Raw genomic sequence first — 144,179 nt, 5'->3', positions numbered from 1 at the left:
ACTAGGTGTGCAGTGGGCGTGGGAGTAGAATGTCCTCATGGATCAGCTGGTACTAAGGCATAGACGGTGGACCTTACATAAAGGTGCATGTTGAGAAAGACAGATAAAACAGATCAAGTCTTGTTAGTCTTAACTACCTTCTTGGTTATAGTAACAGTTGTTAACATAGAAGTTGTTTTCTTATCCAGGAGGCTTTAGCAGGAGTAGCATACAAGAGCTGACTTTGTCTTATTGGTTTGAAGTATGACTGAAACGAAATTTTTAGGACTCGGATTCTGTAATTAACATTCATAAGTAATTACATATAAATAATTAAAATGATCATTAAATATCTACTAAATTGCAGATAAAATTACATATCATTTTGAAGAAGATGAAGGTTAAATCCTTCATCCTGATGGATAAGAAGCAAGTATTTTGTAAAACCTTGGGCCTAGCACTTTGACTGACATATGATAGGTACTAAAAATTAGGTCTTGGTTGAGCATGAACTACTTCTGATTTGTTGCAAGTCAGGGTGACCAACCCCTTTAATAGTCTTATCGGGGCACTATTAGGAAGTGAAAAACAATTACTGCAATTCACTACAATAGTTTGTTCTCCTCTTTCTCTATATGTGATTATATAATTCTAGCAATGCCATTTACATTATTTTGAATTTTGATTTTAATTACACATGTAGGGTCTTTTTGACTAAGAACTGCACTTAATTGTCCCTCCTTTTGGTTTTCATAAAGGATTTTTTCTGCCTCATGGCAGTTTTGATTTGTAATAATATGTATTTTTCTGAAAAACGTTCTGAGACATTTTTGTGTCTTGTGAGGTTAAGGGAAATAAGTCTTTATTAGAAGTTGTTGGTGGATGCAGGAAAAATAACATAGTAAAATAGCAGCTCCAAGGTAGGTTTTCAAAAGGCATATGTCTAGTGACTCCATGTGAATTGGTTTGATCCACAAAATCAAACTCTGCAACTAGTGGTAAGTAAAGAAACTACATACATGCAAAAAAGAATGGAAGGTGCTAAAACGTCTTTCAAAGGAAATTTCAGGAATACAGGATAACAATCTCCAAGGGCCTGAAAAATCAGAAGTTGTATTCTATTTCAGATTGTCACCAATGTGTGCCTTGAATTAAGTATTTGAAATAGCATTTTATTAAGAAACAAGCACATATATTAAAGAGTAAAGTCAAATTTCCCACAACTAATACCAACATAAAAAGTCCATTTTTTTCTCTTCACCTGACCCCTACCCCACAGTAGAAGGTTGATATACACTATTTATTGGCACAGAAAGAGAAATCAGACATCACTCCAAAGGTTGACCTGACCAGGGCAGGAAGCAGCTCTTCTAGGAAACACACAGCATTTTTAAGTCTCTTGATCACTGCTCCTACAGTGTCTTGGTTTGCTTCTTTCAGCTCCTGTTTTTCTATGCACTTCCAACCAGTGCAAACAGAGGGGCTTTCTCCCTCGTCCCAGGACAGCCTACAGTGTGGCTGCTAAGACAGGACATTAGGGGACAAGACAGTGTGGACCCAATTGTAGTCTGATCATCAAGGCTGGGCGTGAGAGGGCTTGGGGAGCTAGATTTCTCTTCTGTGCCCAGGACAGTATGTTTTTGCACTTTGAGATACTACATGTTCAGTTTGATGGAAACTTAATGTTAACTGTGTGTTTATGTGTATGTGGCTGGATGTTTTCCAATATCCTGAGAGATTGCTGAAAAATACACATACGTATAGTCTCACACACATAGCAGAGGGGCAGAAAGACCAATTCAGTTGCAGGAAAGCTTAGTTTACTCTTCAAACTAGACAGAAGGCATCACCACCAATAATTAACATGTATGTATAATCTTTAGAGTGAAACTGCCTGAAACCTCATTCAGAGTTAAGGCTGTCACCCATGACGGCCTTGGAGATAATCAGGAAAAGTCTCTCAGGCTTTGGCTGCATAGCTCTAAGTTTCAACAGGCACAGTGATGGTAACAGTTAGCCATCCTCCTCTTCACGTCACCCTCACCTGCCTCCACACACACATGTACCCACACGTATACTCGTGAATAGGACTATTTCTCTATAGTCTTTAACACCCTCTATATTGAGGTCAGTGGCCCTACATTTGCCTTCCCGTTGCTCTTTCCTCAGACCCGAGTGTCAAGAGTTGAGCATACGTACACAGAAACACATAGGCAATCTCCTAAATATTCGTTTGGCTAACAGTCCAGCAAATTCCAGTACTCTAAGGATTAACTAGTCACTTTATTTCTTTTGGAAGGCTCTGCTATAACTGAAGCCCAACATTTTGTTTATTTTCCACTGTTTATCTTCCAAGGAACATGCTGAAATGTACTCATCATGACAAAGTACCTGCTGTGGAAATACACTTTAAAATTGTGAGACAAGAAGGCTCTCTTGGAGGGAAAGGGATATTTTTTTCAATCCAGTTTTAAAAATGTTTTGATCCTTTGTAGTTGTGGACAAAATATAAGATTTTTAGAGATTTTTAAACAACTTTAAGTAATGTTTCTAGTCTCACTTTGGTATATGAAGTTAAGCAAATCCACCTTTATTAAATGGATATTTAAGACCTACAAATATAAACCAATTACATTTAAGTTAATTATTTTGACCTCCTCCTCCTGCAACAACAGTTTTTGGAGAACTGCTAACAAACAGTAAAAGAAAGACGTGCATTTCAGAGCCCTTTATTTCCCAATCATGCACGAGCAATTGGGTTCTAATGAATGAGGCAAAGATTCCCTGGCGGGAAGCCAAAAAGAGAATAAAGAAAAGCAAAGATGTAGATTACAAACAACTCCACAAAATAGCCCAAAAATTCCTGAATGACTGTGGACTGATTGTTAGTGAGCTCATTTTTGGTTTGCTTGTTTCAATTATTGACTAGAGAGGGTAGCTTTACAGAAAATCATAAAGCATGATTGAACAGAGGCTCTGTCAAAAATGCCCAAGTCCCTATTTTTTTACTAAATGGATGTCAACACGAGAACTATTTAAAGTTAGTTCTAAATCCATCATTTAGAAAAAATACTAAGATTTTTAGTTTCTATTCTAAATATATTTTCATGAAAGTGGATTGGAAATAAGGGAACTCAGGGACCTTATTGCTTGTCTCAATGATTAGATTTTTGGCATTTGTATGTAAAAAAATAACTCTAATATAATGTGAATGCTATATTAAAAATACGTGCTAGGGGAAGACACAATAAATTATATTGATAGCAGTGAAGATGTATATTCTTAGCCTTTTTCTGACCCATCTTTTATGAAACTAACATTCAACAATTATTTATTGGGCACATACATGTCAGCTATTACGTTTTAACAATGCCAAACATTATTTCAAATTCTCTTTTAAAACACAGATTATTAAATGGGGATTAAAGGAGAAAGTTAATGATTTCCGTTGGGAACATGAGAGGGAAGCAGAATTCAGAGACCTGGCCAGGACCAGAGGTGTGCTGGTAAGTGTTTAATAGCTGGCTCTCCAGTATTAAAAAAGGAGGCCTGATTTGCAGTGTATGCTAATTAATATGGTATAAATATGGCCACCATGCTTGATTTCAAGCTACCAACCTGACATCACTGCACATGAAGTTGGTAAGAGGTACACACAACCCATCATGAGCCCACTCTAGCACGTCGTCGTTGGCACCCACCAGCGTTACCCTGAGAGCCTGTTTTTGGCTACATAACAGGCAGAACTGGGAGCCTAGATAGAGTCACTTTAGAGTGACTCATAAATGCCCATAGATGTATTGATACGTGCCCCCATTGTCTTTCTTTTCTTCTCTTAATTTTAGACCATCTACTCTCCTATGCTCTTTCTCTTTAGCCCTCTATTACATTAAGCACGTGACCTCTGCTACCATAAAGAGAAAAGGAGCTTCTGCTATGAGAAACTGAAGTAACTTTGAGCTACTTCAGCAATACATGTATCAGCATTTTGTCACACAGCCTTAAAAATACGTGTACGCAGGAATGAAACTTAATAAAATTAGTAAATGTTTCTGCTTCATCAAGGAAATTTGTAAATGGAACTTGTAGTTATTCACAGAGAATACGTTGAGATGAAGAACTGAATGACTATAAGCCTTCATTAGAGCTGAATTTCCAGAAGTTTGGCCACTGCTGGTTTTGCACCTCTAGTGCAAGTGTCAAAACTATTTACAGGGCAAATAATATTTTAGTGTCACTGTAAAAATGATTTTTACCTTGCAGGCCTTATGAAAGGATCTCTGGGCCCTTTGGGGTCCGTGAAAAACACTTGGAGAACAACCACCCTAGTTTAAAATCACAAATGCCTCGAGGTTTGACTATTGAAATAGGCTCCCCACATCCGTTCTGGCCACCTTGTAATCCGTTTATCAACAAACAGCCGAACTAGACTTGTAATAAGGTAATTCTAACCATGTTATTCCCCACTCAAAACGCTTTATGACTTCCCATCACTCCTAAGATACAATTCAAACCCTTATCATGGCTGACAGAGCCCCCTATGATCTGGGCCCTGCCTCCCTCTGCAGCCTACTCTCCCTCTGTTCTCATCAGTCGATTGGCGGCAGCCACACTACCTTCCTTCTGTGCTTCAAACACAGTGGGTTCATTGTCGCCCCCAGGGTCTTGACTCCTGTCTTCTTTGTACTTGTAATGCATTCTCCATATCCCATTTACCTACTTAACTTACCCATCATGCAGCAGTCTACTTAAATCTCACTCTAACAGACTTTCCTTACCTGTCTCCCGGTAGATTAGATCCCCCATGATAGGTTCACGCACTTTAAATTAGACAGTTAGTGTTGTCACTGTTCTCAAGGGAGAGGCTGTGTCTGTTGTGCTGTCCACTGTATCCCTAATGCACAGATTAAGGGTTTGAAGGTTGTCTGATTTTATTGATGGGTGTCCCCTAGCATGAAAGAGAAGGAATTTGAAAGTTAGCTTCGTGGAAATGTCAGTCTGTCTGCTCCTCTGTCCATGTACAACACTAGCCCTGCAGGCCCAATTGAAGGAGCAGCAAAGCACCTTAATCCACCAAAGCACTGCACAGAGACTTTTATCATTTCTTTTTTATTGAAGTCCAAACTAGAGGTGCACAGATCACATCTCTCATTCCCACAGAAATCAAATTGGAGCCAGACCAGGATGGCTGCACACAAAATTAAAAGTCAACTCCAATAACAAAGGTTTTGTTACAGGGATATACTTGTCATACTTAAGTTCCTCTTTCCTTTAAGATGATGTCTTTCAAGGAAATTCTTAACTCAGCCCCAAATGGGGACTTCCACTATACTTTATCCAATCTTTTTATTATGTCATCTATCCCTCCATTTCAGTAAAAATATTGAAGTATATACTAGCTCTGAGTCCTGTCTATAATCTTTTGACCTTCTGGAGCAATTATCATACTCCCAAGCTTAACATCACAATAAGTCTTACCTCTAGAAAACATTGTGGCTCTTCTTCTATGAAAGAAAAATGTGCCAGAAATTAAGTAACTCTGGAAGGCTGAAAGTTCTTCTTTGGAAATGCCCAATATGGCTTACCCAGGCCGTATGCCAGCAGGCAACGGGGCACAGTAGCCTAAGAAGGTACCACTAGAAATTATAATTTTTAATATTTATTTTTTGCTCAGGTCAAAATAAGTCACCAAAACAATTTAAGATTTCCTGAAATACTCCTATAAATATTCTTCATTAATTCTACTCAAGATGAAATTTATGCATCTTACATAATGCAATGTATGAACAATTCATAGTAAGTCATAACACTCAGGATTGCTTGGTGACAAAAAGTAAAAGTTGTGGTTAAATGGGTAAATATTTGATTTAAAATGTCTCAACTACATTTAAAAGTATGTGAGGGATTGCTTCCTTTTTCTATTTCCTGCAGTATTCCTCTGAAAGCTAGAGTTTGTTTTAAAAAGACAAAGATTAAACACTGCAGTGAATTATGTCTGCATTCATGTGAAAACACCTTTTTATTTTTGCTTTGTGAAGTTTTGAAATCTAATATTTATTTCATTGTATTTGAAAAAAAGACAGGTTACAATGCAGCTTGGGGAAAAAAAATGGTACCGTAAGAGATCTAATTACAGTGACCTACAGTAAGTGGGTCAGCAAGAAGCTAGGAATCAATGTATTTGTAATGGAAATAGGACCTTTTCTGGAACATTTAAATAGTCCACGCTAAGCCATTGCCTTGGATGTCATCAGTCATTTTGTTTTTAGACTATATTTGAGAAGGGAATCCCAGATGGCAAAGTTGAAAGGAGGCAGCTGGGATCTGGAGAAGAGCTAGTGGTTGTGCTTGAATACCTAGACATAAGGAGCCCCTGGAAGGGCTGATCGCTGAAAGGACCAAGGCGCCCGGAGTCCTGATGCTGTAAGTGTGGGCTCATCAAGGAAAACTTCCAGCCTTTAGCAACAGTTGGGTGCCATTGTTTTTAAAGAGTTTGGGATTTACCTATATCCTTTTAGATTTGCTGTTTCTAATTTCTATTTCTATTTGTACTATTTGATTTTAGGCTAATGACCCAACTGATGAGCCACATAGTACTCCACAGTTCTGTTATGGCTCCTTTAAGGACATTTTTACTCACCAAAAGCTGTAAGACTAAGTGACTCATCTATGGTGCCTTATAGACAAGATTCTTGATCTCATAAAGGCTGATTGTACAATTTGTGCATTCTACTGCTTTTTGCTTTTGCTTTCCTTCTTGCTTCCTTTGGGCAAGTTTTTCCCATGCCTAGAGGAAGGGGAGCTAGAATAAGGGGAAAATAATACTTTAAACTCAAGCCATCCATGTTATTAGGGGAACTTTAATTTTTTAAAGTTTGAGAACTTTGAGAAGGTTATGGAAAATAAGAAATCACCAGCAAAAGTATAATAATATAATCGATCCTTATTATAAATGCTCTTTTTCTTTATAGCCGCATTCTCTGGTAGAGCTTTCTGTGATGATGCAAATGTTCTGTATCTTTTCTGCTTAATGCAATTGCCACTAATGTGACTGAGCAACTGAATTTGTAATTGTATTTCATTTTAGTCATTTTAAATTTCAATAATCACACATAGCTTATGACGACTGTACTGGTCAGTGAACTTTTTTGACTATGCCTCTCTGGTTATCATATGCAATTGTACAATGTCATTTCACTAACTACATAACTGCTAATTTAGAAACCATGATTATTTGATTTGTATTGAATTAGTCCATCATTGACTTTTTGACTTTGGAGAAAATGGCCTGCCTGCTATAACAATAAACTTATGAATTTAAGATAGCTCAAATACAGTAGACTTTTATTTCCCACTCATGTTAAGTCCAAAGTGGGAATTCTTGGTTGACAGATGGTCTCCTTTGAGCAGAAATTCAGAGACCCAGGCTTCTTCCAATTTGGCCCCAATATTTTCAACATGTCTTTTTCAGTTTGGCCATGCTAGTTGAAGACTAGCTAGTTGAATCAAGAAGAGAAGGAATAAATAGCGTTAAGTGGAAAGGCTTCCTGGACCAGGTCTGGGAAGGAGTCACACACCAATTCCATTCATATTCCACTGGCTGGAACTCAGTCACATGGACACATCTCACTGCAGCGTTAACCTGGAGCTACTAGCCAGGGCAGTTAGACAAGAAAAGAAATAGAAACTTCCAGATTGGAAAAGAAGTGTAAAACCATCTCTGTTTGCAGGTTACATGGTTTTTCTGTCAAACAAATACACATACACACGTGCACGCATATACACACATACATACACACTCATACACACACACTTTTAGAGCTAAAAAATGGGTGCAGCATGGTTGTTGAAACCACTACACAAAACCAATATGCAAAAATCACTTGTATACACTAGCATTAAAAAAAAAACTGGAAATCAACTTAAGGAAGCAATTCCATTAATAATAATATCAAAAAAAATACTTAGAAATAAATCTAACAAAAGAAGTGCAACATGAATACACTGATAATGACAAAACATCATTAAAAGAGATCAGTGAAGACCTAAAAACATGTTCATGGATTAAAAGACCCAATGTTATTAACACTGCTCTACTCCTCAAGTTGATCTACAGATTCAATACAATCTTTATCGAAGGTACAGTGGACGTCTTTTTCAGAAACTGACAAGCTGGTCCTAAAATTTATATGGAGAGTCAAGGGACCCCCAAACAGAAAAAACAATCTTGAAAAGGAACAATAGTAGAAAACTCATACTTCCTGATTTCAATATTTCAAAGCTACAGAAATCAAGACAGTATGGCAGAAGGGTAGACATACAGATCAAAGGAAAAGAATTGAGAATTTTCACTGCAAATTAATGGAGCAAAGACTCCCATCTAGATCAGACATGAAAATCCATGTTTTTTTCACTACCACCTAAGTTTTTTTGTTTGTTCTCTGTATTCTTCACAATATGTACCTGGGACCACATACTTAATAAACACTGAATAAGTAATCAATGAATAAATAAACAATGCTTCTGGTGATACCAGCTGTACTATCAGGCAGTCAGTGGTGTATAAAGAAGGAATCATATTGTTGGGGACAACACACCCTTAAGCCAAAGAAAGAAATTAAAACCTACAATTATTTATGTGCTGAATAAAACATACATGGAGTTTCTACACTCTAACTGACCTTTCTCAAGGAATCTACAGGCCAAAGATGTGACTGCTGGCCACGACCCACTTTCAGTTTGGAATTTTTATGTTCAGACCATCTTATGTGGTTATTTTCAGTCTCCTGAGCTTGTCAGGTTTAACTAGTAGCCCCTTTTCCGTCCTCATCCTTCCTAATAAATTGGTAAAACTACGAGCATTAAAAACTATCAGTCTGAAATATAAGACACTACCAAACTTAAGACCAAAACTAAGATTAGAATAACCAGGCGGCATTCGCCTCATTCTCTCATTTTTCCTGCCAACCTATCATTTTCAGTAAGGTTAAGACTAATGTTAGCTATGTGAAAGGGGAATTTTCCATATGCACTGATACACATGAATTCGCTCAGGAAGTCCTGGGAAGCATTGTAACTTTTAAGATCATTGGAAATTTTTAGTCTAGGAATAGATTCACCAAACAAAGCAACCCGAAAGAGTTCAGCATCATCAGTGATTAATGTGTACTATCTCCAATCACCTCATTTGGCACAGAGAATGAAATGCTGCCAAAACCAGGCCTAAAGGTAACAGTGTTGGAGCTCTAAGTGACTTTCTAACACATTTGCACATGACAGTTATTTTGTCTTTTTCCTGTGTTGTGTATTAGTCCACAAGAACACTGCACATTCTCTGGCTGCTGAGGGAACGCACGCCAACTGATCTGCCCGCAGGCGGCCGACAGGGAGGATTCCCACAGATCGGCTGGGGGCGTGCGTGTGGCAGTTGTTTGACAGCCAGGGAAGGATGTCCAGAGGAGATTGTGGGTGAATGCTAGGCCAGCCTTTGCAACTGCTCCGTAGTCTCCTTTTATAGGCTTGAGAGCTAACCACGGGCAGTTGCATGCTTTGATAAAAGTGGATCATAGAAAAGGAAATAAATGCCATATCTGGCCCACATTTTAGGTTCATTTTTTCGAACAATTGAATGTAAACAGTTATTTTTTTATGTCTAGCAGGTTTTTAAAAAGGATTTTTCATCTAATAATATTTAAATTAAGCCATGTTTAGGTAAATATATACATACATATATATATGTATATATATATATCTGAATAGAATATATATATAAAAGAATATATATATAAATATATATATATTCATATATATATAAATATATATATATATATATATATGAATATCGGTATTTCATTGTGTCTGACCTGTAAAATCATCTAGACTCATTTGCTTCAATTTTAGAGCCTAAATTCTCCTGCTTATGAAAATAGCAGTAATAAAAGTCATCTTTCTATTTTTTGTGTCACCAGGAAAGCTATTGCACTGATACTGTAAAATATCACTTTGGTATGAATTTAGCCTGGAATGAGTGGTGTGGGCCTGAGCTGAAAGAATACAAGGCTTTATAGGGTGTCTTCTCGGGAGCCAGACTTAAAAGTCTTGTTTATCTTCCTACCCTTGTTTATTCTTTCCTATGATTTTATTATTTAGGTCTTTTAAGTTGTTATATATAACATGTGTGTATATATATATATATATATATATGTATATATATATATATATACATATATATATATATAAATAAATAAATATGTGTGTGTGTGTTTTGTAAGATACTGCCCTTTTGGAACAAAGTAAGGGTATAAATAATCAAATTTGAATGAAATAGTATGCTCATTAGTTGGATTTTTTTGAGAACACACTGGTTGATTATGGAGAACAGTAGAAAATGCTAGTGCATTACTTAGGAACACCAAATCGTTAAGCATTTAAAATGCATAAATCACATACAGATAGGTGAGGCTCTCCTTAACATTTGGGAGAGATTTCATAATGAAAAAATGCTGGAAGTGAAAATTAAATATTTATTAATACACTTTTATGCTATATACTATGTTCCAGACACTGTTCTGGCTGTTTTACATGTGTGAGGTATATTCTAGTATTACCACCATCCCCATTTCTCAGATGAAGAGACTGAGGATCAGGCGACTAAGTACCGTGCCTAAAGTCACACTGGTGAAAAGTGGCTCTTTAGGATGTGAAGGCAGGAAGGCTGGCGTTGGGGCCTGTTGTACCAAGAGCAGCATCACGTCTCCAGACAGCACAGGCAGTTGTGTAAATAGCTCTGTGATTCTCAACCCCGAAGGCTCAGGAGCATCCTCTTGAGGAAGGGGGGAAGGTTAAAAAACACATGCTGGTCTGGGTCCCACAGGCCAGTGTATATTCATGGCGTGTGTGTGGGTGTGAGCGTGTGTGTATATGTATATATGTATATATATATACACTCATGGCATATATTTCCTAAAAACCCTACAGGTGATTCTGTTCTTGTACCTGGGGTAAGAGCCCTAGAAATTGATGAACCATCTATTTCAGTTCATATGCTAAAAAGCAGCAAAGACTTTGAAGGGATATCCTGTATTCTAAGTGGGCTCTTCAAAATCGTTGGAATGGAGGGATGATTAAAATGAGTATAGTGGCATAGTAATAGAACAATAATGAGAAGGCTTATGATTCAAAGAAACCAGCCGTATACAGTTCTCAAGTTGTCACTCTCCTGCCAACAAAAGACACTACAGTGGCAGCAGTAGGGAGCAATAGTCAGAAATTTAAGTCCAGAGGTGACAGCAGACAGACAGAGCAATCCCTCTTTAATAGCATGTGTAGGTCACACTCTCCAACAACAGAAATGGAAAGAAGTTCCACTGTAAAACAGCCACCAGCTCAGCTAGGAGTACAGCTGCAGACTCCGTCTTTACTGCAGGAAATAGAATGGCCTTTGGAACTTATGCTTTATAGTCAAAACTATGCAAAATATCTTTACCCACTTTAATTTGTGATAGATCACAGAAATCAAATGTTAATTTACTGAGTTAACTTACTCTGTACTCAAAAACAAGACTATTTGGAGGAGAGAGAGCAAGAGTAAAGAAACAAGGAAGAGAATAAGTGAAAGAGGCTGAGTCAAGTATTACCAAGTAATAAATTAAAACTAACGTGTGTATGTCCCCTGAGAGTTATTGATTCCGCATGCAGACATAGAATGCAGAGCGTTTTAATGTTAAACGCCCCAACCTTTTCAATCATTTTAGCTCCTGGAGTTTTCCAGATGCACAGAGGATTTAACAAATTACAGAGACCACATATGTGAATTATTCACTGGGCCCATTTTGTGTATTTCATTCAGACCTACACCGCTAGACGCAATTGTGTTAGATGCCAGATTCCTGAAAAACAGGTTATTTGCTCAATAATGGCTTCAAATCCTTTAGGGCATGATGAGGGTATAAAGAAATAAATTAATGTTACACGTGCTCAAAGGCTGCCCCTGTTTATTCCTGCACTGCTAGCAAACTGATTGCTCACGAGGTGACTTCCCAAAGTGGCAGTGATAGTTCTGTATGTACTTACATTTCACTATGACGTTCCTAACGTTAGGGAATAAACTGCTGTTGGTGCCCAGAAACTCAGGCTTTCACCTAATTTTATGTTGACTGCCATGTGGCAAATAGTGCTTAGTCTATATGTGCCTTGTGTTTTTCTTTCTTTCTCTTCGGGCTTTGCAGTTTTATGGAGTAGTTCTACAATTTGAAACTACTCTAAAATAGTGCCTGGAGCATTTGGAGAACTAGACTCATATACATTTGAATAAACAAAACGGGCAACATTCTGTTTAATCCTCCAAGGACTTTTTCATTTGTGAGGTATTATATCAAGTTGTTTGATGCTAAGGAGGAAATCTACCAAACAATGCGAAAAGTCATAAAATAATAATCTGGAATTATGACCATTTGTGCAGGTTCTAGGTTTTTCCTGACAGAACATAAGTAGTCCAAAGAGGCAGGCTAAACAAATCAATACTCTAGGCAAGATTACAGAGTGAATAGTATTAGAAATAAATATTTTCTGGAACGTTGAAAGCATGTGCTGATCTGCAGGGCATTCTTTGATGGCTGAGGGCGATCTGAGGAAGGTCATTGCCAGAAGTCAGGAGGGCTCCTTGGACTCTCCTGAGGTGCACGCACAGGGTCTGAGTTGGGGGGGTGTAGAGGGGAGGGAAGGCAGGCAGGACCAGCGCAGACAGGGGAGTCAGCTCTGTGGAGCAGCTCCATCTGCCCAGGAGCTCCGAGGGCTGGGCTTGCGGCACAGCTGCAGGACACCCATTTCACCTCCATCCTGGCAGCTTCGCCAGCCGTTCATTCACCAGACCAGCTTGTGGCCCTTTGCTCTTTTGCGTCTACTTTCTACCACTTAGAACTCAGAGAAGAGAAGGGGTGATTCTTTGACTCCAAACTTTCTTCTTTTTTTTTATTAAAGTTTATTGGAGTGACAATAATTAATAAAATTACATAGGTTTCAAGTGTACAATTCTGTAGTCTATCATCTACATATCACATTGTGTGTTCACCATCCAGTGACTCTGAACTTTCAATGGCCACCTTAAGTAAGTTGCTTCACTTCCCCAAATATTTCAGATATAAAATGAGGAGATTGCTCAATACCAAAGTCCCCTCTAGCTATTTCTTTATAACTTTCCTAGGTGATATTTTTTGAAAAATCAGATTCAACTGTTTATAATCAAAAGTAGCCAAATGCACATTTCTTTAAAAACACTGCAGTTATGTCCAGGTCTCAACAAAAGTTTGTCCGAATCTGTGAGACTTTAAAATAGGAATTAAAAAATAGAAGATAACTCTCATCTACACTATTTCTCTCTATTCCTTTAAGACAATAGATCAAATATTCAAATACCTTCTTCCTCATTAAAGCAATTTTACAAACATCATTATTGTCTTATACCATTCAGGATACAGATTTTATCTGAAAAATTCAAAAGGCAAAAAAAGAAAGAAAAAGAGTAGGAAAAGATATACATGGATCTCACATGTATTCATGAAATAAATATCCCAGAGCCTAATACCTCCAAAGCCAGATCGCTGTGATCAGAAACTTAAATATGATTGCAAACTATTGCAAAGACACATTTCCCCTAAAAAGGAAAAGAATAGAAAAGAGTTTTCATCTTAAACATTATGGTAAAGACATTTATCTCTCTATGTGATTGAAATCCTTGCAAGTTTTACGATGTAGATATTCATATTCCCAATTGTGCAGAGAAGTCATTTGAAGTTCAGAGAGATGGAACACGTGCTCAATAACACATCGTTAGTAAGATCTGACGACCCCAGAACACAAGTCTTTCCCAAACCATTCCCACCATGGTTGCTATGGGCTACACTGGGTGGTCGCAATGGACTGTGGGAGGCTAGGCTGATAGGTAACTTGTCACTTCTGACAGAATAAACCCCCTTCATACTCTAATCATTTGCCTCTTTTTCCATCATTGGCCTCACATCCTCAGGAAGTAAATTTCCCATGAATCCTAGAGGACTTTTGTTTCCTTAACTATTTGATGGAAAAGGTCACACATCAGGCCCATAGAGACTGGTTTGTGCTTAATGTTTGATAATGCATTTGTCTTAAAGTCAAATTGGATTATTACCAGAGACATAAAAGGCAGACAGAAAAGTGTCCTAATGCAGGGTTGGGTCAGAATTCTCCCTCCAACCCCCCAAAAAAATACAGAATGGATTTGATGTAGAAACTTCAAAACCTAGAGACAAAATAGCGGTAATAGAAATGTGTTTTACAAGTGTCATAAAAATGTGTTTAAAAAAAAATTTCAAAAAAGTTATTTCTTCTTTGCTAGAGAGAAAAACTAGTAACAAATGATATTAAAAACACAGTGACTTTAAATAATTTTACTCCTTCATGTATTTTATTTTTTATTGAAAGCATAACATACATATAGGAAAGTATATATATTCACCAACATATACGTAAGTATACAGCTCAGTGAATTTTCGTAAAATGACATACCTAGATAACTTCCCCAGTTCCCCTTTCTCACCAGTAAAAATTTCTTATTTTTGTTGTTTATATCTCTAACAAAATTACATTTAATTTTTGCCAGTGGGAGCTCTGATTATGGGCCATAAAAAATTGATGTCTCTCCCTGCTCCCCAAGGTATTCTGATTATCTAACTAAAACTTTGAGGCAGATTATCTTCCCACAAGTATATGAAGAGGAAGAGTGAACAAAGCTGTGTGTTTCCCAATTGCAATGAAGAGGTTATGCACAGTCCGTATCCTGTCTAACATGCACTTTATAACCTGAGGGAATTGGTCACGGCTGTAATTAGCATTTACACCTGTAATGTCTGGGGCTCACAGGTATGTCTGTACGTGGAAGGACATATCCTGAGTCCCCACAGAGACTGTCATTCACCTCTGTTTGGATGTGTCGTCAGTCTCATACGTACAACCCATAGACTAGAGCAGAGTGTAGCACCGGGCTTGGAGGGCATGGTTCTGCTTCCAGATGTTCTCTCATCTTTCAGGTTTGCTTTGTAATAAGTGGTCCACTGAATATGCACTATTAGAAAACTCTTTCTTTCAGTGCCAGTTACATTCACTTTATCTCAGGAAGAGGAAGCATCTTGACCCCCAAATAATAAATTCAGTTAGTTCCACAGGTCCTGTTCTGTATCTTATGTCATCATATACCCTTCAACAGCTTTAGGAGTCAAAGATTTAAAGTTCCTTTCCCCATACTGTTGGTTTCATTGATCAAATTTTTACTATTCTCATGATTTTAGGATCCTAATTTTAGTAGCACTTCTCTGTAGGACCAAGACTGGATCTTGCAGGTTGGATGCCTGGCTGTGACCTTGGTCAAGTTCCAGAGCCGTGCAAAGCCTTGTTTTCCTATAGTATATAAAATGGATAATAATAAAATACGAGAGCCTCCTCTGCTGAGCAGGATCGATACTGGAAGAAAAACCCACCTAAAAGAAGTTCTCTTCAAATATCATAAATTTTGTATTAAATTGTAAGAAGTTTGAAAATTCATCTTTGAAAATTCAATCTAAACTATAAGAAAACGAATTCATTTTAATCCATAGTTAACGTTGCAAAGATATGCTATTTCTTAGCATAAATAAAAACTGAATCAGGTATTAAGTTTGGGCTACTATTTGGGGTATAAAATTATAAGATAGCATTATAGGCAATCATCACTTCAGATTGGGCCGTTAGAGAAGCATCATAATATTTTGATATTCAAATCATTCTTTTTTGAAGAACATAAACTTCAACAGTTTGCTGATTTTCTTAGTTAACTGGTGTAAATTCTGTAGGTCCTCATTTGTTACTGTCTTTGCCTGGGATCTGAACAGTGGTCCAACATTTTTTATCAACTTCATAAAATCTGCATCTTTTTCAAAATCTATAATTACGCTTTGCTGTTGGTTTCCACCGTGTTGCTGGATGTTTGATTTAATTAACAGGAAAGTGAAGGACAAAACCTTTGGCTTTCGTACTGGGGTACTGGCATTTAAACGGAAGTGATGTTTGTTTGAGTGGGAATTCATTCTATAAGTGGTGGGTGGATCAAAGCATATTTTGTGTTACTGTGACTTTTACTTTTCTCTTAGCCACTAGGACTCAGTAAACGAATACTGCTATAAGGTCTCCCTAACTCATCAAAGTATATTGTTGAGAAGACTAAATGTAAGAGTGTATCTAAGATACTTAGCACAATGCCTGGAATGTATTAATCAAGCACATATTAGTGATTGCTACTGTTATTATTTTACACACATTCTCTGACAATGTTAGGGGGAAGTGACACTATTTAAGCTGAATGTTCAGCTATGCACTCACACGAGGATAAAAGTTATCATATTTAAGCTAGGATAGCGAAGGTAAGATTGTAGAAAATGGGTGACTTAGGTTGTACGCAATTATATAAACGTATGATTGTTTGAAGGAAAGGTCAGAGAGGACTTGGAGAAGATAATGTTTTAATAATAGCAAATAATGAAAATTGCAGGCACACACCACTGTGGATCCCAGGTGAATAAACTGTGAATGAATGAAGCATTTAGTCACTGACTAAGCTAAGAACCTCAAAAAAAAAAAAAAGACTGAAAAATGCTTAAAGTGTATGAACACAAGACCATTGGTATTTATATAAGCATGGAAAAAGCAGAGCAACCACTCTACCAGAATACATCTGGAAACATCAACAGAAGTCTCTCAAAAGCCCTACCACGGCAGAAAATGGCCTGCAGCATCTCATCAGCTTTGGGAATCCACTGGGCATGTCATTGTCTCAATTTTTTGTGTAAACTAGAATAGATCTCTCCTTAATAGACACTGGAGTTCTGGCCGCAATCACAGGCAGCTCATGTGAAAGTCTCATCCCAGGAAATGTGTGTGTGCAGGTGCGAACACTCACTCAACACTCCCCGTCCACATGTTCAAATGCAGCATTCACTTCCCAAAACCCACTATCTATGCTGAGGAGCATGTTGGGCAGCAGAAAGGAGTTTAATGTCTGTTTATTAAAGTTTTCAAGTAATGCTAGGTTGGCTGGGCTACGTGCAGAAAAGACAAGGTAATAACTAGTTACAAGGAAAGACTGGTTAAGGACAAATAAGAGAAAGGTCTAAAGAGTCACAAAGGGTGGTAAATTAAATGCACTATCCCTATCCTTAGCCCTGTGCTGTCATATGATGGTTACACGAAGGATAAATAGGAAGATGGAGCTAGAAAATGTTTTTCCCTCAAAATTAACATGTATCAAATCTTAATTAAGAGCTTTGCATTTGGGGGCTGTTGCCCAAAAGATTGGAAACAGGAGCGAATCTTGGAAGAATCTTAGAAATAATAAATAATTGAAAGTATGCTAAGTGCTATGAAACTTTAAAGACGTTCAGAAGAGAAAAAAACAGTTCTGTCCTCTGAGAGGCTTGCCTCCCATTTACTTGCGAATAATTGGAAACAAAACGTGTGTTTACTGATTTCGGATGGAATGGAACTGTTTCTAACCCTTTTATGAGCGGATTATATGAAACCCTGCATAACCACGATGAGGTACCACTTGATACCCAAGAAGAAGGTCATGATCAAAACGATGGACAATAACCAGTGTTGAGGATGTACAGAGATTGGAAAGTCCCAACAGAATTATCATGTGACCCAATAATTTCACCTCGTAGATATACTTAAGAGAATTGAAAACATATATCCACACAAAAATTTGTACATGAATGTTCATAGAAGCATTTTTCATAATAGCCAAAAAGTGGAAGGCTCAAAGGTCTATTGATTGAAGAATGGATAACCAAATATGGTGAATCCATACAATGGAATGTTATTGACTCATAAAAAATGATACCTGCTACAACATGGATGAACCTTGAAAACATTATGCTAAGAGAAAGAACCCAGACATAACGGTCCCATATTATATAATTCCATTTATATTAAATGGCCAGAATAGGCAAAATCATGGAGGCAGAAAGTAGATCAGTGAGCCTAGAGACGGCTGGGGATGAGGAGTGACAGCTAATAGGCCACAGTTTCTTTGGGGGTAATGAAAATATTCTAGAATTATCTGTAAAATGATATAGTGATGATGATTAAACCACTTTGTGAATATATTAAAAACCACTAAACTGTACACTATACAAGGATGAGTTCTATGGTATGTGAACTATATTTCATTTTTTTATAAACCTGTATATATGAGTAACTAATATTAGGAAAATAGCTATCATATTTTGTTAAAAAAACATTTTTGTCTTATAATCTAAACTTCTGCAGTTTAAAATTATGCATTAAAAGGATAGTGCATATCACCTTCCTTCTTCCCACCGTATCACTTTCCTTCTTCTTTGGAAAAGATGAAATAAAAACAAAAAGGCTGCAATGAGTTGATTAATAATGCAGGGTGTCTGCTTGCATGGGTTCCCTGTATGGTGGAGTAGACAGAGAGAAAATTATTACCCCACTGAATACATGGGAAAAAATAAAAAGATCTATGAAGGTATTATAACCCAGAGGAGAGAAGGTCTAATTCTGGGTGGCATCAGGGCTTAAACTATTACTATTGAAGCAGTAACTATACTATTCTAAGATAGTGTAAATTGACCTGAGTCTTGGTGGAAGAGTGCCTAAATACACAGGGTATGAAAACACATGCAGAGACAAAGAAGCCTCAAAGAAAGAGCCTGCCACCGTCATAGATCTGCAAGTCATTCTGTTGGGCCAGATCTTTAGAGTTTTGCACACGAAGAGCTAATGAGGTTTAAAAGGTTTTGTTCTTAAAAGGAATGAAACTAAGCTTTCTCCCATAGGCGATGGGGAGCCATTAAAGATACTGTTCAAGGAAGTGAAATTGCTCAGATTTCAACTCAAGTAGATCATGCTGGCAACAATGTGGGGCAGGGATTGGAGGAAGACAAAAGCAGAGGCTGAGAAATCCGTAGAGAATAAATGGTTAAGGCAGGTAAAGGGTGATGCACTGTTAGGAGGAATAGAAAGAAGGTGACCAGTCACAGAGATCCTTCGAAGGGCACTGAGTGAGGGAGAGGAGGAATTGAGAATGACTCATCTTGGACGTACGCAAGAAGAGCCTCAGGTTTGGTTGTGCTGTGTCCCACAAAATTGTGTTTACATTGTAGTGTTGCATTTGAAGTGTTTGTTCCAGGTATAGAAATCTAGTTGGTAGAATTTTGAGTTTGCAGCTTGGAAGAGAAAGTCTGGGCTAGAGATATACATTTGAGGGGTCATTAGAATTTGCCTGAAGTAATGGGAATGGCTCCTATTGAATGAGAAAACCTGATAGGAGAAAGAAAAGAGGGCAAAGACCAGAAACCATTAGAAACCTAGATTATAGGTAAGAGAGCACAGAGCCTGGCACCTGTTGCTCAGTAAGTATTCGTCAAACAAGTTCACAAGTGAACGTCACATTTGGTCCCAAGGATAGCAGGTAGTAAGAGGGATGGATATGGACTCAAGGAAGAGGGATGGCACAGACTCTTCTTTCCTAGTTATCTGTATATCACAGTGAGAAATAAAAGACTGCTTGATCTACATTGGCTGGGCAGAGAGCTCTGGAAGTCACTCAGAGATGAGCTTGCTGAGGAAATGAGCATGACTAGAAAAGGGGGCTGAAGACTGAGGCCTTGTCAAGAAGAGGAGGCAGGTCCAGCAAAGACAGACCAAGTAGCCACGAGATGGGAGTGAAGGGAGACCAGAGTGGTGTCTTGGAAACCAAGTGAAGAAAATGGAGAAGGGGCGCGGTCCCCTGTACCAAATGCTGCTGAGAAGTCAAGTTAGCTGAGGACTGAGGATTTTATACTGGAAATGGCCATGTAGAGGTCAGTTGTGACCTTAACAAGTGTCCTTCTATGGAGTGGAAATGGGAGAAAGCCTAAATGTAATGGGTTCTAGAGAGTGGACTGTGGAGGGAAAAAAGAAGTGGGTTCAAGTGAAAGGTCCAGGCCGAGAATGAGAACGTGAAGAAAACAGAAGTGTATGTGGAGTCCTAGCATACAAGGGAGCAGAGAAATGGGCAAGCTAGAGTGGGCTGTGAAGTCACGGGAGGGGCTCTCCTTAATATGATGGAAGATATTCAACATGCTTATATGCGGATGGAAATCACTTAGTGCAGGGAAAAAGAACAGTGCAGAAGAGGGAAGTGAGAAGCAGAGACCGTAGAAGTTAGGGAGCAATGGGATCTGGTACACGAGAGGAGGTGTAGGAGCCATGCTCCTGCAGGAAGAGCAGAGGATGTGGGTACAGACGAAGAAACACTGATAGATTTGGTGGAATTTAATTTTGCAGATAAGAAAAAAAAGTAATAAATAACTTCCCCAGAACCAGGAAGCCAGGATAGCTAATTTAATTTCTGTCTAAAAATTAATGGGGCACATGCTAAATGTTGGCCTAAATGGGACATAGTATCATTACTTAAAAATAATGCTATTATTTTTATAAAGTGATTTGTCTCTTAGTAAGTAAGAATAAAATGCTATAAAAGTTTACATATAGGAGGTAGTTGGTTTTTACATACCAAATAGTATGAAAGTAATTACATTGGAATCCACGCTAAGCAACATTTAACACAACGGGAAGATTTCTAGGGTCACTTGACTAGCTTGACATTAAACAGGAAGCCATCAATAGTAATATTTACTTTAGGAATACATATCCAAATCAAACAAGCTCAGAGGGGTACATTTTCTTGCAAAACAAACAGAAAATAAATGGCCTAATAGCTTTCTTCCCAGTAATAGTATATTTTCACAAAACACTTTTAAATAACTACAATCTATTTTACATAGGGGGCATTCAAAAACTGAATAAACATTGATAAAACGTTGAGGAACTTTCTGGATCCTATGAATAGTTGAATTATTCTTCCATACATGAGTTGCCTCTCCTTCTAGAATATCGCCTGTTTGGGTTCTAAAGAAAAAAATATATATATATAAGCTCTACATTAATTAGCTAGTGTAGAAAAAAATAACACAAGGGATAAATTTATTGGAATAGAGTCATATTTTTATTAGATAGTAGAAAAAGCGTTGAACAGGCAAACTGACAGCTTTCAAATGTCGTTAGGAACTATTATTGCGTTTTCTAAATTCAACCCTCAGTGAAGGTTGCATATGAGTATCATTAACGATTCACGTTTTTACTAACTTGTTTTGTACCTCGAGTTTCTTTATAGTTAGTGATTAGGTTTTCTCTGCTGCAAATAGGGCAGTTGGGATACTGTCTCCACTTTATGAGGTGACGAGGTGACTTAACCTGCGTTTTTATGTCCAACAGAGAAAATGATAATATTTAAATGCAACATTTTGCAAGTAGTGATATTCAATAAATATTTATTAATTCAGTTTAAAGATTATAGCTATTTCACATGAAGTAATCAATGTTTAACATAATAAACTATCAGTCCAATAATGAGTTAGAAAAGTTACTATAAGGTCAACTGGGGACAATATTGTGATTATATATGAACACATTCAGACCAGCAGAACAGAAGACCTGCTACTTATGCCATTTTTAAAAGACAATTGAATTACTGTTTTCTGCAAAATGCAAACAAGAAATCTCTCTGGGACTCCCAGAGTCAGTCATCTAGGTTACATAAGAGTAGGATTGCTATTTACTCCTTCATTCCAGATAAACGTGCCGTAAATGCTCTTTGGGAAGGAAAAGAAGCAACTTAAAGAAATAATCTGTCTTTACATAAAAAAGTAAATACTTTTTTGTTAAAAATCAGTTAATAATTTGATTATAGACCACTAACATTCATTTAACAAATAAAATCATTTAAATTTTTAAAGTAAATCTGGGTCCTATTTTATATTCGAGAGCATATTTAAGTCATGAACATACTTTTGGAATTTGAGTGTAAGTAAGATGGTAATTCATAAGTTGCTAATTATTCTTCCCTGCTAAGTCTTTAAAGAAAATAAGCACATTCTTTTACATTAATTGCTTGAGATAGTCTCAATTTGAAACCCCGTGTTGATAGTTCTGTATCATTTAAATTCAGAATGCTTTCTAAAAAGTATGTATATTGCTATCATCTACTCAGTGGTCAAATAAATGTTCTTTTTAAGGTTAAAAGTACTATTACAGCTTGAAACAAATTTTAATGGATCTGATTCTAGTGATTTTCTTTAAATGTGCCTTAAAAAGTAATTAATGGCCTTTTCTTAATGTGTTGGGTTTTTAAAATCTGCTATTTCTTTTTGAATTCTAATAATTCCATATGGTGTTAAAAATATGCGAAGTTTCTGTAGCAATTCATACACAAATTATATACCCATGTTCACTCTTTAGTTTCTTTGCCTGATAAATTATTACTTGTTATCACAGAAAACATGTAATTTCACAAAATACACAGTGTACAATGTTAGGGAAATGACACTTGATGACTTCAGATAAATGGGCATATTTGAACTGGCAAGGTTTTTAACTAATGTAGTCTTTAGGGGGTGTTTATTTCGCTTGGCCGGCCCCTAAGTGTGCATTTCTGGGTTTGCATGAAGTCTTACCATTTTGATACCATGAGCAAGGACTGACTTATTTATTTGTTTTATTTACTTATTTACTTTGTTTATTCAACAGCAGAATTATATTTATGGAATAAAAGGTTGATGATGAATACATTAGGATACTTTCAGCTGCAAATGGCGGAAAACCCAACTCAAACTAGCTTAACTACTTATCTGTTGGTAAATTAACCAGAAGAAAAGACAGAGGAGAAGTCTTAGAGGTGATAATCCTGTCATCTGCTAGAGTTCTTTTTCTTGCTCTAAACAGAAGCTTCACCTTGGAGCAGAATACTTGCAGAAAAGTCACGACAGCGTCTAGAGAGAATCTCTCATGGGGATGATGAGTTTTCCTCAGATGCCCCTAAAAACCCTGTCTTCACATTAGTAGGGCCGCATAGTGTCCCCTGCACCCATCACTTGTCCTAAGGGTGGTGTTAGCCTTAGATGCCCCAGAGCCACCCCTGAGGTGGTTTGTGAGGTCAGGTCCCCCAGAGGCCTATTCAAGGTATGAGGAGCCAGAGGGTACCTGAGTATGTCTGGGTATTACTGGAAGGAAGGAAGGGACAAATGAATGCTTGCAGGCCCCAGAAAGGTCTATTTCATATGGTGATTGGTGATCAGATAGAAAGTGTGGCCTGCCAAAAAATCAAAAGCATAAAATTGAGAAAGAAATACTCTTTCACATGATATATTAGCTTTAGAATTATTCCGAGACTTTGCAATCCTGTCTTCCAAATTCATGGAGTGTTTTCAATCTTTTCGCAAAAAGATCTTGCATACCAGTTGGTCATTCTGTAGCTGCTGTTTTTAAATGCAGGCTGCAACTTTGGAAATGGCATTAACCATTTCTTTTTGCCTCCCCTATTTGTTATTGTGCATTTCCGATTATGCTTTTGCTAACTTTTTATTCAACCATCCTTGAACAAGTACTTCCCACTGCCAAGGTGTGGTGCTCGTAGGTGCTGTCACGCAGCCATCGTACATTGTGGACATGACACAGCTCAAGTTGTTGGTGAAGGAGATGGAGTGTAAGAAGCACGTGCTGGGCTGTGATGCTAGGACTTGACTGGAGTGAGTGGTTAATTGGGACAAAATAAGAGATACGCAAACTGTCGTTATATTACATCTTACATGTATTTTATATCTCAATTCGGTGGCTGGACTAGCTGCATTCAAGCATCCTACTAAATTAATGCTTCACTTGCCACCTAAGTGTGATCTTAATGGATGCTTATAAAACTAATAATGTGGTTAGAGATCCGTCTCTTATAATCACCTAGAAGAAATGCCCCAGCCCCATGAATCCATTTCCTCGTTTATAGAATAGAACGAAATCCTACCTCACAGAGTTATGAGATGAGCTGTGTAAAATCGCAGTGCAATGTCTGACATACTGTGTTTCCCCAAAAATAAGACCAGGTCTTATAGTAGTAGGCCCTCCATAAAGGTTCGGCAACTTCTGGAAAGTGCCTGCAGACAGAAGCTAACGTTCAAAGTTGATGAGGCATATATGTGCAAATCTTTTAATGTTATAGTATCACAAGATGGTTTGTTTTAATGAATGGCAAAGAATAAAGAATATAGCAAATGGTATAGTTTAGTCTCAGATTCCCAAAAACACATAAAGAGGAAGATAGAAATCTTTTTTAATATTTTCTAACAGAACACAGACGTGTGTATCTAGTATGACCTGCTCTACCAACACAGAGGGGGGAAAAAGTTATGCATATCTCTTAGTTTGGTTCAACTAATCCAGTCCATCAAAACAAAAACTGTTAGCAGGTATCCTAGTAACCCTTACATTTCACCCCTATCCTCTCCTCCCCCCAGCTTGATGGGTTCATATCCGGCATCTCAGTTCTGCTGTTGGCTGGTTTCCTCACTTTTTCTCCACAATATATGCTTTTAAAAGATGGAAATTATTTCCAAACATGAGGGTTTTTCTTTTTCTCTGGCATGATCATTAAATTACCCTTTTCCTTACACATTGGGAGGAGGCAGGCTTCACACGGTGTCTGTGTGGTTTCTGAGATTTTAAAAATGAGACTCTGAGCATCAACAAAAAACGTTTTATCCATAACTTATAAAGGAAAGACAAGTGACTCTCTAGATTAGAAATCAAGATCAATGAGCCTCTGTTTCTCTCCAATTTTCTTTTAAAAATATACATTTTTGTCCCTTCAACTTTTAAAGAGTCTATTTTAAATGACCTACTTTTCAACTGGGTTTTAGTTAAATGTGTCACACCTGCATGCAGTTGACTTAAAAGTGTTTCTCTCCTTGCAGTTTCTTTCTAAACTAGTTTTTGTCATTCTGACTAGTGTGGGCTATTTTCTCTAGAGAATGGAATCTTTTCTTTCCTAGGAAAGTGGCTGTGTGTTTTATGTTATTTTATGTTTCTGTGAGTGGGTAATGTTGCAAACAATGTAATCCCCCTGTTTAGCATACTCCCCATGTGCAGGTGAAAGGGCAGTGAGGAACGCCAGGAGCTCCTGAGGTCATCTGCTTCTGAGACAGGGCTTCAAAGCATTATCAGCAGATGGTTGTCCACCCATTTGTGAAAGTCTCCAGGGAAAAATTCCACTGTTGTTTGTCATCACGAATCCATCTGCATTGCATCCCTCTGTCGTGAAAGTGTGTTTAGTATCTGTCCAAACTCCCTTCTGTTTTCGTGTAAGTCCATTTCCTCAGTGTGTGACCTTGGTTGATGTGAAGGACAGCGGCTCACCATCCTCTGTGTGACGTCTTGTCACATGGACCAGCCTTTGTTCATCGGACTGCATTTTGGGGTATAAAACCCCATGTTTGATTTGAGAAAGAAAAGGCTATGTACTGATTGGATTCATTACACGGTAACAGTTTTATTATCCGTACGTTGGCTCTGTCTTTGAAATTGAGACTTACGATCTGATTTAAATTCATGCATCTAACATGTTGGGCAGATCCCCACGGTGCAACAACCTGAAACATGTACTCAAAGACTGTCCTCAGAAAACTGCTGTTTCCCACGAGCCTGGTGCTGCTGAGGGTCAGAGGTCACCTTATTAGGGGTGAGAAGACTTCAAAAGACCACGAAAACCAATAGCCCTTCCTCAGAGATCAATGGCTGACGTGGTCACATCCAATACACGACAGCACTGCCAAAATGCGCTAAGAAAATGGTTACAGTTCTTTTAAAATTGTCCTAAGAAATAGCTACTGAACACATGCTATGACCCAGTCACTGTGCCTCATCGCAGTGTCACTTCTGAGGGGCCTCCACGGCCCCCGGCTCATGCTGTGAGCCCCTCCCCACGTGTGAGGACCTTGACTTGCTTCCAACAAACAGAATATGGCAGAGGTGATGGGATGTATGTGATTATTATCTGTATGCGATTGTAGGGTTACGGTACCTAAAATCAGAGTCCCCATCTGGCTGGAGTCCCTTTCCGGTGCTGGCTGTGAGGAAGCAGGCGGCCATGGTGGGCAACTCCATGTGACCAGGAACTGAAGGTGGTTCTAGAAGCAGAGAGGGGCTTCCGGACGACAGCCTGTAAGGCTCTCCAGTGAGCACCCAGCCAGAAAAAGAATCCACAGTTCTCCAGTAGTGAGGAACCGAATGCTGCCCCCAGCCCGAGTGAGTGTGGAAGGGGCCCTTGTCCAGCCCGCCTCAGACGAGCCTGCAGCTCTGGCTGACAGGCTGGTGACCTTGTGAGATGCCCCCAGTAGAGAACCCAGCTCAGCCAAGCCTGGGCTCCCGATTCGCAGAACCGGGGACATAGTGACTCTGCATGGTTTTAAGTCACTAAGACTGGGCTGATATTGCTGCACAACAATAAATAACTAATACACAGCTCCTCAGTCTCTGTCTTTCCTACCCTTGAAATGTTGGTAGAAAGTCCCTCGGTCTGGGGATGTTTGTGTGAAAACTGCTCAATCCAATCATCACGACTCGACTCAGATGTGTGCTGTATTCTTCTCAGTGTATCCTATTTAAAGGTATATACTGTGGGTTTGCCCAAATACAAGTGATTTTAAATTGATCACTTGGTTATAGAGTTACTGTCGGGCGGGGGACCCTGCTCGCTGCGCCATTTGTCGTGCAGCGTCTCAGCTCCCACTCCCCGCCCAAGAACGCAGGGCACGGTAAGGCCAAAAAGGAACACCCACGGAGCCATAGATAGGGGAGTCAAACCAATATATTCTCGCTGGCGGCTGGGCTGGAGACACAGGAAGCAGGATCTACATAATCTGCCTAACAGCAGTCCACGCTTGCCAGCCATCATCTTCTTGCTAGCCCCCATTCTTTTTTCTGCTAGCGTAGCCACAGCCGTTATATTAGTGGCCAATGGCCTACGGGTTACAGCTGACGGCCAACTAGCCACAGCTGCTGGCATCTGATCACAGTTGATGGCCATTTACTACCCGAGCCAGCACCTTTCTATGTGAGGCCGAGAGCCTGGAAACTGTTTTTTTGGGGTTCTGTCCCCACAGTTACCCATAGATCTTGTTTAGTAAAGATACTATTTTCCCATAGTAATTAATAAATAACTTGTGAGAAGATACTTTACGTAAATACTCATCATCAAATGCTCACCCATTAGTTTTAGCAACTGTTAATGATTTTCTAACTACATGATTCCATTTATATTCATTAGTTGGTATTTTACTGTAAGGAACATTCCCTTCTCTGCCTTTTATATCAGTATGGAATCAATTTCTTATTTTAATCAATGTTTTATAATTTGTTACTGTCACTATGTATTTTGATATTCAAATTACTCCAGATTTGTCCGCTGGAAGTCCCCTTCAGATATATCCCCTGTCCTGACATATTGGCATCATTTTTAAGCCTTTCTTATTTTCTGGCAAAACAAGATTTTCCAGGTACGTTTTGTACTTTCCCTGTCACAGACCCGGAATCTTTTCTCCTAGTTCCTTTTAAAGTGAAGAATGTTATTTAGAAGCCAAAATCTGGGTACTAAGTGTACTCATTGCCCCTGGAATGTCACTGCTTCTAGCATCTCAGTGACAGAGCTGGAAAATTTTATATTGAGATAAATTTAACAAAATACGTGCAAGACTTGGGCCCTAGAAACTATAAGCCATTGCTGGGAGAAATTTTAAAAGACCAGAAATACATGGATAAATATACCATGTTCATGGATTGTAGGCCTAAAAGTTGTCAGTTATGAAGATGTCTTCTGCTCAGCATCTCACAGACTGCAATCAGCTTATTGTCTGGCATTGTGGTCTTACCGGAGGCTTGACTGGGAAAATACCTACTTTTGAGCTCACGTGGGTTGTTTGCGGCATTCAGTTACTTGCAGTTATAAAACTGAGTGATTCATTTTCTTGCTGGCTCAGGCTCTTTGTAGGCTGTCCACTGGCAGCTGCCCACAGCTCTTAGGAACTGCCTGCATTTCCTTGTAATGTGGGATTTCCCCACAGGACACACACACACACACACACACACACACTTTTAATTTTTAACCTCCAATTCCGTTTCAATACCACAATGTACCTTCTAGTGTTTCCCCTTCAACAGTGAAAAACCTGGATCCCATTTTAAGTGCAAATATATTTACTTAATTTTCTCAATCCTAGGATACGTAAAATTGCTTCAAGAGAACAGGAAATACTGTGTGGTATTTGAAAAAACAAGTCAAGGCAGGAAAGATGTCATGACTCTTACAGTTCGTGTTATTCTTTTTGGGAAAGGATTTTGATCATCCATGGTTTTGATTGTTTTTTTTCTAGTTGTATGACCAAAATCTTTAACACATAAAAACCAAATCATGCAGAACCTTGAAAGTCATGTTAGAGTTTGGGTTTTATTTTCATACAATGGGAATACATTGGGGGGCTTTCTGTTAAGTCGTTTCACAATTGTTTGTTGTGAACAGCATTAACAGAATTTTTTCATTTTATTTCCTGGCAGTGTTTATTATTTACTCATTCTTCAACTCACTCTAAAACAAGATTTGAGATCCTTAGAGCGATCCATACCAATAAGTTAAAACATAAAATAACTGAACAAAGTAGAATAAAGACAAAAACGGAGCTGGGAATGAGAAGCCAGTTCAAAATATGCTTCCCTTTGAGTACTTTAACGTTACAAGAGGTACTGTTACAAATGTTATCTGAGTTTCCTAGAGACTAGAACACTTTGAAACAACTCATCCCAGAGTCCTTTATGATATGCTCTCCTCAGGAACCAGGCCCTCCCGACTGACCTCCAAGCCACCATCTACACTGCACAGAATTGAGACTCCTTCATGGGAGAATCCATGAACTTTTTGTTGCAGTGCTTTTTCAGAAACCTTCCTGTTTTTTTTGTATTTTAAAATCTGATACAATTTATCATACATTATTTCGCAGTCTCCTCCTTTGCTTGTTGTGTATTGGTTGTGGTTACTTGCATATAATGGAAAGTTTCAGAGAAACAGAGGTTACAAAATGACAGTTAGTTAATGCAGGAAGGCCAAACCATTGCATTGGGGAATAGATTGGAAGACGCTTTAAAAGTTGTTATGTTATCAATTTAATTATGTTTCTATGTTGTAGTGAGTAATGTTTTACATTGTTGCCAAAAATATTTTGAAAGGAGTTTGTTAAAAGTATGTAGCAACTCACTTTTGATATATTACTAATAGTGTTAACAAGTTGTGAAGCATACCAGGCCAGATTTAATTCTGCCCCCCAAAATCAGTTCATTGCAAAAATCAGATTAAAACTGTAGGTATGGGACAGGGATACAGAGATGAGGACCAAGCAAAGGAAAACACAAATGCCTTTTTGTAAAGCATGATGGGGATAGGACAAAACAGGGTAGGAAGTGAGAGCCCTTTCAAATGGATACTTTTGGGGGTGGGTGTGAGTTAATTCCAGTTAAATATAAATGACGAATTAATGCAAAATCGGGCTTCCTGCTGCTCTGCACTGTAGCAGCAGTGCCCATGGTCTCCAGCTGATTGTACAGAGGTGTCCTTGTTTGCTGGCTTCATACACAAACCACCCTTGATTATTCCAGGGTAGGCTTTTCTTTTCCAGCAAATCTTTTTCCAAGTCGTGAAAAGGTAGTGTTTGATGCAAAGGCACTTAATCATTGCTGTTGTTAACTTTACCATCAAGCACGGAGAAGGCTGTGTTGGAAGTCACCCACCAGGACCCACAGACCTGCCCTGGTCGCCCACGCCCCCATTCTCCTGCCCGGAGCGGGCTCGGTAGCTGGGGCGCCGTGAAGCACCGGGCGGGCTGGGCTCCCAGACCCCAGCGCTGGATGGAGCGAAGCACGGAGGACGGACGGTCATTGTTCTCCCAGGCCCAAGGGAAAGCGCACCTCTCACTCTAGGGGAAACTTCCCTTCGCTACGTCTGTCTGGGCTGGAGATGGGTCTTCCATTCCGCTGCCTTCCTTTTCCTAGAATGGGACACTCCGCGAACACTCGGGTCACCTCCGCGCGCCCCGGGAGCCCGCTCGGCGCGCAGCGCACCCCAGCGGCCGCGTGGCCGCCTTCAGGCTGTGGCCACCGAGCTTCCGGAGAGCTCGCCAGTCACCGCCGCGGTCGCCTCGGGATCGGGGACTAGAGAGGCTGCAGGGGCCGAGCTGGGCGGGACCCCAGGGAGGCGCGGGCGGCGGCACCCGCCCCGCCCGCCACACCTGGAGCGGGGGGTCGGGAGAGGCGGGCGGGGCTGCAGGCTGGCCCAGCGCCGAGCAGCTCGCCGAAGCCGTCCCGACGCGAGCGAGGCGAGGGGGAGGGTCTGGAGGCCGAGTCCGCCGCTCTCGGCAGGGACCCCAACTGGGGTGGAACCCGGCACCCGCGAGGCGCACAGGCGCGCGGCGCGGTCATGGAGCGGGCGGGCCCCGGCTCCGCGCGGCCACGGGACCAGGACTCGGTGGAAGCATGGCTGGACGATCACTGGGACTTTACCTTCTCTTACTTTGTTAGGAAAGCCACCAGGTAAGCACAGGACCCGCGCAGACCCAGCCGGGGAGTGGAGCGTGCTCTGGGGCTGCTCTCTGTCCGCTGTGGCATTGTCCCCTTCCCTCACCATTAAACCGCCTCGGCTCCTGGGCCTTGGCGTTTAAGTAGGTCCCTGGACCTGTGACGGTGCAGAGACCTCGACTTTAAGGCGAGTACAGTCGAAAAACCGGGGTTCGATCCAATTTGCCAAGTTCCAATACAACAATGTCGTGGCACCGCGGACCCCGGCCGCCCTGGCATTCCCTGGTGGCATGCTCCCACGCACCCGCGCTCGTGGGCCTCCTCCTGTCCTCTCCGCCTCCTGGTGCCCCTAAACCTGAACGAAACCAAAACAGTGTTGAGCCCCTTCCCTGCAGCTCCGGAAGCGCGGTTTCCAGCCCGGTCCCGGCGGCTGCGCTCCTCCCCCGTCCCCCTGGCCCGGGCCTGCCAGGGCGGGGAGCCGGGGCGGCGGCGAGACCACGGGGGAGCCCAGGGCAGCACCGCGCGGAGCCTTTCCGGAGTGAGTGCTGGCGCCGCGTGCCCCCGCAGCCCCACGGTCCCGCGCGCGCACCCCATGTCGCGCTCTCGGGGCCCGAGGCGGCGCCGCGGAGAGGCTCCGGGAGGGGTCGCGCGGTACGGCCGGGAGCGGACCCGGGCGCGGGCGGTCCAGTGCGGCCCGGGCGACCCCAGGGCAGCTCTGTCTGGTCCAGAGCCAAGGCCGGCGGCCGCGGCGGAGGGCGGGGACGGTGCCTGTCCTCTGGGAGGTGGCCGCGCCCCAGCAGTGGGGCGCGCGTGGGACACGATCGCGGAGAGTTGGGAGGAAGCGAGGCTGAGCCGAGGGACGCAGAGGGGCCGCCGAGAGTGCTTGGCGGGCGGCTCCCCGAAGCCTGTGGGTTTGGCGCGGAGCCGCAGGGCCCACCCGGCTCCTGCGCGCGCTCAGGCCGACCCCCGCACCACCCTTTGGGGAAGGGCCGAGCCTGCTGCTCGGAGGGCCGGGGTCGGGAGCCGGCGGTCGGCGCCGGGCCGGAGGGACACGCGCGGAGTGATGCTGGGGGCGCCGGCCGGGGCTCCGAGCCCGGCTCCCACGCGCGGGCGCGCGGGCGCCGCTGTGCCGGGCGCTCCCCGCCAGGGGGCGGCGCGGCGCGGGGCGGGCGGGAGCCGGGGGCGCTAAGGGAGCGGGCTGCGGGCGCCCTGCTCACCTGGGCGCGGCGTGGCCCCCGCGCTGCTGGAGTGCGGGCAGGGCCCCGCGCCTCGGACCCCGCGTCTGCGATGCTGCCCTTTGGAGACAGAACGAGGTACTGCCCCAGCACCCCCTTCCCCGCGCGGTGGGGCCGGGCCGGGTGGAGGCGCGGGTCGCCGGCGGGACCGTGTGACTTGTCCGTCCTCCGTGACCCTGCGGGTGTGTTACTTTGCAGTCTTAGAGGGGGCACTTTTTAACCCTGTTTCTCCGAAAGAACGTCCAGAGAGAGAGTTAGGGTCAACTTGACCACTTTCGGGGGTCCTGACAGGCGACGGCTCCGGACAAGTCCTACCTTCCTGTTCAATGACTCTGCCTTCCTTTACAAGTTCTCCTCCCGGCTTTCGCCTCCTCCCGTCAAAACCCCGCTTCTGCAGGGACCAAGCGTAAACCCTGAACGGACAGCGGTTTCTTTTCAAAGGGCTCCGTCTGCAAGTTTGGGGTGAGGCACGAAGGCCACCGGGGTCTGGGATTGTCGGTTTCCGTGGGCAAAAGTTTTCAGAGGTCCTGTGCTCCTCCGAAGCCATCTTTCCTGTTTCCTGTCCCCCTGTCACACTTGGCCCTTCTGCCTGCACTGCACGGGGCGCAGAGGCTGAGGAGCGGGCGGGCAGAACGGGCCGATTGTTGAAGTGGGGGTGGGGGTGGGGGGAGAGGAAGGGTGGTCTTTAGGCAGATTATCAACAGTCGAAAGAAAAAAGTTATTGGTCTTACAAATCAGCATAAATGCCCTTTTCCTCCCTTTCTCTCCTTTTAAAGACATAAACTCGGCATTGTTGGGTGGTGGTTTTTAACTAGTCACACAGAAAAACACTTGACTTTCAGAGCCTGCCAGACTTTGAAAGTAATAGTTTATTGAAAAATAAATTGGAAGAGTTGTTACATTTCTTTTCATATTACATTTTCTTCCAAGGAGCGTAGGATTAAAATCCTAATCCTCAAAATTACTCCCTCAGTGTAAAATTTAGAACATCTGAAACTATATCCTTTTTTTCAGTTAGGTTTTTATATTATAGTTGGTATTGACAGTTGGCTGCACACTTTCTGTGGTGTGTGTGTGTGTGTGTGTGAGTGTTTGTGTTCTTAAGGGAAGAGTTTATGTTGAGTTTATCTTGGAAAACGAAAGTGTAAAACATTTAGGGGTAGTACAGGCCCTCAAGTTTAGGAGTTACAGAGTGCTGAAAGTTTCTGTGTAAAGAATATCATCTAAGAACATGTGTGTAACCAGAGGTTCTTCACAAAACAATATTCCGGTTTGTTTTTCTATTTAGTGACATTAACTTAAAATAGGAGACAATAAGAGTGAAAGGTTGGACATTAGTTCCTTATAAAGTTGCCAAACTGCTAAACCCAGAGTGATTCACTTGGTTGTGGTAAAAACTTACTGCAGACATTTTCACTTTACAGCTAAGTTTTTTTTTATTGTTGTTTTTTTTTTTGTAACCGAAAGCTCACATTACTTTGCTTTTTCCCCTTAAGTTACACTTTCTAAGTGTAAAATGAATACTGTAGGTGACTCAGGAAACCCATGAAACAATAGTTTTGTAGCGGCATTTGGCATGTTTTAAGATTTAAAATGCATTTGGATTCCCTTAGATCAGCCATCTATGCCTGTAAACAGGCATGGTGATGGAACTATTTCTACATTCTTTGATTTAATTGTTGTCTTTTGACATTCCTGCAAACGTCTCTATCCTTGCCATGAGTACTGAACAGAGTGAAGATGCTGGCCCTCCTAAATTCTCCTTTGAACACCTGTGAATTTTGCTTGCCCTTTAAAGCCCTGATGCTGCTATATTATTACAGTTTGCTGTAACTATCTTCAAATACAGAGCTGCGCACCTCGTTAAAAGCCAGAACTTGGAGCATAGAAGTAGATGCTATTTAGAGTGATCACAACCTGTGGACACGATCTTGAGCATCAGCCGAATAATTCATAACATATCTATTCGCATAAAAATTAATTTGAGACTCGCCATATGCACCACCCCCCGCCCCTCAATATTGGAGCCGACTTTGCAGCCCTAGGGACCCCAGAGACTGTTAATTAAAGGCGCTAATGCTTTGCCTTCTTCCATGGGCCTTCCTGGTGCTAATGCCACTTGCACAGCTGTTGTTGCTCTTGACAGCTTATTCGAATAACGTTCCCTTTATTAGCAGCTAATCAGCTCTGTGCTGGGGGGTGATGTTTTGAGTCGGCTAGTATTGTAGGAGTAGCACAATTGACTTTTTATTGCTTTGTTTTGTACTGAGCAAAAGCTTGAGAATATTTGGCATATACTGGAAAGAGGAGATATTAAATGAGGACAAGTTTTTATGACCGCTTGGATCAAAGTCCAGAAACAGAAGTTTTACACTCCCATGGAGTTTTCTGTGATGGACTTTCTCTTTGATACAGCAAAGATGTGCTGAATTGTTGACGTTCCAGGTCCTGTGTCGGGGATTCTTTCTTTTTATTTTATTTCCTTTCTTCCTCAAATTTTTTTCTCACCTCTAAAAGCTGTGACATTTTTATTTGCAAGATGTTTATATTAAAACAGATGATGGATACAAAAATCAATACTGCTATCCACTCTTAAAAATTATGGTTTGTGTAATTATATGGGAATATAAGCTTTTCACAATTTTCAGACAAATGATTTTGTTAAGTATATTTTGTTAAGGAGTCACTAGCCTTGAACATAAAACTGTGGAAATTGACTCAGTCTGACTTTGGTATCATTTATAATATTTTATGATGGTAATTCTGGTGCAATAATCGCTTTTTGTGCTTTATTGTGTATAAGCAAGGTACATATAGCCAGGTCTAAGCTGCCTTTTACTGCCCTAAAAGTACTCACGTGGGTTGAATTCTTCCCTTCTGGAAGAATCCGTGGGCGCCCCTGAAATGATGGTTCTCATTGCCTTTCTATCTCGAGGTTTCAACTTCAGATCCAGTTAGATGCTGCATTGCAAGATCGTGCTCCTAAAAATGTGGCAGAATGAATGCAGTGACAATTAGTCTTGGATGGATGTCTGCTTAGAATAATGCAAACTTAAATAGGCTTTTAGTACAATTCAGTAACTTTTTTAAAGTTTGTGATATGAAGATCTGTAGAAATCGTCAATATTTTCACCATATCATGTCTTCAGCACCTCAAGATGAGCAATTTTTAGCGTTTTGAGTATGTTGTGTAACACAATTTCCTTTTTAAATAATTCCACCTAAATAGATGACTTGACTCTGGTCTCTGATATCATTTCTTTTAAAATATTTGAAATTCCTTTCAAGTTGTGTAGGTAAAGTTTGTACCTTCACTCTTATCTGATGATAGAGAATGTCTCACTCTGATGCTCCCTTCCTCTAGATTTGAAAACACAGATTAATTTAGCACTTTGGTTGTACTTCTTAGTGCATTTTGATAACACTCGTAATTGAAAAGGCTAAACAGAGCTCTTTGGTATTTATTAGTTTATCCCCAAAATAATTTTTCAACTTGAGCTTGACCGAACCTCTAACTGTTGTGTTGAGTTAGATTTGGCCTTTGTTCTCAGAGCTGATGCAGGATTAAACCTCTTCCTAGGATAGAAGCCTTTAGTAAGGACTGTGGGACAATTGAATACATCACTGAGTTGATTGATAGTGGAGGGTGGAAAAAAGACTAATTTCTGAATTTAGGATGCAGAGTCTCTACTGACTTTGCAAGACTTCCTCTGAAATTAGCTTAGCAGGACAGATGTAGCGTCAGTTGACCCATGTTATAGCTGATTGACGTGGCCTTGAAATATCTGTCAGCGTATCAGATTCTCAGAAAGTGCCTGTGAGCTAGCTGCACACCTAGGAATACAAATTGGAGAAAGTCTTTCCACATGAGTCATCCATTTGATATTTAGCTCTGCAGTCTTATTAACTGACTTGGTATTCTCATTTTATTTTGAAATAAATATTCATTTTCTCTAAATGGTAGGCATTTATACTTACTGCCAAACAAATGTTTAAAGCAGGTAAAGCAAACCGAGTCTTAGGTTCATAACAGTTATTTTGATAAGCACTCGAAAAAGCTTTGAAAGATGTCTATTTCTCTGGTTTTTAGTTTGTAGTGAACATGCTTTTTAAAGTCTTATGTGTCGTTGTTGGCCTCTGTGTTTTTTGAGACCTTCCCCTTGAATCTGAATTGTAAAGTAAGATTTGCTTTTTGCAAATTATTTTCTCTAAATAATGTTATTACACCTAAACTTGGGAGAGCAAAAAGCCTCATTTGATATCACATTCTTAATTACAATTGTAAAAAAAATAAGAATGATCATTTCTACTCTCTGTTGAATACCTATGCTGAGGTTATAAGAAGAAAAACAGACCCCGACTTTCGAGCTGATGAAATAGTTGAAACACACACGCACACAGATAGGATCGTTGACTTTTCGCGGTAGAGGGGATCGCGTGACCCAGTGTTTCTCAAACTTAAGAAGTGTACCTCTGTCAAAGAAAGACATTCTTACTGGTCTCCAGAATATTGGAAAGCTTTTGGTCACAAGCGACAGAAATGCAACTTAAACTCATACAGACTTCCATGATTGAAGTGCCTGGGGATTGGTTTGGCTGTGAAATCAGCTGATCAAATAATTTCATCAAGAATCTGTCTGTTTCTCTGTGTGTCTATTTCATCCGTCTATCCTTCCTTCAGTCCTTTTATCCATAAATCCATCCATCTATCCATCTTTGGGCCCTAGGCTATGTTGGCTTGATTCTCCTGCATGTTTTCTTCATGGAAAAGTTTCTTCTTGGCAAGTTTCTGTGGTTCTTCACCGTCCGGTGTTAGAGAAGGCCCATCACATCTCTGTTGAGGCCGGTACTCCAGAGTGTGATATGTCCTTGGGGCAGCGGGGAATTCCCAAAAGAAAATGATGAGGGCACAACAGAAATTCTAGATATCTACCGTACCTGGTGTTGACTTCCTTTTATATTAACGTTTTTTAAACATGCAATTCTTAAGAGTAGGTATAACTGCATCAAAGTTATGCAACCAGAGAGCAAGGGTTCTTGTATCATCACAGGAAGGTATTCCAGGACATACAGAATTAAGCCATACGAACAAAGCCAAGAAAGTGGTGGATTTATTAAAGTAAAGAAAAAGGACACTCCCAAAATAATAGATGTGGACAGGCCAGGAAAAGGGCAACTGCCCCAGAAGAACTAAGAGGCTTAGGGTTTTATTCGAATAAAGGCACAAACTATTCTAGTTTTGTGGTGGCATCACAGGCTTTCTTTGGATGGGTCCTTGCTGTCCTAGCTGACCACTGGTTCTCCTCAGGGGTGGAATTCCCTTGTTCTTATTTGGCCTTTGTCGGCACTGTCCTGGTGACACAGCGGATGGAGGTGTTTCCCTGCCCACAATGCTGACAGTATTATAATCTGTTACAATTAGCTGTCACTGCTCCTTTTCTTAAGAATGATGTCATCTCCTCTTTCCTTTGTTTCCCGCACTTCTTTCTTCCCTTCCTCCCTGCGGCCCTGTTCTTTCTGCCCTCAGTAACAGTTACAGCATGTGTGCCACTGGAATACCAACATAAATGTATAAGTTAATTATAATAAAATGAAAAAACTCCAGCCAAATGCGAATGGACAGCATTCATTCTATCACCCTGCATGCAAAGTGAGCATGGCCGTGCTGCCCAGGGAGGGTCTGGCTGGCAGCTGCAGTCACCCTACGATGATTCACTTCTCCTACTGGGTCTCTCTGTTTAAGCAATCATGGAACTTTTATTCCTAGAGCACAGCATGCCAGCTTCTGGGTTTTACTTGGTTTGAAAGCGTATTTGTATATTACATCTACTGCTTTTATGTTCTCTTTCCCCCAGAACCATTGGGCTGCAGTGTGGCTGGAACATGAATAGAAACCTAAACACTAAAATTACAGGACCGGACTTGGTTACAAGGTGGTCATCCCAGTGATGTAAAGTGTACTTCTTTGACCTGTTTTTGGTTTTACTTGTCATTAGTGTGAAAGCACAAAAGTAAAAAAAAAGTACAGCTCTTCATCACATACTTGATTTGGACTCTCAGGGCTTCTCATGCCCCGAACCGAGGAGCCCATGGAGTGAGTCTCTCCCACATCTAAGCTGCAAAGCAAATCAGTTGACATATTTACAGCCTAGATTTCAGTGATTATGTTTTCTTTCGGATGTAAGTAGGTTTTCTTTGAAGGGACAGTTTTCATGCATGTGACTGTGAATGCATGGAAAATTACAAAGCATGTCTTCCAGCTCTCGGTCAAATCTGAATGTGAAACCATATGAAGCAATTTCTGCATTTTATTTATATTTGGTCCCAGTTAGCCTCTCAGATGTTTTCATAGCTGGAGAAAACTTGGAAATACTAAATAACTTTAGACGGAGCCTTCGTTTTCTTCCCATGCCAGACCCAAGTGAACTCCACTGTCACACCAGAGTGGAGATTTTGGAGGATGTCATGTGGAGGTGTCCCAGCCGGCCCGGGATTGTTTAACACCCTGTCATGTGTGTTCATATTTTAGTCTAAGCCGATGCTTCTCAAAAGCAGATGCCCTTGGCATTCGGTGCTGATGCTGCTTTGTTGTGGGAGATGGTGAGCGCATTGTGGGGTGTTTAACATCCCTGGGCCCAGACCCTGAATCCCGGGAGCACCCCATCTTTGTGACCTCCCGTTTCCAAATGCCCCCAAGGGCTGGCACCACCACTTAGTTGGGAGACCCTGTTCTGCACCCTTTAACATTTATTTATATTTATGGTGTTAAAGGCCCTCGGTAGGATAGATTTCAGCAGCAATCCCTGGCCCCCTCTTTGTAAGAGTATGACCTTGGGGACTTTATTTGCTCTCTGTGCAAAACAGAAACAATAGCATTTACTTCATGGGGTTCTTAAGATATCTAAAGAAAGTAATGCAGACTTCCTTATCTTTTTTAGTGGTGATTTTCAGTAGTTTACTATTTTACCTTGAGACTCATTGGTGCCTTAAATAGAATCACAGACCCAGAATAAGTCATTCCCTTACTCTGATAAATGGGAATTAGAACAACAGAACAGTGATTGTATAGACTTTGTCTTTCTCACTTTTTAGTTGGATTTTTATTAAGAGTTGAACAGAACCTTTGTGGATTGTGGAAGGTGTAGAAAGGCAATCAGAATGGGAGGCCAGGCCCCTGATACTGTTCCCAACTGCAGTTAACTTGTGACTGGCCCAAGTAAGTAAACTTCATCTTTAAACTGGGATGTGGGAAGAAGTGAGGAATGGGGGCAGAGAGATTCATAAATGAGCTTAAAATTCTCTTTCAGTTCCAAGTGTTCTCAATCCTCACCAGGAGAGCAGAGTATCAACTTCTCAGATTGAATACTTTCCTTCTTTAAGTATTTTCCAAACAGCAGTAGTGGACCCAATTGTGCAAATAATGTAGCTAAAACTGTATAAAATTAGGATCCAAGAGCAGGAAAAAATATCTAGCATTATATTTTATTGCAAGTTATGTGTGTTTTTCCTACAGATAATTGTAGCAGGTTTCCATGTAAGTTGTCAAGCATCCCTTTCCAGACAGGAAATCGGTACACTCTGTAATTCTGGTTTTTGGTGATTAATTCACATGACTGATGAAAAAAACCACTGGCGAGAAACAAAGCGGGGGTGAGGTTTTAACAGGAGACTTGAGAAGAGAATGAGCTGAGTGTTGTGACCGTTCAGAGTCTGCATCTTTTTCCTCTGTTCTGAGGCATCCTGCAAACTCCCCAAATGCTGCTGCTCCAGGGACTTGCTGTAGGGCGAGGCACAGGAGACCACCGACTTGTACATTTCCCCAAGTGAACCCCCTTAGGGAGGAGCTAAGCTGACTAACTTGAACCCCCAGGTCTCCTGTAGCTGAGTGTTGTTAAAGCATGGTTTCATCCAGCAGTATAATCATCTTCCACTTGAAAATACGGTTATTATGAAATATTGCTATAGCTTTCATCACAGGTAATTAGTTGTATATTTTCTCATATTTGTTGTCAGTATCTTTGATATTTTGGGGGGGAAATGTCCTGCAAATCTGTAACTTATTTTTGAAAAAACAAAATTTCTAAATAGTAATGGAAAAACAAGTTATGTTCTTATATTTATTTTTCTCAACTAAATGTTAGGCTCTTAAACTCTGTGTATTATATGGGAAATTATAGTATACGTACATGTAGTTATTAGTCTAGGGAATCTGTGTATTTCAGTTCTATTTTGAGAAAGTACTAACGTTAAAACAGTTTTTTAAAAAATGAGTGTTTCTGTAGAGAAATTAGTGTATGTAAACTAGGAGTTTAAGAAGAAGCAATGGCTAACATCTAGTTTTTCTGTAGAAGCCTGTTGAATAAATTCTTTTTATCTTTACAAAAAAGTTGCCTTTGAACATATACTCCATTTAATGTTCAATTAACTTAAAAACAGTAGGTATCATATTAAATACTGAGTACCAGACTCTATGCCATCACTTTATGGGCATCATTCATTTAAGTTCTGAGGAAACCTACGAGGGTTAGTGTCATTGTCACTATTTTACAGAGAGAATAAATAACGTGTGTAGGGTCTTACCCTTCAGAAGAAGGAGCTGTTGGGTTAAAGCCCAGGTCTTTCCCACCTTGGGCCTTCACCACAAGCTGCACTGAAGTCCGGCCTCCTTGTTCATGGAAGCAAAGCAGAGGCTCAGATTTCACGCTGCGCAGAATCTAACTCAGGAAGACGGTGCAGTGTCTCTGAAGACCTCCCAATGTGCAAGCACATCACTGAATGAGGTGCCTGGAGACTTTGCCCAGTGGGTTTAGTTTCCATATATAATTTTAGAGTTTAAAAAAGTGGGAACTCTCAAATGACATTTTAAAATAGAGTGGCTGAAAATTTAAGTACTAGGCCATTACAATTATAGTATTTTTAGTATTAGAACACAGAAACCCTAAGTACAGTATATTTTCAAAGAACTTTTATCCTTTGATGCATTATTTTAGGCAAGAGTACAAAACACATTAAATTAGCTGCTTTATAAGTAAGTTTCATCCAATATTTTTAACTCATGAGAGTTGTTATGTTTATATCACAATTTTACTTAGCCTTGTTTTTCTTTTTTTCCCTTACTCTTCCAGATGCCAAGAAATATTCTATAAAACCTAGGCAAAGTATTTCAATTATTTTTCCTTTTTAAGACATCTGGGATATTGAAAATGTGTTTTAAGGCATTTCTGTCTTTTTCAGGATTCATTTTGTGAGATAAGTAAGCAGTTCAACTTCGGTAGCAAGAAAAGGTACTGCTGCGTGGAGCCCTGTGGACACAGGTGTGTGAGTGTGTGTGTGAGTGTGTGTGTGCGTGTGTGTCCCTTTGGCTCATCCTATTTGGAGGCTGTGCCAGAGCTTGCATAACCTGTCCTGTCAGTAAGTTTTGCGTATACTATTTAGTGCTTCTAGATAGTAGGCGTTTGGAGGAAGCTGTAACTTGTCTAGATTAGTGGAAAATTTTTAGAACACAAACTACGTGTTGTTGTTTTCTTTCCTGTGATAAGTTTATCATAATACTCAAAATGAGAAATTGGAAAGGGGGGAAAGGTTTGATTCTTAACAGACTATGTAACATAAAATGACCTTTCATTTTTTTCAATGCATATTACTAATCAATTTATAAAATTTCTAGAAAGTAGGAGAGGAAGGATACGCAATACACAAAATTAAACCCATTGAAATATTCATAAAAAAGGTATTACTAGCTTGGCACCATTCTATTTAATCATTAACTAAGTGAGCCTATCATTTTAAAAATAATACACTTTTCACTATTTAAAAAAATATGAGCACACAGGATGCGGAGAATGAAATATATAGCACTTTGTTTCTGCCATGGGTATAATTTTATAAAATCAACTCTTTGTTACAACTATTATAAAAAAATGTCAATTCACCTTCTAAGCTCCCTACCCCCCAGAATTCCTTTGCTATTTTTTATCTCTCACGAATGCATTTATTCATCCTTCTGTGCATTATGGAAACCACTGAATGTCGGACACCGGAAATATCAAGTTCAGCCTTTTCCCACAGCAGCTGCTACAAAAGGCTTCCTGGCCTTTTGAGTCCGTGAACTCATTTAGTTTTGTAGGGCGCTCCACCCACGTGGTCACGGCATCTTGAAGGGTGCAGTTCTGTCAGTGCTATAAAGAAGCCTCGTGCAATTAAAATGTGTTAAACATTGCTCTTTATGACACTGATTTTCATGTCAACTTGTCATTTGCAGGAGTGGTTTGAGCTGCAAGAGTCTTCCCCAAAGTATGCCTAGTATTCCTAAATATTCCTACATTCCCGGAAGTAGAACATTAAGACAATACACTTCTGATTGGATTCATCGTTGAAACAGATTTGAGATTTAAAATTCAAGTCCCATTTATGACAACTCATGGCAAGGTTTTTGCAACCTCCATTGTCCTTATTACCTGCTGTGTAATTATATCTATCTTTGGGTTCTTTTCTTCTTCAGTGTGGGGAAGGGCCCCTTGTGAGCCCTGAGCAGCGTCTGTGGTGGGTACAAGTTTGAAACCACGATGGCACCTACCTGAGAGGAATAACTCCCGGCATTGACTATGGTAGCCTCTGGAGAGTCTCTGGTTATTTTAAGACGTACTGTAACAGTTTAAGAACAAAACTAAGTCTAATTTACCCATTTATAAAAGATGTATAATACAACTCATTTATGAGGTAAGACATTTTTTGTGTAATAAAATAAGGACGGAAATAAGTGCCTGGAGGATAATAAAACCGATTTTGGTGAGGAGAGAGGGAATGACTTGGGTGGGATGTTAAACGTCAGGATCTTGTCATGGATAATAAATCCTTGGCACTGGGTTTCATTGCGTCTCTCTTAACCATGGCTTTATTTCAAGCATCTGTTGTCTTTCTTTGACGGCCTTGTAAACGTCAAATCAACTCAAAGACTTGAAGAGGGCTGCCTGCCCCGACTGCTCCAGGTTTGGGGGAGGTTAGCAAGAATCCACTTCTACATGGAAAGAGAGCCCTAAGTCATTAGTGCTTGTGGCCACAGGTGAAATACCTCATAGAACTTTCTTTCCTTCCTTCCTTCTTTCCTTCCGTCCTTCCTATCGTCCCTCCTTCGTTCCAGATGCTATTCTGTAACTTATGTAGAGTTATGATGCACCTCTTCCCTGTTGGGGGAAACTTAGTGCAAGTCTATAAGAACAGCCTTCTGAAGTATCTGCTTTGGCTCAGGGTGGGGGTGTGTGTAACCAGCGTGTCTCCAGACCCCATTAGGCTCGCACAGCCTGTGGGCCGTACCTCCAGGAACACAGCCTTTCCACATTATCCTTTCCCTGGTTGTCTTGGCAAAACTGAATGAGCAGCCATGCTTACTGCAGCCCTGCGTCTCCACTGGGAAGAGCACTGAGCGTGTAGGAGACAACAGTGCCCTGAGTATATGGACGAGGTTTGGAAATGCCTCCAGGGGCATTTTCTAGTGTGACTTGTACATCACCCCTTTGTGGTGACAGAAAGAAGAAGGAGGTCTTTCTCCTATTTAAAAGTGAGGACGCTGAAAGGCAAAAGGATCGTAAGTGGATAAACCTACTGGACCCCTCCCGGCCCTTGGGAACGTGCACTGTGGTGGGAGCTGCATGGTCTTCATACCCTCATTCCAGCCGCCCATTTTCACAACCGAAGCACTTGAATTCCAGAGAAGTTGTAATTGGTTCAACTTCCCACCTGTGTAGACTTGTAGCTGGAATATAGAAACACGAAAGTGGCCAGCTAAAGTACAGGACACCCAGTTAAATTTGACCTTCAGATACAAGTTACTCTGAAAAATTAGTCATTGTTTATCTGAAACTCAGTTTAAACGGGGTGTCCTGTATTTTTATTTGCTAAATCCAGCAACTCTAAGAATGACTCTTTTCTGGAACACACTTCTTATGTGTGAAATATATAGCACTTTGTTTCTGCCATGTGTATAAGCTCTTATCGTTCAGTGCATTGTTTTAAATTTACAAAACGTGACTTGTTTTCAGAGAAACATAGATGTGGGATTCAGTCAGATTTTTTTAAGGACACTGTCCTTAAGAATCTTTGTTCTTTGAGTCCTTTGAGACAGTGCTTTTATCTCAGTGGTTTTAGTGTGCCATCCTTTTATGACCTGGCAGGAAAGAATTACGTTAGAGAATGTGTTATTGTAAGTGATCTTCTCTGTGCCTGGTGTGCTTGAGTCTGACTCTTTCAGAGGCAGCTGGGACTTCTGGGGTGCCTTCTTCATGACAAGCATCGAGGTGCTGGGACCCTCTATGTCCTCGAGGTCATAACACTCAGAATATGAGACCTGGATTTGATTCCTGGTTCTGAATGCAGGATGTGTTGGGTTCAGCTGTTTACTTTAGCTTACTGGTTTAGAAAATAGGATCATTAATGCCTGCCTCACCAGGTTTAAATACAATGGTGCTTCTCCCACCCCCAGCATCACTAATGTAAATGCTTTTCAAAATCCCATAGACTCCCAGAAGAGAAATAAAGGAGAGCAGAGATATATCCGAGGCCACAGAAGTAATGCACCCCCATCAGAACTACCATCCAGGCTTCCTGAATCTCACCGCCTCAATCCTGCCTTATGTTTGACATGTTCACAGTCATCTTTTCCATTTTTATTCATTTATATGCATTTTCATTTAACTTCATATGACAACAAAATCCAATATGCATGTAAATTCAGAATAATATAAACTTTGATTTGGGGAGAAGAGGTCACTTAATGGTTGGTCCAGGATGGTACCTGATGTGCTCAAGGATCGTTACCTCCTAGAAGAACCCATTCTAGAAAAACAGGACCCGTAAAAGTGAATCCAGTTAAAACAGAACAATCTTAGTGGAAAGGCTTTGATTGGAACTTTATCATGAAAAATAGAATCACAGATTATGAAAGTAAATTTGTTTTAAATTTAATAATATTTAGATTCTAATGAAAACTCCATGCTAATTTTTAGAATAAATAGTTCATTTTCTGACAAAACTATACCATGAATAATAACTTTACTTCATGTTTGACTTTTGCAGCAAGATCAAAAAGAGGTTTTTTTCCCCCAAATTGTGTTTTTTAATTAATATTTGAAGACCTCAGTTGTTTGAAGGACATTTCTTAATCTAGAATATAATTTTGTGAATAGAATTTTCTTTTCAAGTATCTGTTATGTCATTATCCTTGTCGATTCTTCACTTGTTAGCTGGTCTTCAGTTGGGCATAACCCTTAATTGTCAGGGGCTTTGTGTGATATTAGAACCACTCTCCAACACCACTTGTGTCTACTTACAGAAATTCTGAATCTTATATGAGAATTTTAATTTCAGCTTGCAAGTGATTTGTATTGTATACAGACTGAAGTATTAAAGCATGATTGTGAGAGATCGACGTTAGACTTCAGAGGAAGGGCCCACTTCACAAGGCCATGTAGGTCATGCCCTGTAGGAATGCCTGAGGGAGAGGTGTGCGAGGTGATTCCCTCTTACTTGTGGTTGCTTCTAAGTGATTGCTTTGATGTTATGAGAACATATGCCTTCCTATGCACGTGTGTAACTACAGGGACTTATAATCAATAAAGTGGTCATGAGAAACCTTTTGTCTCCATGACTGGCGATTGATGAAAATGGTTGATTGAATGACTGGGTATATTCAATCTGCTTTTCCTGTGTCATGTTGAGTTCATCTCTCCAAGAACATAACTAGAGATTAAAAAAAAAACAACACTTATGAAACAATTAAATACAGTAGGAACACATAACAAAGGACCTTTGAGCACTGGCTCAGTTGACACATACGAGGCACTGCAGGAATCTGAGGACAAATCAGCCATGATGTTATGAGGCTCACATCACAGGAACAATGAGCATTGATCGCTAAGACAATGTTGATTTTCTGTAACAGATATACCAGCATTCAGATACTCCAAAGACTGTTGTCCCTTTTGATGCAGTTAAGTTAGGAGCCTTCGTTTATGCACGCTTGTTGAGGACGTACTATGTGACAGGCATTTTCCAAGTACGGGAGATGCAGAGGTGACAAGACAGACAAGCAGTTCTGATGGAACTAACAACATCTTGTTGGAGACAATAAACAGACAATAAACCAGCAGATTGATAAACAAGAAAATATCCGATAGAGAGAATTCAGGTAATGTGGGGTAGAACGTGAGGTGTTGAAGCCAGCTTAGGTGGGAGATCAGGGAAGACCTGTCACAGCAGGGGGTGTGCATGCTGTGAGGAGTTAGAGCTTGGTGTGCTGGAGTGCCCAGGAGGCCAATATGGGCGAGAGGAGCGAGGGTAGGGGTTTAAAAGAGTGTGGGTTTAATCTCTGTTCAGTGAGAAGCCAAGTAGGTAGTTAAGATGTTAAGATCTGTGTTGTTAAAAGATTACTCTGACTGCTGTGTGGGCAATGGATCGAAAGGGCAAGTATAACATCAGAGAGACCCTGGGAGCTATGGCCATAGTCCAGGTGAGACATGAGGGGATGGGGACTGGGGTGGTCGCACAGGAGACAGACATGAACAGATTGGGATAGAAAGTTTGGGGAGTCAAGTTGGCAGGACTGGGACTGGACGTGAGAATTGAAGGGAACACACGTGGAGTAATTGCTCGATGTTTCGTTTGAGCAACTAGGGTGTGTAGTGATGCTGTTTATTATATGAGAAAACTGGCAGGGGGAGGGGAATTGGAGCAAGGTGACATTAGGAATTCTGTTTCTACCATTTTAAGTTGTCTGTTTAGACATCCACGTGGAGTTGTCACGTAAGTGGTTTGATTTAAAAAAAAAATTTTAATTGATCACTTTCAAACGAGAAGATAAGAAGTAAGTTGTGCCTAAGCTTTAGGTTTGCTACTGAAATAGTTAAAAATGCTTATTTTTATATTGACTTAGCAATTTAAGTTATATGTACATATTTGAAAATCACATAAGTTATGTTAATATAGACATATTGTTTATCTCCTAGCTCATGTTCTACAAGACAATTTTGTTCAAAATCTTCCTGTATTTGACAGCTTCGCATGCATTTTTGACATCAATGTCTTTGGCCCTAATACTGAAATTTCGGGGGCTTATATATATATAAGCATTTTCCAGAGCATGGCACCCTCGTTTATAAGTTTTTAAGATACAACACTATTTTATCAGTGTGTTGTTGTCACTGGAAGATTTCTCCCAAGCCACAGCATGAATTTATAAAACACTAGGACAGTTATGTTTTTAAAAACAACTCTATGCTGTAGGCATATACAGGTAACCCCATATAACATGGCATTTTAAGGACCCTCACAACTGTGTCATATGGGGGTTGCTTGTACTTGTGATCTGTACAATATCCTTACCTACTATGTCGTTTTTAAAAGAGATCTTTAAAAGGTTTTGATACTGTATCCAACACCTGAAATTATGAGTATTCTTATATGTGTTACCTTTTTTAACCCTTTCCACTCTAGACTGGTAACATTATAGAATAATACATATTTACCAAGCAATACATTGTTGTTCAAAATAAAATAATTAAGGAAACATCCTATAAATGAAAGGATTAGTAGAGACTCAGGAATAAGGCAGCCTCTTCTTTCCCCTTCTGCATTCTTCTCTTTTCACTTAATAAATTGTGGAGATTATTCATGTCAGTACATACGACCATCTTCCAAAGTCTGCCTCATGTTCCACTGTGAAAACATGCCATGGTGAATCTACCCAGCCTTCCATGGGTCGGGTTAGGCTGCTGCTTATCTCTGCTGTAACAAATCGTACAACGGTAAATACCCTGGTCCTTCTTTTTCCACATGTGTGAAATCTTTGGAACAAAGGATAAATGCATTTGAAAATTTGTTACATGTTGCCTATTTGCCTTCCAAAGAGGTAAGAACAATTTTTACCACAACCAAAAAGACTGTAGGATGTCTGTAACCCAACACTCTCCAAAACAGACTTCTTTATCCTGGCCGTTTATTAAAGCAAATCAGTGTGTTATTGTAGAGTGGGGATTGTATTGCTCTTATTATAGGCAGATTCTTTTAACTGTCCTCAGTGATAGCACATTTTTTAATTTATTTTAAGAAATTTTAGTTAAAATTAAAAACAAATAATTTGAATTTTCTTGGATTGAATTTTTAAGATGAACAATTGTCTATTTTTACATTTTCTTCCTTTATACCAGGAGCAGATAATCTAGAAGAGATCATTTTTGCCATTATTGAACGAGCTTTATTAGGAAATATTTACAGAAGTTTAAATCATTCTACATACTAGATCAAATTGTTTATATTTTCCATGTCTTCTTCTCAATCTAATCTGTATATAGTGATATAGATAAAGCTAACATTAAGCATATTGGCTAGCCCAATTTAGATAAATATTTATTTTTAACTTTTAAATATTTAACTTTACAACAAGTTGTGTCTCTTAAACAATAAATTAATTTTCACATTTATGTTTTCCTAAAACTATTGTCAAATTTAGTGTCTTTAATACAACCTGATTTTGAGAGACATAGACTTTGATGCATGACGCATTGTAAACCAGATATCTGAAAATAGACACATCTAGGCATCATACTTTATTAAAATGTTCATCGAAGCGATTATCCTTTATAGTTTTCAAACTAGAACTGTCTTAAATGAACCACCTTGTTTACATTTTCGATGCAAATTAGATTGTTATCTGACCAGCTTACTGTGAAAGAGTTGGTAGCAGCTTTCAGGGGCAGCACCTTTCTTTCTCCCATACGTGACGCGTGTGCTGCTCTGTTCTGCAGAGACATGGTTAATGCATGGTTTGCTGAGAGAGTTCACACCATCCCTGTCTGCAAGGAAGGCTTCAGAGGCCACGCGGAACCCTGCTCCTGCCCCTCGTCGCAGAGTCCCCGCACAGATAGCAGTGCCCCGGGAACACCAACCAGGAAAATCTCTGCTTCCGAATTTGACCGGCCTCTTAGACCCATTATTATCAAGGATTCTGAGGGAACTGTGAGCTTCGTCTCTGACTCAGAAAAGAAGGAACAGATGCCTCTGACCCACCCAAGGTTTGATCATGACGAAGGGGACCAGTGCTCAAGACTCTTGGAATTAGTGAAAGATATTTCTAGTCATTTGGATGTCACAGCATTATGTCACAAAATCTTCTTGCATATCCATGGACTCATCTCCGCCGACCGCTATTCCCTCTTCCTGGTCTGTGAGGACAGCTCCAATGACAAGTTCCTTGTCAGCCGCCTCTTTGATGTGGCAGAAGGTTCAACACTGGAAGAAGCTTCCAACAACTGTATCCGCTTGGAATGGAACAAAGGCATCGTGGGGCACGTGGCGGCGCTGGGGGAGCCCTTGAACATCAAAGATGCGTATGAGGTAAGAAGGAACCACTGGACAGTGGGGGTGGCTTGGGGGGGACACGAATGGTGGGGCGCTGGACAGTTCTGTGAATGGAGGGGGTGTTTGAAACGCAGATGTGATCGTTTGCATATTTATGTAAAGTTGGAATGTAGGATAGGAACTTTTGTATCTTTTAAATGCCAGAGTTTCTTCATTGGTGCTTGAGTCAAACAGATGGGCCTGGGTGGAATCTTGTCTTGTTTTCCTCCCTTATGATACCGTGACGTAGCTCATCTCATGGCTATATTCTCTTGTCTTTTTACCCAGCACTGTACACATCCCTATCCATGTTCTCTCCACATGCACTTGGGAGGATTTCACTGAGAATCTGAAGTGATGGGTGCAAACACTGTTAAAAAAAGCAAACCTGTACTCACTCATTCATGCATTCATTCATTCAATCAAAATCATACTCATTCATTCAAAGTCATACTGACACCAAAGTCTGATTTTCTTTCTCTCTATCCATTTCTTTAAGCAAGTAAATGTATGAATGACTTTAAAATATGGAAATTTTTGCTCTAAATTGTTTCAGTGGAAAGATCTGATATTCCACTTCTGTTACAATACAGGTCTTTAATTATGAACTTAAAGATTATACAATATAATTCTTCAAATTTCCTACTTAAGATGATCCTTTTATTAATAGAAATAAGGTTTTAAACAGAGTATCTTAATGGAATGACACGCTGTGTGTTTAGAAATATTTTCTGGCACATTGAGAGAATAGTTGTTGTAGGTACTTGCCATGTAGTGTACTAAACTTTAAAGGTCCGTGGTCATCCCAACTCACAGCTCCTCTGTGTAATTCGAGGTTCGTAGCTTTTTTATTCACCCCTGCATCTCTGGTGCCTAATACAGTGCCTGGCGCATAGTCAAGTCTGAACAAATATGGAATCAGCAAAAATTGTAGTAGATTAAGATAGAGAAGAAGCAGAGAAAGCAGATCATGAAAGGTGCTGAGGACAGTGTGGTGGGTTCAGGGGAGCAGGAGATGATAGCTGGTTGGCCAGAGGGAGAGAGAACAAGTCTTGATAATGGACCCTGGACAATGGATAAGATTGGAATACATTGAGTTGGGCATATGGTGAGATGGAGATGTAAAGAAAAGTTTAAAGAAGGGACAGGGGCATTGGACCATGGGACGCATGTGTGGAAGCATGTGGGTCCTAGTCGCGCAGACATTGGGGGCCTGTGGGAGCAGGGCCTGCAGAGGACTGGGGTCTTGAGTGCCAGGCTGAGGCGTGTGAATGTGGTCCAGAGCCCAGAGGAGGAACTGAAGATGGTTTCAAAGGGGGACCAGTGGGATTCAGACTGTGCTTTCGAAAGATGAATTTCATGGTGGTCATCAAACGAATTAGAGGGGAAAAGACTAGAAGCTGGGAGGATAGATGATTTTAATAGCATGAGGAAGTGAAGATCTGACTGGCCTTACAGATGAAAAGGAGGGGGTGGATTTCAGATGAAGAAATAAAATGCGCTGGACTTGGGAGCTAAGAGGAGAGAGAAGTGAGGGTAAAGGGGGTTGAAGGTGACTCGGGTTTTGAAGATGGGTGAATAAATAAATAAATGACAGTCACTGGTGAGGTATACTGGTGAGGTCACTGGTAAGGGGGGGATGGGATAGTTCGAGTCCATTAAATCCTGAGGTAGTTTTCAGAATCCATTCTGTACAAGCGATCTAGTCAATGTTGACTCTTCGCAGAGCTGTCTCCATGACCTCTTTGAGCTCTGTAGTAACGTCACACCATTGCTGACCCCACAGGGTGTTAAGCAGTTAAGGACACTGCTGAAGGATCGCTGCCAAATTTGCCGAATTCCCTTCCTGTCTTAGGTGACGGCTGGGTTTCCGCTTGTCAGCAGCCCTGTCATCCCGAGTACAGTGGGACCGTAAATATGCTTCAGCTAAGAATGCCTTCCTTTGTCCGCATGGCCCAAGTTCCTCCAGCCCTAAGGAGTCCTTCCCTCAGATGCATTGTGTTTAATCTGCTTACCATCTTCAAGGGCGTGACAATGCAGTTTTTGTTTTGCACTTGGTAATGGTTTAAGTCTTGCCCTGCTGTCTACCAGAGGCCCATGTCCTTGATGTTGGATGCTCCCAGCTGAAGTATCTGAGCCCACGACCCTGTCACCCTTGGTGCCCCTCACCTGTGTGCGTAGTGGCCTTGCAGAAGTTACTCGTGTCCCGGGAATCTAGTAGGAATTGTGGGATTGGTCTGTGACGTATAATCTACATTGGCATTAGCAGTGGAAGTCAGCCCCACCAATAATTTGACTAAACTAATTACCACCTCATAGCCTTTTGTGAAAGTAGTCATAATATGAAAACACATCCTCATGTTTTCTGAGTCCTATCTCCTCAAATATGCATCTGTAAAAATGACACATCTTAAGCTTATTTGCCCACAGAACACTTTCTAGGTGTATAATGTAGCATTGGAAAACCAAAGTGGCCATGGAATATAATGGTGCTCAGATTGAAGCTAGAGTAAAAAAATAGTCTCACAGATAAATTAATTGTAAGAAATTGTCACCATTTGATTTGCTATTTAAAACTCTGTAACAGAATGATATAAATTGGAAAAGTCAACTATTGTAACAAGATAACACATTCATATATTTGAAAGACAAGGCCTACAACGTAGACCAGTCTTGCTCAGTGAGATCACAGACCCCATGAAGGGGTTACTTGGTAAGTGCTGCCCATGCACTGACATTCGGTCACACATCATCTCCTGAGTCAGCAGCTTTCTTGAATGTGGCACAGGATTTATTGATAATAATAAGATATTAACACATAACAACCAGAACAGCAATATAAATGTGTTTGGTGTTTTCCTTCTGTATGAAAATTAGATGTGACCCAATATTTGGATTGGGTTGTATGTTAGTCAGTGTTCTTCAGAGAAACAGAACCAATAGCAGATATATATATATATGGATTATCTGTAGATATATAGATATATCAGAAGAGGTTTTATTATAGGAATTAGCTCACTTGTTATGGAGGCCAAGAATCGCCTGCCATCTGCGAGCTGAAGAGCCAGGAAATCTAGTCGTATAATTCACAGTCTACAGGCCTGAGACTCGAGGGCCACTCGTGCAAGTCCCGTCAGGGTCTGAGTCTGAAAGCCTGAGAGCCTGGAGCTCCGAGAGACGGCAGCAGCGCAGGAGAAGATGGATGTCACAGCTCAGGCAGAGAGCGAATTCGCCCTCCTCTGCCTTTCTGTTCTCTTCAGGCTCTCAGCGGATCAGACGCTGCTCGCTCACTGGTGTGGATCTGAGTCACTCAGTCCACAGACACACCCAGAAATAGTGTGTGACCAGCTGTCTGAGCATCCCTGAGCCCTGTCAAGTTGACACATAGAATTGATGAGCACAGATTGCCTGGCACCCCTAGTTCCATGTCCTGTGGAAGCCGTGAGCCTCCTTAAGATTTCCTGTGCCAAAAGGTTTGCATTGTCAATGCACCCCTGTCTCCCAAGTCAACTGGAACATAAAACTGGGACTCTTCTGTCTCTACAGGACAGCCACTCCACATGTGCCATGATTTCTAAGGGGAAGAGTTGGCAGGTCCCAAGGAAGGGTGGGTGGCACTGCCGCTCCTGGAGCCTTCGTGGAGGAGCTGCTATTCCCCCACCCCCACTCCATGCCGCCCTTTTCATTCTTTCTGCAGATAAATAAATCTTCACCATCTCTCACCCTGCAGGTCTACTGTCTATTTCAAGTGTTTATCCAGGTGTTTTCCTAAAGAAATATGAGCTCTCTCAAATGTATTTCTGATGCATAAAATTATTTCCAAAATGAATTTTAGAAGAAAGAAATAACACTCGCAACTGATTTAATTTTGATAAGTCTACCAACCTGTCATGGTGTAATTGTGCTCCAGGGAATGCGGTTTGGGAACTGCTGTGTCTGTCTTTGTTCAGTGTTCTAATTATCTTTAGGCATTGTCTTAAAAATGCCACTCTGTGGAAGAAAACCATCCTATAATTTGGAAAGTTTACTGTGTTGTTTCATTTTTTGTGTTGTTGTTTTCTGTTATTTTTATATCATTTCAAACTTACAGAAAAATTACACGACTCGTATAAGAAGCTTCCATGTACCCGTTACCCAAATTCTCCAGTTGTTTATGTTTTGCCCCATTTTCTTTACAATTTTCTCTCTTTTTCTATACATAAGGCACATAAGTACTGTATGCATATTATTTTTCTGAACTATTGAATAAGTTGGAGGCATTTTTACTAAGTATTTCAGTGTATATTTTCCAACAAGCACGTTATCTTCTACTGTTTTATCAAAATGAGGAAATTTTATAGTATAACACAATACTACTATCTACAGTCTGTAGTCAAACTTGGTCAATTGTCCCATTAATGTCTTTTATAGTTATTTTTTCCCTCTGCTGAGAGATCTAATCCCAGATCGCATCTGGCACATACTTATGATATCTCTTTAGTCTCCTTTAAATGTGGAATAGTTTCTCAGTGTTTATCCTTCTTGACATGTATTTTAGAAGAATACAGGCCAGTTATTTTGTAGCGTGGCCTTCCTCAGTAGATTCCATCTAGGGCACAGTCCTTACTCTCAAGTCCTGGCCTCCCTGTGTCTCAGCTGAATGCTCGAGGTGCCAGGGAGGTCTCCCTGGCTGGGCTGGCGCCACACTGCCTCTGACCCTTTCCCTAACTGCTGTCACCGTCCCACTTCAGCCTTCCACAGCCATCTTGCCAGTGCTCTTAGCATCTTGCTCTGTGCATGTCTGAACGGAATAGTCACTGAGTGTTCAGCCACTCCTCCTTTACCTCCCTCTCCCCAACACCCGACAGAGCCTTGCAAATTCCAGCCACTCTGGGAGCCCCGAATTCTTTTCAGTTCTCCTTGGCACTGTTGCCCCCTTGGGTACTGCCCACCTTCTCCCCAGCAGGCGCCTGCCCTTGAGAAGACAGAGTAGTGCACATACATTTCCCGCCTTTGGGGCCTGTGTTGTAGTTGTCTCAGGCATTTGATCTGCTCTTCTGTTTTCAGCAGGAGGGCAAGCTGGTGCCAGCTGCTTCGTTGCAACAAGGGACATCCAAGTTTTATGTTTTTTACACTGGTACGTCCTCACACAGGAAAAGAAATAATCACAATCATAGCAGTGCTGCATTTTCCCTTCTGCATTTCCTGGACCTAGAGGGGTTCTCAGTGCCCGTTGCCTTTGCCCTGACTGCATCATTAAGGGAAAATTCTGTGAGAGGCCAAGATTCCCCTACAGTGAATCTGAAGTGTGCATTAGTCCCACATCCTTCAATGAAGACGGAAATCCAGGGCCACTGCTGGCTTTCTGGTATGCACCCAAAGCTGCGAAAGCCCTGCTAATTTCAGTTTGTCAGACTCCATTGCCTGGATTAGAAAGCTGGGTTGAATCCTCTTCTTTATAAATTGGTCTTGTAATTAAAATGTGCTTTAACAAAATAATTGCCGAGGACACATTCTTATTTTTAATTTGATATTAGCTTGTAGAATAATTCACTATATAAATTAATAATGTTTTACTTCTTTAATTCATCAATATCAGTATCCTATTTACTTTCATTAGATGCTTTGCAATATAGTATGTTATTTAAGAACTATTTCTTAGAAATATTCAGCCAAGGTTTTTTGTGTGTGTGTCTCCATATAACTTTAAGCATATTTGCAGAAAAAGCAAAAATACAGTAGCATTTACAATATAAAATATTTGTACTGATTTTCCACCATTTTATAACTTTTCTTTTGAGATTGTCTATAATGCCAAGTTTGGTTCTCTTAGGGGAAAATTGGCCTCATTTCTGACCCCAATTGAGTGAATCGAGTGTAATCATTTACTTCATTCACAGCTTTGGCTTTGCAGGACTTTAGACTAATTAAAAAAAGAAGGAGAACAAATGACCTTCAAAGATGAGGATTTTCCAGTGTGGCTATTCCATGTTCTCTAAAGAGAATTCCAAACACAGAGTTTTGAGAGCAGCGGTGCTATTATTAGGTTGTGCATATAACTTCCCATGACTATTGCTTTGAAAGGAGCAGCACTCATTGAAATATTTATGTTCTGGTATGTTTGTTTCCATCCTAATCTTATCCCATACAATGGTATCCGTCCATTTCCTCTCGTCAGCACCACCCCCGTCCCCCACTTACCAGATATGCTTTAAATGATAAGCTAAAAATGATCACATTTGATAACTATGATGTCATTTCTTAATGAATTCCTTCATTTATTTAACAAATGGCTTTTGAGTTCTTGTACCAGTATTGGGAACACACTAATGAACCAAAAAAAAAGCCCTTACTGGAGTTTACAGCCTAACTTTAACCCGACCTAAAGTTCGATGGAAAAATGTCCTGTACTTGAGATTAAGGGGTGGCTTACAGTCTGATTGAGGCCATAGAGAAAAGATGAGATTTAAATTCTTATGAACACCTAAGCTAGAACAGAATCCTGCGGAAATACATGAACAATTATCACAGGGGAAGCCAAGTCAGTATTGGAATGATCATTTTGGAGGTAAGAGGTTTTACAGGAAAAGTTTCTGAGCAGAGATGCTTTTCTTCTGGGTGGCACAGAAGAATCAAGCAGTGAGACGGGAGCAGGCAAACTGGATTACAGAGGTGGAGAGTTGCCACTTTTCCCCGAATTCAAGTAAGGCTATGGAAACCAGTTCGTATTTTGAATTCCCTTTATTTCTGGACATTTGTTTGAGTCTGTGTTTTTTTTAAGTTTGCATAAACCCCAGCTTCTAAAAAATCTTAAATTTATCTTTGTCAAAGATGATATGTACTTACGTGACTTGATGCCTTTTACAACAATAAAATTGTCATTCAGAGCAACACGGTAAGTCAAAGGTCAGATTTCTCTAATCTTATAAATCAGAAAAATCACATCAGTCTTTGAACGGATCAGTTATGAAATTGAATTTCTTTTTTTTTACTAGGATCCTCGATTCAATGCAGAAGTTGACCAAATTACAGGCTACAGGACACAAAGTATTCTTTGTATGCCAATTAAGAATCATAGGGAAGAGGTAAGCCAATTTTCCATTTTATAAAAGGTCATTTGGCAAAACTTTAAAAAAAAATTACTTTGCACACCTATGAAATGGTACTACAGTGACAAGTTAACTATAAAGTGCTCGAATGTTCTACTTAAGATATATATATATATATATATCTTAGACTTTAGTTATAGGGTTGAATCCTGATAGAGACTTTACTATGACTCAGAAATTAATTTCAGACATTTCATTTCCTTATGCCGCCATTCCCCTTAGGACCTTATTCTATCCAAGATACGTAATTGTGGTAGTGGTTCTTATCAATTTATTTCACATTATATTTTAAGTGTCTGAACAAGGCTCCTTCATAAATGGTTCTCCAATTGCAATGATCATTACCTGATTTTTCTTTATTTTCGGATTCAAAAAGAGGTTTTGAAAAAACAGAAATTGTAGGTAATCCCAAGTAAATTTCATCGTACAGATATGATGAACAAATGAAAATATCTTGGTTTATACTTCACCTAATTGGAAGGTTTGGATTCTGTTAGTACTGAATTCCCTTTTCATTTTATACTTATTTGGGGGGTGAAAGTTAATAAATTAGCAATTTAACTGAATGTTTCAACTGAGTATTCTCAACCCTGGCTGCACATTACAATCAAGTGGGGAACTTCTAAAATATTACCAATTAAATCAGAATATTCTCAGGGCAGAGTCTGCATAGTGATACATTTTTAAAGCTCCCCAAGTAATTCCAAAGTGTTGCCAGGGTTGAAAATCAGTATTCTAAGTGAAAACAAACAGATTGAAAGATCTCACATTAGTGCTTCTTAACTTTAGCTGCGTGTTACAGTCACTTGGGGAGCATTTAGAAAGTCTGACGCCCAGGCTTCACCTTAAATGGACTCTGTGGGGTTGGGACCCAGGCATCAGTATGTGAAAACTCCCTGGTGATTACAATGTGTGGATAAGCTTCAGAACCACCGCCAAGTGTTCTAGCCACACTTTGATGCTTCTACTTGATTCTATTCAAATTCTGACGTCTTTCCTTTCTCTTCTCCATCTGGTCCATTACCAAGTGCCACTGATTGTTTTCCATTAGTTTCTCATTTGAGTGCCTTTCTTTGCATTCTTGCTGCCTGCATTGTAATTCAGATCTCAAAGTAATGCCTGAATTTGTAAAATATTCTTGTAAGAGCTTTCTATGCTTGTAGTCACTTTCCCTTCCGTCCACCCTGCATCTGGGAATTTTCCCAAAACACGGCTTTCTAAATCCGGGCTCCTAAAACGTTGACAGGCATCTAAGTCACTTGAGGATTTCTTTAAAATGCGGATTCTGAATTCAGTAGGTCTGGGTGGGACCAGAGAGTCTTTCTAACAGGTACCAAGTTGATGCCAATGTCCTGGTCTGTGGGTCACATTTGAGTAACAGGATCTTCAGTCAGTCACTTCTCACTAGTCTAATAAGTTCTCAGCGACGTAGAGTTGCTACACACTTTCTGAAGAGGAGACTTACAGCCTCAGTTACTGAAAACATCTGCAGCTGAAACATGAATATGAGATTGATTAATTAATTATGTGAATGAGTAAATAAAATGGAAAAGGCCATGCATGAACTAATGATGATAATGCTATTGGGTTGCCAAATACAGCAAATGAAAAGCATGTCCCGTGCAATATTTGGGACATAGTTATACTACAAAAGTATTTGTTATTCATCTGAAATTAAATTTGACTGGACGTCCGCTATTTTATCAGGAAGCCCTAGTTATGGAGACAGTTTTCAGCTTTCACTTGTTACTTATGCCTTAAAATCTAGGCCCCAAACCAACTTTGTACCAGCCAGGAGACTCAGCCCAAGTCACTCTCTGATTAAACCTCTCTTTTTAAATAATGCAAACGATCTCTCCAAGAATGGGGGTTGAGGTGACTGTTTGAGAATGTACACGGGAGTCACCAGGGAAATGAGTGGACGGCCTTCTGTGAGAGAGCATCCTCAAGAGTCACGTGTTCTCTCTGGATGACAACCTGTGGAGAGGATTTAGAAACAGCAGCAGAAAACCCAGCTGTGTTGAGGCATGACTTGCATACAATACAATTCACCCATTTTAAGTAGGAAACGTGATGAGTTTTGACAAATGTGTATGTAGTCATGTAACCACCAGTATAATCAAGATATAGAACATTTGTCATCTCGGATACTTCCCTGTACGCTTCGAAATTGGTCTCCTTTGGCTCTCTCAACCCCCAGCCCCTGACACTCAGCAGTCTGCTTTTGTCACTATTGTTTTGCCTCTTCTAGGATGTCATATGAATGGAATCCTCCAGTATGTTGTCTTGTATACCTGGCTTTCACTTAGCATAATGCTGAGAGAGTCCCCCACGTTGCTGCATGTGTCAGTACTTTGTTCCTTTCTATTGCTGACTGACTTATTCCATGGAATGGATGTACCACAATGTGATTATCCCATCCTCAGTTGATAGACATTTGAGTTGTTTCCATTTTTTCTATTGTGAAAAGAGCAACTGTCAATGTTACAGGTCACTGTAGGCACATAATGTTCTCATTTCTCTTGGATAAATACAGTTGTCCCTTGAGCAAGCAGTGTGGGGTAGGGGATGCTGACCCCACACAGTCGAAAATCCACAGATAACTTTTGACTCCCTACAAACCTAACTACTAATAGCCTACTGTTGACATGAAGGAAGTCTTACAGATAATATAAACAGTCCATCAACACATGTTTTGTATGTTGTATATAGTACATACCGTATCCTTACAATGAAGTAAGCTAGAGAAAAGAAAATGTTACTGAGAAAATTATAACGTTCATCTGCAAGTTTTTTCAAATTGTCACAAATCTCCAAAAGTTTCTCCAATACATTTATTGAAAGCAATCCATATATACGTAGTTCAAACCTGTGTTGTTTTGGGAGTGGGGATTGCTAGGTCACATGGTAGGTGTATGTTTAGTTTTATAAAAAAGGTTCAAGCTGTTTCTGGAAGTGGCTGTACCACGTGCACTCTTACCAGCAACTTGTGAGTCCCCGTTGCTTCACATCCTTGCCAACACTTGCAATTATCAGTTCTTAAAATTTTAGCCATTGTAGTGGAGATGATTTAAATTTGGTTACATGAATATATAACCCCACTCTTAGCCAAGGGCCATCTGCGCACTTAGAGATCTGATTAAAGTGGGGTCAGCCACAGGTCCCCAGACTGTGATTGTCCAAAGCCCTCCCTGAGTGTCCTCAAGTTTGTCTGCCCCACGCTCCCACATCCTTTCTGCTGTCTCTGTTTTGCCCTGGGATGACTTGGTGTGAAGCCTGCGCTCTTCACTGGTTTCCACGTTCATTCATTCATTCACACCAAGCATTTCGTGAGATAAGAAACCATCAGTAACTTCACTGGAGACTCAGAACTTTTACTGAAGGGAGGATTTCCACACGCAGCTTTTAAATATCTCACTGACCCTCCTCACTCTCTTTCCGGTCCCCCTGCTCCCTTTCTACCCATAGTCACACCACCCAGTTAGAAATTATTTCCTGTGAGAATTATTTTTTGAAAGAAAAGGAATGAAGACAAATAGTCAGAAGACATCTTGTCAGCATGGCTGTTGCAGTATAAAAAATAATTGGCTGACCAAGAAGCAAGGCCTCTAAGAAGATGCAATATATGCCTTCCAGAGTTATCTTTAAATTTATAGCTGCATAAACACTCAGGGCAGTGTTTGCTTTTATGTACACACGAAAGTACTCTTTCACCAAGCTTTTGAAGTCAAAATGGAGGGTCGCTGTAAGGCTTCTGGGAGTAATGGGTAAGGTTTTGGCTCTGGGCTTGCGTCCTATCTTTACCACTTTCTTGGTATTGGCTAATAATTCCTTTGCTCTTCAGTTTCCTCATCTGCAAAATGGAGCTTATAAAAGGACTTAGCTCTGAGGGTTGTGAAGATTAATGCATTTGTGCAAGCAAAAGGCTTAACGTAGTTCCTGGCACACTGGAAGTGATCAGTAAACATCAGCTGGTATGTTTTAAAAGGAGACAGAACTAACAGGGCTTTTAAGAGAGACAAGAAATGATAAATTTGTATGAACAAGTCATCGGCCACAGACTGATCAGCCAGCTGGGGTCACAAAATAATCAGCACAGTTCCTGACTTAACTGGTCTATGACCCTCTGACAAACTTGACAGAAAAATGCTTTCACTGTTTTAACTCATAAACGTGTCAAAATGGATTTGGTGTCTTCTCTGTGTTAGTCCAACTGTACTGAGTAAGCCAACACTGACAACAGCAAATTACCAAGGAACCTACAATGAAACGTGCGTATTCACTGTTTACTGATTGTTTACAAGATATCCTGGTACCTTTGAGTGACCCTGGTGTCTTCAGGCACAGGTACCAACTCTGAAAAGCTCCTTGAACGGAGCAGTTGAATACTGAATACAAGAGCCTGAACTGTAACAGTCCAGAAAAGTCAGGAAGATGTTTAAGATTCAGTAAAATACATAATCTCATTTGCCTGTTCTCCTTGTGCAGTTTTTCAGGAGTTCTTGTCATTAATGTTACAATCTTAAGTGTGGTAGATATAGCAATATCTTTTTCAGAAGTCAGGATCATAGGTAGTCCTAAACTTCTGTGACAGAAATATTTTTTTAAAAAAATTGTATAGCATAAGTTTGTGCAATTTTCCCCTCTTCCTACTTCCTTCTAAGAGAACAGGGTTAATGGAGAAAGTGGTGGGGGGTGGGGAGGGGGAAACCTGGAGAAGCTTGAGAAGGCTAACAGGATTTGTTTTGGAAAGATCAAAGAGCTATTGGTGAGAGAAAATGAAGACAAAAAGACAAGAGGTCCAGGGGAGAAGAGAGCTGGCCCCACCTGTGTTTGAAGGGGGGTGAGGATTGGGCAGTGACTGCTGGTCCTGTGGGACCTGTCCTCGGGCCTGGCGTGCACTAATTCACTTAGTTTTCAGCACAACCATAGGAGGGAATCAGTATTTATCCCCACTTTACAGGTAAGGAAACAGATGTGGAGCATTTGGGGAACTCACCTGAAGTCACACAACTAAAAACTGGCGAAGCTGAGGTTCACACCTGAGCAATGTGACTACAGGTCATGATGTGGGAAAGAGGAGTTCTCTGTGGATGGTGACCTACGCCACTCCTGACGTGTCCAATGGGGCTCCTTACGGGAGCGGGGCGTGACGGTAGAAACGAGGACACCTGCTGTGCTGTGCTCTGCCAGCTCTTCAGAATTAAATGTATAAACCATTCTGCACACAGATGCTTTTTGAAGTGAAAAAAAATGTGAGAGAGCAAGAGGGATCAGAGTCACATCCTCTGTGATGTCCCCAGAGGAATCCATCCAGTGAACGGGAGGAAGTTCTTACCAGGGATAAAAGAGTTACAGGAGCGGGTGTGTGTGCTATTAATCTGTCCTCGGGGGAAGAACCATGACACACTTGCAAGCATAGTGAGAAAAGATTTGCAGCAAGTGTGTGACTTTAGGACTGCTGTTAAATGTCCTTCCTACTTAATGCTGGATTGTTTGGACGTGGGCACTTGGGGCAGGTTTTGCTTATGTCACTTGCTTTAGTTATTTGTGTAACCAGACAGTTCTTTTATGTTCAGTAAAGAAGCGCAGGGAAAACCAGCTCTTTCCCTAGCTCAGATGACCTATTTCTGAAATGCCCTCCCTGAAGCATTGCTCATTATGACTCGGAAGAAATGAGTGTTCTTTTTGATTTATATAAAATAGCTACACCAATTCAGTGGAAGGCAGTGAACATTTCTTATTGATCTGAGCTGCATTTGTATCCAGTGGTGTCTTCCAGGCCGGGCTGACACACCTGTTTGGTCTTGGTTGAATGTCAACTCCAGCTATTAAGTAGAAATCTAATTTGGAATCAGAGCTCTTTTCTTCCTTTTCTATTTTTATTTTAGCATTTTGATTTTATTTGAATATACTTGATGATATAATTCTTTGGTGCAAATATAACAGGATTTATGATAAAAGTTTTTACAATGTAATAAAGGATCATTTTAGTTAAATATCTAATTATTTATATCTTCCTTTAAAACCTCGAAAATTTTCAAAAAATATCAGCTCATTTTTATATTTTTGTGAGATAAATACTTGGATGAATCAGAGAGATTTAATGCCTCCCGGAAATACACAAAATAAAGCATTAATGAAATCATGTGTAATTCCAGCTGTGAGATACAAGAGCAAATGTATTCTAGAATTTAAACTACGTGATTTTATCTGCTCTTTTTAAAATATTCTCCTTCTCCATCCTCTCCCCCTCCCTCAAATTACCTTGTTTGGACAAGTAATTATTGAATCACCGGGCTATGTAGAGCACTGGTCTTGGCAGTGAGGCTATGAAAAACTTCGAGCAAGGAAGATACTCGCTTTGAAATCGTTTTCAATTGCAGATGTAGGTCTTTTACACCAAAAATTCAAGAGCAATACAAGGTAACAAGATGCATGTCAAATCAGTTCAATATTCAGCACACAAGGGCTGTGGATTTGGGGAGCTGGAGAAATCACAGAGGAAGGATGAAAGCTGTGGTTTTACGCAGCGGGGCCCTGCTGTGTTTACCCCACAGCCTGAGAGACACAGCAGCGACCGGCCTCCATGAGTGGGGACGCTGGTGAATGCTGGCCTGTGATCGAGCTCACGCTCACGGAACCGCCGGGGCCCTCCTTAAATTTAACAAGTAAGCTTGGAACAGATAAACGTTACTTACGGCTTTATATATAATCCTTCAGTTGTAGGTCGGACTAGATGAAATTGTAGCCACAGAAATTAGCAGCGTTTGCTTGCAGACTGTCACTCGATCTAGAGCTGTTTTAGTCTTAAAGAATTGACCAGCTCTAAAGTGTTTATTGCATGTATTCCCCTGTGATAATTTTTCTTGTTGCTTTGTTTTAGAAACAAAACAAAAGTACTTGCAAAATTTCTGCTTGTTCTGGACTGGATGTCATCATGCTGATGATCTTTTCTCTTTCCTTTCCCACAATTGCCCTTTAATAATAAACAAGTGTGCTTTACAAAGAAGATGGTAACTGCTTTCCTAAGGGGGAAAAAAACACACACAAAACGTTTCTTAGGAGCAGCAGATGACAGGCGTTGCTAATAGGTTACATCCCTGAGGCTTTGCTTCTGATCCGGGAGAAGAGGGGAGTGAAGGAAAGCTTGAGACTGAAGGTTACGTTAATGGTAGCCTATGTTTACCCCAGTCTTACTGTGATTGCTCAGAAAATTTGGTTCAGACTAAATGCTGTGTTTTACGCAGTGTGAGGTTTATCTTCATCGGTACTTACAGGGTAACCATTTCAGCGCTTGTTGGGATGCACTGCATTTTTAATAGCTCATTTAGACATTTAATTTTCAGAAGTTATACACAGGCCCTGAATAATGATATTAGAGGTCTGGAACCAGTTGCAGATCAGCATAAACCATTTCTTTGTATAACATCTGACCCAGAGCCCCATAATGAGGCACTTTGATGGACTTTGAGTATTAAATAATTTTCATGCATTCCTGGAGAGGTAAGGGGGTTGTCAATGAAATTCCTGTTCTTAACAGGTACGTGTACAAACATCTGTGTTCATCTACTAAGAGCCAAGATTACATAGGTAAAGTGCTTTATAAACTGTTCAATATTCTGTATTTCTTCTTATTAAATCCTCATGTAAACATCCCCACTTGTTTCTCTTCCACTACAGAGTGCAAATTAATGTTCCAGGCTTGAGTCAAGAACAAAAAGTGATGATGGTCTTATAAAAGTTTTGAGTTATATTTTCCTTTTTTCGCATCACTTCCTGGCAGTGAAATAGAATGAAAGTGACCTAGTTTAGAATTCCATATCTCTGTTTATCACAAATTATATGACAATCATGAGTTCTACCATGTTTCACGGAAAATAAGGCCTCGCCGGATCAGCTCTGATGTGTCTTTTGGAGCAAAAATTAGTACAAGACCCGGTCTTATCTAACATAAGACCGGGTCTTGTATTAATTTTTGTTCCAAAAGGCGCATTAGAGCTGATTGTCCGGCTAGGTCTTATTTTTGGGGAAACACGGTATGTTAGTGATCTCTTGCAATCTGACAAATTACCCTAAACTTAGTGATTTTGAATGACAGACGTCTATCAGGTTCAGGAATGCCGGAGGGCCTGGCAGGCCGGTGGTTCTGGCCCAGGCGCCCTGCAGGGGCCGCCCTGGGGATCCAGGCAGGTGTTTGATTGCAGCCTGGCGTCCCTTTCCGGAGGGCCCAGTCCTCGCTTGTGGGCAGCAGGCCTCAGTTCCTTGCCACGGGGGCCTCTCCTTCAATAGCTCAGTGTCGTCCCCGCACGGCAGAGAGCGACCAAGGAGGAAGCAGCGGCGCCCGTGTGACCACGTCTCCCGAGTGGGGCGTCTTCAGCGCGCAGTGTCCGGCTCCTCAGCGACAGCCATCGAGTCCTGGGGAGGGGGCATCAGGAGAGGATGGGAGACCGTGTGGAGCTATTTTGAAACCACCAGAAGGACCAAATACATTTTACGGCCTTCTTCTCTTTCCTTCCAAATGGGCAGATGATACAAGAGGAATTCTGGTTATTCAGTAAAAATATTTAAAAATTATGTCTCCATCTTTCATGTACAAAATATGAGCTTCCCAGAGGCCGTGTGCACTGGGTTTACCAGCGGGGGGCAGGTGGGGTGTGCTGTGCCAGCCTGGCCTGCGTGACAGGGAGAGCAGGATGTGGAGAACTGAAGGAGGCAGAGTAAGGAAGAAGAGGGAGGTGCCTGCTTCTTGGGCTGTGGCAAATGACTGAGGCACTTAGGGCTTCCCAAACGTTCTGTGGCAAATTCTGGTCTCCACGAGGCCTCTGTGTGTACTACCTCCTTTGCTTCTTAGCGTCCACTGGAAATGCCCACTGCAGGGTCCTCACTATGTCTCTGCTCTGTTGTTTCTGCTCCCAGCCAAGGGTCAGAAGCAGAGGGACGTGTCCAGTGCTTTGGCGCCGTGTCTGCTTATGAACTGGAAGGAGGGAGAAGCCAGGGAACACTTGCTATTATTTAAAGGGTTGTGGGGCCACAGCATTAAGGGTGAAGAGTTTTCTTTGTTTAATTTCTAACCCAGGGCCACATAATTTGACAATTATAGGATTTTGATAATTAAATACTTTCAATATTTGTTCACACATGGAGAAGTACCAGGTCTAAACGCAGGGAAGGTGGTAAGGAGGCTTTTGCCATGACCCAGAGTGGAGGTGGACCCAGGCTGAGGCCCAGGGAGCCAGAGGAGTGGCCTTGTTACGTTTCTGTTCGGGAGAGTGAAGGATTGATTTGATGGAAGAATAAGTAAAAGGAAGGATCTAGAGGACATTCTCAGTTGTTTAGATAGGCTACTGTAGGGGAGAGTCCCTAAAATAAAACATGGAACAGAGGGAATTGGTTTGTGGGGATCAGAACAATTAGCTCCTTTTCTGGACGTGTTTTGCTGATACTTTCTCCTCTCTCCTCAAACCTCAATGCTGCTTTCCGTCCCCACTTTCAGCTGATGGCCTGGCTTACTAGTTCCATGGAAGCAAAGCCGCTGGAAGAATCTTCCACAGGAGAACTTCTCCTGTCTCTTTCCCTTGTTCCTGCATCTGACTCCATGTGCTCTGGTTTCCCTTTACTTCTCAGGACAAACTGTCCGCTAAATGGCAAAGCTCAGTCTTGAGCTTGGGTACCAGATCTCATCCCATCTCGCCTGCTCATAGACACGGCTCAGTAGCTCCCCCCTCATTTCCAGAATCATCAAGACTTCCGCCTCCACCAGACGGGTTCATCAGCATACAAATTATGAGGTTATTTCTCCCATAAAAAGACAAAAATAAACATCCCCTGGACTGCACACGTCCTTTCACAGGCTTCCCATTGCTCTGTCCACTAGCAGAGAAAACCCTGTCCTCGGTTGCATTTCTATTTCCTCCCATGTCTCTGGAACACCCTCCACCCCATCCTTCACCCTCACCACTCCTGGGGAGTGATGAGGAGGCCTCCTCAGTGACTTCTGCTGGGCAAGGGCTAGTGATCAATCTCCAGGTCCTCATCTGCCCAGCCTGGCAGGAGCACGTGACACTGGTGGTGGTCCCTCATTCGTTCCTTCAGGATAGATGTGCTCACTTGCTTTCTAGGACCTCAGACTGGCCAGTTCCTCCCAACTGTCTAATTGACTCTCTGTCTTCTTGGCTGGTGCCCGCTTGTCACAACGGTGCTAAAAATGGTCCAGCCCTGGACCCTCGTCTCTGTTCTGGCCACCCCTCTTCCCTTTAGTGATTTTATCTGCACTCTTGGCTCTGAAAACCATTCGAAAACTTATACTGGCACTGTACTGTTTCTTCAGTTAGGTTCATATGTTCAGCTCTCACTTGACTTCCATACTATATGCGTCTTCTTTAATATTTATTAGTGGTTGTACCTGAAAAGCCACCAAACAATTCTTTTATTATTTTAGTCTTTGAAAATGCAAATTCTGGACTGGTATAATGCAATAATAAAATCGAAAGTTTCAAACAATGATTTCAAATATGATTAATGACTATATTATCTGAGACAGCTGCGTGGAGGAGGACACATCTTTTGTGCGGGTAACACCTACACCTCGGAATTTGCTAGTGAGACAGATGTCTGCATCTCAGCTTTTGTATGTGATTGTCTTTTCAGGCTCATCCACTGGGAGGGAAAAACACTTAGACAAAGTTACAAAGTTCTGTTTTGGCTATGAGAACATAATACACTATATTTCTGTGTGAAGGATTTGTTGACTGTCAACAAATGGTAAATGCGCATGCACACACTTTGTTTGCCTGGTCTCTTAGGCTAAATGACGTAGGTACCTAGCTTCTCACAGCTGTGATGTGGCTAGCTGGACCAGTGAAGGTGATCTGAACACTTAGTTCATGTTCTCTCAGCCCCATGGATACCAACTGTAAATTGTAAATGAGATTCAGCCTCCTCAGTGCTTCAGTGTATGGAATTTGCCTTTTGCCACTTATTATTTGCCACTTATGCTGTATTATTTCTCTTCTGTTTGTATTAGCAGCACATTCCCCACGCTCACCCCCGTAATTGTGAGGGCTTTATTAGCACAGCATCTTCCAGGCTGTAGAGGCGTGGACCTGTCCTAAGTGCAGGCCGTGCTGGAACAAACTTGATGCTGGTTTCACACAGTCCAAGTCCAACAACAGTTTCCAGGGTGAGCCCGTGCTTTGCAGGCCAGCACCTGGCAGAATTCAGGACACCACCCTGAAAACAAATCTTAGTTATTAAATAGATCCAAGGCTCCCAAGTCACTTTTGGCAACATCATGTGTGAAGGTGGGAAAAACAGTGGTAGAATTATTCTGATACACAGTACAGTTTGTACAGTATATATTCAATATGCAGTTTTTTTGTGTTGTTGGCGTTTTGGACTTATACCCAATTAGGCAGAGAGACAGAGTTTGAAAGAAAGAGTTCTGACTTTGTAGCAAAAATGGTTTGGTCTCGCATGCTGGCTTATGACCATGATTCCTTGCGCAAGTTTCTTCACCTCTCTGTGCCTTAGGTGACTCTGTAAAGTTTCAGCATGAAGTACAAACACACAGGCTGGCCCTGAGACAAGGAATGAGACAGTGGCCACCCCAGAGCTCTTCACATAGTGGAGGTTCAGAAACTGCCCACTTCCCCCTTTAGAGTGTTGCAGGGCCAGACAAATGGAGGAATGGGAAGTCAAGTAACCCCGTTCGCTTTGGACGCGCCTGGCCACAGGACACAGCAGGCCCCCTTCTGCTGTGTGACCTTTGCCCCTGGTGGCATCCAAAGGCCACCTAAGGAGACTGCTCACAATGGCTTTGTGCTCCCCATCTCAGGACTGATCTCTGTGTCTCAAGAGACACATAGGCCTAATAATGAAGGTGGCAGGTCTGTGGTTCCAGGTTTGAGACTTTTACCTCCTGCTTACGAGCTGGTATGGCAGAAAGTTTAGTGTTTGGCAGGGAAGAGGAATTTTTTGTGTGCAAAGGGATAAGAATAAACACTAGGATCAAGAGTTATGCCCAGCATCCCCGTCTGGACGGAACCCAGGTTCAGGTTGGCACCTCTCCCACTGGACATTCCTAGGGCAGGACAGCTACTGACCCTAGCGGCTGGATTTGTCCTGGCCCTGTCTGGGGAACGTCCATCCTGGTAGCAGCACTGAGCAAAGGGTCAGATCTCAGCCTGCTTCACCGTCACCAAGGCAGCCAGGGGCTGAGCTCACGGACCACCACTTTCATACACCATCAGCAATCACAAATGGACTTTTAAGGCTTTTAAATCCTCAGAAAACCCAGCTAAATTTGACATACAGTGAAATCCACAGATCTGAATGTACACTTTGATGATTTTTGACAAATGTACGTACACGTGGGTAGCTATCACCCCAGTGGACACAAGAGCCCTTATCACCCCCTCATCAGCCCCCACTACCCATGGGTGACACTGTTCTGATTTCTGTCACCATCAGTTCATTCTGCTTTTTCCTGAAGAATCTACTTACTTTTTTAATGTTACATAAGTGGTTCTTGGCTATAAAAACGTGTCATGAGATTTATAATCGAAGTCAAAAAAAAACAACGGTTAGTAGTCACTTTGGATTTGTCTTTCTTAAAATACTAATTTTGAAATTATTCCATTGCCTTCGATGAAAATATGCATTAACAAGATGAGTGTATGTACGGGATTTGAAGACAGCCTCGGATGCGCGGGGAAAGCCTCCTCGTCAGGGTTCCTCTAAAGAATAGTCCTTCGGGTCCTGAGTTTTATGCTGGGGCTGGGCTCCCTTTTCCCTGGGTGGTAGTGGATTGGAGGGCGTCCAGCTCTGTACATTCTTAAACTACCTATTTCACATTTCTGAACATCAGCCGCCTCTGTGATAGAGTGGGAATAGTAATATCTACCTGAAAAGGCCGTGCCAAGGGTTAAGTAACTTAGCAGATGCAAAGTGCCTGTCACGGACCAGCCCTCCCTTTACTTTGTTAAAATGGCACACTTTATAGCATCAGGACTTTTTTTGGGGGAGGGGGGGGCAGGAATAGATTTATTAGCTATACTAGAGACACTGGCCAAGGCTCATGTATTTCTGATACCAATTATCTTCAGGGCCCTGCTGTTTGTGTCTTGCAACTTGCTAGCAGCTTCTCTTCAATTGGCTGCCTCTTCCTAGCCACCCAGGCTATGGGACTAAACTGAAAAGCATCTACTTCTCCTGTGTTTATACTTGTCCCCCATCCTGGAATATCAATAAACACACTCTTGAGAGAGAGAGAGAGAGAGTAGGTGTAGCGGTGCTTGTACACAGAGATGGATAAAATGGATCACAACCGAATAAAATCAGTCTTACCAGTCATTTCAGGAAATGCCAAACCTTGATTCTCAAATATGTTAATAAAAGCCAAACACCCGAAAGTAATACAAAAAGGTCAAAATTGGCAAAGATACACATAGGCAAGACAGAAGAGTTAAACTAATATAGCCAGTAAAAATTAAAAAGCTGTGTATTGTCTCTAGTAATTCAGAAAATGCAAATTAAAGCAACAGTGAGATACAGGTTTGTGCCCATCAGATTGCCAAAGACAAAAAGGCCTGACAATACTGGGTGTTGGTTAGCTATGAGGGGAACGGGAACTCTTATGCATGGCTGGCAAAGGAGAAGTTTCTGCAATCCCTTTAACGGTGTCACAGAGGCGTTCTGTCTGGCACACGTGCACAGGGAGACCTCTGCAGAAATGATCACTGGGTGTTCGCAATAGCAAAAAAAAATTGCACGCAACCTGAAATTTGGGGCTCAAATGAACAACATTTGGTATAAAATACAACGGGCCTGGAAAAGAGAAAGTCCAATTCACTTTTATCTTAACTTAACTTAAAAAAATAAAACATCATGTATTAGCAGTTTGTCGTTTTGGATCAGTGGTTCTCAAAGTGTTTTTTGTCCGTAGACCAGCAGCGTTTGGCATCACTTGAGAACTTTCAGTGAAACTCATCCTCAGGCCTCAGCCCAGATCTACTGAATCTAGAACTCTGGTGGTGGGACCAGCAAGCTGTCCCTTTTAACAGGACCCCCCCACCCCCGTTCTAGGTGACGAAGACATGGGTGTTTACTCTCTTATTCTAGGTGCTTTTCCCTGCTTTTAAATTAAAACAATCTCAGACCTTTTCTTTCTCACTCTCCCAAAGTTGTTCTAGGCAGTCAATTTCATCTCCATAACTAACGTTTTATTAATTAGGAGCATAGACTTCTTACTACCACATAAAGTTCTCGGATGTGGACAGATACTCTCAAGGAAAGAGCAGAGGAAAAAATGGGCAGATTTATTAACTCTTACTCAAATGTGAATTGTCTAGTAAGTACATCACCCTAAAAAAAAAAAAGAAAAGAAAATTGATCCCTCTGCCACTACTCCCACAAACACAGACAACCGAAATCTATCTAGCGTTTAGTTCTTCAGAACAACGCAAAGTGCTGATTCTACCAGGAGGCATGAGGTGTAAGCTACGTCCTTAGGAAACAAGCCAGCTGGAGACGCAGGGTGTGAGAGGAGAGGGTGAGGTTCCGGACGAAAAGACCCCCTTGTCAGATGCAGAACATACAGGGCCGCCATGCAGGGCTTCAGGGGGGTTTGCAGGAAGCTTTTTGGAGACTCCGCCTCCCTAGACAAAGTGGAAAGTAATATTTCAATGAACAATGTGGACAAAGATCATAGTATTCTAACTCAAAGACCACATACGCAGTCTTAGTGCAAGGGGCACGCGGGGAGCCAGTCTTCACATTTTGTCCTTTGGATGGATGGAGCCGTTAAACAGTTTTGAGTAACGAGATAACTTGTATATGCAAAGCTGTGTCCCCAGAAGATAGAGTTGGCTCAAGTATCAAAGATGGACTGAAATGCAAGAAAACAATGAACAATTAGATGTCAGGGCTTTCCAAAAAGGTGAGAGTTTAGATGGTGAAACAGAAGACACAGTATGGGGTGTAGTAGAGTGAAAAGGGGACAGCAGAATGTAAGAGCAATTCTAATGGGATATATGAGTCTTTTATTGCTGCTGTAAAGAGTGCCCAAAACTTAGTGGCTTAAAACAACACAAATGTACTACCTTACAGTTTTGGAGCTCAGAGTCCACAATCGTTCTCACTGGGCTAAAACCAGTGTCGCGGGGCTGTGCTCCTATGTAGTTCTCTGGGGAAGACCCCCGTCCTCTTCCTTTTCCAGCTCCTACGGCCTGCCCAGACCCCGTGGCTTGTGGCCACTTCCACCATCGTCAGACCCCGCAGCATAGCACCTTCCAGCCTCTGAGCTGAGTCTCCTGCCTCCCGCTGTCCCTCCTCAGGATGGCTAGGAAGACACTTCCCACCCCCCAGATGAGTCAGGATGAGCTCCCCGTCTCCAGATCCCTAACCTAATCACAGCTGCAAAGTCCCTTTTGCTATTTAAGGTGACATATTCACAGCTTCAAGGGATTAAGATGAGGACATGTTTGGGGCCATTATTTTGCCTACCATGTGGAATGTGTCCATAATTTGATAATTGCCTAGGATTTGGAGGAGAGGTGAAAAGCCTGAGTTGGTCAGGCCTCTCACTTTCAGCTTGCTCGTCTGTAAAACGGGGTGGAGAAGGGGGTCAGCAGCTGACGAGACCCTTACCGCCTAACTCTGACTGGGGGTGGGTGGGGTCCCTTCCAAGCCTGACTCTGACTGGAATGTCCATCCCTGAGGATAGGCATTTGCGTGTGTCTTCACTCCTGTGTCTTCATTGTCTAGCACAGAGCCTGGGACGTAATGGGCACTCCGTAATGACTTGTTGAATACAATATTTGTTGCAGAATGGATGACTCAGCCCAGGGAAAGCTGGAAGAGAGCGCAGGGGAGAAATCTCCACTGGCTCCTATATAATTAAGTTCTCGTTTCCTTGGTGAAGTAAGGTGTTTGGCTCAGGTTACGGGTGGCCTGAAATCCCATCCTTACGACAGAGACATTCTGCAGGCAGAGAGGAGCCCTAAGATGTGTAGAGCCTGTCCCTTCTCTCCTTGCTTCTGCCCTTATGCAGAGCAGCCCCTGGAATTGAAAAGAGGGGACATAAAGGGATGGATGTAAGGTCTGGGCAGCTGCTGACCGAGGATGGAACTGCTCACTGTGGCCACCATCACTTGCCCCTGAAAGGACCAGCTGTCACATTCCACACCGCTCACCCATCGAGAGTCCAGTCCTGCCCTTCACATACCGAAAAGAGCTCTGGACCCCGAGAGGACATAATATCCATTTATGCTTTGAAAAGTGCCCTGAAGACAGAAAACAGAGAAGCTCCTTCGTGCTTAAAAAAGAAAGTAACATAAAGCATTGGTGTTTGAGGGTTCGACAGGTAGCTCGCAAGTGGGCAGAAGGGATTGTGCTTTCTGCGGAAGCTGACATTTTCAGGGGCTTTGCCCCTCAGATACGAGGTCTGACATACACTTGCCATAAAAGCTGTTTTTGAAAACTGACATTTAAAAACCTGTGGTTAGCAGTTTCTTGGCTTGAAGAAAATGAACTAATTTGTTGAAAGAAACAATCGATGACAGAAGAAAGACTTTATATCAGCACAAAGCGAGCAGAGTGTGCTGGTTTTGCTTAGGATCCTTGGAATTTGGAGAATTGAAGTCTTTTTCTGTTTGTTTGTTTTTTGTCTTTACTGTCTTACATGACCTCGGACAAACACTATAACCTTTCTCCAGTTTTTATTTGTTGTTTTTACCAGTGCTATTTTTAAAATGTCATCCATCTGGGAGTGGAAGCACTTACATGTATTTGATATATTTTTCTGGCCTAATAGTCTCTTAAAGGAACTTCCTATTTTTACAAAAATATATCAGTTATATTTAATTAATCATCTTTTAAACACATTAACCTCTAATATCTAAGTCTATAAAATTATTGGTGAAATAGTTGGTTACTAGGAAGGATGAAAAATACATTGTTGAAAACAGTGCCTGCCTGCTCAGGACTTACAGTCAAAGAGACAGACAATGGGCCCTAGCATTTAAAGGGAACAGAAGAAAAAAGACGAGGCATAGGCAGGTTTGAAAAGAGTCAAATAGAAATTCTACAAGTAGAAAATAGTTATTGAAGGACGTGAACACTATTGTGTTGGTTAAAAATTGTGAATAATGACATAGTGTGGTTTCTATGACATTGTTTTTTTCAACCAGAGAAAAGTTTTCAGCCCACAGTTAGAAAAAATGTTTACCCTATAAATGTTCTCGAGTATAAAACACGCAGTTTGAAACTGAAGTTGAAATTGGGAGAGGGGTTTTAATAGAGGAGCCCTCTCGGGATTACCCCGTGTGGACCGACAAAGCCTCGTTCAGGTGAAGATGGGTGCTGCCAACCCACTGGGAGCAGGCCCATGCCGTGCGTCTACTCCTCCAGTGGAGAATGATGCTCTCCTGCCCTCCCCTCCACCCAGCTCACCTCACGGGGCACGGACCCGAGGAAGGGTATGTGTAGCCTGCACCTGGGAGCACCATGAGCTAACTGGCCCACACCAACTTCCCCTCTCGCAAGGGACCCCACAGAATGACCAAAAACAACCAACATTATCACTTTTACTAGAAAATACATTGTGCGATGGTTTTCCTCTTTTAAGACTTGGAAAGAAGCTACCATCTCCCTGTCAATTTGTGGTGATAGCATGATGGACTAAAATGGTAATACAGTTTGATTACTGTCCATTTCATAAGCACCTCGCTTTTTGTCCCTTTCTGCTTTTAAGTGAGCGGAAATTTCTCTTTATTTTCTTGCTAAATGCATTGCCTCACACAGTCCAGGTATAAAGTACACATCAGTAAAGTACGTACTTTTCTATACTGTACAAGTATGTGAGAAGGTTTGTACAAAAGTCTCTTTATCTGTTTTAAACTCATCTTCCTTAAAATGAAGATTAAAAATTTAAGTCTTTTATAAAATCATTTATTAAAGACAAATAAAAACACAAATGTCATCATCTCTCTCACCTGCCTCAGGCCTTCCCTTCTGTGCTCTGAGCAGTCGGTGGGCACCTGTGTCATGAAACTGACCACGCCGTCCTACGTGTGCGTTTGTGCGTGTGAGTCTACACGCCTCCCATTCTTGATTCTGAGCTCCTTCACGGTCGTCTCTGTCCCAGCGTTTCTCATTCCTCAGTATCTAATATCACCGCAGTATTTGTTAAGTGGGTGAATGCCCACTTATAATAACCGAGCTATGCTGGTACCTCTGTGTCTCAGACCGAGTGCCCTCCAAGTAAGCATGCCTCACTCCAATCCAGACATTTTGATCTTAGAAACCTTTGTAACCATTTGGGTATTGAGATTCGAGCATGTAGAAATCTATTACCATTTATAAGAGCTACAGAGTATACAAAAGTAAAAAGTACAGTTGAACTAAGGACAATAAAAAGGTACAGGATAATTGGATAATTCAGCTTTTCTTAATTAACATCCCTTTACTCTGTGATGGACAAGGAGGAAAGGTGTGGAGAAGACCCGGCAACTATATCAGACAAGAATGTACTCGTATTTCTCCGTCCTGGTTCTGCTACCCTAGAGGGGGATTTTGTATCCTTTCCTTAGAGCTAAGGGACTAGAGTGAGCAGAGAAAACAAGGGTGAACCACCCACGCAAAACAAAGGAATTTATATTCCTAGAGTGGAACCGTTTAGGGGCAAATGGCTTATTCAGCTGAGATTAAATTACAGAAGGAAGGCAAGTGTTGAATTTCTAAGTAGTAAAGAGGAAGCAAAAGTAAGGTGAAAGTGTTTATACGATTAAGATAATACCTCAAACTGAAGAAGGAACTAAACAGGTAGGTAAACTACAGTCTCAGGCAGAAAGATAAGAAGATTCTTAAGGTCTTGCTAAGTCTTTTGTGGAAATTTAAGACATATTCCCAGAGTGTAGCTCAGTCTTCTTAAAATATAATTTATCTTTCAGATATCTTTCAGATGGATCCATTTAAAGTAAGGCTTAGCCTGTTAATTCCTGTTTTGATCTTTCAATAAAACTTCTTTCTTCCAAAATAAGTCTGTTGAAGGTTAAACAATTTTCTTTTTTTTTAATTAAATTTATTGGGTGACAATGGTTAGTAAAATTACATAGGTTTCAAATGTACAATTCTGTAACACATCATCTATATATCCCATTGTGTGCTCACCACTCAGAGTCAGTTCTCCTTCCATCACCATATATTTGACCTTCTTTACCCTCTTCTACTAACCCCCTTCCACTTAGAAAGTGAAATAATTTCCAAGGTCAGAAGTTTCAAAAGAAGTTGGATTACGTTCCTGCATTAGGAATTATTTTCACCCTAATAGTCCTCCCAATTTTTAACATCAGTGATTGGCAACTGGATCCTATTTCATTTTTAGTAGAAGAGCACTTAGCCTGATTTGAAATATTATGTTTAAAACCAATAGAAAATGTTCATTTTGTCATATATTTTATTTGAAATGTGGTTGAAAAAAATTAGTGTTTTTTTAATTGATAAAGCATGAAAAGTATTCACTTAAATGTGACTGCCAATAACTTCTTTCACAGTACAGGGTGAAATCACAGAATCAAATATAGTTTGGGAACCAAAGAAGTTGAGAACACTCAAATTCTTATTAGGAAGAAAGCGTGTAAACCATGCAGAACTATTTCAAATGCTGAGGGTGTTTTCCCCCACCCCCCATCCTGGTTTTGTAGCTTTTTGTTAAAGTACATGTAGAAATTCTTTTGTAAACACACTTTGGTGAATTTATACCAGTAATTTTGGTCAATAAAATGAGCACTTTTCTCTCCTTCTACCAGGTCGTTGGTGTAGCCCAGGCCATCAACAAGAAATCAGGAAATGGTGGGACATTCACTGAAAAAGATGAAAAGGTACCAAAACCTACGTTTGGTGCTATGTCAGTTCGGGGAAATACTTTCTCTTTAGAGTGGATAGACCTCTAGAATTAGCTATTGCTGAAATTGTTGATCACAAAACATTGTGGTTTAAAGTGATCGGAAATGGTCAAAAGTGTCCCTTTCCTATGGTAAATACAGTGCTGACCTGACTTCTGAGAACCTGTGGTATTTATTCAGTCAGCAGAACCCCCAGCTCCCTCCTCACTGAGCAGCCACGCCTCCCCCAGGGCCTTGTGCATGTTGGGGCCTTACAAAGAGTGACATGGTCTTTAAACTCGTTCATTTACCTTTCATCACTGCTACAAAGAGATTCAACCTTGAGTAAAAACCCCTAAAGCACTACTCCAAATTCAGCACTCCGGGTCAGCTCAAAATTGAAATTGCCTCCTGGTGAAGCAAATTTCAGAGTGTTTTATAGGCTCTGCACACAGATGATGGGGCACGAGGTATGCATTCAGGCTGGAATATGTGAATTTAGTGTCAGGAAGAATGGCAGTCAGCATTATTTTATTACTCTTCTCATCCAGCTCCAAAGGCATGCATTCCACACACCACATCAACATGTTTCCATTTAAGGAAGGAAGCCCTTAAACCTGTTTAAAACTTCATTCTATCAGTAGGTTTTACTACTGCTCTTCTTGAAAATGGAATTATATGTATTTCATGGAACCCACTGAATTCTTCCTATTCAAGCTCATTGCTATTTATGTCACTCTCCTGAAAATCAGTAGGAGCTTTTGGAAGACATTCAAACAACACAGAGTCATTTTTGTCTCCATGCTATAGGCTGCATTGGCACTTGTGTTTGTCCCCATGTCTTAATTGCTTCAGAACATAGCGAGTACCTTTAAAACCAGTGTAATAAATATCTGTTCTCCTATTCTGTTAATGACACCTGAGAATATTTGTGAGGGGGACATGGTTCTAGATTGGCTTTGTATTCCATTATTTGCTTATAATCCATTAATGTAACCCTCCTGAAAGATTTGCACCCTGAGGCCGTATCATCTCTTTTTTTTTTTTTTTTTTTTTTTTTTTTTGAGAGCCCACTGGCCCATGTGGGAATCGAACTGGCAGCCTTCGGAGTTAGGAGCATGGAGCTCTAACCACCTGAGCCACCAGGCCGGCCCCCGTATCATCTCTTAGCAAAATAAATCCATGATTGTGGATAATGTATGCCATGTAAATATTTATTTTAATTAATTAATAGAATTGTGAGCATATCACCTAAGTATGGTATAATGAGAATGATAGATACATGCTAAAAAGGACATGTTTAAACTAATATTTGCAACTTTATATGGGAACATAAATATTGCCAACATTTTCTTAACAAATGTATAAGCTTTATTTGCTCCAGTAACAAGTTATAAACTATTTGTACCTTCTCAGCATGGAGCCAAGTCTTAATGTCATTCAGACACTACACCAAATTTTGCATAAAGCAAATGTCAATTTCAAATGCTATAAGACACCGGCATCTTAGTTCCTCCCCTCTTTCTCCTTGTTCATTTATACCTAATGTATGACTTTAGGAGACCATGTCAACACTTGTCATCCAGTAGTTGTGACATTCAGGACATACTTGCTGTGCAGCAGCTCTTAATTTTTTGCAGACTAAGCATTCACATTTTGGGCTTTCTACTTTTTATATCAACTGCAAGTGTTTTGGGATGCCTTTTGTGTTTCAGGCAATATAACAAGACAGTTTTATAGACGATTCTTATTTGGTCTTGTCTTACCTGTTTTCTAGGACTTTGCTGCTTACTTGGCATTTTGTGGTATTGTTCTTCATAATGCCCAACTCTATGAGACTTCACTTCTGGAGAACAAGAGAAATCAGGTAAATCTGGTTACTAGAGAGAGGGTACAGAAATTCTTTTTTAAAACTTGTAAATTTTTATCCAAGTAATATATATATGAATGATTAAAAATGCAAATAGTACAGATTCAAGGTTCTCCAACTTTTCTCTTCCAAGTTAAATCATTCCTCCCTGTGCCTGCTGCACATGTGTCTTCACAGAACTTGCTTTCATACTTTCTTAGAAAGACTCCTCTGCTTAGCCACTGGATCCTGTAACTCCTTCTCTCTTCATTTACCTGTTTGTTTTATTGAAGCACATTCTCAACTAACTGTTTGAGAAAGGACATTGGTGTCGCGAGCTTTTGAGTCCTTGCATGTATGAAAATATCTATTGTACCATCCCACCAATTTGGCTGGGTATAAAATTCAAAATTGAGAAATCAGTTTCTCAAATTTTAAAGCTAGTGCTTTGTCTTCCAGCTAACATCCATGTTGTTTTGATTCTTCACTCTTTGTAGATTTTTTTTTTTTATGTCCGTAGGCTTTTTTGGATTATTTCTTTATCTTTGCTTTTGTAACTTAATTTCACAGTATGACTTTTTTTTTCTTTCTTTCATTCCTCAGGCTGTTACCTAGTGATCCCTTTCAGTCTGGAGGCTTAAGCCCTTCAGTTTTATGTAATTTTTTTTCATTATTTCTTTGATAATTCGTCTCTCTTGCTCTCTCATTTTCTCCTTTTAGAACTTGTGTTAGTAAGACATTGGACCTTCCATTACCTTCAACTGCAGTATTTTTCTATCTGTTTCCACACTCTATTGTTGCCACCCATTAATCCAATCCTCATTTTTATGAACACAGCTGTGATCTTGTCACTTCCTCTCTGCAATTGATCACCATCCAAACTGCTTCAAGAGACATACAGGGCTTTTGGTGTTTCCTCTCTGCTTAACTCTGCAATCTCCTCTCCCCAGTTCTCCTCTTTACACTCTATATTCTCATAAAACTTGATCAAAACTTGTAATATGTTACTGTCTCTCAATTCAGTTATTTTTGACTGAAATATTTTCCTACCCACATCAGCAGAATGATTCCTACTCATCTTTCAGGCCTCAGCTAGGATAATATCACCTCCAAAAATTTTTCTGTAATACCCTTTCTCTCCCCTCATCACACAAATACTATGTGAGATTAGAAGAAATTTTATGGAATTCAAAGGAAAGAGAAATTACCAGGAAAAACACAAATAGAACTCTGAAAAGTTTGTTTACTTTGAACAATATGTACTATGTTCTGTCAAATTGCTGATAATGTTGATAAATGTTGATAAACATGTATTATTTATAAACAGTGTGGTTTATGTATCAGATACTGTTCACTATGCCTTATAAATGTTAACTTGTTTAGTTCTTACAACATTCCTATGATTTTGGTACTGCTGCTATCCCCATTTTCAAGAAACGCCCTAGATCATAAGGCTAGCAGGAAAGGAAGTCAGGATTAAAGTCTGATGACTCTGGGTTCAGAGTCTGTGATTGTAACCACTGTATTAACTGTGCCAGTACTTAATAGGGAAGTTTTGTTGGTAAACAGAGACTTACATATTTAATACTTGAATGCAAACTTGGTTGTGTGCATATATATAGAACTTATCATCCATATAAATCATTGTGTCGTGTTAATAATCACAAGCAATTACTAAATAATAAGCTCTTGTTTCTCATCTAGGTGCTGCTGGACCTTGCTAGCTTAATTTTTGAAGAACAACAATCACTAGAAGTAATTCTAAAGAAAATAGCTGCCACTATTATCTCCTTCATGCAGGTGCAGAAATGCACCATTTTCATAGTGGATGAAGATTGCTCCGTGAGTACAGAGTATGACTTTTTTATTTTTAGATAGACACTTATATCCCTTAAAGCACTGCTTTTAAACCCACGTTAGCCTCAGAACCCTCCCTTGAACCTACTGTATGTGGTATTTACGCAAAGCCAATGGCAGTGAGAGCTGTTGTGGCTGAAGAGGGTTAGAGGTGAAGTTGGCGGCTGCCTTCACGCACACTTTCACCTTTGTGACCCTCCTCTACGCAGTCACCCTGGGAATATCTGTGTGCCGCTTTGGTCAGTGGTTCCACTCCCTGGATGGCAAAGTGCATTATGATCACAGTGCTGACTTTCCATGGTCAGGAATTGTGGTACCCTGGCTGCTGTGAACAGGGAGATTCTCCCATCCTGAATGGCTTGGGTATAAAAATTTCCTTTTACTGGAAACTGTTTGAAAACCAAAAGGCATGGCCCAGTAGAGGAGAGGTTATTGAAGGCACGCCTGTAAGTCCCAAATCTTTTACCAACAATGGAAAACCACTCAACTGTTCTAACGGGTACCTTTCAAGCCACTGATTTGTAACCTATGGAAACAGATGTGTGTGGAAAGATTGTGCTCATCGAATGCTGGTTACTTCTAGATGGGACAACTGAGTTAGCCATTAGAATTAGGACCTCTAGCCGAAGGCAGTTTTCCTTTATGCAATTTCTTTCTCTTCTCAGCCTGTGAACCACTGCTTTTGGGATATTTCTTTTTTATGTAACTGTTCGCTTTCTTTTTCCTTTAGACCCTGAGAATATGCTCTTCACTGTGGGTCAATAGGAAAGAGTGGGAGTTACCACTTGTATAGGTTAGCTACAATCCATATATGGTGATATCTGAATTGATTTCTTTTGGAGGAAAGTAGAATAAAAGATATTTAATATTTATATTAAAAAATTTTAACTGTTTTAGATAGTAAGACAGCACCGTATGACCCAACGTTATCTGAATCGTTTTGTATGTGGGTGTGTGTAATTCTTATTAACAGGATATTAATAAATGAGAACTCACTATACTATAAGATAATCAGTATTCTCATGGATATTACTTCATATTTTCAATCAGTTATACAATCTTTAGTATCGAAATGGTTACAAGATAGCAGCCATCCTTTTAAAGTTCAGGTCAGAACTCATTAATGCAGTATGTCAATTTATCGTGTTTCCTCTGTGACCTGCTCTTTATTTAATTTTTGAAAGTTATACATCAGGCATTCCTTATTTCGGCAACTTAAATACCACTTTAATTAGCATTCAGCTCACGCTTCTACCAGTTACTACCTATCATGGCAGCAATTGATTTGGACCAGTGGTGCTTGGAAGTACAGCCCAGCAAAATGCCCATTCGTACATTTTGCTCACTTTTTAACAAGTTGGTTGTTGGGTTTAGAAAATGAATTAAGTGACTTGATGTTTGTGTATATTACAGTTATTTGTTTATTAAAAATATTTCAACAACACTACCAAAAATCGAAAGCTAAGCAAGAAAAAAAATGTACTCAGCATTTCTTTCCCCAACGTAAACTAATATTTCTGTGTTTCCTTCCAGTATTTATAGGTGTAAATATAGTTTGTTTGTGAATATGTATTCTGTTTTTTAATATAACTTCAAAAGTATTTCCCTATGTAGCTAAAATCTTTACAATTATTTTAATGATCTCATAAAACATTGGATGATGTCTTTTTAAAAAGATATTCTTTACCTGGGATCTAACAGCAGCAATCAATATATGCCTAGATGCAAAAACTTGAGGATTTTGACTAAATACAGAGAAATTTTGAAGCTAAAATATTTATCAACACCTGGTAGAAAAAAATAGTACTCAAATAAATTTCTTACAAGTGGAGATCAGAAACTACAGGAACGTGACTTTTAATAACGGGATGTTATAAAGTAAGTATTTGGTTCAGTTCAGTCTGAGAGTAAATTTAAAAAATATATACCTATTAGTGTGTCAATCATTCCTTACACATGTATGTCCGTATCTAGATAGTTTTTATTACCTTGTCAGGCATTTCTCAGTCTGTGTTTTCGCTCTGTTTTCAGGATTCCTTTTCTAGTGTGTTTCACATGGAGTGTGATGAATTAGAAAAATCATCAGATACTTTTACAAGGTAAAATGACTTAATCTCTGTCTTTATTCGCAAGTATATAATACTGGCTAAATTCTTTCCCCATATTTCCCCCCCTATTTTTTCCCCACAAATAATTTTGTTTATGAAAATACTTTACTGTTTGATGTTTAAAAGTTTCAATTTTTCCCCCACTACCGTTGACCTATTAGAGAATTATTTCAAATAATGAATGGTGTCAGAAGAACTGTATTTCAGTTCTGTTTTTTCATTGCATGTTGGAGCCTCACTGGAAATTTAACAGGCTTCTGAACACACTTTTCTATGCGTCTGTTCTGCTATGGAATCAGCATGGGAATGCACCCCGGGACTAGAGTCAGATCAGACTTCTTTTGTAATTCATTTCTTTCTCATGTTTTTCATAGTTTTTAAGTTTGTAATCACATTTTTGTTAATTGTCACTCAGAAACAATAGAAAGTATTTATATGGTGGAGGTTGTAGATGTCATTGCCCCAGTTTTTTATGTGGTTTCTGAAAAATATGCAAAGCATTTAGAGTAAACTACCAAATGTTCTTTCTCATATTTCCTTTTCACCCTTACCAAAAACTGGTGTCATTTGGATAAGTGACAGGATATTCTAAGGAATATAAGTCTGCCAGGATAAAGCATTGGAAATTCTTGGGCACATTATCCATTGTTTATTTCTTTCAAATTATTTTACCACTACTTATTGATATTATATTTGAAAGCCTCATATGATCATGGAAATAAAACATTATCTTAACTTTACTTTTTGACATTAAATTTCCAGATATTTTTCACTACACTTGACTTATCTGAGAATTCTTTGGTGTAGTGAATGATGTCACATTAGTACAGTCCTTAGTAACTAAGCATTTGGTGGTCATGCTTTAAAAATAACCTTTGTGCAAATCTAGACTACAGAACGTTCTATGAGATAACTGGGCTGTTCTTGTCAAAAAGTCCGTGTAACTGAGTTCTTGGACCTAACAACCAGAGGCTGTGAGGAAACCTTGATTAGATCCCCATCAGACATGTTTGTGGACCATGGGAAATTTGTATATGGACCAACTAGTAGATGGTGATGGGGAATTATCGTTACTTTTTCTTTGGAATTAGAAAGATAATTGTGGTTAGCAGGAGAATGTTACTATTTTTAGGGGATTCATGCTGACATATTTAAGAATGAAGTGTTATGACGTCTGCACCTCACTTTAAATTGGTTCAGCCAAAGACAAATAAGCAAATATAGCTAAATTTAATATATTTAAATAAATATATCCCAACGTACATCTATACATAAAGCAAATGTGGCAAAATATTAAAAGTTGTTGAATCTAGGAGTAGGATATTCATTGTACTTTCAACTTTTTTGTGTATTTCAAAATGTTCATCATAAAAAATTGGAAGAAAATGCCTGTAATAAAAAGTTGGAAGCAAAATGGAACAAAAGTCATGTCTGCAGATCATATAAAGCCTAGCATAACACCTAACTGACTGCACAGCCTGGTTTTGGTCCGACCATCCTAATGGCTGACCCTGTGAGTCATTGCAGGCCTGCCGAAGCCATCTTGTGCCCTCGAATGGACCCTTTCCTTTCTTTCCCCCCTGCCATCTTTTCTCACATTTCCTGTCCACCTAGGTCTTCCCCCATCACAATGGAGTAACTGTACCACAGGGACTTGTGTTGCTTAAGTGATTATTTTTAAATCAAAACATTATTTCTAGATTCTTAGTCTAACAATACGACACAATGAAAGGCCGGTTCTCCTATTAAAGGAATTTTAGGAATTAGCAGAGGGGCAGGATGTAACTTGGGGCAGATGGGAATTCACTGGACTCAGAAGGTACCCCCAACAGGCCTTTGCTGGTGACCTGGGTGAAGGGTGGGTGCCAGGGAGATAAACCAGGTGTCTCTACCCAGAGAGTCTTCTGCTGCCCACGAGCTTAGTCCACATGGTCATAACTGAGTTGCTGACCTTTGTCTCCCTCTCAGCATCGCTGGTCTGAACTGGGGTTCGTATCCCATTTCCATGTCTGTTCTTTCCTGAGCCGTGTGTGTGTGTGTGTGTGTGTGTGTGTGTATGTGCTGGCATATATGACACTGTTTAGTCGGTATCGAATGCTTTTTGGCTGTGTGATAATACGCACACACCCTGCTGAGTGTGTATGTCTCCCCCTTACATGCTGGCGTCAGGCTATACTTCCCAGTTCAGATATGAACTTTCTTATTCTTAGGGTAAGCATTAATATGTATTACCATATTTTGCCGTCTATAATGCACACCTACATTTTTAGCCCAAAATGTCAGGGGGAAAAATCTTTCATTTTAATTTTTTAATTCAAATTTTTATTTGTTTACATTTAGGTACTTGTTTTTTGTATTATAAAGAAATTTTAGCATTTATTTTTTTAACATATTATGCCACAAGAAATTTTATGTAACAAATGATTACAAGACACAAGAACAGACACAAGGTACAAGACATTTTATGTACCGGTAACAAATTTACAATATTTATGTTTCATACAAGGCCAAGAGCTCTTCATCGTTGCAAGTTTGTAGTAAGTTCAACAAAACCGATTATCATATTCCAGGGTATTATTTTGCATATGGATATCGTTATTGATTTCTAGAGTTACACTTTTAACTCATAAGTATAAATAAAAGAATTAAAAATATTTATATAGATACGGAATTAGTACTACCCATGTATAATGCACATTCCTATTTTTCCCTCAAAAATTTGGGCAAAAAAGTACGCATTATACACAACAAAATACGGTATTTTGATTTTATGATGCTATGACATTTTGTTGCTCTTTATAAAGAACATTTTAGAAAGCTTCTAGATTAGACACCTGTAAATATTTGATTATTTTACTTTTCACCTTGCATAAATAATGAATTTCTATGTATGTACAAATATAAAATATAAATATATACATCTATATTTATGAATTTATATTTATGGGACAATGGGAAAATCATTATGATAATGTATATTAAAATAATGAAATATTTACGTTTACCTTTGAATATTTGTGCAGCAGCATGTCCGTGTAATTACGTTTGATCTTTATTATTAATTCAGCCTGGTCCTCTAATTCTTTTTAGCTGAACAAGGCCAGGGACTTAGTGTAATAGTGACCCCTACTGGTGAATATGCATTTTTTTAAAGCAAAGTCTTACTATGTATTTAATTTTTTACTATTATTTGATTTGTGTCTGATGAATACTACATTCCCTCTCTGTAGGACAAATAGAGGTACCTTTTCATTTATTTCTTTAGTCATTTCAAAATAGTCTTAGTATAAAAATTATTTTTTACAAAGGCTAACTAGGTCAGTGTGATTACTTTAAAAGAGACTAATTTTTCTTAGATCATTTTAACTGATTCATTAAATGATTTTACAGTAACAAAAATTGTTCAACACTAATGCCTTATGCCAGCAAAACATTTTAAACTTGGCCTTCATTTTAATAAAGCAATGAAAGACCTCTTAGTGATGTAAATGTGTTTTTACTGTAGTAAAAATTAGGTATCAGGCTGGATTTTGCAAAAACTGAATTAGAATGGTTTGGTAACTTCAGCATTCTGAACCAGGACTAAACTGGTATTCACATATCACCATCAGATTCTTTATTATCTTTCTAAAGTTGCTTATTGATAGAATTCAGGCCTCATCAGTTCTCATTATTAAACACTGTCAGCCAAACACTCCCCATGAGATGCACTGCAAGGCAATTAGATGATGTTAGCAATAGGCACATCATTCGTGTTAGGCTGTTACGTGTCAGTTGAAGTACATGGCTCACTTGGTATTTTCCCAGCCAACCCACTTGTTATCTTTTATAAATTAAACTGATATTGAAGACAGTTTTGAAATGGTAAGTGTAAAACTGAAAAGTACTGATGGCACACATGATACATAATTATTGGAATCATATCGTCAGTGGGAGAAAGGACAGTAAGCTGTTGGGAGTTGGGGTGCCCGAGAATTTCTGGAGGGAAGCTCATTTCCAGATGGCCGGAGGTTTTAGTTTGTGTGCTTCAATTCAAACACCCACCCAGCCAGAAGGAAAAATGAGTAGTCTAGTTTATGCTAGCTCTAAGTTTTAAGAAATAGATATTTTAGTTCTATAACTCCCTATTTGTTAATTTTATGTGAATATGACCAATACATAGAATCAGTCCTCTAAACTCACTTTCTTGGAATATACACGTATATGTACTAGTTAGTACTTGGTGATTATCATTATATTAGAAAACATAATTATAGTTAGATACAGTAGTGCTTACCACTATAAAAAGTAATGAAAGGGTTTTTACTACTTTAAAAAACTGTGGATACATGGTAGAAGAGCATAGACTCTGAAATCAGAATGATTGTATTTAAAGTTAACTTCCACAACTTACTAGCTGTAGGGCTTTGTGTAAATGATGTAACCTCTGGAAGCCTCAGTTTCTTCATCTGTAAAATGGGGACACTGATAGCAGGATTGTGGTAAGGACTAAACGAGATAATGCACATAAAGCACTTCAGAAAATTTCCAGCACATAGTAAGTACTCTGTATTAGCTGTGATTTCTGTCTCTTCAATGTGTTTTTGTCTTTGGTTGCTATAGCCAGCTGTGTTTCCCATTAGTGCTAAACACAGATTTCTCGGTGTGTCCTGCCTCCACATCCCCAACTGTCTTCTTGAGGGTGCACTCTTGTACAACTCCACTGATCTGATAGCCACTGTGCAGAAAGCCTGACACATCTGAGTTCGCCCAGCTCCAACAAGAAGCAGATGCTAAGGCTGGATTAAATGTGCAGGACATTTATGAGGGGAACCCCCCTGTGAGAATCAAGGGGGAAGGAGCTGGGAGAGGCTAGGAGGGCATCAGACCCCGCACAACCCTGACCCAGTAGGAGAGAGAAGGGGATGGAAAGAGGGAGGGTTTGATGGAAGCATCTGCAACAGCTGGCAGTTGTAAGAAAAGTTTGGCAGGGCTGCTGGAAGGCCTCTAGCCAGAGTGTCTTCTCAGAAGAATCCTGGGTGTCTCAGGAGGGGCCGACTTTAGTTTTCCAGCTGTGGTCAGTCTGTCCAGGAGCAGTGGTGGGAGGGCGGCCTCAGTGCAGATGTGGCCTGGGCGCCAGCGCACGGCAGCTGGAGACACTGGCCAGGCCCGCTTCCTGCAGAAGGACCTCAGAGAGGTGCAGACTGCCTGCACGGCACTTGCACATCATCCACTCCTACCCTAGCCTCACAGCTTCAGTGCAGAACCACCACTTCATTCCTACCAATCTGCAACTATTTAATGTTCCCAAATACACAGAGAACTCCTGCACTTCAGCAGCATGTTTCGTGCTGGGTTTTTTTGTATTGTTTTGTTTTGTCTTCCCTCCCTGGAATGTACTCCCTCTCATCCCTGAATGTCTTTTAGGTGCTACCTGTCCATTTCCCCACACGCATGCTGCTGCGTTGTTACCAGTTGTCCTAGTTTGAGTTCGGCTTGACTGTGAATCATAAACGCCCAAAATAAAGACGCCTCAGCAAGAATGCAGTATTCCTACTCTCTCTGAGAAAGTCCAGAGGTCGGCAGCTCAGGCCCTCCGCAGACGCCCCGGGGACCGTGGCACCTTGGGGGGTTCTTTTCTGAATCTCCAGGGTGCTGCCCTTCTCTTTGGAGTCAAGTGTGCAGCTCCAGCCATCTTGTCTGTTCCAAAGAGTAGGTAGAGGGCAGTGAAAGAAGGAGCAGAGAGCGTGCACCAGCTGTGTTTGTGGTGCCGTTTCTAGAAGCAGTCTCATGTCCTCTTATGTCCTAATTGACTAGAACTTACGCATGTGGCAACACCGAGCTCCAGGGTGGCTGAGCTATGCACACCCTTCATTCTGGGGCCGAGTGTCCAGAGCAAGAGGAAGGGAGTCCTGGGAGGGCAGCTGGCAGCCTCTGCGACAGACTTTTCCCGGATGGGTGTCATTGTCCTGTCACAGCCTTCTATGAGCTGCTGGGATAGCCACTGACCAATATGACTGTCTCCTGTGTGATGCCAGGGGTGCCCTTGACGGAGCAGGTGCCCAATCTGTATTCACTGAGCGTGGAAACTAAGACTTGATCAGCATTCCTTACAGAGTAAGAAGTAAAATGGTATCACGTAACTTAATAAATCTAATTCTCATTTTTCACTAAAGCAACCATTAGGAAAACTGAAAAATTTCAGGGAATTAAAAAAAAGAATTAGGTTTCTGTCGATTTAAAAGTCACTTTGGTATTCTTCCTTCTCGGTGTCAAACCTCTAAGTCTGATTTTATCCTCTCTGGCAAGTAGCTTAACTATTGTGGGTTTCATCGGGCTCCCACTGTTAATACGATGATGATAAAAATAATGAAAATCGTTAATAGTATTATCATCATTTAAAAAAGATTTGGACTAAGATATCCTCCCCAATGTACCTCTTTCTCATAGTAACCACCCTTGCATTTATCTTGTCTTTTCTAAAGCTTATTTTCCTTTCCCGAGACTATGCTATCTGTGAAATATTTTTAGTTTTAAAAATTGTTTTAGCAACCTAAATACTGCACTTACCGCACCACCTTTTCTTGGGATTCCACCCAGATAATACCAATGAAATAGGAGCCCCAGAGAGTCTGTGATCTGCGTTTCCATGATTTTCACTTATATGTAATATCTGACATGTGGTCAGTACATGACGTGAGCAAATGACACTTAAGGTAAAATGTACAGCCGAGAAAGGAAAGACTAACATGTCCTGCCTAGGAATGGGGCCAGACCTTAGGCATCTCCGTGGGATCACTGATACTAAAGGACAGGATTTGAAACCACTGTCCAAGAAGCAGTGTGGGGAGAAGGACAGAAGATAGGGGAACCCTTGGAACTTTGAGAACTCGGAACAACTGGCCATTTTTTCCTGAGGCGTACATTTCATTCTGAAATGTCTCCCACTGTTTGGTTTCCCTGTTTCTTTAGGTAGTGATGTTAAAACTAAGATAGGCAGATCCTTAAAGTTGGAGTAAATGTCCATAACCTGGCCGAATTCATCCCCATCACCCAGGAACATATAAAGTTTTCTGGTGAAAACACATGTTGTATCTTGTTTTCCCATCTCCAGCACTGGCACTGTACTTACGTACCCTCTGACATCAGGTTAATCTTTTATGTTCAACCTATTAATCAAGAAATTGGAAGAAAACTGGGGGAAATGTAAGTTCAAAAAGATTTTTTGAAGACGATGAATTTTCAATTTACAAAGTATTAGGGAAGACCTCAAAGCAGAAAAAAGAATTGAGAAGAGTTTAATAAAATTCTTCTAGGCGTGCTTGATTTTTTTCCTTGGTTTGAAATGTGGAAAAGACTATTGGGATGGCTAGATAAAGTAAATCACTGAGGAAGTAAAGCAGGCACTGTTCCTTAGTATTCTACAATCAGATGAAAAATAAGATGTGGGAGAAAATTCATATGGATTTTACATTAAATGTCACAAAAATCCGCATGCCCGTTAACAATGGCAATGAGATTACCGAAGACATTTTAAAACTTGTTTTAGGTCATTGCAAAATTGTGGGTCTTTGTCTTTTCTAAACATGTCAATTATAGTAACTACCATACTTGTGAATCATCAAATACATTTTAAAGCTGAATTTTCCAATTAAGGTATACACTTTGTCCTGTAATTTTAAGACTGGTGTTATTTCTTACAATCATTTAACTCTGCTTTGCCTGTGTTTTTTGAATGCACAGAAAGAACTCATATCTATTATTTCTACAGGGAACGTGATGCAAACAAAATTAATTACATGTATGCTCAGTATGTCAAAAATACTATGGTGCCACTCAATGTCCCAGATGTCAGTAAGGACAAAAGATTTCCCTGGACAGTAAGTAACCCGATTTCAACTGGGAGCTCGAGGGCTGTTTTGCCATCAGGTCTGTACTTGCAGTGAGTGACTCTGCAGTTGAAGGGCTGGCCCTAGAATTGCCTGTCTAGGAGTGGTCTGTGCTTTCCCTGATCTGATGAAAGAGAAGAAAATAAAATAGCTTATAACAACACTTGAGTATTTTTCTGTGTACTTTCTTCAGTTTTGTTAACACGTACTAATGAATTATCATAAACTAATTTCGAGGTAGTTTAACTATTACCTACTCCGTGTCAATGACACCCCTTAGTGTTGCTAGAATTCTTGAGTTTATTCTCGAAAAGTAAATTCCACATGGCTCGAACTTAGTAATTGGTGATCGAACACACCGAGTAGCCTGTGGAAAATAAAGATCTGTTTTCCTTGACATCAAACCTACAAAGATCAGTTTCTCAGACGTTGAAAACTTTGAATTCTAGTATTTTCTCTCATTTCCGGAAAGCATTGCACTTTGAGATAGCTGCCTGCCTTTGTTATTTGCGTATCTGGGGGGCCTTTTAGAACTTCAGCAGTGTGAGCAGTAGAAGTAGTGGGGTGGGTGTACAAGAGAGGGGCTAGCTGGTAACATACCTGTCCCCATGGTGTGATGCCTTGGGCCCCGCCCCTCTTAAGTTCCTGGAGACACGTGCCACCAGGTGTAGTAGGCGCCTGTATAAATATTTTGCTTCGTATTACTTGCTTCGTAAGCTGATTGGAAAGTTTCAAATGGGAAAAAGGAAATATAGGATATTTATCATTTTTAATAATGTAAAGATTACTTGCTTTGTATTGCATATACATGAACTTCATTATAATTTGTACATTTCTACACTCTATCACTCCAGCTAATAAAAACAGATACAGTAATGGTTTCACAAGTCCAGTATAGTTTATATGATAGCATCCAGTGGGCCAATCCATTTTTTCATGATTTTTAGCTGTTTCTTTGGTTTTGTTTTTGTTTAGAATGAAAACACAGGGAACGTAAACCAGCAGTGCATTAGAAGTTTGCTTTGTACACCTATAAAAAATGGAAAGAAGAACAAAGTGATAGGTAAGCCTTTTCATTAACCTCCACGCTGCACTTATTAAGGAAAAAATGTATTCCCAGAAAGTTCTTTCAAGTGTAAATTTAAATAAAATATGAAAAAGGTAAAAATTGGAATGATAAAAGAGTTCTGACACAACAGAAATTTGTGAAGTATCTTATTAACTATTTTTGTAATTGTTATAATCCTAGTTTAACAGAATTTTTGTATAAGAATGCTGTGATGAAAGTTAGTAAGTGGAGAGGCACGAAGTTGATAACATGTACTGTTTTTAAAGTCATACTTCTTGTTTTTTTATTTTTCTTTATTGACTGTGGGTTAGTTAGTAGGTTGTATTTATTCATTTGTTCATTCATTCATTCATCAAAAATGTTTACTGAGCCTTCCACTGCTCTAGGCACGTGGGGTAAGTCAGTGAACAACGCAGAAATCCACAGGGAACGTACGTTCTTGCATGAGGTTATAGAAGATGCCTTTACTTCTGGAGTGATGGAAGAATGCATTCTCCGAAAAACAGAATGTTTTGTATTATTGTCATACTTATTGCTTGGCATTGCAGGTTATATCGAGTAGCACAGAACATACTGGGCTGTGTGTGCCAGTCATACATGATTGACAAGAAAATAGTTGGAACTGTTAACATTCTTCCAAGAACTTGGAAATAAAGGAAATAGGAAGGCTAAACTTTTAAATAAACACCCTAATGGAGCAAGGCTTAGCTATATACATTTATCTTAAAAAGTCTGATGGTTCCAGGTTTCAAGACTGGACTGTAATTTCATTGAAGGAGAGTACCAGTCAGAAAGGGAAGGGAGGAGGAATTGTTCATGGAAAAAGGGAAGAGACAAGTATTGCAAGTGCCTGTCCAGGTCTGTCCAGACGTCGGGGAACCCGTGCCCCTGGTGCAGACAGGGATGTGGAGAGCTGCGGCAGTGCACCTGGCAATGCCATCCCTCGCGTGGTGATGGGTGTTGCAGGTCGTAGCCACTTCCGTCGCTTGGCTGGAGAGCCTCCTCACTGGGAGGTGCACACACCGGTTTATGCTCGAAGCGTTTGCAATCCCTGACTTTCCTTGTTCTGGTCTTTTCCTCTTTAAAGCAGGCCAACTCATAGGAAGAGAAGGCCTTCTTCCCATGCTCTCAAATGTGTTGATGGCTTTGACACTTGTTTCTATCTGTAAGTCAGTGAACCTGCCGGCAGGCAGCGGGCTGGACAGCAGGCAGCGTCCCACTTCCTGGAACAGGTCTAGTTCTTGCTGGACAGTAATGCCATTCTGGTTTTATACAGCAGCCTCGTGAACTCGTTACTGTGACCCACCCAGAGCAATGGCTCTGTCCTCAGCATGCCCATCTAGTTTGTGAGCCTGTAGGCGGGAGCTCACATCCTGGCCTCCGGGAAGCCAGCCTGGCAACTCCCTGCCGGGCTGTTTGGTCCCCGGCTCTCTTTGTGTTCTCTGAGAAAAAGTGCGGCCTAGTGAATATGTACACAAGCTCTCTTTTCACAATGGTCACCCATTGGATCACTAACATAAAACAACAAAAGAAAACTGATGGGGGCCCTACGGTGATACCAAGTCACTGTTCTATTACAAAATTCTAGGAAGTTCGAGGTGAAAACTACATTATAAATGTTATGCTGTTTTGGTGCTTTCAAATACAAGTATAAAGACTTACTACAAGCTGCCTTGACCTTGAAAAATGGGAAATGAAACTGCAGAAGGGATGTGTTTCTCACTAGTAAGTTTCCATAAGGAGGAGCACCTCGTGGCAACCGGCCACGCCACATCCCATTTCCTTTTTTCCTCAGCAGCATGTCATTGGAGCATAACTGGGAATGGAGGTGACTGGAGGAAGTTATATGTCAGGCTTTTCATCACTTAACCAGATGGTCAAGGAGAACTAGTCAGGGGAAGTGCAAAGAACCCTGACGGGAGCAGGACAGCATCCCCTTGGCTCCCCGCGTCTTTGAACCAGTTAAAAGCACATTGCTCACTTCCGTGGAGTCGAACTAGCCTTTCAGATGTGCTCAAAATTCACATTCTGTTTCAGACAAGTGAACAAAACATTTTAAGGAATGCCTGTTGAAATACTCAGACTCCTCTTAGCATGCATTTTGTCACCCTACATGAGAACAGAGCCAAAAGAAAGCAAAAGTTTTTGGAGAGGAAAAAATCTCTGTAAATAAAAAGAAAGAAAAAATAATCATCGTAGTGGGGTTTTAGGGGGGTTCAAGGTGATTCCAAGTACAAGAAGGAAAATGTCCAGTGTCTCCGCTGTGTTATGAGAGTAACAAAACAGGGAATTGGGATTCGCGACTAGCATGGAAAATATCATGGCTGTAGATCACTGTTCTTACATGTCACAGACCGGATTCTGCTGTTATATAATTCTAATAGAGAGGCCCCATCGAGTTACATGCAGAAAGACAGATGGGCCCATGTGTTTTTTATAATCTTCCTTCCCCCTCATTTTTTTCCATTACTGACATTTAGATGAAATTATAGGCATTAGACCAGTATGGGGCCTGTCGTATCATCAGAAGTATTCCCTGAGGTTTTCTTTCATATCACGTGCCTTCTCAGTGTTCTGGCTAATAATACAATGTTTCCACCACTTTGCTTCCAGCACCATGAAAGAAATGTTTTTCTCATTCAGCATTCATTTATTTTAACCAGTTATTCCCCCCTATTTATTAGGTTAAATATGCCTTTTTCTCATATCGTATTTATCAGACATTCTTATGCCTATTTTTCATACCAATTTCAGGACATATTTTGAAGAAATTAGTCTTATTCCCATCCAAAAAAATAAGATAAGACGATCTCTGCTTTAAATAATTTACATTTCCATCCATCTCTTTGTTAGGGAATAAGTGTGATAAAAAGTATAGTGTAATACCACATATTGCCGGGCAGTGAATTGAGAGAGAGAGAGAGATGCATTTCTTACTGAATGTGTGTCCTAAGCTGATCTTTGTCCCCATCCTCTGCTTGTCTATGTGTTGTCACTTGATTCTAAGGCAGAGATAACTACTCCAAATTATATCAGTTTAAATTTGACTTCTACTTCATTTTATTTTTCATATTAAATTTTATAATGTGGCTATCACTAACTGCTCATTTCTTTATAAAGTGTTTGCTAGGATTTTCCTAATGCAAGTATAATTAAACTGTACGGTGTCATCACTTTTCTGTGGGAAGAGAGTTTCTTGACCAACATTTACAAAATTCATCCGGAAGATTAATATATAAAAAGAATCAGAGATACATCTATATCTATCTCTATATATCCATATCTATTTCCGTATCAATATCCACATATCTCCATCTATAGCTAACTGTTGGATTATAACAGACACACTTTAGCTGTCCTGCTCTGAGCTGTGCTTGTGACAGCTGACTCCTGACATTTGTACACATAACATTCCATATCAATACCTTTTGATTCCAGAGGTATTAATTAACGCTTCTTTAATATATCCATCCAGTGACTTTTGACTGAGGCACAGATGTGACCCGCTGTCTGGTCGTAGACTGGCAGAATGCCCGACAGCCACATCTCCCCCCTCCTGTGGCCTTTTCCTTTTCACACATGCAGTAATTCTTATGAAGTGATAAAAAGTACAATCTTGTTTATGAAAAATGGCCGTGTAGGAGAGAACTTTAGTAAAACTTGAGCAGCGATCCCACTGTGATGTGGGGCTAAGGGCATGGAACGCGTGACTCGTAGGGAAATGTGCTTTGGGAGAGAGCCAGAAGCCTATATAAACAGTTCCATATTTATAAGTCGGGGATTCACAGAGGGTGGAGGACGCAGCCCTCGTGTTTTTACCATACATGGGACATGTTCCTGAAGAGAACGATGCCGGTTGCTGTTTAGCCATGTTTTTGACTTGCAATGTCCAAATTCATTCTGCTTTGTTTAAGCTTTTTCTCCATGATGTGTCAGAGAAGGGATCCTGCAGTCCTAATGCACGTAGGATAGAGAAGGCTGTCTCTACTGCCTAAAGTAGAGAAACTCAAACAAGGAAGAACAGAGATGAGAGCACAGACAATTTAGTGCTCCCACGGTGGGTGATAAAGGGACATGTACAACCTTGCATCCACTGACCGTGAAATCCTTTCATGTTCTGGAGAAACGGGGGCTACCAGACCAAAGTCTTCATGGGAAAGTAGTTTGGGTCAAAGCTGCAGTCCTACCTGCCCTCATTAACTCAGTACATATTTTGGGGGTTCCTGCTGTGATGCCAGGCTCTTCCCTCGCTGAGGAAGTAGAAGTGAAACACTGAAATCTTGGAGCCCGAGATCTGTAGAGCCTATAAAGAGAGGCAGATATAAAATGCCCTGTGGTACTCTAAGTGTTGATGTTGGGATGCCTGCCTCATGGGGAAGTGAGGGTCCCAGCAAAGAGGGCCTGGGGAGTGCACAGGCCAGTGGACAAGCATAGGCAAATGTGCCGGGGGGAGGGGAGCAAGCAGGATGGCCAGCAGGGGCACTGCTGCAATGACAGCAAAGGGCACCGAGCTGCAGAGTGTGGTCAGAGGTGGCCTGTGGGGCTCAGGTAAGCTGGGGTTTGAATTTGAGACCTAAGCACACGAAGTGGCCTTGAGCCATGACTTCACCTTTCTGAGAGTCAGTTTCCTCATCTGTGAAATGGGGGTGGTCACAGCTACCTCAGTGTAAATTGTGAGGACTAGAGATTATGTTTGTACTAAAGCACTTAGCACGAGGCCTCGCCCATGGTGGGCCCACGTCTGTTATTGTGTATTCAGGAACAGAAAAGATGGGCCTCCACAGCACTGTGTTACCCAGAAGTTGGCCCCCAGCTTCTCGCAGAGAACACAAAGCTCAGAATCTCAGAACAACTAGTTCAGTAAGGATTTATCACAACGTTGATGTCACCTTCCATTGGTGTTGACAACATGTTTGACTTTCAAAGAGAGGTCAGGACAGAGGAGATTAGGATTTTCTTCAGACAGTAGTTCTGCTTTGCTTTCTAAATAAATAAGTCATTTTTATTTGCCTTTGTTTGAAGTATTAAAAGTTGTGGGCAAACGTGTTCTCCGAGGCACAAGGTGCATATTTGAAATGTACACTATGTGAATTGCCTGTTGCCTGCATTCTATTTCGTATGTAATTGTGTTTTTTAACTTCTGGTTTCTCAGTAAAGAAAGGCAGTCGGCATGACCCAAAATTCTGTGCATCAAAATTGTTCTCTTGGCAAGAGTACAAAAATCCAATTAGTGTCCAAAGGACAAACTGTCTTTGGGGACTCAGCTGACCTAAAACTCACAACCAAGTCTGGAAGAAGGCAGCACTCTAGGATTTCTGAACAGAGGCGACGTATGTTTAGGACTGAGAATCGAGTGTCATGTAAATTAATTCAGTTTACTTCTCTAGCTTAGATCTGTGAGGATTCGTGGGTTTGTTTGGAGATGACAGACATTCCTAAGCATGTAAGACAGTCTTTGGGGGTATGTGTTAAAATCGATAAAAACTGTGATTGTTCCTAATAACACTTGCTCCATTTCTTGGATCGTTGTAGGGGTTTGCCAACTTGTAAATAAGATGGAGGAGAACACTGGCAAGGTTAAACCTTTCAACCGAAACGATGAACAGTTTCTGGAAGCTTTTGTCATCTTCTGTGGCTTGGGGATCCAGAACACGCAGATGTATGAAGCCGTGGAGAGAGCCATGGCCAAGCAAATGGTCACATTAGAGGTGGGCCACAGCTTTGGGGACCTCTGAGCTGTAGCAAGTCACCATGTCTGTGATGTCACGGTGGCCTTTCCCATCGTGTGGTCCAGATGATAGGATCTTTATTTCTGCATTCAAACAACTAAGGAAACTGAGACCCAGGATACTTCAGAAACTTGTCCGAGGTCATGTGACCAACCCACAACTCAAGCCGTGTGTCCCTTGACAGTCTGCATTTTGGGCACAAGCCGTCCTTGACCTGAGCCATGTGGTCACACATGTCTCCTGCCATTGCTGCCTGCCCTGCCATTCCAGTAGCCTGAGCTTCCTGTCATTGCTCCTGGTGAGCAGCTGTAGTCACTTTTACATGTAGTCATTCAAAAACTAAAATAAAAAACAAACAAATGAAATAAACATAGAAACCCTCATAAGCGCTCATAGAGAATCAGAGTAAGGAAAAGGAAAAAGTCAACAAAAATCAAGGATAAATTCCTAGACTAGCTATTTCAGAATCTCTCAGAAACTTTCAAATTATAGATTTATGGGCCCCATTTCTGAAAATTCTGACTAAGTCTTGGGTAGAGACTGGAAATCTGCGTATTACAGGGCTGTCCGGTGATTCTGAACACGGGCAGCTAGTGGACCCCTGGCTCGGGTGTTGGCAGCAGGTAGGCCCCTCCCCAGTAGGCCAGCCCACCCAAGGGGGGCCAGCCCCTTCCACATGGAGTTCACTAACTGCCTTGAAAATGTATACTTCATATAACAGAGAAATTTCCTTTCATCATCTTCGACCAATTTACAGAAATGGACTTCAAAAAGTGCAAATGTCTGCTTAGTCATTTGTACATTGGTGTGAAATATATTTGAATGTTTGCCTGCTCTTACCTAGTTGAGATGAGAGGCAACCAGTGTTTGGGATATAACTTTTCCTGGAATCCCTAATAAATAAATACCCAACCTAAAGCGTTAGAAAGTTATTATTATAGGTCAAGGTGTATCAGTAAGCAAGATGGTTACTCCTAAGGTGAATTATACACTGAAGTTTTGCTATGCCATTGTATGTGAGACCTCAGATTATACACCTCCCATTTGAAATCTCGGTTTTAAATACACATACATTTAAATTATATATACACCTCCCATATGTGTATATACGGTTTCATAAGTCTGAAAACAATTACCTTTTGAACAGTGATTCGAAAGTTTCTGGAGTTTTTTGTAAATCGGTGTTGCCTCTGTCAAAAATGAACTTTCAAAATTATGTTTTAAAAGTATAATAGACATTTTAAACACAACCGCTACCCTGGTTAAAAACAAAGCCTAAAATATTATCCCGCCGCTTAGCAGTTATCTATCACTTGTGAAAACGGGAGTGAGTGGTTCTCATGTTCGGTTGTCAGAGACAGTGAGCCCGACCTCTGTGTGCACTGGGGGGCACTGCAGGGTGAGGGAGTTGGGTCCCTGGCCCCTGGCCTCTCGCTGGGTGTGAGCTCACAGCCACGTGCTGAGAGCTGTGCGCCTGGGGGCCTCTGCTGTCAGTGGGTGGATGCCTGGGCCAGCACTGTTGTACCAGGCTCTCAGGCCCATGAGTTTACAGGGCTCCCTGAATCTGACATTTATGTCCCAGCCATGCAGTTTTTCTTTATGAATTCTCCATTGGTTACAGGCGTCATCTGAGAGCCACTTCTAGACTGCCTGCTTTCCAAACATCAACAGTAAAATGTCACTTTATGCAAAGGTCTTTTACCCTAATTGTATATCCAAGCAAAAATAACTAAAGTCAGTATTAAAAAAAAAAAAATGACACTAAATTTTCTGCCAAGTTTGATCCAATAGTGTGGCTTATAAATAATGTGTCCATCATATGAACAACGTCAGAAGACAACTGACACGTTTTTTTGAACACGGAGTATTCTTTTGTTTTCCTAAACAAACAATTGAATTGAAGTTGGGATTTTCTCTCTGTTGAAGAAAGGGGAAACAAGATCTGGCATTCTGAGGGGCCTAGTTGTCTCTCCAGGAAGTTTTAGCAGAATTCCACGCGGGACAATTCTGGTCTGTGTTTGGTAGTCCTTCTTCCGTAACCTGTACCCCTGTCTGTCCTCACAGGTGCTGTCGTACCACGCTTCAGCCGCAGAGGAGGAAACGAGAGAGCTGCAGTCCTTAGCGGTAATTCTCCCCTCTTCTCTGTAAACACGACTAACTGCACACATCTAGTTACTACATAAATAGGCCTTTGTCAGGATATCTGTTTCTGCTAGTAATGGTCCCTGAGACATTTAATTAAACGTGGTAAATATTTAGATGGTCACTCATAAAAATATTTAATCAACTCTAATTTCTTGCAGGCTACAAAGTCTGATGATACAAAGCAAAAGATAATAATTTACATTGGCTTTGTAATACATTATTTTATAATTCTGATTTTTGCCCCAATAATTGTTTTAATCTTTACATCTATCTTAGGCCAAAACTATTTTCAGTTTTCAGTTCCTGGGGAAATAGGGAAAGGTGATTGTTTGGTTAGGGTAATGATAACAAAGATTTTACTGATAACCTCTTCTGCGTTATTGAGAACTGAGAGTGACTTTGATTTCTGACCAGATGGCTATGGAGTGTTATTTGAAATTGGGTTCACTTAAGGCCAGTTCCCGAATTTTCCCTGCATCTTATTTAGTATGCTGTGAGAGGATAGCACCGACGTGCGAGAACAATGTCCATGTCCTGGGGTATCCATGGAGATTGCCTCGCTTGAGACGCAGGAACATTTGAGGCACTTCCTCATTTACAGCCATGGCTGGCCTTCTGAGCTTACATTTGTTTGAGATGACATAGATCAGGTCTGTGTGACAGGTGACGAGCATCATAAGGAATGAGAAGGGTGTGACGAGGGTGTGGAGATGCTTTTTCATTGTCATCATCATTGGGGCCCACCAGATGAGAGCCCTCTGTCCCTTACAGACATTTTCTCACGTCAGCCGCACAGCTGCGTCATGAGGCCCACGCTGAAGCTGGAGGAGCCACGTGGCTCCAGGTGCCACTGGCAGGAGGCGGTAGGCAGGACACACCCTCAGCCTACTTTGGAGCCCGTGCATATCACCGCTCTGCCATCTGTTAGGAGCTGTGAGGGAGAGAAGGGAGAGATGACTCAGCTGTTTTGACCTTGGTGATTGAAAGAATAATGGTTCCATTCGTGAAGGAAGATGGAAATATTAAACAGGAAAACTGGCAGATTTGATTTAGAACACGGGAAGTCTGAGGTGCTGGTGGGACAACCAAACGGACATGACCATCAGGAAAGGCAGGACTTGAGTGGGGAGGGCTGGTGGTCAGAACTGGAGGTGCTGGTTTTGGAGGTAACCCTGGGACTGAGGAATCCCATGGTAGTGATGTCCTGGGAGCGGAACAGCTGGGAGGTAGTGGGGAGAGAGGCATGCAAGACGGAGGACAGAACCCTTGTGAATGAAGGTTGAGATGGAGGAGCAGGAAAGGAGCTAAGACAATTAGTAGTTAAGCAGGGAGGCAGATGGAGGACGGCAGGGATCCAGAAGTTTCCCAAAGGAGGGAGGGCCCATGACTTAGAGGATGTTGAAAAGCAGGAGCACTGAGCAAAGGCTTTGGGAGTCTGTGATGAGGTGACTATTGAGGAAGCAGCTTCAGGAGTGAAACGGCAGAGGCCAGTGGAAACGGTGAGAAAATGGAGGAGAGCAATACAGCCTCTTTTTTAAAAAATCAGTTTTGTCTGAAACAGAGAGGAGGAGTAGCTCTGAAGTGTGTTGGCTGACTCACGTGAGGTTTTTAGTGTTCGTTTCGGTTCATCTCATGCTTGTGAACTGGGGTTTTCACAAGCATGAGAGCCACATGTTCTTGGACAAAGTGGGGGTCACAGGGTGCGTGTGAAGGGAGCAGAGCAAGATGGCAGGAGGGCTGGTCCTGGATGTGGCCTGAGCACTAAAGAGCGTCATTTGGCCAAGACCAGAGGAAAGGGATAATAATAACAGCTACGTTTATGGGGCACTTACCGCCCTAAGTGCAGCATCTTTGCAGTTCTATGTATGTGAACCAAGTGTATTTAATCCACAACAGGACTGTGTGGTCAGTATAATCAGCATTTGAAATGCAGTTTGAGGTTGAGAGAGATTAGATTGTCTCCCTCAGGGTCTCCGAGTGATGGCGCCAGGATGAGCCCCGAGGGCCCGGGCTCAGCCCTGGGAGACAGTGAGCTATGAAGGAAGGAAGGACGTCGAGGACTTGGCTTTGCCACTAGGTCACTGCGTGGGATGCTGAGTCGTTTGGCAAGGACAGTCTGAGAAACTTGAGGTGATGCTGCCCTAAAGGTTACGCTTCTTTGGGGGTTAGCCTCATTTGGAGTAAGCTACACTTATTTTGTTCTCGACCGTATTTGAAGAAATGAGCATTTTTTTCCAATTATTTACAAAGGTGTATAGGTTTAAATTATCTTTCACGCCAGGCCTACTTGGCCCATTTTTCTGATCCTCCTAGAATGATAAAGTTTGGGACTAAATGCATATTGTGAGAGGGAATTGATCACATGGAGAGACACATTTTGGAGTGCTCGCAGGCTCTGTGGGATTATTGAGTTAGTTCTAAAATGAGGGCAGCTTATACTCTGCCTGCCAAGTGTTGTTTCAGATAAATAAAAACTAGCATATACAATAATTTCTAAAGATAATGGTAAAAAAAAAATCAGTAGGTTATTAAACTTTGATGTTTCACTTTGAAAATAGTATAGTCTTTCAGAAAAATCTGAAAATCATTTCCTCAATTATGTTTATAATTTTAGCAAGAGAAAAACACTTTGGGATAACCGAAAATTGATATATTGCAGTATTGTTCAAAACCATCTGTTGTTCCATTTGGAAAATAGATTTCTGGCAGCTGCATTGAGAAATGCAGGGTTACATAGCTTATAGGTCAAGTAATTCATTTAAATTGGTTGAAATTCAGCAACCAATTGCAATTTTAATTTTCTATCAAGCTAATAAAAATTCTTTTATGGCTTCAACCACACAGGTGTTCGCATCACCTAGCAATTACCAAAACTGCTGTCTTTGTCATGTGTCTATTTATCTCAATTTAAAACCTAAAATAAGTTGAAAAACTGTCAAATATTTTCTTAACTTTTATTTTTTAAATTGAGTTCTTAAGAGAATTAAATACTGTACTAAAGTATACTACATATGGCTGTGCCCAGAAAAGGTCTGTAGCTATACAAAAGTAATTTTGTTGATGGGAAATTCAGAATCCTTATTTTTTCCCCTTGATTCACTTGAGTTTTTGAATGGAGTTTATTGAGTTTTCTATTTTTAATCTAATCTCTTGGCTTAAAATTGAGTGAAGTAGAAATAAGGCCTTAAACTGAACATTTTGCCATATACCTTTTAATGATCCTTAGTCACAGGTTATTGAGATAAAAATAAAAGGACCCCAGCTGACCTGGTTATGATAAAGTTATCAGAATGTAATACAGGTTTATTGTAGGTAACTGAATATTTGATGACTGATTGCCTTTTCTGCCTTCTTCTCTTGTTAGAAGAGCAGTAAATAAATATGTATTAGAGTTTAGTTTTTTAAAATAAGCTTCTCCGTTTTGTCGTGGAGTCAGTGTGACGTCGGCTGAGTCCGTATAGCTTCTGCTTGGCAGCAGTTTCCTAAATCCTGAAAGGTCTTCTGTATCAAAGCAGCGTGAGAGAGCGAAAAGCTGACCACGTAGGATGGAATTAGCCTCGTCTTCATCAGGCACAGGTGTGGCTGAGGCAGGCCACAGCAGTAAGGGACAGCCAGGCACCTGACTCAAAGCTCTAAGTAAGTCACTGTTAGCGTGTGAGCCGTTTCCTCCATCAAGGTCATCATCACATTCCCCCGCACTTTTGGGGAAAAGCTGTGTGGATAGCCAAATTATTCGTGGAAATTATTCATGAAAAGTTTAGGGCAGATAATAACAAAGAAGAGTTGACCTTGTGCTCTTGGTAACCAGTGTCACTGACCTGCAGTGACCTGTGGCATCCAGGAAGGCACGCTCTTCGTCTGTGGTAGAAAACTCGGGGACAGTCTGGGTCCTCTGGGCTTCTGTACACTGTCATCGGACCTTTCATTTTTATCGGTATCTGTGACATGAACTGGGCTGGAGCTTTTGTACATTGACAGGACTTCATAGATTCTGTCTGATTCTTCCTGCTTTCATTTGATGAGTGAATCTTATCTGTTTTGCTTGTGGATTACTTCCAATGGTAACTAGTGGATTACTTCCAATGGTAATCTTAGCTCCAATATGTGGTGGCCCCCTCCTGGAGCATCTTATATACTAACTAGATGTTACCCAGATCTGTGTGTGCTAGTCCCAACAGTAGTTATACATTTACTCCACAGTTTTACTTAGAAGCACGTATGTATTTTATCAGAATAGACGTTATCACACTCCTTCTTTCTATGGCTTTCAAAAACTGTACAATCACTACCCAACATTTTTTCAATAGTTTGTACCTCTTTCCTATTGAGATTTAAACGCATCCATTTATATAATGTTATAAAGAAGGAAGAATCATAAAACATTTATTGAATACAATTATTGAAAACTATACTGATCCAGTCTTGTGCCTTATTCACTTCTTTATTTTCTTCCACCTAGAGTTGGATGTTTACTTCCCTTTGTATAAGAAGATTTCTCTCTTTTTTTATATGGACTTATTTCCCTCTTAGAGAAAGATAAATTCCAACAGTCTTGTAAACTAATTGTGTGGGTTTTGTTTTTCTTTCAAAGCACATGTTCTGTGCATGTTAAAAGCAGGGAAGAGAAACATTAGCCTCCTATAAAGTAATGTGATGGCTGTCAAGTGGCTTTATTCAAAGACCTGGGACCAAACTGCTCTCCACAAAAGTGTGCCCAGTTTGGGGGTGGAACGGTGTGGTGATCAGGGGCTGATAAGGGTCACTCCTTGTAGCTACCAATCAACTCATCAAATGGCTTTTTAATTTTATCCCTAAAAATAATTTCCTTAAAGAATGGATCTCTCAGGAAAATCTCTTCCTTTTAACATTTATATTGAATAAGCATCAAGGAGTCCTGTAACAAATGCCTTTATAACACTGAGGCTATCTGGAAGAATTTGACATTTTATGGAAGATGAAGTTCAGTAGCTGCCCTTCTTTTCAGACTATTTTAATAAATACTTTTCTAAAGAAGGAGGCTTTTTGAACAGTTGGCTTTTTGGATTTGTTGCTATAATTTTTATTTTAGCTCTGAGATCCGATACTTCAGACCCGAGCAGAATGTCGTTCACGGAAGCCTGACGTTTTTGTATAAAGATTACACAGTTGGACAAATTGTGGAGCCATGCAGCCACACATCTTTGTTTTCTTCTGAGGTTGCAGAGACTTTGCCACAAGCTAAATATGAACCTTTTTATAAGGCATCCACCCAAAATAAGAAACTCAATAATATTAAAATGATAATTGTATTTACTTGACCCAACTGTATTCTTTTCCATGCATACATGCTTTATGGGCTTCAAGGAGACTATACATCTTATAAGTGTATTGTTTCCTATAACTTTCATTTCTCTGTTAAATAAACACAAAGGCACCCTCCACACTTGTATAAAAGGGACACCAGTGTTTCCCATTTGTTGTGCGAGCGGCCTTCATAATGAGAAATAGTTGAACAAAAGAAGGGCCTCATTTGTCTTCAGTAAGGACTGATAAAGCTCAGGAAAGAGTCTCTTTGACTTTAGAAAAATAGGTGACTGCTAGTCAGGGTTCTCCAGAGAGACAGAACCAGGACGACATAGATACCGAAGGAGATTTATTCTGAGGAATTGGCTCACACGATGACGGGAGCTGAAAATCAGCGATCTGTCATGTGTAAGCTGGTGGGACATTCAGTCTGAGTCTGAAGGCCTGAGAACAGGTGAGCTGATGGTTAAAATCACGTCCAAGCACCTGAGCTGAGATGAGATGTCCCAGCTCAAGCAGGCAGGTAGCAAGCAGACGGGCACGTCTCCCTTCCTCCACCTTTTATCTCGTCCAGGTCCCCGTGGATGGCGTGATGCCCATCCACATGGGGGTGCCCTCCACTTTACTGAGTCCACTGATTCCCCTACTGATCTCAACCAGAAACACCCTCACAGATACACCCGCGATCATGTCTAATCCAGGCACCCCGTGGCGAGTCAAGTGGACACATAAAATGAACAATCAGCAGAGATTAAAAGGACGTCGTTAAATGTGCACTTTCGTCTCTGTCATGGTGTTGTGAGACGCTGGAGAAACGACCAACGTGCTTGTGTGACTGCACTTCAACTATGTATTTCGGTTACTGATGTGTCTGCTGTCTCCTTCAGGCTGTTAGTTCTTGGGTCATAATAATACTAATAATAGTAACAATAGCTGTTATTTAGTGATTGCTTAACAAGAGCCTTGTTTACACCTTTTGTTGAGTGATTGAATGAATAAATCAGTCAGTAGATTCTGGAAAATCCAGTCTTTTGAAAGCCTATAATCTAGCATGAAGTAATACAACTCAAGCTCCTTGAGTCCATTCAACAAGATTTCCGTTGCGTTTTCTATAAAATGATTATGAAGCTAGAAATAATGTTATAGCTGATTAAACATATACAACCCCCTGCTAACTAGCCTCACAGAGTTGTAGTGACTCAAGTTCCTGGTACGTATACCCCCATTAAGGGTCAGTGCTGATAGTGGTAAGACAGGGAGGAAAAGTGATTCTCAAAAGCTGGTGGTAACAGCACTGAGATCTGTTTCTTGTCGTGCTTCCAGTTACCTGCCCAGGCCTTCCAGGCAGTGATAATGTGCACTTAAGAAAGTAGATATTCACTTGTAAATTAGCTTAAGTAGAACTGTAGGTGGAAAACTTACAGGAAGAAAAATGCACCATGTATTGTAAGAACGAGGTAAACCTTCTGTTTATAAAGTATAACCAGTTCTCTACTTGAAGGAAATAATCTAGAATTGACCGTTTTAAGTAACTTCCGACCTCAGCTGCTAAAAGTGGAAAACTTTGCGGGTGGAAACAAACATCAAAAACACCACATGACCATAGCAGCTAAGGTTCACCCATCCATTTACCTTAAATGCTGACAGTGAGAGAGACAGAGCTTGGACACTGTCCCAGAAGGTCACTGGCAAGACGTAGGTGCCACTCAGTGTGGCATTTGGTGCCAGAGTGAGAAGGCCGTAAGAGACTCTGCAGTCCTGTGGACACAGATAAGTGTACCATAAACTCAGTATATTAAACCTTGGAGACAGTCTCCTCCAGGTGAGGACATAGGCAGAAGCGTGGACATGCAGCTCTGGGGGACAGTCAGTGGCGTGTCAGGCCTGGAGCCTAATAACAAACGTTCCTTGAACCCTGTGCTTCACTCTACTTGTAAGCTTCTCTTGTTACTCTTCTTGTTACCTGTTCTCTTCTCTTGTTCTCTTGTTCTCTTGTTACGACCGTTTTCTAAGGATGAAAGGCAAATGTGGTGGCTGACGTCAGATTTTGTCAGCTGGCAGTCAGTTTGCTTAACTACTGTCAGCTGGTTTTCAGAACAATTGGTTGTAAGGATCACTGAGAAATTAAAACATTTTTATAACTCTGAATCCTGCTTTCTTCAATCCATTCCAACCCTTCTACCAACAATCTGTCAGTGGATTTCACTTCCACGGTTGGTGGTTGTTTTTGTTTTTTTAATTTCTGCAAGCTTGGTGAAAGGCATTAGGAAACGAGTCATACAAAGGTGACTTAAAGGAAGAATTCCCTCTAAAGAGACAGGAAAGGCAAATAGCTTCTTTATTGGTGGGAGTGGCAGATAACAATTAAAGAACTCAGAAGAAAAATGAAGTTATACTACCGAGCTTTTCTCCAGACTTAATCTTTAACACAATGAGCTTTGCGTATTTCTTTCCATATTCGGTTAATTTGACACATATTAAAGCTGCCTACTCTAGAAGGGCCTAACTGTATTCGAATTAAGGAGTAAAATATTTAACTGTGTTGCCTGAGGATTCATGGCACCATGCCGTCCGGTGGAGGGATGGGTCTTCGGAGGTGGCGAGCGGAATTTAAAATCGCCTTTATCCAAAGCTCTCACAGCAGACAGAAACTTGAATTCTCTCCTGGTGGTCAGAGCGCTTTAAATGACTTGTGACTTTCTCATGGTTGGTTACGCAAGAATTGTGAACCTCTGTCACTGACCACAAGGTTCTGAAGGGATGTGTTTGCCTGGCTCTAAGAGGTCAGCCCAGGAAGGCTGGGTGGTGCTGTGGTGTGACTGAACTAGCAAAAGATGCTTTCCAGGAGAGGGGGGCTGGCGTCAGTGTCCAGTGCAGAGGCACAAGCTGCATTGGCCACCTTTATCCTGTAGCATTTAGAATATCCTTTGTGGAAGGAAAGAAAGAAAACTTCCTGCTGTCAGAATAATGATGCCCTAAGGAAAAACATCTGTTCTCTGTCCAGTGCAGTGTGTGGAAGGGGAGCAGCTGTTCTCTGCTGAGAGTTAAGAGGTGGCTTATTCCCACTCCACACTTCCGAGCACCGTGGAACAGACCACTCCCACTCTGACGTTGGGGGCTGGTGTAAAAAGGAAGCCCTCTATCTAAACATTTTAAATCCCCTCTTCCCCTATTTCAGCCCACGCATTCCCCTGTGGGATTGACTTAATAGAATGCATGTTTTCTTGTGAATTTGGGGCTTGGGAAAAATTCTTAGTTGGAGGATGAAGAGGAGGACGTTCAAAGTCTAAACACGTCTGGTATATGTAAGTCACATGCTCAGGTCAAGATGGGAGGTGCAGGTGCCCTCGGATTATAGGGAAAGCTTTAGTTGCTCCATAAATTGTATTCCTTTGACCTTTTTACTTCACAAAAGATGGAGGTAAGGCACTGTAGTGATATCCCAGATACAGGAAACCTAAGGGGTTTGGAGAAAGTCAAGGAAAAAAAACATTAAATGGAAGGAAACTGGTGCAGATCTTAATTTTTCTTCCTTCTGCCCTGCACCAAGCTGCAACCTGTTTCCATTGGGTGACTCGGATCTGGCTGACGCAGTTAAAGTGCTGGCAGGGGGAAGGTCTAGGAAAAGGGGAGGGAGGGGAGTCCTGCAAGCGCTGAGCCCCGGGCCTGCGCAGGAAGGCCAGGAGAGGAACCCCAGGTCACCCGTCTGGCCAGCCAGGGCACCTTGGCCGGGACTAGTGTGGCTTTGTGGGGGTCGGGGTTCAGTGTGGCCCAACTTTTCAGGAGGAGCCAGGAATATGTTTTTGGTTAAACTCTCCCAATTTTTGCACAGTATAACAAATTTCATGATTTTCCCAAACATTCAATACCAACAAATGAGACTGGAAGGCACTTCCAGGTCTGCTAGTTTTCCAACCCCGGTTAAGGGCTTCACACTCCTGGGAGATGTGGGGACCTTAAAACCAGAACTTCTGACTAAAATTAAGTGAAGAAAATGAGATTTTTCTCTCCCAATTCACTTAATAAGTGTCCATATTAACAATACAAAGCTGTGTAAGATACAGTCTGCCATAGATCCTGGTGTATTTAGCAGACAGGGAATTACATCATAGGGAACTTGGTGTAGTTTCACAGGTATTCCCAAGGTGGTGGTCTGCTCTGAAGGGCACTGGACTCTTTTCTGGGTGGGAACTGTGCCTTAAAGGTGCCCGTCAATTACAGAGAGTGGGTGCTTCACGGAGAAGCAGGGCATACAAAGGTCCATCCATGAAAAAGAGCAAGGTATATATGAAGAAACTGCAGGCATTAACTACAATCAAATGATTATCAAATCAAGACTAAGGATGGTAATTAAAAAAAAAAAAAACCCCTCCAAAAAATCAAAACTGGCTTCTCAAGACCTATCCCATTCCTGAGGCGACTCCCCGGGTGATCCTTCGGAGCTGGCCTGGGTGAATGCGTTCTGTTCGAAACTGAGTGGAGCTTGTTCAAGCTGAGAGCAGGACGGTCGGCCTGTGATGGAAGCCAGGGCCATTCCTTCATTGGCTGGGCCTCCAAGGATGAGGAAACCAACCTCTGTGTAAGTCTCCATGCCTGAAAAATGGAGCTTTCTTGGTGGTCTGAGAATTAAATGTAAAATGCTTAGAACACGGTCACTGCCCTGCTCTCCACAAGACTGGGGATGGGTCCTGAATATTTAGTTTGCGACTAAGACCAGGGAATCTTTGGGGCCTCACGTGGAGTCCTTAGCCCTGGCCCATTCTAGATACAGTGTCAGCGCAGTCACCTGTCCCCTCCAGCTGGCTTCCCTGGAACCTTGTGGCTCAGTTTAAAAAAAAAAAAAAAAAGCAGGAGTAGCTCCTACACGAAAAGGTTTCTAGTATATGACATTCAAAAGAAAAGGTAAGCACAGCGGGCTGTTGCCCTGTGGCAAAGTGAGAGAACTCTGTGAGTCTCTGCTGCCTTCGTGTACAGCTTGAGTCATTTTCTCCTTCTCCCCTTCCCCAAGGCTGCAGTGGTGCCATCAGCCCAGACCCTTAAGATCACTGAGTTCAGCTTCAGTGACTTCGAGCTGTCGGACCTGGAGACGGCCCTGTGCACAATTCGCATGTTCACTGACCTCAACCTCGTGCAGAACTTCCAGATGAAACACGAGGTAGGAGTGCCGTGCCATCCTCCGGGAGTGGGCATGCACGTGTGTGCAAGTGTGCATGCGTGCGTGCTAGAGAATTCGTTTTGATGCTAGTATGGGATAGGGATTTCTAAGTTTCAACAATTGACATAGTGTCACCTAATACATACCCAAGATTTTTGAAGAAAAATGATTAACCATTAAAAAGACATTTATTGGGTTCTTATAGTGTATCAAGCATGAGGTTGAAGAACTGGGGAGAGTTTTCCCAACAGTGAAGGTAGGATGTACAAAAGCAGGAGGACAGAAGGATTGCGGGTAGGGTGTGTGGGGCACCGGTGGACGGGTGAGGGGCACTGGTGGAGGGGGGAAGGGATGGGAGAGTGGGGTACTGAGGGAGGGGCTGAGAGTGGCAACGGAAGCACTGGAGAGGAAGGTAAGAAGAGAAGCAAATTATACAGAACCCTGTAAGCTGCTCAGAGGAATTTGGGTTTTTGTCCGGAAAACAGTGGTGAGCCGCTGAGGAATTTGAAGCAGGGAGGTAAGGGGATCTGATTGTGGGGGTAACGATAACACAGGACAGGGAAAGACCCAAACAGAGTGAGCTCTTGGAAATGAGGGCGTCAGGGGGCTTGATGTGAGGCCAGGCTCTAGGTTCCAACAGGGCCACTGCTGTGGGGTAAAGATGGAAACTGTTTTTACTGCTGTTGGCCACCTATTCACCTCTCAGAAAATAGCAAGACTGAAATAGGTACCTTCGGATGCCGTCTGGAGAGACTGGGGAGTTCTCTTCGGTTTCACACTGGCTGTGTGTGTAGGGTCAAAGAATAAGGGAGAAGAACAAGGGCTGTTTGAAAAACAAATCGGTAATTTGCCAGTCAAGTCATTTTTTTCTGGTCAGTTGAATGTCTAGTCTCCTTGTACAGAGTTCCTTTCTGGAAATTTAAATACCACTGTTTAGCAATCCATGAATTCATGAAATGAAAATGTATTAACTATATACAGTGTATGCAGCAGGGTGCCGGCTGCGCGTTTCAGCAGTGAAGGGAGCTGCCCCAGACACCTCCCAGTTAGGATCGAACGCTTAGGGCGGAGACAGTGGAATGAGGTTCATTCGGTGCCACTGACAGTATTATGGGGGCAGGACCTAGTTCTTCCCTGAAGTTTATAGTACTCTTGGGTGTAAACAAATAACAGGAGTCTGTAGACTCTTCTCTAATAGGACTTCACTCTTGTTAGGGCGTGTTGATTAAAGGGTACCTTGTCACTTAATTATTTCAGGAAGTTCTTAGGAAAGGTTCTTTTGTTATTATGGTCCCTGCTTTACAAATGAAGACACTGAGGCAACATGAGAGAGCAGAAAGATCATAGCTTTTGAGTCATAGCTCTCCTAGCGACTAGCTTTTACCTCCTTGCTCGTACATTCGCAGTTTGCAATCTGGTAATTGGGGATAATGGTATGACTTTCTTATGGGAGTCTTCTGAGAACCACACATGCATCTGTGCAATTGTGTGCATGAGCACTTGTGTACATTCGTACGATATTTAGCTTAACGCACAGGTGCAGGGTGCATGTCAGTGATGCCTTCCTTAGGCCAAACTTGACCATGGTTATGTCACCCATCAGATGTCTATTGTAGGTTATGGGGCTCATTTTTTAAGGCCTTTTCTGTTAATGAAATGCAGACCTCATTTAGAGCCAGTTCTGCTTCTTGCTGGTTACAGAACCTTATCGACCAGGATAGCATGTCAAGTCCCTTTCATTCCTGAGATCTCCCATACTTTAAACTACCGTGTTTCCCCGAAAATAAGACCTCACCGGGAAATACGCCCTAGCATGATTTTTCAGGATAACATCCCCTGAACATAAGCCCTAATGCGTCTTTTGGAGCAAAAATTAATACAAGACCTGGTCTTATTTTCGGGGAAACACAGTAGTAATGGTTATCCCATAGCGTCTTGACTATGCCACTCAGGAATTAGGGGGCTTTGGAATGGGTGGAGACTGATTCCTGTATTGGTCATGCTCCCTGGGGTCACCCAGACTGCACAGAATTACTCGAGAGATTGCACAAAACACTCCCAGGCATATCCAACCAACCAGACTGGGCCCTAATTTTCCTATGGGCTATAAGAATGTCCTGATAACAGAATCGCAACCTGTGCTTAACCCTACTTGCTATCTGCTGTACCCTTTGGGTTACCTGAGTCTACTAGGCCCATCTTGACAGACGCATACTAGAGTAGGGGTCGGGTGGTCATTGCTTCACCTTATATGAAGTACAGCTGCTCCTTGACTTATGACAGTGGCTACGTCCCGATAGTCCCACTGTAAATTGAAAAATCGTAACTCAAAAAGTATTTAATACCCCTAACCTACCAAACATCAGCACCTCACCAGCCCTCCTAACCTGGCTCAGAACACTTACTTACCTGAGCCTGCAGGTGGGAAGACCACTTAACAAGGTGAATATACTGTAGGTAGCGACTGTTTACCCTTGTGATGGCTGACAGAGCTGCGGCTCATGACCCAGCGTCACCAGCGAGCCTGGTGTCACACACCATTCGCCCAGAAGAGATCAAAAGTCAAAATTCAAAGTACGGTTTGTAATGAGTGTGTATTGCTTTTGGGCCATAGTAAAAAGTTAAACCATCATCTGTTGGGGGACTATATGCAAGTATTTAATTATATCTACAGATGATAATAAAGAAATCTGTCTGTAGTTTTGATTTCTGGATTTTCCTGCTTATTTCCCTTGATTCTTTAATTAATCCCAGTAATTTTCTCCAGCACTTCACTACATAGTTTCTAAGCATGTCAAAGAAAGTTTGTGGGTCTCACTGAAAATGCTCCTGCTGAGACCAATCCATCATCTTCCCATCCGACGTTCAGAAGTGGTGTTAATGGAAGAAGCTGAGTGTACCTGGGGTTAACACACGTCAGTCACAGACACACAGAAATCTTCTGAAATGTGGACACGGGGAGGGGAGAGAGCGAGGGGACACTCGGGTTTTCTGTGGCTGGCATTCCCTGCAAATTGCATCAGAGAACAGGGGCAGAAAGACCTGGAGAGAAAGGGAGGACAGGAAGCCTTGGTTTCCCACCAAACCCTCTAAAGCAATTTCTACTGGCGATGAGGGAACCTTGTTTACGGCCTGCATCTGTGCCGACTGCTGTGCAAGCAACAGTCCTTTTCCTGGTACTTTTCCCGCTCCCCAGGGCAATGCTCTTTGTGGCTGAAGCATCTCCAGTGACATGTGTAGGGAGAGGCACATGCTTAGTTTTACAGATCTCCCAAAGTCTAGTAAATCATTCAGAACCCACGCCACTGTCTCTGAGCTAACATACATGCAGAGCAAGCGTGCCGAGGGGCCTCGCATCCCTGGGGGTTTTACTGAATGCACCATTTAAAAGCTGACTGAAACCCCGCTTGTGAGATTTTCTCAGCTGTCAACCCTTTTATTCCCCCATCTTTTAAAATGTATTTTTTTTCCATGTCAACCCCAGGACTTTATTTTGCAAACTATTTTTTAGATTACTTCTTGGTAACCAAGCAGCTATTCTGTCTGAATATGTCAGCATAATTTAAAGGGCTAAAGGTGTAATAATTGCATCAGGACTCAGAGCTCCAGTTTGGACTCGTGCTATGTGCCTCGTCCCCAGCCACCCAGAGCTGTGCACTAAATGCCTTTGCAGACATGAGAGTGGCTGCTTGCATGGCTCTCATACATGTGACTCTCTGTTGGGATGCTTCTAATTGATGACACGTGGACATAATATCTAAAAAATCCAGCGCCCTACACATGCCAAAACTCCGTGTCTGAGAGTGGTCCTGCATCTTACACCTAAGTTAGTGTGCTGGTCAGCAGGGGGCTCTGGAGTCAGACTGCTCCCGTGAATTTTGTCCCCACCCTTCAGGACCGCCATGACCTTGAGCAAGTTCCCTCTGTCAGTTTCCTCATCTGTTAAATGATCAATCATGCCTCCCCCAGAGGCTTAGCTGTAAATGCTTTGCACAGTGCCTGGAACGTAGTGAATGTGTCAAAGTGTCAGCCATCATTGTTATCGCTTATGCTTTATTTCCTACAGGTTCTTTGCAGGTGGATTTTGAGTGTTAAGAAGAATTACCGGAAGAATGTCGCTTATCATAATTGGAGACATGCCTTTAACACAGCTCAGTGCATGTTTGCTGCCCTAAAAGCAGGCAAAATTCAGGTACTTTTCAGAGCTATTTATACAGTTAAGAGATTTTGTTGCTTTAGTAGTAAAATTTACAGCATGTTCTTTCGAGGTTTTTTAAAATGTGCACTAATGATGATTGAGAATATTTATCACCAGTTAAAAATAAATTATATTTTAATGTAAGAAGGCTAGTATGGCAAAATACTTAGTTGCTAGCTTTCTTTCATATGGAATGTATATGGCAATTTAAAATAGTCTTTAAATAACTTCATGTTAAATGTAAATAGTGCTTGGGCAAATAAATATTTCCTTTAGAGGAAAACACCACAGTATAAGAAACAAAGTATCAAATTTCTCATGTTCACCTTCAGCCTGCTCAAAAACCACTCAGGTACTGAACTTGGCCTTGTAGATAAGTCCTGGGCTCTCTGTCGCAGGTTCTCTTGAGCCTTCAGTTAATTTTGTAAGTACTATTTCATGGAAAGGGTTTGGTTTCGTACACGTTGACCAGAGATCATTTACAAAGAAGATCAATGCAGAAAACATTCAAGTGGTTTGATCCTTTCCAGGCCAAATAGTATGTGTAGCTCTGTCCTTAAATTCTAGCTTCAGTGGCACTCGATTAGTTATTCTAGGTAAGTGATTCCAGGCCTCCAGCATGTAACTTTTTAAGTCAGGGCTTCCATGCTTTAAAAAAGAAAACCAATCCTAAAAACGTTATTCTTTGTCTCTACTTTCATGGTGCACATTTAAAGTGGCTAGATCTAGAAGAAATAAATGATTGTTGTCCAGGAAGCCATGTGGGAAGCCATACTCGTGCTGTCCTGTCATAGCAAACATTTGTAACAAACAGGGTGAACTTATTTTGGGGTGTGGGAAGGTCATAAGATTGTACCACTGAAGACTCTCCTTGCTTTTTGTGAAGAACAAAATGACGATTTTTGTTTATGTTACGAATATTCTATTTAGATTGTTGAGAGTTCCAGCGGAATAGAGCTGACATGAATTTCAACTTGCGTTTTCTTACTAATGAAGAACAATAGTGTAGATAATGCAAATGGAAGATACTCTAAAATGACCTAATAACTGGCCTTAAGTTATATTATGCAACTTTTCAAAGCCAGATTTTCATTCCTAAGCCTCTTTTTTCTATTGGTTGCTTGATATTCACATTGTCTATGTGTATTTACAACATAGACCCACAGCAGAGAGCAAAGGCAGCAGAATCTTCGGGGAACTAAGTCAGAGGGAAAACAGTCCCTGAAGGTTTATTTTGATTATTCCGTATACACACAGAGCTCACTGACAATTAGCGATGTTTACCATAGGTGGACAGATGATTGATTGATTGAGGCATTTCCGCGTTTTCTGTTGATAAGTGACATTTGCAGTAATCCCATTCTGAAGACCAACTGCTTCTGTGCGGAATGGGATTCCATCCTGAGTCCTCCAGGACTGCAACAGAGAGGCACGGATGTAAAGCCCCGAGAACAAACGCGTGAGACTGAACAGAGGTGGTCTCGTGCCCTTTACCTTATCTGCCCCCCTCCCCCACTGTGTCTGGTCCTGCAGAGCAAGCTGACCGACCTGGAGGTCCTGGCATTGCTGATTGCAGCCCTCAGCCACGATTTGGACCATCGCGGCGTGAACAACTCTTACATCCAGCGGTAAGATGTTTTCCCAAAAAACAAGAATCAGTTTCCTTTAAATTGCAGACTCATCTTTTTTAAAGTTAAGGCCGCAGCAAAATCTCATGATATAAAATTTCGATTGGCCAAGGTCCCGTAAGAGAAGTGGCAAAAATAATGTGAGTCCAATACTGTGTTCTGGCCTGAACTTCCAAACCTAGGAGAGTCTTATTTCATGAGATAATTACCAAGGGATTTGCTTTACTTTTTGTATACCCAGCTTAAGAGTGTCATTAGAAAATAATAAGACTAGTTCAGAGAAGATAGGGTTTCACCCTGGAATAGAAAAGAGAATATGGAAAATAGTCCACTTGGTCCCAGGTGCTTCGTGAGAGCTCCAGGGAAGGTGGCTTTGGTCGTAGTGAGGCCGTGTGTGCAGCTCATTGTTGGGGGCGTTGCTGTGGGGCCAGACCTGGGTTCAGGTCCTGCCTCTCCCGGTTCCCGCCCAGTTCTCTGGGCTAGGGAGCTGTCTCTCTGTTCCTCTGTTTCCTGATTTGTAAAATACAGATAATCACATACCTGCCTCGCAGGGTGGGTGCAAGTGTTAAGACCAAGGCCAGTCAGCACCAGGTAGAAAGTCTGGTGCATAAATAAGTGTTCAGTACATCTTACCAGCAGATGCCAGTGTCGTCAGCACCAGCCTGCTTTTGGGCTGATTGTGAGAGTAAGATACTAGCTTTTCAGATAAGTGTTTCAGGCTCCATTGTAGATCTTAAGTGACTTTTGCAATGACAAATGAGATGATACAGGTGACATCACCTTCCATCAGATTTTCAAGCCACTGAGATATTTTTATTTTTCTGCAACAACTTAGTCGAAAAGCCTACATTTTCATGGCAAAATCTCTTAATACTGAGCTTTTTTTTTTTCATATGCAGTGATTCAACTACTGGGTAGATTTCTTAAGGAAATTCCAGATGTCTGATATCTTGAGGGAATTTCAGAAAGCTCTCTAATCACATTCCCTTTATCAAAATAAATAGAAAACTTCATGTAAAAAGAATTGTAGTGATGTAGCAACCGTGTCCTCTGCTGACCTTTGATGGGAAAAGATAGCAAGCTTGTGTTTGAGTGTCAGAGATTGGCTGTTTTCTCCCTAAAGTCTAATGTTCTAGAGAACTGACTGGGTGACATATCCTTTGTCCCCTGTGCTTTGTCATGTGGTTGCAATCCTGAGCCTCCTGTCCGCATGGGAGTAATTATGGAAGGGAACAAGAACGTGAAAAGCTACATGGAGGCACAGAGTTAGGCGTTTCCCCTCTCCAGCAGAGCAGCGCGGTGTCGTGCACGGGACCCTAAACATCCAGCCGACCTCGGACCTGGATGTAATGTTGCTGGAGTATGCCAGCTGCACGACGCCATGCCGCTCTGCTGGAGAGGGGAAGCACTCAGCTATTTCTTCCTTTGTTATTTAAAAATCATTACCCGGAAAAACATCTGGAGAAACGTCGTTGTCTCTTTCCAAAAAAGCCCTGGGAAAGAGTCGTGGGCTGTAGAAGCTTGCTTTCACACACGTCACAAAGCAGACTTCCGCCCAGTCCCAATAACGTTTTGAAGAAAAGCAAGGGCGTGTCAGATTTTTATTTCTTCCGACATCCCTGTGGTTTGGGTAGAGGAAACCAAGAATTTGGGGGGGAGGTTATTTCAGGGACTCTTGGGAGAAGGAGAGCACCACGAGCATCCGCACAGAAAGAGCTAACGTCTGGAAGGTCTGCTGTACCTGTCCCACACATCACGTATGCAAACACTACCGAAAGAAAACCAAAACCATGACAGGCGTCACAGAAATAAAAGAGATACATCAAAACGTGAAAAAGCTCTCCCATGACAGCAAAGTGAGAAGCTTGTCCTATCATTAGTTCTTCCCTAGCATCTTCTCAGAAAATTAATTGGAAGTGAGCTCTTCTCGTGTAAGTAGCAGTGTTTTGATGTACTTTTTGATCGTTTGATTCCGTCCTTGATCGGGAAGCCTGCCCTTATGAGGGAGACTGCCAGGGTGCAGAGAAATATTTGGGGGAAGAATTCGGTCCCGTGCTTTCTTTCCCACATGGGTGGAGGAAAGAGAGCGATTTCACGTAGACGTTGAATTATTTTAAAAACAGGCGGTACTAGGAACAAAATGGCTGATGTATAGACATCTGCTGGAGAAAGCTTGTGCTAACGCTTGGCTCATAGAGAAATGTGCTCTTAGGCCTGCAGTGACTGTCATTGATATGTTTATTTGGCTTGGTTCAGATTTGGTGTTTTATCAAGTAATACAGTGAAATTATTCTTCATTTTAGGCACATAAGTAATGGCCAGTCATAAGGGCCTGGCATTTTGCTAGGCAGAAAGAGAGCTATGAAAGTATAAACTGTGGTTCCTATTACCCAGGAATTTTCGTAGTCTCACAAAACAGGGCTGATCCATGCAAGAAGGTGTCCCATTAGTCCTGAGTTGTTTAATAATGGGGGGAGGACAGTTGCGGGGGAGTAAGTGTCCAGCAGAGAAGGAAATTGGTCCAGACCGGCGGCATCCATCTCCACTGTGAATGGGGGAAGTGACACAAACGGGATGATGAAAGTGGGGGGAGGATTTGAGAGAATTGGGGAAGACATTCCAGAAACACCAGCAGGTGGACCGTTCTTCCTCAGGACAGCAAGGGTGGCTGGCCTGGCTGGAGTCAGAGGCTCACTGACCAGGAAGGAAAGAGAAAGGGTGAGCAGGGGAAACCCGCACACCTCCGGAGGGAGCACTCTAAAACTCAGTGGTGCTTCCAGGTTTAATGTGAAAAGGCAGGGAGCCAAGGCAGTGGGTATTGGAGACATTGTTTAGGAAGAAGCGTCTGGAAGTGAGGTACAAGAAACGTGAGGAGAAATCAGAACCTCGGAGTTCAGCCAGTAAGCCAGGTGTACAGCGAAAATCACATATTGGCTAGACAGGAAGAGACTGAAGCAGAGCTTTTTATTTCATATTGAACAGCTAGTTACATGCACGAAGAGGAAAGAAATTGGAACAATGGTGGTGCCATTGATGAAAATGAAAAAGAACTGGGGAGTGCACGCACACGTGTGTGCTTTGAGGTGGGTGAGAAGGAGGGAAGGTGGAGGGGAAAATATAAGTGGGATGGTATTTGAAGAGGTAAAATGATCAATGTTTTTCATTTGTTTGTTTGTTTGTTTTGAGATTAGAGCTTTAGTAAAATTAGAATAAAACTTGAGCCCGCGTGTATTTGTCCTGGAGAACTCCTCTTCCCAGGGCCTTCTCTGCTCTACTGCAGCGACCAGACTGAGCTGGCAAGGGGTCTGGCACGGGGGCACAGAGTGTCAGCAGGCTCTGCGAGGCTTGAAGGGCAGTCAACACAGCACAGGAATCACGATCTGGAAAGTTCAAACTGGGGAGAGGTTGTTTTAGGGGTGAAATGAAATCATCACTGGTCAGGTTGGAGGGCTTGGGAGACCGGAGGTCTGAATATGGATACAGTGCAAGCTCAGTTAGTCCTAATGTAGTAGCTTATGATAATAATAGTATAATGATAATAAAAATGAAGCCAGCACTTAGTGCACCCTTACCATGTGCATTTGGAACTCTTCTTAGCACTTTATAGCATGAGATCACATGGTCCTTACACTGCCATGCAGTGGTTCTAATGGCTGGGGCTCAGATGCCTGGGTGCAATGCCAACCCTGCCTCCTGCTCTCCCCATGTGACTTTGGGCAAGTCATTTCACCCCCGCCCCATGCTTTCTTCTCTGTGTAATAGAATAAAGATGAAAGGACTTTAAGTGTAAAGTGCTCGTAACGGTACCTAATGCACATTACACGCTCTGCAGGCTGGAGCTGTTTTTGCAGAGGGACATTGTTAAACACACGTAAGAGTTCAGGGCCTTTCTCTGTTCCCTGGTGGACGGGAGGTGGCAAAGGTCATGTGCCTCGTGGCACCTAGAAGCCGTGGAACAAACAGGGAAGCCAGCTCTGTTACCAAGGTGACAGGAGATGATCACTAAAGGCAAGAAAGTCAAGGAAGTGGGGTCAGAGGCCAAACGAGTCATCACTGGGTACCTGTGTCGTGCGGTGCGGTTACAGAGAACGGGGAGGTAAGAAGCCCTGGCGCACAGAGCACAGTAGTGACGATTTGGGAGGAAAGTGTGCAGTAAACAATTACATGCGTGACAAGAGTTGTTAAGATATTGGAGCCCAGAGCAGTATCTACAGGTGAGAAGCAAAATCCAGGACATCGTTAGAGGCCGTGAACAGGAACGTGGGGTGGCAGGAGTCGGTTTCCAAGGCTTTATATCTCTAGGAAACTGCTCCGATTTCTGCACTGGTATCCTAGCGCTCGTCTTACAGGTGGGCCGAGCTGCAGGACCACCGGAAGGGGCGGCTGGTCCCTTTCTGCTCACTGTCAACAGGGTGGGGACAGAGCTCTGTAGCTGCAGTGGTTCAACCTCAAGTGAGGGGGCGACACAGCAACAGGACACACGATGCCTTGGTTTCCAGGAGCATTTTTGTAAGTGGGAGGATTGGGGCGTCTGTGGCCCTTTTATTGACTCATAAGCCCCTGTTGTTTAGACTATAAGGCAAGGCTAATGCCCGGTTTGCGTTCGTCTCTCCCGAGCCAGGCGTTTTCTGATGGGAAGACGTCCTACTGCGCGGTGCATGAATGTCACATGCGTCTGATGTTTTAAACACGTTTGTGTTGCACCCGCCCAGTGGCGTTTCTACTCCAGCTTCCAGCCAGGCCAGTGAGTGGATGCTGTGTGCACCAGCTGTGGGGTCATGAGCTGCTGGGACACGGAAGGGGACGTGTGGGAACCCAGCTCTGCCATTTATGCTGATTTTGAACAAGATCATCTCTCAGAGCTTTTGGTTGTCTAAACAGCAAATGCTAAAATGCCATTTTTGGAGCGGCCTCAGCCTGGGTACCCGGCAGGCACAGCCTGGGAAAAGAGCTGATGTGCACGCAGCTTATTTGAGCCTGTGATCCCGGGAGCAGGAGTGCAGGCCCCCAGGAGTGGGAAGCAGGGCAGGGAAAGCCAGGAGGAGGAGTTATCCAGCCCAGACAGGCAGCGGTGCTTTTGAGAAGTCGTCTGAAATCAGATGGAGACACACTCACAAACGGTCAGAGGGAGAGGAGCAGCTGTACGTGAGCTCCCAGACCCATTGGTCACAGGTGACCGCCACAGCCCAACCTCCCCCACACTCCAGGCTGAGGGGGCAGGAGTGCAGACAGCCCGTCATCGGGAGTGAGGGCTACTCACGGTAGCCCAGGGCCAGGCGCCTCCCAGCTGGCACCTGCAGGAAGGCTGCTGGCAAAGCTCACATGAGACTGGACAGTGTTGGTGGCCAGAGTCAGAGGTGCAGCCCAGCGTTGTGATGTGGTGAATGGAAGTGTCCTACACAGGATTCCTGTAAAAAATAAACACAAGCTACCCAGTGCCATGCTGCTCCGTAAACGGTGGTTGTCATCAGGGGAGAGCAACTCTGAGGACTGAAGAGCTTTCCAGTCACACAGGTCAGGGATTTACAAACAGCTGGCGCCTGGCAGGTACAATGGGTACTAAACTCTTCCTGCATGGCCTTGAATTCCTGTATAATGAAAATACCAGCTGCTCTAGAATCGTGTCCTTTTCTAAGTGGACGGCCTGAGGAAGACTGCAGTTGTCACACTGAGGTTGACTTTAGTGTATCTAGTCTGAGTGGTGAGAAAATGCTGCCAAAAGAGAGACTGCAGAACGCGAGGCAGGAGCCAGCGGGGAGACCACGGATTCTGTTTGTCCCAGGCTGTTGTCCGGGTCGTCCCAGCGCCTCCCCTGGCTGGGGTACCCTCTGCACCTTGATGTGTTCCAGCCAGACCTGAGCTCACACATTTATGCTCAGCTGGGTGTACCTCAGGCACCTCAAAATCAACAAAGCCCACTCACATCTAGTACCCACTCCCTCCTTCATCCCCACCCCTGTCATCTTCTCCCTCTGTCCCCTCTCAGGAACGAGGAACGACGAGGCGGGATCTCAGCGTGATGCTTCTGGTCACCTCCCTCCTCCCCAGTCAGGCCTGGCGGTATCAGGACTCAGGGCAGCCGCCATCCCATCTACCCCCAAACATCTCCCCGCTCACTCTGCTTCTTTCTGTGGGGTTCTCCCTCACGTCCAGGCTCTTGCCTAGGTTGCTGGAAAAGATTCCCAGTTGTCTCCCTACTAACTCCCGACAACCCCATGCATCTCCAGTCTTGATTCCAGCACTTAGATCTGTTTGTACAGATCTCATCTTACTCCATTCACTGTCTCCCATTGTCCAGTGATACACACATTATCTGAGCAACTCGCCAGGTGTGGGAGGAGCAGAGACAGGCAGCCAGCGGCATTTGGGACAGGTTACAAACCAACCAGGCAACATGGGGTCAGCCCCACCGGCAGATTGCACCGCAGGAATTAATGAGATTAACCGCTCTTTTACCTTCTTTTTGTTTCCCCGAAGGTTCACCCACTCTGCTCATTTTTGTCTTGTTACGTTTCTTTAGGCTTGGGTAGCTACTTTCTCTCCCACAAATCAAATGCAGAGTAAAATAATGCTTCATATAGTCATCTAAACAAATGACAAATCACTCGTATTACCTGGTACTTGTATGGTGTTTTATTCATGAACTCCTGTCCTATAAATTTTGAGACTGAGACTTTTGGGAACGTTTTCTTTTAAAGAAGAAGTTGTGGAAATTGTGCTTTCCATTCACACGTGAAGGGTCATGAGAAATCTGAGGTGGGGGACAGTACTTGTCATGCTTGGGGACTTGATTTGTGACCATCTGTTACATGTAATAAATTAAGTACAGTATCCTTCCCCCCCTTCAGCCAAATAAATGGTCTCTACTTTTCTCCCTCAGTTCAGTTCAGAGAGCTTCCAGAACATTCCTGCTGAGCTGGTTCCACCTGGGGAACTTCTCTGACTCACCATCTCCTTCCTTCCTTCCTGGGGCACGTACTGCCCCTCTCCTCGCGCACATCTTAGTCCCGTCCATCTTAGAGTTTTCTTTTCTTACACGAAAGCACAAGGGAATACGCTGGCCTTCAGCCTTATTTCACAGGAAAAGGCCAGCGTGGACATTTGTTTCACATTATGAACTAATTATAGTTTTCAAATTGAATATTGTCACAACTATTTCAGAGACTATTTTTTCATGTTTAGAGAAATTAATCCTTTGTCCTCATCCCACGTACAATTTCAATCAATATTAAAATCAATGAGATTGTTCACATTTTGAACCAGCAGCAGCTATATGGATATTTGAAAACAATTTGACCTTTATATTTATTTCCCAGAGGTCACCTCACTCTTTTCTCAGCAAAAGGTGAAAAAAGCGTCGGTTTGATGAAGTTTGTGAAGTAGCCTTTTTTAGTTAACCAAAAGAAGAAATCAATAAACTGGCATATTGTGGAAACTGATCATTATCTCTCTTTTCTTTCTTTCTTCCACAAAACGTTTTCAGAAGTGAGCACCCTCTTGCCCAGCTCTACTGCCATTCCACCCTAGAGCACCACCATTTCGACCAGTGCCTGATGGTTCTCAACAGTCCGGTAAGCACTGGACTGCAGCGGTGCAGTCTGAAGAGCTGTATTTTTAAGCTTTGGCTGTATGCCCAGCATTATGATTCTCGAGCGTGCTTTATTCCTTTTTGGGTAAGGAAGGCAAAGCCGAAACACTGAGCTCCTCCCTGCCTCACTTCTCTAGACACCCAAACTGCCAGTGCGGCCTGGTAACAGAGGCTTGTCACTCACCTCCGCGGGCTTATTCCAAACTATTCCAAAGTAGAGACAAACTGGTGTTTTATGGCTCTCAGTTCATTCTGCTTTTTTGTTGTTGTGAGGGCGACAAATGAAATGGTTGGTAGAACTCTGAGGTTTTCTTTCACAGGCGGTACCTTTTCCTCTTTTTATTGAAACTTCTGACCATGAACAAACTGTCAAGGAATAAAGCAATTCAACAGCTTGGTTAAATGACTATTTATCAATCAGTGTGTGACATGCTGTGCTGCACTCATTTATGGTAAGGAAAATAAGATTAAGAGAATACAAAATGATAGCAATGGCTGTCTTTGTGTAAATTATTAATACTTTCTATTGTCTTATTTTGGTTTCTCCATTATTCCCGCTCTCTGTTGTGTGCATGTGTTACCATCATAATAAGAAAACATGACAGTTCTAAGTACTGTGTTGCACAAGCACAACACATGGAATATAATCTTAAAGCGGTTTTACCCCCACCTCTTCATGGCCCCCCAATGGAGCTGGTTATCCCCTGAGCTTTAGAAGGAAACGCAGGGTGGCCCATGGCTTTTCTGGTCACTTTCTCAGCTACTTCAGGTCTCAGCACAGAGTGTACGATTCTCCATTTAGAAACCAGAACATCTAGTCCCGTGTAATTGTCCAGATCTTGACCTTGGTTTAGTTTCAAGTTCTCCCCTTACTGCCTGGTGGTTTCTTTCACCCCCTACCTTGTGTTTCTTCCAATTCCTCCAGACCCCCAAGTCCCCATGGAGCGCCATCCCCTCCAGACTTGGAGGACAGAGCAGAAGGGCCAGAGCGTTCTCTGCACCCTGGTACCACATGAGTCGCTCACTCATGGTGGCTGCTGGGCGCTGCAACCGCGTTCTTCTCTGATGGGTGATTTCATGATCCTGGCCGAATATCCTCACGGCGGGTGTTTTCACCAGACGTCCCCTCATATGAGTGACCATGTCTGTCCCATTTATCACCGTATGGCTCCTTCCTCAGCTCCTGGAAACCTGATGGTTCAGGGTCAGCTCCTTCCTGCGAAGGTTTCCTTGAACAGGAGAGCACTTAAATCAGTCCTGTGCCTCCAAAACTCAGACAGTGCAGGCCATCCCAGAGCAGCGGCCTCTCTGTCGCGTTTTGCCTTCTAAACTTTCCAGACAGGAACTGGACACAAGCCCTGCATTGCCCCACCCCAGCCCACTGCACTCTGAAGACACGCAGGGACGTCCAGCTCCTCTACTGGAGGTGGAGGGGACACACTCACCCCTCACTCAGAGCCTCGCTGTGGGGGAAGGGCAGCTCCCTTACAGATCCCACTCGTGGTCTAGTAAAGCCTGTGATTGCTTAATGTAAATGCATCCATTCACGTGCGGTTGGCAAGCAGGGGGCAGTGTCAGCATAATGTGTGAGCTGTGTTGTCATACACACGTTCTCCTGGGTGAGGTGCAGGTGAATTCTGCAGGTGAATTCTGATCTTCAGCGAGAAAGGAAGCCCTTCATTTGGTGCCGGCACTGCAGCCCTCACCCTTCTGTTGCAAGAACACTGGACACGGCCGTCGCCCACGGCGACCCTCCCTTTGTTCTGCTGAGGGCTCCTGGGAGGTCGCTCATCCCTGGGTGCCCCATAAAACTGCCTCTGGGCCCCACAAACCAGCGCTTCCACGTGATGGTTTTCGGGCACCTTTACTGTCCCCAGCGGCAAGCCTCCAGGGCCAGCCTGGCTGCCTGCATTACCTCTGGACGTGCCCAGTGCTTGGCGTGCTCTGCGCTCTGGCTGTAAAGTTGTGTGGGCTTCGGGTGGTTGCCCCAATACTGTTTTTCCCATGAGCCACGTTATTTTTAGTGTGTAGTTTTTTTTTAGAACTGAGACTTTTCAGGAATGTGTATTCGTGGCATAGCAGAAACATCTATACGTCCTTGGAATTTACTATCCGTGTCCTCCGGCAAAAACTTTCATTTTAATACCCTGTTCAGTTTTTTAAAGAAAATATGCTAACCTTCTTTTAAAAAAGCATAATTAACAGTATTCCTATCGTGACCTCCTCTGTTATTTGATGAGTTACTACGTAATGTGTAATTACTTAACATGACGTGGGAGGAATGCGGTTGTATATGTGGCTGGCCTCAAAGCCTAAGACCCATTAGTACATTCTGTCTTCTGAAGCACCGGCACATAAGGATTTAGTTTCTGCCTTGGGAAGGGGATATAAAAATATAACACCAACATGGTTTTATCTTACAATAAATGAAAGTCTCAGAAGGTATTTTCTGGATAGGTTTCTGTTTGGTCCAGAATCTACAGTGATTTAATATTTTACATAATGTTTATGGTTGTACTCACAGCCTCGTCAGTTAGATCTGTGCCTAATTCAGCATCTAATCCTCCGAGCACAGGTTTTGGCCCACCAGGCACACTCGCAGTCCCACTTTCAGGACCAGTCCTTTTCCTCCTGCTCCCTGCCCTGAGCCTCTGGGCTTTCCTAGTCCTGAGGAGCAGGAAACACACCTGACTCAGTTTACACATGTTGTTTGAGCATATTCTGAGCACCCAAGTCATGTTTTACTTAGTTCAAGATTAGAAAGATGCCTTAAATCACAGGCAAGAAATACAAAATGGTTAGGTAGTACACACTTTTGATTATTTGCACATGGAATAGCCACTGTTTAAATCAGGGGTGTCCAAACTGCGGCCTGCGGGCCAACTGCGGCCCATGATCTATTGTTAATTGGCCCGCAGCAAATTCCAAAAATATATTTAGTTTACTTAAATAAACCAGGTGAGGCAATACGTACTTCACCTCGAGTGAGTGGCCCGGCTGTTTGTGTATTTTACCGCATATGGCCCTTGGTGAAAACTGTTGAAAAAAGTTTGGACACCCCTGGCTTAAAAATTCTTCATAGGTACTCAGTCCACGCTCGCCCTATACCAGCAGGAAGCTCTGTTGGCTCATGCTCTCCTCCCATCTGTGTCGGCATTCTCCTAAGGGGCACACAGTCTCCCCAATACTGATTAAGTTAAAACCATAAAATTTGCCCCAGAATGTAATTGGATGTATGACAAAAGCCACAGGAAAATGGTTTTGTTAATCACCAATTGTTTAAAAGTTTCACCACTGTGGTCTTCATGTCCGTTAATGTGGCTTTGGTTTCTTTCAGAGTTTCATTTGCAGTTAGATTGCCCAAAGGAAAAGGAGATGCAGTCAGATTTCAGGCCTGCACTCAGATCTAAGTCCTCAGGTGTGTGTGGTAGTTGGCAGAACTCATGTCTGTAGGGAGATACACCATCGGGAAGCTGTGTTTTCTTACATGATAAGGCAGTGGGGTGGGAGCATGGAAGCTAAGCATTACTTCATGGGATTTACTGTAAGAAAGCAGAGGTCCCCCACATGCGTGAGCTCGGAGTCCTAGGTGCTCGCCTAAGACTTGTGACGATTTTCAGATTGTGTATTTGTCAGCAGCGTCTCCAGGTGGAGTGCTAACAATGGTCTTCCTTTCTCTCCTTTTTTATCAAGGGCAATCAGATTCTCAGTGGCCTCTCCATTGAAGAATATAAGACCACGTTGAAAATCATCAAGCAAGCGATTCTAGCTACAGACCTAGCTGTGTACATTAAGTAAGTTGTTTGCCTTGTTTCAGTCTTTTAAACCCCACATTGGGAATCGTTAAGATGGCAAGGACAGAGGCGCTGGCAGAGCTGTCATGGGACTATGGAGCAGTTTCCAAAGGAGGCTGAGCAGTCCATTGGCTCACGTAGTTAGTACTAGAAATACAGAGCATGGAGTTAATTTCGATGTTAATCCTCTGCTGTGTCTCTGAAGCCCTGTACTAAGCAAATGACCGTCTCAAGGTCATTCCAAGGAGGTTCTCCAATCTAAAGATTATATAGGCCCTTTGCTTTTCCTACTTTCCTCCACTCCCCCAACCTCTGACTATTTCACGATTCCTGATACTGCCATCCAAGTGTCCATGGGTGGGCAAAGGAGCTGCAGGCCAGACAAGTCAATATTGTTCCTTTTTATTTGATTTTGGCCAAAGAAGAGTACTAATGTAGAACTTTAAAATTACTCACTCAAAAACTCGAGTGGGCACTGGAGTGAGACTTGCGATGTGTGCCTGCATCGTGTGGGCAGCCTGTGGGGTGTGGGAATGAAGGCAGCAGGTGGTCACTTTCCCTGGGGATCCCCCTCCATAAGGGGTTCATGTCTGTGCTTTCACCACTCTGTGAGAAGGGCAAAGGAGTGGGGTGAACACATGGGCGCAGACATCACATATGCTCTGTCGTACATCTGAGGGCAACTGCACCTAAAGTGTCTGCTTCTTCGAATTTTGGAGCACTTTAAAGTCAGTCAGGGTCATAAAGAATTGAGTCAACTTCACCTGCTTCAAAATGATTGGCGAATAAAGATTATAGATTACTGAGAGTTTGACAAATACCTGTAACCACAGAGCCTTCCCACCCTTTCCAGGCCACAAGGGTCTCTCTTCTAAACCGTTGTGAAACCTGCGTTTCCTTTGTGGTTCTTAAGCGCAGACAGTCAATCTTATGATATGACTTTTCCTGTTTATCTGGTGTCTGTGGCTAGATGTTAAACACTCTGAAAAGATTGATGTCTTATAACTTCCCGAGATGCTAGCAACGCTGGGCGCATACAGGACGTAGTCACCACAGGTGTGAATGGCTACTCGTTCCATCGTTCTCGGTCTTTTTTTGACAGCTTTATACGGACGTAGAGTAATTATCATCAACTTTTTTTTTACGCTACATCATAACATATGCGTTATATGAAATTAAACTGAAACCATATAGATCTTATGCCATTTAAAATTTCTTAAATTATTCTTGGCATCACGTTTTTTACTTCATGTTGTTTCATTTTCTTAAAATCATGTTCAAGAATTGAAATTACCCTTATTTATGATCTGTACTAGGTGAGGTTTGATGTTTCATCCAAAGAAAATGGTACAGAGGGGAAAAAATGAGGTAGTAAAGATTTTTAAATGATGATTTTTTTTTGTTGTTGGGTTCTAAGATGAGTAAAAACCATTAGAGATGTATTTCCCCAAAATTGACTTCATGATTCTTTGTAGACTAAGAAGATGAGAGCCTGGGGACTCCTCATAACTTCCAAATGTTTTCCTTTATTTTCAAGGAGGCGGGGAGAATTTTTTGAACTTATAAGAAAAAAACAATTCAACTTAGAAGACCCTCACCAAAAGGAGCTGTTTTTGTAAGTAAGCTTACTATCCTTAAAGCTGAAGTTTTGCTTCGCAGTTAATTTTACCACTATCAGATTTTCTTGCAATCATCAGTTTCAATGTGATGAGCTTAGAGGCTGTCAGAATTCTCCATTGTTATACAAAGGGTCGAATATGGGTATTCAGCAGAAAATAAATGAATTTGAAAATTGAATAAATCCCTCCTTTGTTCTAGAAGGAGCTTTAGAATGTGGTACAGCATCAGTACACTGCTCGCGGGTTCATTGTTCATATTCCCAGTTCTTTGGGACGAAAGAGCTGAAAATAGCATCCTAGAGACTCAGGGTGCAAGAAGGTGGCTGTGAAGTGTTTCCTTCCCTTGCACGATGGCCGAAGAGCACAGTCGGGGCTAGAGCGCTTTCAGGTTTTTGTTCTTCTTCCGCGTGCCCTGCCCTGGCCCCTCCAGCCAGCCGGGAGTGCCATCCCTTGGCTATCACCATGACTACCTTGCTGGGCAAGAATGTGTCCATAAGAAAGAACAAAGTCAATTGGAAAGATGTAGCAATACTAAGGAGAGTGCTGTTAGATTCTGAAGTCAGCATTTCTTTAAGTAGATTATTATTTAGCATTCAAAGACACACACGATAAGGAAACAATACACAAACGCCCAGCTGTCTGTCCTATAGTCAGGCTTCACTTAATAGTCTCAACATGTTTTTCTGAACAGCACCTTAGAAAAGGGTAGATATGCTACTGTGATTAATGCACGGCTCTTAATAACAAAAAGGAAATCCAAGCAATTCCAAGTGTGTGCCTCAGTTTCCTCTGTCCTGCCCTCCTCCTTGTGGCTGGGGGAAGCAGTTCTCGGGGGTCTGTGCTCAACGTCACCTCTTGAACCCTTTGCTGTGCTGACTGGGTTAAGGTCCTATAGGTACAGCATTCGCTGGGGGAGGCGTGTTATTGAAACCCTTCATGCAAAGGTCTAAACCAGGGGTGTCCAAACTGCAGCCCGCAGGCCAACTGCGGCCCACCATCTGTTTTTAATTGGCCCGCAGCAAATTCCAAAAATATATTTAGTTTACTTAAATAAACCAGGTGAGGCAATACGTACTTCACCTCGAGTGAGTGGCCCGGCTGTTTGTGTATTTTACCACATATGGCCCTTGGTGAAACACTTCACAGCCACCTTCTTGCACCCTGAGTCTCTAGGACGCTATTTTCAGCTCTTTCATCCCAAAGAACTGGGCATATGAACAATGAACCCGCGAGCAGTGTACTGATGCTGTACCACATTCTAAAACTCCTTCTAAAACCGTTTACACCGCCAGTGTAAACAGTGGTTAGAACTGTCCGCTGCACTCACTTCTCTCAAGAGAGTCGGTGTAAGGGACGGAATAGCGACAGGAAACCAATTTCTTTGTGAGCTGTGTACATTTAGGTTGGGTTTTCCAAAAGGGACAAGTGATTGTCCTTTATCTTGAGTGTCTGTATCACATCGATGGCCTTTTGCCTGTTTCTTCAAATGAAAAGGATTAAATGGCACGTATTTGGATCGGACATGGGAAACACCACATAGAAGTCAGCGCCGTTTTCAGGCAGTAGTCACAGTACTAAGTTCTAGGGGCCAGCCTCGTTCCTCTGCTCTAACAAGAGAAGGACCGAGAGCACCGTCCTCCCGTTTCCTTCCCTCGGCTTCTCCGGCAGACACTGCTTTTCACGTGGAAGTCACTGCATGTGGGAGCGAGTTAGACCACCCGCTGTAATTCCCGCTCTCAGGACGTACAGTAGGATATCCAATGTTATCTTTTAATGGTTATTATTAGTAAGCGATGTGTTTTCATCATGCCGCCCCTGAGAGTGGAATACCAGCGTGGAAAAAAAAAAAATAATAGCAGGCAAGTTTTGCCCAAACTTTAATAATTTCTCCTGTGCCATCTGGGTCTAAATGAGGCAGTTGGAGGGCAAATTCCAATCGTTGGCTGGGTAAACCATGACCCTCTGACATCACAGTATCATCCCCATTTCTATTTAAATTCTGTTTCTTTAGTCTTTATAAACTGCCCTCCTGTAGCTCAAAGGGTTTGATTTAGCTGTTTTACTAGTAGCTATTTACTGAGGTTCTATGTTCTCATCAAAGTAAATGGGACTTACTGGGCACCTTTCTCCCGTAACAGAGCAATGCTGATGACGGCGTGTGATCTCTCTGCGATTACAAAACCCTGGCCCATTCAACAACGGGTATGTCGCTTAGTGACATAGAAGTCACTAGTAAAAAGTCAAAATAAGACAATCTTTTATTCTTAAAGGGAGCTTCGGAAGTATTCATAGAACTTTTTGTTTAATTTTTAAGTATTAAAAGAACATAATTGGACATAAACAAGATTTCTTTTTTAGGAGATTCATTAGTACCTAATAATATTTGTAAGATGTATTAAGAGAATATCTATCTTAACACAGCAAAACCCTAGCTGTTAGTAAGTTTCAATTGCAGACTACTCTGCCTCACATAGAGATGTTTTTAGCAAATCCTTTTAATAATGGAAGAGGGAAAGATTTGTATTTTCATTTATCCTTTTTTAATTCTGACTCAGATGCTAAAAAGATAGAGTAATGAGTTTGGGGTTCGGACAAAGCAATACCAGAAAGCCTTTATAATTAAAACAGTTTGGCGCAGGTGACAGACCCGTGGAAGTCTACAGAATTGCACAGAACATTGAGAATTGCATAGAACATTTAGTATGTAATGAAGATAGCATTTAAACTAACTGAGGTAAAATAGGCTTTTCACTAAATAATAGTAGGATGATTTTTCCATCTCCATAGCCAGATGGCAAAAGACAAAATCGTATCTACTCTGCACACTTAAATTCTAAATGGTGCACAGGGTCCAGTGCAGAGAATTGAACCACACAATAACTAAATAAAAACATTTGTGGATTCTTATGTAACCTAGGAATGAGAAAATTTTCCTAACTGGGGCTCAACATGCAAAAGCAATAAAGGAAAAGATTGATAAGTCTGAATCCGTAAAAATGAAAGAAATAAAAATTTTGCATGGCAAATGATGCTATAAGCAAAGTAAAAGACAATGAGAAACTGGTAAAAAATATTTGCAACTTCTACCTGATAGATAGTTAATATCCTAATATTAAAGAACTTATAAAAAATATAGAAGGAAAAGGCCAACAACCCTACGGAAAAGGGGGCCAAAGATTTGAACAAAAAGTTGATAGAAAAAGAAATGAATGGCTCTTACTCAGTTGAAGAGGTTCTCAGAACCTCAATTATAAGAAAAAATGCAAATTAAAACTCCACTGACACACACACACAAACTTGTACAGAATCTCATAATAGATTTATTCCAGATAGTCAGAAAGTAGAAACAAGCCCAGCCTCTGTCAACAGGAGGATGGACAGACATACTTAGGGTATTCTCCCTACCACGGAGTACCGCTCAGTGCTAGAAGGAAGCAATCATTGACACCTGTGGCAGGTGGATCCCTCTCGTAAACACCACACTGAGCCGAAGAAGCCAGACACAAAAGAATACATTTTGTGATTTCATTTACATGAATTTCTAGAATAGGCAACACTAATCTATGGTGAAAAAAATTGAGAGAGCGGTTGTGAGGAGAGGGAGGAAAGAAGGGGCAGGGATGGACTGGGAAGGTGCACGAGGGCCCCCCGGGGTTGGGAGGAACATTGTGTATCTCGGATGGGTGTGTGTTACATGGTTTTATGCGTTTGGCCACACACTGAACAGCATACTTACATTCCATGCAGTTCACAGTATATAAATTCTACTTCACTTAAAAAAAAACAAAAAACTGATACCATTTCTCAATCGTCCAGTTGTCAAAAGTCCAAAGGTTTTACCACATGCTCTACTGGAGAAGCTGTTGGGAAAGCAAGAAATGCAAAATACTGTAACCCTTTGGAAGGATATAAATACACACAGCTACTTACTGTTACTTCTAAGAATCTTATCCCAAAGATATACTGGTGAGAATATAACAAGATATTTACACAAGGCTATTTGTTTTAGTGCTGTGATAGGCGAGGCTGGAAATAACCCAAATATCCATCATCAGGGTACTGACTGAGGGACTTGTAGTCCATTTATACAATGAGTTCTATGAAATGTGAGAAGAAATGAGGGTTATCTACATATGACTATGGAGTGAGTGCAAGGGTGTATTTTTAAGTAGAAAAGGAAACAAACCAGAAGAGTGAACCACAAAAAAAAAGGTAATGATTTCCTTATAGTTGGAGCGGGGAGCAGCACTGAGACAACAGACAGGAGCTAGAACTCCTTGAGTGTACTTATTCTGTGGTACAGAACTGAGACTGCGTTATCTTCATTCAAAGTCTTGTTTACAATTGCCAAAACTTCATGTGTTACTTATTTCAGAGAGCAGAGCTGGTAGCAACTGAATTTTTTTGGAACCATGTAAATAGCTTTATAATGATAAAATCAACTTGAATTTTAAATGTCATCAAACTTTGACAGTAAAATGAAACAAACCTGATTTTGGTTGCAAAATCACACTGAGAAGGACTATTTCATCCCAAGTGACATTAAAACAATAATTTGACCATGCATTTCCAGTAAGATGTACCATAAAAAGAATTACCAGAAAAACCCCTAACGGTGTTTTCAGTAATCACATCACTAGTGGAAATGTTGTTTAGATAGATATTCAGTCACTATTGTAGGCGATGTGGGATAAAACCAAGTGAGGAATTAGACTGGTGGTGTTGAGAACTAGGGTTTTTAGGTTCAGAGGAAAGATGCAGGTCTGAGGGGGAAGAGCTTATGCAGAAATCCTGCAGCCCTGAATAGGAGTCAGAAACAGTAAGAACTGCTGTTGTGTCCTGGCTCCATCCCCTAAAAGGGCTTAATGACCCACGTGGTGAATGAACACACCTGGTGACCAGATGGAGGTTTCTAAACACCTCACTTTAAAGGATCGCAGGCCCCACAAACAAATGGCCAGATTGCGGTTCTGAAGCAGGAAACATGCCAGGTGAGCCCAGAGCACCTTGTAGCTGGAAGCAGGGAGGTGATCAGAGACGGAGGGTCTTGTGCAAAGAACAGAGAGGCCGCTAAATGACCTCCCACTGGCCAGGATGGAACAGTTGGAGCATAAGGAGGGCCTGAAGTCCATTAAATGTGTTTAAGTTCAAGAGTTCAAAGTAACAATAAAAATAATAAAACAAAACCTTCCCTGGTCATTTTGGTGGACAACCAAGTTATTTTTTTTTAAATGGTAATTAAAGAAAGTCAAGCATTTCACCTGCTTTTCTGTAAATATGGTTGTACTTTAGGGTAACTAAATAATTGATGTGGGGAACTTTCTCTATTGTATTTCAACAAATAAAGGAAAAGGAGTGGTAGCTTGAATATCACCATTTCGTAGCCCCTGAGTAACTGGGTAGATGAGGTCCGTGAATGGCTCCTGATGTCACAGAAAGAAGCAGCCAGGCATCGTATAGCCCTTGACACAAGTACACAGGACGGCCTGACGTCCTCATGGCAAAACAAACAAATAAACAAAAACGGGAAAAATTCCAACCTCAACCTAATCCAGCCTCTAGAGCTCATGACCTGTGCCTGGAAACCCAGGGCACAGGGAAGCCTGAATGACACCACAGGAATGTGAGCGGCACCATCCAGACAGTGGAGAGCTGCAGGATCAACAACAACTAACTTAGAAAGACTACTTTTAAAAAGAGAGGAGGATCCTGCAGATTGGAAAACTTAAAAGGCGTATCTGGGGACTGCAGTCTATGCGCCTGATTGGCACTGCTCTTCGCAGCACATGGCCTGACACGGGACTCGCTAGTTTATTCCCACTAAGAGCTAACGTTGAAATAACATGTTACTTTTTTCTGTGTCTTTACAGACTCTAGCCTTTGTGGTTTGCATGTAAAGCAAATGAAATATAGTTTCTACTCCTTATTACTACTTTATTCTAATTTTACTGATGGGATTGAAAGATACAGATTTCAGATTGCATTATCTCCATTCAAAGTCTTGTTTACAATTGCCAAAACTTTCTGTGTTATTTATTTCAGATAGCAGAGCTTGTAGCGACTGAATTTTTTGACCAAGGAGACAAAGAGAGAAAAGAACTCAACATAGAGCCTACTGTAAGTATGACACTTTGTTGGTAGGAATTATTCAAGTACTTTTCTATTGTAAACTTTCTATGCTTCAATGAGTTCTTTACTTAGGGATGTAATTTCTCATTTTAATTTTTGAAACATTTTTCTCATTAGAAGTATACATGTTTATTACAGAAAACAAAAGCAAATAAAAAAGACGCCTTGAGTCATATTATACCTACTTTTCTATCATTTGCTTTTTCCATTTAAATATCATGAGCCACTTTTCATTGTAACAGAAGCTCTTTCGTGCATTATTTATACTGAGTACAGAAGTAGGTGTAACTATAACATGCCCACGTCCTTCGGGGTAATGTTTGCCGTGTTCACTCTTACAGATGACACTGCGACAAACATCTGTGTTAAATGTGTGCCCGTTTCACTATCTTGTTAGGATATGTTCCCTGAACAGCTGTGTTGAAGGGCCCACAGCTTTCAAAGGTTTCTTTTTCACATAGAGGATGGATCTGTAAAAATAGAAGGAAAAGATTCTTCTCAAGCCATTGCTCTCTTTTGGAATGAGTGTTTCCTGACAATGCAGCAGTCATGTTTTCCGAAGCAGATGAACATGTAATGGTTAAGAGAGGCCCCTCCTGTGTGCAGCCCCCCCACACTGCTCTGTGTCCTCCACAGCACACCTCTTGTGTGTCACTTGTCTCTCAGTCACTCCAGCTTCTGTCATGTAAGATGGGCTTGCTCAGAAGCTGCGTGGCATGGTGGCCACGGCAAAGGAGTGTGCGTCACTTTAAACGAGCCCCGAGGCAGACTCGCTGCCTCCCGGCATGCTGGGCGCGTCTCGTCTGGTGCTCCAGTCCCGAGCGGTTGGCATGAGTGGCAGCGGCATTTGCACAGTCCGCCCTCAGACGCTGTCTGTGTGAACTGAACTCTGATGAGCTGTGGCCTCCCGCCTCCTCCCAACACGGACGGTGTTTGCTTCCCCGTCAGCAGGCGACTCAAAGCCTGTGCGTTCTCCAAACTCACATCACTGGGTGATTCCGTGTCACCAGTGAACTTGAGGCCGTAGGTCGACTCTGGGTCCGTGTCAAGTCTAGGTTGGCTCAGGGTCGATGGTCACTTCTAGGTCAGCAGTCGGCTCAGGGTCGATGGTCAGCTCTAGGTCAGTGGTCAGCTCCAGGGAAGGTGTGGGGACTGTCATAGCCGGGATGGAGGGCAGGGGATCAGGACATCTCTGAGCCTGGGGAGTGCGGGAGACCCGCACAGGTAAGGAGGCAGGTGGGCCGGTATCAGGCCGTGCTCAGCTGCCCCGGCGACTCGTCTTCATGGAGCCCATGTGCTGTATTCTTCCAGCAAATGCATCTGTGTCTCTGTTTCTGTGTTTTCAGGATCTCATGAACAGGGAGAAGAAAAACAAAATCCCAAGTATGCAAGTCGGTTTCATAGATGCCATCTGCTTGCAGCTGTATGAGGTATTTGTGTGAAAACTACCAACTTGTTACACTCAGTGTCATGCACTAAAACCCAGAGTGAGCTCAAGTGACTGGTGCTAGGCTCATATTTATTGTGTCTTTCGCCAATGAACATGCTGTGTGCATTGAACAAGGAACACATATTTACAATTTGTCAAAAACTTTAATTCGTCAGTGTATAACTACCTACTGTGTGCTCAGCTCTGGCAAACTGCCACAGGGAATACTCTGTGCACACTGGGTTAACACTAAAAAGCGGAAGTTTTAGCCTAAAGAAAGAAAAGTGATTACCCACCTCTCTTGTATACTGTAGCTTTAATGTTAAGAACACTTTTTTATGAGGCTGGAAGAATACTGCAAGTTTCCATTTCCAGACACCTGCTGGTTGGGATTTTGATTTCTTAGGTAAAGAATTCTCCCTAAAACATCCAGTTTACTAGTTTATATGTGTATGGCCCAAGTCCATACACATATAAACTAGTTTTAAAAGCTTAAATAGGAAACTATCTTAAGTTTCATCATGGGAAAGAGCATTTACCGTGAACTTATTACAATGTCAAGGCCATTCCAGGGGAAACCCGGGAATCTTATAACCCAGACATTTCCCAGATCCAGGAACTGAGTGTGAAGCTCATCTTCCAAGGGATGGAATAGCTGCCCCAGGCGGGCAGGCCACCGGGAGTCCAGTTCTCTCCTGAGTCCAGGGTTCTAGCCATCAAAGGGATTTAATAAAGAAGCTGCGGCCACTGAGGGAAAGAGGAAAGGACCGGAGACGCAGAGGGAGGGTCTCCGTCTCCACTGTGCTGCTGGTTTGCTTCCTTGCAGAAGTGGCCTCAACAGTTCCCACTACCCCTGAATTTATGTTCTTTCCATGGCAGACACTTTCCTAAGTGACGGGACTAGGAGTTCCTCAGCTGAAGACATTAATGTCCCTCTTGGTTTTCTCTCGTTTTTGGAAATAGAGTCAAAATAACAGATGATCCATGCCAGAGGTTCTTTCTGCATTTCATTTGTGTGCAAGGATCCATGTCCTTGAACCTGCTCTTAAATTCTATGCATGTTGATAGGTATTTTTTACTAGTATTTACGACAGAAGTAATACTGTTCTCATTATACAAAAAGGTAAAATCACTTATCATTCCACTACCCGGGGATCCACTGTTCACATATCAGTGTGTACACTCTGCCATGTTCAGTTAACAAAAATCGCTCGTTACAATTCATAATATATCACAATGTACAGCTTTCTATGTCACATGTTTTTCTCTGACCTTGTTAAACTCTGCAAGATAGTAACACAAGTTCCATAACCTTGTTGAATATTTAAGTCAGTGTTTCTCTAGTGTAAGAAATCTGCAGTGAACATTGTTTTATCACAATACTTGTAGTTGCTAAATAATAGTTCCATACAGAAGTATGAGCTAACTCTTATTATATTCTTGGATAAACATTGACATAAGCACATTGTGTAAAACCTTTTTGTAGAAAAGCACAAAACAAATCCGCTCCCACTAGTCCCGGTCAGGGAGGGCCTCCTGCCCAGCGGCCCCACGCGGCCACTTGCAGGGCTCGGTGACGTTGGCTGAAGGGTGTGTGCTCTGGTCTGTATCCCCAAGAGGAAGCTCTCCGAAGTCCTAAGTGATCTCCGTGTGTGCTCATGTGGTGTGAAGCCCCATCGTGGCCGGTGGGGACATGTGTGGCCCTGGGGTGCCGGCCTGGGGACGGCTGCTCCCTCCCAACCTGCCTTCTCAGGGCGCACTTCCTTTCTTTCCCTAGGCCCTGACCCACGTGTCGGAGGACTGTTTCCCTTTGCTGGACGGCTGCAGGAAGAACAGGCAGAAATGGCAAGCGCTGGCCGAGCAGCAGGAGAAGATGCTGGTGAACGGGGCCAGCGGCCAGGCCAAGCGCAGCTGAGGTCCACCCGTGCGAGCCTGGCTTCCAGACGCACATCTGCGTCCGCCCGGGGTGCTGGGCACTGTCCAGGTGTGGTGTGTGCTTCCACTGCTGTATTTTTATTTTTGCACAACTTCGAGAGCACAGCACGCAGTGTCTTTAGGGGACCCTTCCGTAGTTCTGTGTATTTGTTTTATGCCACTGAGCTGAGCTGACCGACACGTGGACGCCTCGACCACCTGTGCACTGAAGGTGTGGGCTGCGTCCTCACCCTAGGGGTGGGGGTTTTGCTTGGAGAGTTTAAATGATTGGTTTTGTGTTTTTGGAATTACCAGTCTTTCATGAATGTTTGGAATCTTTTCTTTCTCGAAAATAGGCTAGGAGCAAATTGAATATGATCTGTGCCATTTAAAACCTTGGAGGGTAAAGAAAAATTGTGGGCTGAGTGGATTTTAAGGAGGAAGAGGGACATTTATCAACGATGTATCACATTAACAAAAAAGTTTAAACTCTGAAACGAATGGAAGGTACTGCAGGGCCGTCTTGTAAAGCAAAGGTGTCATTGAATTATCACTAATTTTATTGAGAGACCAGTGGGACCCAGAAATGGAATGTGTGTCAATTCCATGGGAAGACACTTTCGAGAGGCAATAAGTGTTTCGAATATGGATTCCCTTTTTTTATGTGACTTCCTCATTGTTCATTTTACAAACCATTGTTCATAAGTGAACAATTTAAGTCTCAACAGAAAATCAAGAAAACAGGGATCATTAGAGCACAGACCTGACGTGAGATATGCCAATAGGTGTGAGGATACAAAACAAATCCTTTTTTCTTTTTTTTTTTTTGTTTTGGGTTTTTTTGTGTGTCAAATGAAGGACAGAGACAAGCTTTAATTATATAAAAAAGCAAAAGGCTGTCCTTGGCATTGGGGTCAAAGATTAAATCGAGGGAGCATCTGGTAAGAAACGTGAGGCCGTACTGAGTTTCTGACTGACAGGCTGCCCTGTTGGTCTATGGGACCAGTCACCCCAGAGGCACAGCACTTGGGGCACGTCCCCTGACCTGGCCCTTGCTTGCAGGTGGTGGCATTTACTTCTCACAGCTGTTGGTAGTTTAGAAAACGTTAACATGTGCTTAGAATTGGAGCCCATTTCACTGGTATTCCCGACAAGTGTGCTCCTAACACGTCTTTACTGAGCGGTGGAGAAGTTGAGTCAGGCCACTGCTCAACACATGATACCTGGATGTGTGAGTAGGAAGAGAGCTGTTTAATGTGTTAACTCCCTTCCCCACCCACCAAAAGTTTCTGAGCTTGGATGGAAAAATCTCGGGGTTATGGGAATGCAGGCTTCTCAGAGACTTTTCACTAAAACATGTTTTCCATTCGTATCGTTTTCCTCTAAACTGCCTAAAATTCAACACGTTTGCTAAGTTTTTAAAATGGAGTGTATATATGTATCTTGACATAATGTAGCTTTATTCTTACCAGTCAGATAAAAGGGGAGTGGGTGGGCCAAACAATTTGTATGGCTGTTATTTTGTAGTGGTAAAGGCTAGTCTAGAAAGTTATCGACCGTTTAATGCTATATGTATTATTGTCACAATACATGTATTTTCAGGATGTTATTCTATTTTTACTTTATGTCATACAGATGAGATCTGTAAGGTCCCTCTTGGTGGCACTGGAGTGTAAATTACAGACTGTCACTGAAATAATGTGCCCACATACTGGTATACACATAGTTCCTTAGTGCAGAAAACTGTTTGAAAAATAACAGTCTTTAATAACCTATCTTTTTACTGTACACATGTGACTTAGCAATAATGCTAAAATCTGTCGTCACACACTTTAGTAGTTTGTTTAGACCCCTCTGATATATGGCCCTGAGATTTTTAAAAACATAGTAGGCTAAATGGATGAGATAGGTATGTGTGTCATTTTAACAAGCAAAAAGACATATTTAGATTAGAAATTGTTTGGTTTACCTTTAGATCATGATTGATTTTACTTTACTAGTTTAGAAATTAAAAGAAGTTGGGCAATGCCATGCCTATTTTATTGTTGGGTGTTTTAGTTCATACAGAAGTACTTCTTTAGGACTGGTTAGTTGGTTCAAATAATTTTTAGGAGACTCATTCCGTACATGGTTTAATACTTGGTACATGGGCACAAATCAGAGTCTTCATTCTCATGTGAATACTTCCTTTCTGGTATCTTCTTAAATTTGAAAAACCTGTCCTTACAGTCCTACCCACCTGACCCTGTATTTATAGCGCCCGTGACTAGCAAGAAGTCGCCTGTGTACCTGATTAGATTGTTTTTGTTACAGCTGAGTAACATCACTCCATCTCAATTCAGCTTTCAGCCCGAAAGGCCCCACTGTGTTACTAAGTTGTTGAAAAGAGGTCTGTGAACTTGCCTGGCCTTGGATATTTCGGGACTGGCTTTGGCCCGTCACACCTGTGTGACCTCGGTAGGTCACTGAATGTCCGTGCGTCTGGACACACTGTGCCATTAAGGGGGGGTGCCTGGGTGGAAGCCTCTGCCGCATGTCACGGAGGAGTCACAGAAGACAGCTCCTGTGCCAGCCCTGCTGGGCCCTGGAAACATGGGGCGACAGAGCTTGGTGATCTCATCCCACATGTTACTTCTTAGGTTGAGTTTCCAACACTGAAAAACAAAAGAACACATTTATCCGGCTTCTCACGTAGACGGCCGGCGAGTGTGCGGTTCAGAGCTCTGTGGTTCGGACCCTGGCTGGCGATGTCACCACGGAGCGCTTGCTGGTTACGGAGACCCGTTTCCTCCACCAGCAGAGCAGGTCTGGAGACAGGACGTGTGTGAATGTGGGAGGAGCCTGGTCACAGATACATTCTTGCCTAGCAGTGAAGCGCCTTTATTTCCAGCGTAGAGCACAAATGTTAGAACTTCAGTTTGGTTTTCCATTTCACTGTTTGTCACCAGATTGTACTCCTAGAACTTCACAGGCCATCATGTTTTGTGTTTACAAGGGCGACTCACGGTGAGAGGGGGCCACGTGTACTACCATCCTCTCCAGGGAACAACTGTAGTTACAACAAGGCACTAGAATTGAATTGCTTGGTATCAGACGCGCATGGACCTGCTCGAGTCCCTGCCACATGCCAGGCACTGTCCCAGCCATGGGACAGCGCGGTGACCTCACTCTGTCAGGCTCCGCAGTCTGCCAATGTAACGTGAGCACCTAGGCTACGATGGCACTTCTGTTTTCCTCTGTATCATGCGTTATACAGCTCCCAAGGACCATCTTTACCTGGAACTTACTAAGAATCTGTCAGTGGCCATGCAAAGATGACTCACTCAGCTGCTGAGGGCATGCAGCTCGCTCATGTACAGAGCAACTGCTGTACGGAGTTACGCGTCCCACTCTGTACGTTGTTTTTCCCTACGCTAGCCAGGTAGAGATCGCTCAGCATTCTGAGTCTGTTAAACTGTCGTTCTGGACCCTGCTGCTCCATCACAGGGAGCGAGGAAGAAAGGAGTAAGGCTCTCTCTGCCCGTCCATAGACTTCTCAAAAGCCTGTGTAAACATGTCTGAATGAATGTGACTGAAAGTGATGTAAATAGTTGAAAATATAAATTTCTATTACAGTCTAAGAAAACCTTATGAATCACTGGCCACTGTTAATACCTATTTGTATTCTTAGACCTTTTCAATATATTTGAACAAATATATAGTTTCTGGCACTATTTTTGTACTAGGATAAAGGAGTTACTATGTACATTATGTTTAGCTTTTCAGTCATTTTAAATAACAGTGACTGTTGATTTCTGTCTCTCCTCTCCCCCCATGAGAAGCGTTTCAGAGACAATCCCGTGAGGAGTCCTTACTTGGACGGTCACCATGAAGCCACGAGATGGTCGGGTGGTGTCCACTGTGCACTCTTCACCTGTCAGTTGTTTCCTCATTTTGCCATGCTTTGTAACAATAAAAAGAATGAACGAGTAGGTATGAGTATGATGTGATTATTAGGGGCTTTGAGTTTTACGGTGGGGGATTCTTAGAGGATGTGGGTTTTCGGCAGGTGAACGGGCCTGAAAGTTTGAGGGGCTTTCATCAAGCTAACCTGCGGTCCTTTAGCCGAGAAAAATGAGGTTTTGCAGAATCCTCTCAGTGGCCTAGATTCCCTCTGTAGGTCTTTTTATTAATATCCTTCGCTACCAACCAGAGGGCACGCTTTTCCACACGTCACTTCCAGACCCCAGCAAGTCTATGCAGGGTGGTTATTACCAGCCTGCTGTTGCCTGAGGAGCCAACACTAAGGGGTGAAACACTGGCCAGATGGCATGAACTGGTCTGGGCCCAGATCTGTCTACTTTCAAAGCAGATGTTTACTCCACTCAGTTCTCTTTTCATTTTAACTGTGAAAGGTCCCAAAGCCACTCTTAGTGGATCAGACAGGCTCGCTAGAAGCGTCAGAGACGAGATTTACCTCGCCCAGCAGGCTCCCAGCTCACACTCTTTGGTTCAGCTGTACTGGCTGCCTCCCCCAGGCCCCAGACACCTGAGCTGCAGAGCTGCTGGCCTAGAGGCTGCAGGTGTAGCTCAGCGCGGGCTTTCTCGGTCATTGTTCAGTTCGGGACAAGCGCAATAAAGAGGCTGTGCTAATTCGCAAAGCTGAAGGCAAACAAAAGGACAGCTCACCGAAAACAGGATTTTAGATGTTCTGACCACCAGAGAGCACCAGAACTCATCCTCTCTTTCTTGGGACGAAGAACAAACTGCTTTTGAAAACATGTTTACTAGCTAAAAAAAAAACAAAAGGGGGAAAAAAATCAATGGAGAAGTACGACTTACTTCCCGTTATCCAGGGATCATTTCTTCATGATTTCCTCCAAACTGTGATCACCCCACATGTCTCCCATTGTCACTCAATATTCCGACCACAGAGACCTGGTTCCTCTAGGAGGACAGAGAAGCCGCTGTCAGCCCTTCTGAACCCACATTCTTGCTGTGCTGCCTCCTCAGCAAACAGGGGCCCAGGTTTGATATTGCAAATATCAGAGTACGGTTTTTAGTTTTCAAGGCATGGAACATTAAATTAACAAACACTTGGAACTCTAAGCTATATTCAGCCTTGAAAGGGGAAAAAAAAAAACCTGTACGTTTCCAATTCACAAACCATTTGTTCAAAATAGAAATCCACAAGAGTTACGAATGGAAGCAAAATAATAATAATTTGAATTAAATCTGACGAATTAAATGGCATGCATAATTTCCTTTTCCGGTTTGCCTCATTTTAAGTGTGCGTGAGTATGTGAGTGTGTGTGAGTGTGTGTAAGTGTAAAATAAACAGCATCTAAGCTGACTCCACCAGCTGACAGCATTCCCCATGGCACGTTTTGCGGTTCCTCCTTCTAACCTACGAGAGAAGACTACATGGCTAAGGGGGGAAAGCAACGGACAGGGGCTGTCACAACAGCTTTCAACTTGACTGTCTCCTCTATCAACCACTCTCAGAGCCACAGTTCACTTCCTATCACTTCCCCTCACCCAGCAGCAGTGTTTTTAGCTTTTATACACCATCTATCCAGCACATTCCTACAAGAAACAAGCTTCTGCCTTTACCACTCAGCTCTGCAGGTCAAGAATTCCGGGGTCTCACTCATCTGCCTGGACCAAAGAGGAAAGGCAGAGTCAGTCGGCGGTAACCTCGGCCACAACCACGCTCTCCAGAGCAGCCAACAGAAGCCGGTGCTGTGGGCGCTCTCCTGAGTCTGTCAGCAGAAGGAGGACACTTCCTGGGAAATGAAGGCAGGGCTATGTCCCCTCGTTTTTCCTTCTTTCTCAAAACCTCTGTTGACTTTTCTATTCTGGCTCTACCCCCTCGGCCTTCCAACATACATGATTCTCCCCTGTCCTAGAAATACCTGCCTGAATCACACAGCCCCTCCAAGCTGCCAGCATCTAGCATTTGTTTTTGTACCCTAAAGGTGTTCAGTAGATACTGACAGAAAGAATAGATTTCCATCCCTTCCCACTTGACATAAAATTGGATTTTTTATAAAGAAAGGAGAAGGTCATCACAGTGAAGGACAATAGAAAAATCAACAGAGCATTTTTAGAAATTCTCAGTTGGAGAAGAGCTGAAATTTAAGATGTAATGACAAACTGAATAAAACAATTTTTTAGACAAAAATGCTTGTTTTCCATAGTGAAAAACAAGTCAGTTATGAGGCTTTTGTTGCTAAATTGATAACCACTGGTGGAGTTACTGAGTGGGCAGAATCTAAGGAAAATGCATCAAGGCTATAGGCCAGGGGTCACCTGGAACAAACGATTTACATTTAAAACCAAGTAAACGAAAGCCAGCATCTGGGGCAGCGCTACCCGCCAGCTGGGGTAGGGCTGGTCCCACCTCAGCTTTGCCTTCCTTGCTGCTTTAGTTTGGGGTCACCTCCAGGTGAGAATGGGGCTGTTCCGACTTGGAGGGAAAGAGAGCTGAGCCCAGGCCCCGGAACAGGCCCTGTCACACTCCTGGCCTGAGTCCTGACCTCACCTGTGGGCCCTGTCACATTCCCGTCCTGAGCCCTGACCTCACCTGTGGGCCGTGTCCTGGGCACAGTGGGCAGGTGACACCGTGCCTAGAGGGCTTTCCCACAGAATTCCCAGAGGACAAGCCTGTTACACAAAGACCTCAGCAGAGTGGGGGGAGGAGGCCATGTCCATGAGCAGTGACTGCTGGCAACTCAGGAACTCATTTCCTC

At 42.0% G+C, this 144,179-nt stretch overlaps 1 protein-coding gene across 5 annotated transcripts; it reads left to right on the top strand.

The window, feature by feature from the left end:
- The first annotated feature begins 30,155 nt into the window (after positions 1-30,155).
- Positions 30,156-141,422, top strand: PDE5A (phosphodiesterase 5A). Of its 5 annotated transcripts, XM_081075762.1 has the most exons (22): positions 31,696-31,805; positions 31,965-32,189; positions 48,524-49,112; positions 56,090-56,179; positions 76,012-76,083; positions 77,864-77,953; positions 79,640-79,777; positions 81,824-81,891; positions 89,651-89,759; positions 90,744-90,831; positions 96,370-96,545; positions 98,631-98,690; positions 109,003-109,149; positions 113,216-113,341; positions 114,881-114,975; positions 122,459-122,546; positions 126,257-126,357; positions 127,895-127,972; positions 130,115-130,178; positions 134,019-134,093; positions 135,452-135,535; positions 137,312-141,415. In XM_081075762.1, the coding sequence occupies exons 1-22, from the start codon at positions 31,780-31,782 to the stop codon at positions 137,447-137,449; spliced, it is 2,727 nt and encodes a 908-aa protein (XP_080931888.1). In that variant the 5' UTR covers positions 31,696-31,779; the 3' UTR covers positions 137,450-141,415. The 5 variants fall into 5 exon arrangements, with proteins under 5 accessions (XP_080931889.1, XP_080931892.1, XP_080931890.1 ...); XM_081075763.1 differs by lacking the exons at positions 31,696-31,805; positions 31,965-32,189 and adding an exon at positions 30,156-30,507; XM_081075766.1 differs by lacking the exons at positions 31,696-31,805; positions 31,965-32,189 and adding an exon at positions 30,905-31,030.
- Positions 141,423-144,179: the final 2,757 nt, after the last annotated feature.

The sequence above is a fragment of the Rhinolophus hipposideros genome, assembly GCF_964194185.1.
Source record: "Rhinolophus hipposideros genome assembly, chromosome: 16".
Lineage (NCBI taxonomy): Eukaryota > Metazoa > Chordata > Mammalia > Chiroptera > Rhinolophidae > Rhinolophus > Rhinolophus hipposideros.
The sequence above is the reverse complement of the archived record's forward strand: the minus strand, read 5'-3'. Positions and strand labels throughout refer to the sequence as shown.

Excerpts from the sequence above, each read along its gene's own strand:
- PDE5A (XM_081075762.1), top strand. The coding sequence starts at position 31,780 with ATGCTGCCCTTTGGAGACAGAACGAG. Across the intron at positions 98,691-109,002 it reads GAGAGCTGCAGTCCTTAGCG|GCTGCAGTGGTGCCATCAGC; the intron begins GTAATTCTCCCC and ends CCCTTCCCCAAG. Across the intron at positions 122,547-126,256 it reads TGATGGTTCTCAACAGTCCG|GGCAATCAGATTCTCAGTGG; the intron begins GTAAGCACTGGA and ends TTTTTTATCAAG.